This window comes from Ceratotherium simum, chromosome 21 (assembly GCF_057802395.1).
Source record: "Ceratotherium simum simum isolate JZ-2026a chromosome 21, ASM5780239v1, whole genome shotgun sequence".
NCBI lineage: Eukaryota > Metazoa > Chordata > Mammalia > Perissodactyla > Rhinocerotidae > Ceratotherium > Ceratotherium simum.
This window is the reverse complement of record NC_141920.1, coordinates 27,462,663-27,579,846: the sequence shown is the minus strand read 5'-3', so window position 1 is coordinate 27,579,846 and position 117,184 is coordinate 27,462,663. Positions and strand designations below refer to the sequence as shown.

The following is a 117,184-nucleotide window of genomic DNA, read 5'->3' as shown; positions in this document are numbered from 1 at the left end:
AAGGCGCAGGGCTTCTCAAAGGAAGGCCCATCAGAATTAGGGGGCGGAGACCGGTTTATAACGCACACCCTGGTCTCCATCCCAGACCTGCAGAATCAGATTTCCCGGGCAGAAAGCCCAGGAACCCGCATTTTAATGAGTCCCCCCATAGGATTCTGATTCAAGTGGTCCATGGGCCACACTTGGAGACTATTTCCTTCCCCATTTCTGAGCTTCCCCCTCTACTGACAGCTCACCGAAGAGCTGGGCCTGGCTAAAGCCTTTCCTGCAGTGTCACAATTGTTTCTCACAACAGCATGCGAAATGAGTATAATGACCTATTTTATAGCGAGGAAGACTGAGGCTCCGGGAGGCTGAGGCCCTATAGCCAGATCACAGAGCTGGTAGGTGGGGGAGCCAAGATCCGAACCTGTGTCTCTCTGCCCCCAGGGCCAGGAGCCTGAACAGTGCCCCACACTGCCTCCCAACAGCTACACCTGGAGTTTATGGATTCCTGGTGGGGTCTGTGACCCCCCCTCCAAAGGTGTATGCAAATTTTTTCATGTCTATGTATTTTTCTAGGGTTTCTATCGTTCATTAAATTGTCAAAGGGGGTTTGTGATAAGAGGCCAAGTAGCTCAGACTGTCCCCCCCTTGCTGTGACATGGGGAAACTGAGGCTTCAAGAGAGAAACCACACCTCACTCAGCGGGCAGAGAGCTGGATGCCCAGCCAGCATTGATCAGTGGCTGGCAGCACTGTCCCTCATAGGTACCTGTCAGGCGGGCCTTCTTCGTGCTCCCCACCCTCTGTCCTCACATGCCAGCTGCCACCCAATTCTGACACTTCTACAGTCACAGTCAGGATTCAGACTCAGGCCTGTAGGGCTCCAAAGGGTCACAAAGGAGTTCACATGATTACATACGAGTCATAATGATATCTAAGCGGGAGTCTTGAGTGTGTCAGACAATCGCTTCATTTTTCCAGGTGACAGAGCATAGTAATTAAGAGGGTAGGTCCACAGCCAGGGAGCCGGGATTCAAATCCCAGCCCCGCCACCTGCCAGCTGGTGACCTTCGGCACCAACCTGTTTCCTCCTCTGTTAGCAACATCTACTTCATAGGGTTGCTGGAGGATTAAATAAGATGCAGGTAAAGTGTTTGGCACATTGCCTGGCCCATAGTGAGTGCTCAATAATGAGTGGTATTATTATTGTTATTGTTGAGTCAGACTGTGGTAAAAGTAATGACAGAAGGAGGGGAGCAGCATGAAGGACCTGGAACATCAGATCAAGGTGCTTTGCTTTGTGCCATAGATGATGAGGCCATGGAGGCTTTTAAATAGGGGGACACCAGCAGAAACAGAAAAGTGTTTTAACCCCGGTGGATGGTGGCACCGCTGACCAGCCAGGACCGTAGGCTCCCCGCACTCTGGTGAGTCTGGCCGCCTTGCTGTCCACACACCATCTTACCTCGGGGACTTTTCGTGACTGTCCCCTCTGCCTGGAATGCTGCCCCCAAAGAGCAAAACGGCTCACTCCCTCATTACCTGACAGATTTGTTTTCCCTTCTTTTAAATCTGTTTATCTGGTGTCTTTCCCACCAGAATGTCAGCAACTGTATCCCCAGGGCCCAGCACAATGCCTGACACACAGTAGGTCTCAGGAACATTTGTTGAATGAATTCAGACTAGGAGGGCTGGGCAGCAGGTGAAGGTTATTTCATCCATCCCCCTACCCCCAATGAGGGAATGTGGGCCTCCCCCACAGCCCTGAACACAGTGCTTGGTGCATAATAAGAACCCCATACAGTTGGCTGTTAGATTATAGCTATTTCAGACCCCTATCAACTCCAGGTTGGTTTTAGTTTAGGAAAAGTCAGCTCCAATGACCTCTGTTCATTCTTGGAGTAGTTTGCTGCTTTATTGGGCTGCCTTGAGGCCCTCCCTCCCCAGTGGCTGCCCTGGCCTTTAAACTCTAGGTAGGAAGGGTCATTCCCACTAGCTGAAGGGTGGATCTTCCTGGCCAGTAACCTCCAAGACCAGAAGGAGCTGCTTCTTAACAACCATCATGAGACTCAGACTGCCTAGGTTCAAATCCAGCCTCCCCTACTCCAGCTGTGTGTCCTGGGGCAAGGTCCCTGACCTCTCTGAGCCTCAGTTGCCGCCCGAGGATTAAGTGAACTCCTGTATGTAAAAGGTCAGGTGTGAGGGAGGCACTACAACACCTTACTAGCTAGTATTTGTGAATAGGGAGGGGTGAGGAGCTGGAGAGGAGGAGGGGGCATCAGGGAAGATGGGGGTTCAGAGATGGGGGAAGGGCTTCAGAGAGAAGGAGGGACTCAGGGGTCTTTTCAGGAGACCAGGGCTGGGGAGAGATGGGGGTGGGGGTCAGGGAAGTGAGTGTAGTCCCCAGAATTCAGCCCTGCAGACTGCAGTCACCGAGGGTGGCAGGTTCCCCAGGCCCTAGGGGAGACAGAGCCCCTCCGGTACCCCTTTCCTGCAGGCTCCTGGTCCCTCCAGTCCTGCTGCCCCGCCTTTGCTGAATGACTGGGAGGCGCTCAGACAGGCAGCTTCTGTGTCTCTTTAATATCCTCTAGGCCCGTCCAACCCCCACCCACCCTCCCCCTCCCACTCCTGCCGCCTTGGAGGGTGGAGGCCTGGGGGCCCCCTCCCCCAGCACAAGGACTAAGGCACCAGGTGGCTGCAGCAGGCCGGCCCAGACGCAGAGACGCACAGATGGCGGACACGCTGACTGCAGACGCACACAAGCAAGGCGGGCATGGGGGCGGGGTCAGGGATCGGGCCGCCGCGGGGCTCCCCAGGCTCTGGGCCGGTCCTGGAGGCCGTGGGAGCCCCAGACAGCCCCCAGAGGGGACCAGTCGGGAGGAAGAGGGGTGCCACAGCGGGGCGGGATCCTCACTTGCCGCCTTTGCGGGACAGACACCGCGGGAGGCAAGAGAAAGTCTGCTTGACGCGCGCCAGCAGCGGCAGCGGCCGGTGGGCTTCCCGGGGCGTCCGTGGCACCAGGCGCTGCAGGGTTCCCTCGGAGGCCGAGGAGTGCGGCGCGGGGGAGGCGGCCGAGGTGACAGAGCCCTGCCGGCAGCGTTTGCACAGCGGCAGCAGCGCGCGCACCTCCTCCTCGTCGCGGAAAGGGCTCTCCCCGAAGCGCTCCTCCAGCTGCCGGCGAAGCTGGGGTGGGGATGTAAGAGGGGGCGGGGTCCGTGCCAGGCCGCCGGCCCGGTCCCGTCCCAATCCTCACAGCCTCCGCGCGGCTGTGAGCTTCCCACACCTCGCTAAGCCCCTTCCCTTCCCGAGCATCCTCTTAGCCTCCCTTCTGAGTTTCCATCCCCCCCATTGAGCCCCCCTCCCCCTCTATGAGTCCCTTCCCTCTCCCTGAACCCCCTTCTCATTTGATGCTCCATCTTCCAGACCTGCTCAACTCACCCCTCACCTGCACAGTGGGGACCACATGAGCCCCTCCCCCCTGCAGCAACTCCACTCAGGCAGAGCATCTTCCTCGCCTGCCTCCTGCCTAACGCAGCCCTGCAGACAAGCCTCTGGGTACCAGCCTGCCACCTGATGAGAGCCTTCCTGAACTTGTTGCTTCTCCCTCTCTCTGTCTCTCATCCCTTTTTCCCAGGGAGGCCTCAGTTCCTGACATTTCCCTGTGCCATCTGCCCAGTGGGCATAAGAAAAGGAACTGCTAGGGCCGGCCCCGTGGCTTAGCGGTTAGGTGCGCGCGCTCCGCTGCTGGCAGCCTGGGTTCGGATCCCGGGCGCGCACCGACGCACTGCTTCTCGGGCCATGCTGAGGCTGCGTCCCACATACAGCAACTAGAAGGATGTGCAACTATGACATACAACTATCTACTGGGGCTTTGGGGGGAAAAATAAATAAATAAAATCTTTAAAAAAAGAAAAGGAACTGCTTTGGCCTCATCAAGGACTCGGGGGCTGGGGGGGGGGGTGGAGTGGGGGAGGCACAGTCTCCCCCAAGGGGCCAAACTCTCAAATGCCTTCAGGTTCTAGGCGCGTAGAGCAGGCAGTGCTGGGACCTGGTCAAATTGAAGGGTCCATAGTCCGGCCCCAAAAGCATTCAAATTCTAAATTAAAAAAGAAAACACCTGGCTGGCCAAACAAACTACACCTAGGGGCTAGATTAGCTCAAGGGCCATGAGTTTGAGACCACAGAAAAATCTTCTGTCAAGTGTGAAGCACAGGCTGAATTCTTTCCAGTCGGTGCTAAGCTCAAGTGGGAGGAAGAGTTTCCCACCCCACCCCTACCCCAGCCCCAGCCCCTACCTTCCGGGAGCTGCCCCAGCCAAACTCTTCAAGCTGTTGCCTAAAGCCTGGGTTGGGGTTGGCGATGGGCCGAGTGGCCTTAATGGCTTCAAGCACGTCCCGCCAGCCGAGCCCCGTCACGGTCATCACATATGCCGTCACGATGGTGGTGCTGCGGGAGATGCCTGCAAAGCTGGGATGCCCCCACCCCCAGGCTTCGGATGAGGCCCAATCTCCTCGGTGCCACCCAGGCACCCGGTCCCCACCTCAGCTCTCCCGCCCTTGCCTCCTGAGCGCCAACCACAAGGAGCCTGCCGGGACCTGTCTTCCACTCCAGGCCTTTACCCATGCTGTTCCCTCTGCCTGGAGAATCCCCCAGGCATTCTCCCACATTACAGGCCTGAGTGAAACATCATATCATTCATTCATTCAACAAACATTTCTTGATTGTCTGTTATTTTTCAGACACTGGGGATAGAGAGGGGAATAAAACAGACATGGTCTCTGGCGTCCTGGGGCTTACAGTGTGGTTGGGGGAGATAGACACTAACCAGGGAAACAATTTCAGGTGGTGGTAACTGCTTCAAAGATGAGTCCGGGTCTAGGAGATGGTATAGGAGGAGGTATTAAGCTAGTGGCAGGGGGGCAGGGATGGGGAGGATGAGAGAAGGGGTTCTCAAGGAAGTGACATCAAGCTGAGTCCTGAAAGATGGGGAAGGATTAGTAAAGAATGTTCTGGGCAGTGTGTGGGAGGCTGGTGGATGTGAAGAACAGGGAGATGGCCAGAGCAGCTGGAGCAGGGGAAGGAGGGAGAGTGGGTAAGAGACAAGGCTGGAGGGAGCTGGGTGTATGGCTGGGACTCCAGCACAGCCAGCCTGAGCCCAGCATAGCGCAGGTGCTCAGTGAGAAGTTACGGAATGAATGATATCAGCTGGGCCAGGGGCCCCTGGGAAGAGTCAGGGGTCCTGTCTCCCAGCCTGGGGTTCCCCATTGCCTTGTACTATCACCTCAAAGGCCTAGAGGGGAGGAGAGGGAGCTAGAACTATTAGAGGGTGCTGGTCTACCTGCATGACCTCACCTAGTCCTCCCAATAGCCTGGCAGGTCAGCATTCTCCCCATTTTACAGATGCAGAAGTGGAGTCTCGGGGAGAAACAGCCATGGCCATGGCCACACAGCTGGTAAGGGATAGGGCCCTGATTTGAGCCCCCAGTCGGCCTCTATCAGACGAATGGTGGACCGTCAGGCACTGTGATGGGCTGGAGAAGATCTGTCACAGGTTCCTCTTCCCCATAGGATGAGTGTGTGTTCGGGATGGAGGACGGCCACTTACTTCCTCTACCCCCAGCCCCCTCTTAACTCACCAGTGCACAAGGCAGTTCCCCCCATTGAGGCGGCAACAGTGGATGAAGTTGATACATTCTTTGAAGTGCTTCTTGCTAGAGAAGAAAGCAACAGAGTAGGCAGCACTGGGGGGCAGGTCTCCTAGGAGTTGTCCCCCTCCCCATTTATGGGATTTCAAGAGACAAAGAGCCTGGGGTCCTCGGGTCAGCCAGCACGTGCGGTGAGTAGGCACCAATACTGTCCTACGAGGTGGAGGTGTGTGTAAAGCAATAATGGGGGTGTTTCAGGCAGTGAGAGAGGCCAATAATAGCAAATCCCACACAGAGGCAGGGGCACCTCTCCAGTGGGTCCTGTGGATTCTATTTTCATGGAGGGTTTATCTTGACCTTTCAAGGAAATGGGAGGGAGGAGACACAGGAGTCCCACTCCTCTGGGGTCTGCAATCAGAGCACCTGAGGACAATGATGGTCAGCATGGGGTCGGGAGCAAGATTCCTAAGGGGCAGCAGTGTCTTGTCCGGGTCCCTCCCAGGCTGGGAGGCTGCTAATAACATGAACAAAAATCCCGCTTTCTGAGCCCCCATTACGCTCCATGCCCTGTCCTAGATCCCCAATCTGTGCTATCTGATCTTCGAAAGCCTCCTTGATGCTGATCGCACCCCTATTTTTCCTCTCAGAGAGGGGAAGTGATTTGTCCAAGGTCACACAGAAAGCAAATGGCAAAGCCTGGCCAGAACCCAGATGTCTTAACTCGAAGGCCAGGAACAGGCTGAGCCTGACTCTTTCCAATCCGTTGGCGCATCTGATCCTGAGAGACAGGGTACTTTCTGCATTGCATAGCTGAAGAGCCTGAGCTCAGGGAGGTTAAGAGTTTTGGCCCCGGGCATAGGCAAGGGCATGGCTGAGACCCAGTCAAACCTGGGTCGGGGTGACCACCTGTGCTAGGGTCCCAGGACAGCTTTCTGGGCTGAGTCCCTTCTGTCCTTCCTCAGACCACCTCCCACCCCCCTACTGCCATCACAGGAAGTAGCTGTCTGTCCATCTGTCAGTCCATCCAGGGGAACTTACATGGGTACCTCAGGGGTGTCGGCCACTGGGATACGAAGGTAGGTTATGTCCTGCAAATACAAAACACACACGGGCAGTGGAGGGCCCTTGCCTGCACCCCCTTATCCAAGCTGGGCTGCCCAATCACCTTGTGACCCCAGGCCAGTTCCTCCCCTTCTCTGGGCCAAAGATGGTAGACACCATCTCTCAGGGTCTCCCAGCTCTGACCATCTGTGGTTCCAGAACCTTTTGAGAGGATGGTATCCTGACCCCATAGGTGACTTGGGCATGAGGACTTGATAAAAAGGATCCAGGGACTCTTTATTTAATAGCCAGGAAAGGGCCACTTAAAGTGACTCCCCTCCAAATGAGGATTACAAAATTACACTTTAAGAAGGGCAAAGCAGCTTTTATTATCTTGAAAAGAAACAAAAACTATGAACATAAGTTTAGAGTTTATGAATTGTGGTTATAAAACCATGTGTTAATTATTAAAATAATCAAGGAATGAATTGTCAGTAATTTCTCCAACAAATTTGCTACAACATCCTTCACTATATGCTTAACCATCACTCAAGATTATCAAGATGATTTCTGCCCACGTTCCAAGAATCACTTGTCTCAGGGACCTCTCTTGGATACTCAAATGGCTCTTTTCCAGTGTCCCACCAGTCAGTAGCTAAGGGACCCCCGGCCAGGTCCTCATTTGTTAATGGCTTTGTGTGAGACTCCAGCGTCTCTCTAAGTCACTCCCCAAGGTCACACAATCCTGGATTTTTTGCAAGGTTTGCAATTTCACTTTGCAACGCATTTGGCCTTGGCTTTGCATGGCATTATCAAACTGACTGGTAAATTCACCGATGGATGGGGAGGGAGAGCGCTCATGAGAAGAGGGCAGGCCTGCGGAGCAGGGACTTATTTTGCAAGCAGTCATTTCTTAGTAAATATCTTCATAACTTGACAACCTTCCCCATGCAATCTAGTGACTGCATACTCCAAATTCTCCAAAACAAGCCTGCCCTGTGAAACAAAATCAGACTCCATTGATCTGAAAATTTCTTCTTTGAATGACATTGAAAATCACAGATTATTGGAGGTTGCTCATAGAGACCCTCAAATCTGACACATGGGGAAACTAAGGCCCAGAGAGGGGAAGGACCCTGCCCAAGGTCACAGAGCAAATCTGTGACAGAACCTGGTCTGGATCTCAGATCTCCAGAGCCCCTCCCACAGTCCTTTCCCTTCAGTGGGTGACACAGACTCTAACAGATAAGGAGGAAGGGGCTCTGTGTAAGGGATAAGAATATGATTAACTTTGTTATTATATCAGCTGTAATTTATTGAGCGCTTATTATGTGACTCTCAACAGCTCAGTGAGGTAGGTACTGTTATAAAATTCCCCTTTACAAATCAGGCAACTGAGGCTCAGAGAGATGAAGTCCTGTGCCCAAGGTTACAGACAAAGTGGTAAAGATGTGAACTTGGGCATCATGACCCCAGCACGTGTGGTCTGGATTTCCTACTTTCCTCCTCTGAGTCAGAACACCCTCAGCCCCTCTTTTCCAGGACCAGCACCAACCATTCCAGCAGGGGCCATGCTTTACAGTGTGCAAAGCATCTTCCCCACCCGAAGCCCCTTTGCATCCTCACAATAGCCCCCTGGGGACTGCCCCTCTGGAGGCAGATAGATCAGAGGCCCAGAGAAATGAAGTTATGGCCCCAGGTCACACAGCAAGACACAGGGCCCAGAACCATCCATTTGGAGTCCTCTATTCAGTTGGGCAATGGGAAGCCCTTGTGGGGGCCTTTTTGTGGTTCAGTGTGAGGCCTCTGGGGCCAGATGGCCTGTGTTAACATTCCAGTTCCTTAGCTTCCTGGATGTGTGACCTTAGGCAAGTTACTTTACCTCTCTGGGTCTCAGTTGCCAAACAGGGACCAAATAGGGATGCTAATGTAAAAGAGGCCAGTTTTTAACCAAATGTGTTAGCATGGGTTAGGAAGGCAGCATAGGACCTGGCACATGGTAGGTACTTGATAAATGGGTGCTGTGGGGGTCTGAAGTCCCCTCCCCATCTATGCGCAGCCCTGGGTGGGGGTAAGGAGTACCTGCAGCAGAGGCTGGGGTGACTCGTGGATGGAGATGATGTGTGTGATCTTATTCCGGCCCAGCTGATCCGGGTCTTTGGCATCTGAAAGAAACAGGAGGCTTGAGCCAGTCTGGCAGGTGTGACTTATGTGTTCCTGATGGCCAAGTGAGGCGGGAGCTTGCTGCCCAGCTCGCCTCCTCACCTCTCCCTCTCCACCTTGGCCCACTCTCTGCCAGCTCCCTGCTCCATCGCCACCTCCTGCTCCTGGCATGATGGGTCTTGCCACACCCCTAGGTGTCAGTCTTGCCACTGGGTCACCCACAAGGAACAGCCCAGCATCTCCCCGGCCTTGCCCATGCTGTTTGTTCCATCGCAAACACCCTTTCCTGCCATATCCTTGACCCAGCAATTCTACTTCTAGGAATCTTGTCTACAGAAGGGTTTGCTCACACACAAAGCTGTGTGTAGTGGACGATGTTCTCTGCAGTGCTGCCTATAACAGTAAACACATTAGAAATAGTTAAAAATGGGAACACCCTAAATGTCCATCATAAGGGGATTGGATAAATAATGGTATATTCGTACTTGAATATTGTACAGCCACTAAAGTGTACCCTATGTGCTCACGTGCAAGGATGTCACAATATATTATTAAATGGGAAACACAGGTTACAGAAGAGCATACAGAATAGGTGTCCATTTTTGTTTTAAATATCATATCTGTATCTACAAAGATCTGTGGAAGATGACCCAAAGGTATACCCCACACTGCTATCAGTGGTCATCTCTAGGGGCTGGATCTCCAGTGTCTGCAGAACTTTCACAATCAGGGTAGATAACACACACACTCTCCAACTCCATACATCCACTTCCTCATTCAACACATTCACTGAGTGAATGTGAGCAGCACATTCACTTACTATGAGCAGCCTTGGCTGGCACAGAGGTATGGGGTCAACTTCATGGCCCCTGCCCTCACGGGGCTTCATACTTAAAGAGGATTCAGACCTTACCGAGCCAAATACTGAGAAATCAAGTGGCACAAACTGCTGAGGCGGCTCCCAGGGAGGAAGGGCCGGGGTTTATGCCAGTGGAGTACTGAAGCCCAGTGGGGAAGGGGGAGGATGGGGAAGGCCCCGCTCCAGTTCAGATGCCCCTCCCTCTCTGAAGCTTTCTTTGACTCAGAGGGCGGAAGTGACTTTTCCCACCTTGGGTCTCCCAAGCCCCAGACCAGTCTGTCTCCTAGCACAGGCCGGCAACAGGCAGAGTGCCATGGCCTTGGGACAGAGCGGGCAGTGCTCACCAATGAAGTTTCCGAGGTAGAAACTTCTACCTCTGAGGAGGAGGTTGTGGGGGGACGGGTTCCCAGCTTCCCAGCTAGAAGCAACACCTCCAAACAGACCTCAGTCCAGAACCTCAGGGCCAGAAGAATCCTAAGAAACCGGGGCCTTGTGCTGAGGGAGACGCTGAGGCTCAGAGCAGCTGCAGACTTGCCCAGCGTCCAGCAATCTGAGCCCTTTGCCCTGGGGACACTGCCCCGCCCACGTACCCCATAGTCCTCATGAGCTCTCTACCCCTCCCAGCCTGGCATCGATCCCCTGCTCCCAGCCCCATTCCTGAGCGCGTCCAAGGTGTGTGGGCCAGAGTGTGAATGGTCAACACAGGCCTGGGACAGGCAGAGTGCCATGGCCTTGGGACAGAGTGGGCAGTGCTCACCAATGAAGTTTCCGAGGTAGAGTCCGGGAAGAACCTACAGGAAAGACAGGCCGGGTCAGCGGGGTGGGGGCTGCACACCATTCCCACTCGTAACTGGGGTCCCACAGCCCCTCTCTGTCCCATGAAGGGTGTCTGGACCTCAGGAGTCAGGGAGCCATCTCCTCCCTCTCCTGGGCCTGGACTCTCTGTGAGAGGGGTATGGTGAGGGCAGGAGGCGGGCACCAAGGGAGGCCAGCTTGGGTAGGGGTGAGAGGAAAGCAGAGGGAGGGCAGAGAGACCTAGGGGTAGAAGGTAGGAGGGGCACAGAGGAGGGGGCACGGGGAGAAGTGGATGGGCCAGAGTGGGTGGCAGGGAATTCAGAGGAGGAAGGAGTGGGAAGGCAGGGAGAGGGGGAAAGGATGGAGGAACAGCAGCAAAGAGAGTCCAAGGAGTCAGAGACAGGGAGACAGAGACATATGGAGACAGAGAAAGGGACTGGGAGAGAGAGAGTCTGGAGTGCCAGAGAGGCACAGGAAGACACAGCAAGACATACAGAGTGACAGAAACAGGCAGAGACAGAGAGACACCCGGAGACAGAGACCAGAGAGAGAGACAGAGACACGAACAGAGACAGAGAGATATGGAGTCAGAGAGAGACAGCCCCGAAGAGACACACAGAGAGATACAGACACACAGACTCAGCGAGAGCCAGAAGGTCAGAGGCGGGCAGAGCGACCCGGGCGGAGCCGGGGTTGGGGGCTGCGCGATCCCCGCCCCCCTACCTTGGTCATGCCATTCCCCATGATCCCGGGGGCGGGAGTCCGGGCGCACCCCCAGCTCGCCGCCCGGAGAGCGCTCGGGTCACAGCTGCCCTGATGGCCCAAGCCGGGCGCCTGCAGCCTGGCGGGGAGCAGGGGGCCCGGCGTCCGCGGCCGCGCCCAGCCCGGCCCGGCCGCCGCCGCCACCGCCCGCCGACCCCCGGCCTGGGAGGGAAACGATGGTGAAGCCGCCGCTGCCGCCGCCGCCGCCACCGCCGCCGCAGGCTCCTCCTACCCCCTCGGTCATGTGGGCCCCCCCCTTCGTGGGTCGCGGCGGGGGGCTGGACAAAGCCCCAGTGTGCCGGGCCCGGGGCCCGCGGGACAACGGCAGCTTGTTGGGGCCGCGTGGGGCCGCCACCTCCGGAGGTGGGGGCGGGGGCGCTCCCCCCGCCCTGGCACTGTCAGGCGCGGGCGGGGTGGGGGTGGGGGACGGAAAGAGACCCCAGTCGAGGGCTCAGAGACTCCGATCCCAGTTCCGGCGCTGCCTGGACCTCCCTGCGGGCCCTGGGGCAAAGCACCCAGCTCCCTTGGCCTCGGTTTTCCAGCAGAAACGTGATGGGGGTTGGACTTTGATCGCTATGGGTCCTCTGATTTTCATATTCTATTTGAGACGAGAAAAGTGGGTAATTCCTTCCTTCTGTACCTTCCCTCTCCTGCCCCGCCCCCCATGCAGGCATCCTACTAGCCAACCATCCTCCTTCCTACTCATGCAACCGTCTGTCCTCCCATCCCCCACCGGTCTGTCCGGCCATCCATCCATCCATCCATCCATCCTCCCATCCCTTCCTCCTGTCCACTTTGGTGCCACCTGGGTCAGCTCTGCTGGGACCAGGCATAACTGCCTTTAGGGGCCCCAAGAAATCCGAGGTGAATGTGAAGAGAGAGAGGTGAGGGAGGGTTACAGTCACCTGGGTCCCTTGAGTAAAGGAGACTACAACAGGATGTAGTTAGAGGCAAGAGTCCTGGAAGGTGAGTCTGGAGACGAAGGTTCCAGGCCCTCTTCACCTCTGACCTTCTCGGTGACCCTGGGCAAGTCCCCTTGGGGTCCCAGCTATCCTGTGTGTCTCAGTGTGTTCAAGTGAGTCCTTTCTGGCTACTGGGACCAAAAGTGAAGAATGTGAAATAATTGAGACCAGACACCTCCACTGGGACTGAAACAGAAGCCGCTGCACCAGCTCTGCTCCTCCATCCATCACCTGGCCCGCCTTCATCTACGGTAGCAGGTGACTCCGGGGGGACGGCGGCCAGAGCAGGACGGAAAGTCAACAGAATCTGTTTGAAATGCAGTGACTGGAGAAAAATAAAACTGTTCGTCTTTCTTTCTTCCTCAAATTCACAGCGTACATGGGGCTGTCTGACTCAGCTCTCTCTGTGCCCAGGGTTCTCACAAAAACCAAATTATTCGGTAAACACTTACTAAGCACCTACTATATAGTAGGTACTAGGACACAGGTGGATAAGGCGGAGATGGTTCCTCCCTTCATTGACTAACACTCTAGACCAGCACTGCCCAGTAGAAATATAATGTGAGCCACATGTGTGTAATTTTAAATTTTCTAGTAGCCACATTAAAAAAGTAGAAACAGGTTGTTAAAAATGTTTTTATTTAACTCAATATATCAAAAATATTATCATTTCAACATGTAGCCATTATTTAAAAATTATTAAAGACATATCTTACATCCTTTTTATTGTATTAAGACTTTAAAATCCAGTGCGCGTTTTACACTTCAGGCACATCTCAACTCAGACTAGTTGTGTATCAAACGCTTAACAGCCATACGTGGCTGGTAGGTTCGTATTGGACATCTCAGGTCTAGGAGAGAAGACAAACAAAATAAGTACCTAGACAAATAAAGCATTTACAAACAGTCATGATTTTCTCAGAAGAAAACAAAAGGAAAGGCAGGAAGAACCTCTCTAAATAGGTGAAATTTGAGCTGAGACCTGAACTATAAGAAAGACCCAGCTCTTTAAAGAGTGGAGAGCTTTCCAGCAGAAGGAACAGCATGGGCAAAGGCCCTGGGTGAGAAAGTTTGGCCTTTGGGAAGAGCCAGTGGAGGGAGCCAAGGGGAGGTGGTAGGAATGAGGCTAAAGAGAAGAGTGGGGACAAGCGTGCAGGACCATATCTGGCCACGATTGGGGGTTTAGGGTTTCCTTCTCTGTATGATGGAAAGCCAATGGGAAAATTCAACCAGGGATCCCATGTCATCTGATTTACATCTGAGGTCAATCACTTTGGCCCCCACCTGGAGTATGGATTAGAGAGGCAAAGCAGGGAGGCCGGTGAGGAGGTTACCACGGTGGCCCAGGTGAGAGATGAAGGGGCCCTGGCACAGAGCAGGAACGGAGAAGCTGGAAAGAAGGGGACGGACTCAGCATATATTAATGTTTTGGCAGCGTAGCTGACAAGACTTGCAGATAGATTGGATGTGGGGGAAAGAAGGAATTCTAGGATGATTCCCAGTTTTCCTGCCTTGAAAATCACTGTCTGTGCCACCAAAGTGAGAGCAGGGTTATTCATCCACTCAACAAATGTTTATTGGGCACCAAGTTATACACGAAAAATTGCACCAAAGATGTGCTGACATCTCACTTGAGTTTCCCAGAATGCCCCATCCCGTAGATGGCATAAAGAAATACTGATAAATGAGCCTGAAGACTAGTTCCTCATCAGGGCTCTGCCTTAGCAGCTCTGTGTACCTGGGCAGATGACCTGGATCTGTTTCCTCATCCATAAAGGGGCAATTATTACAGTCCTTGCACTCTACTTGGTTGCGGGGGCCATGAGCCAAGCAATGCAGGTGGAAAAGCAAAGAAACAGATTCTCTGCTAGAGCCTCCAGAAGGAACTCAGCCCTGTTGACACCTTAATTTTAGCCTAGTGAGACCCATTTCAGACTTCTGACCTGAAGAACTGCCAGCTGATACATTTGTGTTGTTCTAAGTCACTCAGTTTGTGGTAATTACAGCAGCAATAGGAACCTAATACACTCACCAATGCCCTTAAGGAAAAGTCCAGCCTGCTCAGGATAGCACACAGGCCTTGTGGGATCTGGCTTCTGCCACTGTGACCTTGAGCAAATTTCTTAACTTCTATGGGTCTCAGTTTCATCATCTGTAAAAATGACCTACCCCTATAGGTCTGTAGTGAGATGAAATGAGAGGAAATATTTCAAGTACCTAGCAGAGAGACTGGCACAGAGTACAACACCATTATTATTATCATTGGCATTATTATTATCATGGAGCAATTGACAGGGAGTTAGGAGGCCTGGGTTCTATTCCCCTCACTAGGGCTGTGTTTCCACATCTGTAAAAAAGGAAACAAACAGAAACATACAGGTTTGGCAGCCCCATCTCTGCCCCCTGCTCCACTCCTTCCTGGTCAAACATGCTTCACTCTCTGACTTCCAATTTTTCACATGCCATTCCCTCTGCCTGGAATGCTCTTCCCATCCCCTTTACCAGACTAACTCCCATTTCCTCCTGGAAGTCTTTGCTCACCCCAATTAGAGTTGGTTAGACCCTACTGTTACAGATTCCCAAAGCATCCTAAACTGCCTTTATCATAGTACTGATTTTTTTTTTATTGCTATGGCGTGTGTTGTTTTCACTTAGAAAAAAACAAAAAACAAAAAAATCCAGATAAGAATACTTGGACCTATTTGCTTCAACTGTGTTGTTTAAATAAAACAAAACATTCCAAATAAACTTGAAGCAGTCAAACTTCCCTCTCCTCTCCCCTTTTCCCTCACTCTGTCCCCAGAGGCAACTACTATCATGAATTTGGTGTGTATCTTTCCGGTCCATGTTTTTAAACTTTTAATATCCATATACCCTTAAATATATAGAATATAATTTTGTACGTGTGTTTATAATTAACATAAATTTTAACCTTTAAAAATTATTTATCATTCCACAACTTCCTTTTATTCACTCAACAATAGGTTTTGGGGATATTTCCATGTTGATATAGATCTGGATCATTCATTTTTATCATTGTATAGGATTTTGTTATTAGACTATATCCCATTTTATTCATCCACGATCCTACTAGTGGACATTTAGATCATTTCTAATATTTTCCACTATTATAAAGAATGTTGCAAAGAACATACTTATACATATGACCTACGCACAGGTGTGAGAATTTCTTTAGGGAAGGTTGTCACCTTGCACACTAGCTGCAAAATGAAAGGTAGTCCATAGGTTGTGCAGCTGTATTCAGAGAGCCTATAGAATATATGTCCAGTAGTGGAGTTGATGGGTTGTAAAGTGTGTGCATTTTCAACTTTATGAGATGTTGCCAAATTGCCTTCCAAAGTGTGAGTGGACCAGGAGCATATAAAGTTTCCCAACATGATCACGAACACTTGGCATTGATATGTATTTTTATTTTTGTCTAACTGATGGATTTAAAATCATATCTTATAATTGTTTTGATTTACATATCTCAATTGCTTATTGGCTATTTGAGTTTCTTCTGCTGAAAGTTCCCTATTCATATCTTTTGTCCACTTTTTTTTCTTTTGCAGGTAGAGGGGGAGTCTTTTTCCTAATGGTTTGTAGGAGTTATTTGAGTACTAGTCCTTTGTCATATATGTTGCAGATATTTCCTCCTAGTCTGTAGCTTGTCTTTTAATGGAATATACAATGTCTTTTGTTATATTACAGTTTAAATTTTGAGAGTCACAGATCAATTTTTTCTTTTATGAGCTGTGCTATATTAAGAAGTCCTTCCCAACCATGAGATCATAAAAATACTATATATATACATATATATTTCTAATAGTCTGAAATATTTGTTTGCCACATTTATTCTTTAATCCACTTGCATTAGGCATCTGTTTTTCACTCCAATGGAAAGCCAGTTTCTCAGTGTCGTTTATTGAGTCCTCTATCCTTTCTCCACTGATTTATGATGCCACCTCTATTGTACATCATTGAGATGCACACACCTGTGTCTGTTTCTAGGATCCTCATTGTATTAATTGATATTTGCCGCTCCTTGCATCATAATGGGACTTGATAGGCAGAGAAATGTCTCCTGGACCCAACACACGACACTTTGTTGCTCTGGTTTGACAAGGGCTCTCAAAAATCCTGATTGGATTTGGGAAAATACACACCTGTATGATATTGATTCTTCCCATCCATGTACATGGTACACCCCTCCATTTATTCAGGCCTTCTTTAATGGCCTTCAATAATGTTTTGTAATTTTCTCCATGAGAATATAAACTCCACAAGGGCAGATGCTTGTTGATTTTGTTTACTGCTGTATCCTCAGAGTCAAGAACAGGACATGACATAGAGCAGATGCTTAATAAGAATGTGTTGTTCAATGAAATGTCTTGCGTGTATTTTGTTAGATCTATTCCTCCACAGCTTATATTTTTGTTGCGATAAAACAACAAGATTTTTAAATATATAGTTTCTAAAGAGCTATGGTTGGTGTATAGATCCCAGGGCAGTGGGAGGTGAGGCAGGAAAAGACAGGGAGCCAATACAGGGTGCAATGACAAATAAGTTGCCACTTCAGTTTATATGCAGAGGAGAGACATGATTGGATTTGTGTTTTAAAGAGCTCTTTGCAGTGCAGAAAATGAATTGGAATGGATAGGGCAAGCGTGGGCACGAGTAGACTGGTCAGGAGGCTGCTGCAGGCGTTGAAGTGAGTCTCGGCATAGAGTCGGTGCCTAAGAATTAGAGAGAATGACGGGGAGAGAGCAGAACTGACCGACTAACCAGGTGATTTAGTGAAGGACTAAGTAAGAAAACAGTGCCATTGCATTTACCAAAAGCTGACAATTTTTCAGACTCAGCGCTCTTAGGTCAAGCGAAATGCAGCTCAAAGAGGCACTGGGCAGCAGATGCCCGAAGCGGGCAGCCAGCCTCTTGCCGGGTGGGCCCCAGGGTTGCGAAGGCGTGCGGCTGGGGAGGAGGGGGTGGGCAGTCAGAGCGCGCAGAAGTTCACAGCGGCTGGAGTTGCTCCGGGCCCTGCGTACTGCGCCGAGAGCGGTGCTCTTGGCTCATCCAATCAGAGCTGCGGATCCGGGCGTCCCTCCGTCGCCTTGGCAACGGGACGCACAGGCTCGCGCGGGCCGCGGTGGCGGTTTGGATCGGGCCCTGGGGAATCGTGTCATGTCGCGACCGAAGGTAGGCGTGCCACCCGATCCAGACGCTTTCATCATCCTTAGAGAGAGGGATGGAAGCCACGGAGGGATTCAGAAGTTTGGGGTACTTGCGGAGGGATTTCCGGAAGAAAATGATGAATTCAGAGAAAAGACTACAAGTGCCAGCACGCCGCGCGCCGCCGGAGCCTCTGCGCGAGTCGGCGGAACCTGGCTTGCTGGCGGGAAATTTACGAAACTCGAGAATTCTAAGCCGTAGTCAGCAATTTCTGTGACCCCCGGGGAAACCTCAGAATTTCTGATTTCCTGACTTGGAAAAGCTCTTAGAGATCTATTTATCTCTTACCCCCGCTTCCCTACCCGTCCATCCAAAAAACGCTAATTGGTGCCTTTTGCAAGCCGAGCACAGTGCTAGCTGATGGGGATACAGAGGTGAATCAGACAAGCCCCCGCCCTTTTGGAGTGTACAGGCCAACTCCCCCAATTTAAGAGTGGGGAAAATGAGACTCAAAGAAGGGAAATGAATTAGTCTAGAACCCAGCCCTCACCCCAACCTACTTCTTATCCCGTGTTTCATGTCTGATGGATGGCACCTGCATTTCTTTGATTCCTTCTCACAACAAAAGATAAGTGGGCCCACCCAGATAATCCAGGGTAATCTCTCTGTTTTAAAGTCAGTTGATTAGCAACCTTAATTCCATCTTCAACCTTAGTTTCTCTTTACCATATTTACATCTTTACCATATTTATATCTTTAACATATTTACAGGTTCTGGGGATTAGGATATGACATCTTTTGGGGGAGCATTATTCTGCTTACCACCATATACTATCATCAAATAATTGGAAAATGAAATTTGAAAAATACTATTTACAATAGCATCAAAAAATCAGTACCTATGAATAAGTTAAAAACGTTCGAGACTTCCATACTGAAAACTAGAAAACATTATGGAAAGAAAGAAGACTTAAACTAATGGAGAGATAGACCATATGCATGGATTGGAAGACAATACTTTATGATGTCACTTCTTTCCAAAATTATCTATAGATTCAATACAATCCCAATAAAAATCCCAACATGCTTTTTTTTTTTTTGTAGAAATTAGCAAGCTGATTCTAAAATTTATGTTGAAGTGCAAAGGACCCCAAATTGCAAAGACAATCTTGAAAAAAACAAAGTCAGAAGACTTATGCTACCTGATTTCAAGATTTACTGGAAAGCTACAGTAATTAAGACAGTGTAGTAGTGACATAAGGGTAGACAAATAAGTAAATAGAACAAAATAGAGTCTAGAAAGAGACCCACAGCTACACAGTAAATTGAATTTTGACAGAAGAGCCAATGTGATTCCACGAGGAAAGGTAAAATTTTCCAACCAGAGACCCTGGAGCAACTAGATAAACATATGGAAAATGGAATTGAAAACATGAGAGAGTATAAAAGACATAATCCAAAAAGATTAGGACACTTAACCAGTGCTGGGGGAGTTGGAGGGGCTTGAATGGACGAATGGGATAAAATTTCACTTGGTTTTGTGGAGGCGTACTTCTGCCGGTTTTGTAAAGCAGTATCCTCTCTCCCCCTCCACTGGCTCTTTGAGGGGTAGGATGGTGTAGTAGGCAGAATTCTAAGATGGACCCCAAGATTCCCACCCTGGCTGGGAATAACCTTGTATAATTCCCTCCCCTTGAGTGTGGGTGGAAGCTTGTGAAGTTGTTGGGATAGTTATTACCATGATTGCATACGTTATATAAGACTCCGTCATAGCTGACTTGGAGAGGCAGTGTTGGCAGTCAGAGGGCCAGGCTCCTGCTGGCCTGGAAGAAAGCAAACATTTATGTTGTGAATGCCCATGAGGGCCACGTCGAAAGGAACTGCAAGTGGCCTCTAGGAGTTGAAAGCAGTCCCCAGCCAACGACTAGCAAGTAAACAGAGACCTCAGTTCTACAACCCCAAGTAGGTGAATTCTGCCAACAATCTGGATGATCTTGGAAGAGGACCCCAAGCTCCGGAAGAGAACCTTAGCCCCAGCCATGACCTTGATTGTAGCCTCGTGAGACCTGAGCAGAGGATCCAGCTAAACTGTGCCCAGGCTCCTGCCCAGAGAAACTGTGAGGTATAGATGTGCACTGTTTGAAGCTGCTAAGTTTGTGGTAATTTGTTATGCAGCAATAGAAAACTAATACAGATGGCAAGTCTATCCCAACTGCAAAGGTCATCCTGCACAGGACCAATTTTGATTTCTTTTTTCATACCTGCCTTAGGGATCAGTCTTACCAGGACTGAGGGCCAAACTGTTTTCGATATGGTTGGGGCAGAATAATACCCACCACCCTTTGAGGATTTGAAAGGTCCATTTTGGGTGGAAGGAGTTAACATTGCTCTGAGCCTTTGATCCAGCCCCTCCTGGATCATGGGACTAATCAAACATTCAGGTTAGAGTAGAAGGTTCAGATCCTTGTCACAGAGCCTGCTGAGATCAGCCCTCAAACTGGGGTTCATGGTTGGACCTTTGGAGCATTGAAAACCAGACATTCACTGTACTGATCATGTCTGGGGAGCAAGCCTACAGCAAGGTGGGCCCTTGGATACTTGAGGGTTCATTCCAAAGACCAAGTTGCTGGACACGTGTTGACCAATGAGATGAGAACTTGGCCAGGCTGAACCTTCATGTCTCAGGATCTGTACAGTGTTGAGTCTGATGGTTTGAGCATTTTACAACTGCAGTAAGTTGAGCTGGGGAGACAGGGTGGATATGCAAAACCAGTTACATCTCTTTCCTTTTATCATTGCAGAATCAAAATTACAAGGGCCATGGATTGTCAAAGGGAAAAGAGCGGTGAGTGGTCCTACCCAATCCAATAAACACAGAACTAACTCGCTAACTTCCTTCCCTCCTTCCTCCCTTGCTTCTTTCCTTCTTTCCTCTCTTCCTTCCTTCCTTCCTTTCTTCCTTCCTTCCTTCCTTCCCTTCTTCCATTCCTTCCTCCTCCATTCTTTACTTCAATAATGATAATGATATTATAATAATAAACAATTATTGAGCACTTACCGTGTGCCAGGCCCTGGGCTAGTCACTTTACTTGTATTATCTTGTTGAATCCTTACATAATTTTTTGAAGTAGATACTACCATTGTGTCCATTTTACAGATGGGGAAACTGAAGCTCAGAGAGGCTAAGCAACTTGCTAAAAACCATAGGATCAGTTAGTGGCAGAACTTGTTGGACTCCAGGGCCCGCCTTGTATCTAACTATGCTCTCCTGCCTCCTTCAACAACCATGTGAAGTTGACTTGATAACTCAAATGTCATCTCCATCCTGATCCTTGGCTTCACCCTGCAGCAATAACCTGGATGCAGAACTCAGCATCTCTTTGAATTTCGTAAACAGAATCCACTTGCACAAAGCAGGAGTGAGCAATGTAGATTTTACTGAAGATTTTTGTGGGGAGTTAGAGGAGGTAGTTTACATTGCACACACCATGGTAAATATTTTAGATTTTGCTATTCTCTATTTCATTCGCTATTTCTACTCTTTCTAAAGTCCTTCCTGGCTATAACACCACTGGGGGGGACATGTGTGGTCTCTGACCCTTCTCGTATGCAGCACCCATCTTCTTTGCCTTCTTTCTCTCTACACTAACTCTATCCCACCAATTTTAAACCTCTCACTCTCTTATGCAGAGCATTTCAGCTCTATTGCAGATCATGGCCACAACTTACACACCCACTCCCACCCCCACAAAACAAAGAGCACTTCGTCCATTTTATTAGGGCAGATATCAATTAGAAATGTGCTAAGCTACAAGTAATAGGAAGTCCAACTAAGAGCAGCTTTAAAAAATTGTATGTATTTTCCTCGTGTAACAGAGTCTGGAGGGCTGGTGCATGGTTCAACAATGTCAGAGCAATTGTCTGTGATTGTCTTGACCTTTTCCTTATGGATACTAAGTGGCTGCTGCAGCTCCAGCCCTCATGTCATGATCAAGATGGGGAGAAGAGGGGAGAGAAGTCTCAATCCACATATCCATCTCTCTTTTTTTTAATCAAAAAAACAAAAGCTTGCCACCCTCCCTAGAGGTCTTGTGCTTTTGTCTTATTGGCCAGAATTGTGTCACATGGACAGCCCAGCTGCATGAGTAGCTAGGAATACAAGTTACGTAAATGGCATTATACTGTTATTATTATTCCATACTCGCTTTTGTCACACAAAGTTATATTTTCAGTGTTTATCCATACAGGCGCATGTAGCTCTGGATGCATTGTAACTACTATATGTGTTCCATTGTATACCACGAGTTATTTATCTGTCTTCCTGTTGAAAGGCACTTAGGTTGTGTCTTAGTATTGCTTTCCTCCTGAAGCAGACCCTGAGACAAGGAAGTGAGAGCAAGTAGTTTATTTGCAAGGTGATTCCAGTAAGCATCGACAGGGAAGTGGGGAAATGAGACAGCTAAGGGGAGGAAAGCAATAAAAGGTGCATTATTGACAGGTTATTGCCGTGGGCAAGTGGGGCTCAATTCCACTGGGGATTCCTAGGAGATAGTATAGACCACATCTCAAACTTACCCCAATGAGCGACAAGAGAGCTGGAGGATTTACCCATCAACTCCAGTTGTCAGGGGTTGTATGCTGTTGGGGAGGGGCACTTAACTCCCTGATACTTCAGATCTGCTCCAAGTACTGGCTGAGCAGACTCTGGGGGCCAGAGAAAGCCCTCGGGTAAAGAGGTTGCAGGTTTTGGCAGTGGAAAGCATGATTGGCATGCACAGGAATGGTGAATGCCCAAGGGATAAGGGTGGACCACCAACAGTGTGTGCTGCAGTTTATTTCCCTAAAAAATATTAACAATTATGAATGAACATCCTTGTGCATATATTCCTAGCACAGATGTAAGGTATATATCTGGGATATAGAGCTAGGATGGAATTGCTGGGTATAGAGAATATGCATGTTCAACTTTACTAAATACTGCCATGTGCTTCTCCAAAGTGCCTTCTACCAGCAGAGGAAGAGTTTCCATTTTAGCACATTGTTGCCAAAACTTGGAGTTTTATATTTTTGCCAGTCTAATGTGTGTGAAATAATATATGATGGTTTTAATATGCCAGATCACTCTCCAAAGGTTTATCCTATTTATACTCCCATCAGCGCTGTAGAATAATTATCATTTCTCCACATTCTTGTGAACACTTGGTATTTGTCTGATTTTAAACATTTTCTTCAATCTGATGGATTTTGAAATTGTAACTTTTCATTGTTTTGGATTAATTTTAAATACTGCTTTAGAGCAGTGGTTCTCAAAATTTGAGCTCACGATCCCTTTACAACTTAAAAATTTTTGTGGACTCTAACTTTTGCTTATGTGGCTTATACTTATTAATATTTACCCCATTAGGAATTTAAAATGATAAATTTTAAAAATATTTATTAATTCATTTAAAAAGCAGTAACATGCTCATTACATGGTGGCATAAATAACATATTTTTATGAATTATAGCTATATTCTCCTTCCCCTGAATTTGGTGAGATGAGTAGTAATTGTTTTACATTTTTGTGACTCTTTTTAGTGTCTGGCTTAATAAAAAACATTTGGCTTCTCAAATCGTCTGTATTCAATCTGTTGGGATGTGTTGTTTTGGTAGAAGAATAGGAAGAAAACCCAGCCTCACAAAGATACGTAGTTGCGAAGGAGAGGACTTTGTGTACCCCTGAGAGAGAGTTGGGGACCCTGAAGAATGCTTGAACCACACTTCAAGAACCTCTGCTCTAGGGAATCGGAATATGCATCCTTAACTTATCGCTGTCTACCTTGAATCAGTATCATACCACTTCATGTGCAATGTAAGAACCCTAAGCCGGCATGCCCTGATTACTCCCCTCCATCCTTTGTGCTGTTATTTTTGTCATATATTTTGCTTGTAATTATGTTGTAAACCCTACAATATATTCTTATTATATTTGCTTTACATAGTTAATTGTTTTTGAAATTAAGACATGAAAGAAAGCATTTCAAATTTACTCCACTCTTAATCTCTTCTTGTAGGTGTGAATCCCCATCTCATATGTTTCCTTCGGCCTGAAGGACTTTCTTTAGTATTTCTTATAGTGTGGGTCTGTTGGCAATAAATTCTCTTGGATTTTATTTGTTTGAAAATATCTTTATTTCACTTGTGTTTTTGAAGTAAAATCTTCCTGGATATAGAATTGTAGGTTGACCTTTTTTTATTTAAGTACTTGAAAGCTGATGTTCCTTTGTCCTCAGGTTTGCATTGTTGCTGATGAGACGTCAGCTGTCATTTGCGTTGTCCCCCGCCCCCCAGCAGTAATACACACACACCAGAAAGAAATGTGTCTTTTTTCCTTGGCTGTTTTTAAGACTTAATTCTGGTTTTCAGCAATTCGATTATAGTTTGCCTCGGTGTGTTTTTTGTTGTATTTATTCTGCTTGGTGTTAATGGAGCTTCTTGGGTCTGTGGGTTGATAATTTAATCAAATTTGGAAAAGTTTTCAACCATTATTATTATTATTATTTTATTTTTTTGTGTGAGGAGGACTAGCCCTGAGCTAACATCTGATGCCAATCCTCCTCTTTTTTTTTGCTGAGGAAGACTGGCCCTTCGCTAACATCCGTGCCCATCTTCCTCCACTTTATATGGGACGCCGCCACAGCGCAGCCCCGCAAGCAGTGCGTTGGTGCGCGCCCGGGATCCGAACCTGCGAACCCCGGGCCGCCACGGCGGAGCGCATGCACTTAACCATTTGCGCCACTGGGCCGGCCCCATCAACCATTATTTTTTCAAAAAATATTTTCTGTCCTATTCTCTCTCCCATCTCCTTTTGGAACTCCAATGGCATGTATGTTAGATTGCTTGATATTATCCCACAAGGCACTGAGATTCTGTTCATTTAAATTTTTTCCCTCTCTAATTCCATTTGAATAATTTCTATTGGCCTGTCTTCAAATTTACTATCTTTAAAAATTTTTTTTCCAGTTTTGTTAATATATAATGACATATAGCACTGTGTAAGTTTAAGGTGTACAACGTGATGATTTGATACATATGTATATTGCAAAATGTTTACCACAATAAGGTTAGTTAACACATCCTTCACCGCACATAATTACCATTTTTTTGTTGTTGTTATGATGAGAACACTTAAGATCTACTCTCAGCAACTTTCAAGTGTATAATACAGTATTGTTAACTTTAGTCATTATGCTGTACATTAGATCCCCAGAGCTTATGCCTCTTTGTAACTGGAAATTTGTACCCTTTGGCTGACATTACTATCCTTTCTTCTAAAATGTTCAATCTCCTGTTAAGCCCATCCTATGAATTTTTAATTTCAGATATTGTGGTTTTCAGTGCTAGAATTTCCATTTGGTTCTTCTTTAGACTTTCAATTTCTTTTAGGCAGAACTCATATATTTACTCTTTATATCCATCTTTTCATGTAAATCCCACACATTTATAATATCTGTTTCAAGTTCTTATCTAATAATTCCAATAACTGGGTCATTTACGGGTTTATTTCAGTTGGCTGTTTTCCTCTTGATTATGCATTACATTTTTCTGCTTTATTACTGCATGTCTTATATTTTTTATATTGCATTCTGACATTGTGTATAAAAAACAGTGAAGACCAAAAAATTACACGCACACCCACACCCAGTGTGTGTGGGGGTGTATATGTGTGTGTATATATAGAAAGAGAGAGAGAAAAAGAGAGAGAGAGATTGATTGATGGATTGATTTTCCAGAGACTGTAAGCCTTTCCTATAAGCTGATCATTCAGATTCCTCCTGAAGCTGAGTTGAGCATGGGTTGGGCCAAAGCTTTATTTACACTGAGTGCATCCCAAGCCCAGCCCCCTATACTGCTATTTTGAGCTTGTTAGTATTTGACCTGGGAGGGAGCAGTTCAGTTTTTTTTGTTCATTTGTTTAGTATGTTTTAGTTCACCTTTGGATTCAGCTCTGGCAAGGCTGCCAGAATGCAGACACCACAGAAACACGCAGGAGTGTGGGTTTTCTCTCCGCTTTACTCTGTTCTCTCTACCGCTCCTTTCTTAAGCAAATTTGCCACAATTTGGTTTTGCTTTGGTTTGGTTTTGGAATGGGGCTCTTCCAGATTTTGATTTGTTTTGCCGCCCTACATCTTGTCTAAGCTCAGCTGATTTCTCCTCCTGCAAAGTCTCTCTCCCAGGGTGGGCTCATTCCTCCACTTGCCCACGCCAGACCAGGCAGCCCCCCCAGATGTGGAAACTGTCACATCTCTCTGGTCACCTGTGAGGGGCTTGTTTCTCTCTGGAATCAGTTCGTCAAAGTTTCTTTTGTCCATTGCTCTCCACTAGCCCCATGGACAATATGATGTTTATTTGGTACATGTTTTTCTTGTTACTATAGGAGTGAAAGTCTTTTGCATCCTTTTGTATTGTAACCAGAGGCAGAAGTCCTCTTCTTGATATTTTAATTTGTATTTACTTGATTATTAATAAGGCTGAATATCTTTTAACATACTTGTCATTTAAGTTTCCTCTGCTATGAATTGCCTGTTCATATGTTTTGGGCATTTTTCTGAATTTTTTGTCTTTTTAAAAATGATTGGGCCGGCCCCGTGGCTTGGGGGTTGGGTGCGCGCGCTCCGCTGCTGGCGGCCCGGATTCGGATCCCGGGCGCGCACTGACGCACCGCTTCTCCGGCCATGCTGAGGCCTTGTCCCACATACAGCAACTGGAAGGATGTGCAACTGTGGCGTACAGCTATCTACTGGGGCTTTGGGGGGGAAAAATGATTTGTAGGAGTTCTTTATATACTTATGGATTATAAGCATTGCAAATATTTTTCTTAATCTGTAGCCAGTCCTTTAACTTTATTTGTGCTATATTTTGTTGTGGAGTTCTGTTATATATACAGAAGGGTGCATGTATTGTAAGTTTACAGCTCAATGAATTTTTGTAAACTTAATACACCCACATCAGGAAACAAAACATCATCAGCCCCCAGAAATTCCCCTCCTGCCCTCTTCCAATCATTCCCACACAAAGGTAGCCATTATCCAGACTTCTAAAGATGTGTTAAATTATTTAAATTAGATATTGACTTTGAGATAATCGTGGATTCTTATGCAGTTGTAAGAAATAATACAGCGAGATCCCATGTGCCCTTTACCCAGTTCCTCCCAATGGTGACATAAAGTAAACCCATAGTACAATCTCACAACTAGGATATTGACATTGACAATGTCCAGTTCTGTTGTCATTGACACTAACATGATACAGAACATTTCCATCACCACAAGGATCCCTCATATTGCCCTTTTATAACCACACCCACTTCCCCTCCCTCCCTCTTTCCCCCCACAATCCCACCCCCATCCTGTCCTTAACCCCCTGGCAACTGCTAATTTGTTCTCCATTTCAATAATTTTGTCATTTCAAAAAGTTATATAAATGGAATCATTCAGTATATAATAACCTTTTGAGATTGGCCTTTTTCACTCAGTATAATTCCCTAGAGATTCATCCAGGTTGTTGAGTGTATAAATAGTTTATTCCTTTTTCTTGCTGACTAGTATTCCATGGTATGGATGGATCACTGTTTGTGTAACCATTCACCTGTTGAAGGACATCTGGGTTGTTACCAGTTTGGGGCTATTGTGAATAAAGCTGTTATGAATGTTCATGTACAGGTTTTTGTGTGAGTATAGGTTTTCATTTCACTGGGATAAATGCCCAGGAGTGCAATTGCTGGATCGTATGGTAGTTGCATGCTTAGTTTTTAAAGAAACTGCCAAATTATTTTCCAGCATGGCCGTAACATTTTATATTCCCACCAGCAATGCGGGAGTGATTCCTTTCTCTGCATCCTTGCCAGCAGTTGGCGTTGTCACATTTTTTTACTTTAGCCATTCTGATACTTGTGTAGTGATATATCGTTGTGCTTTTAATTGCATTTCCCTAATGACAAATGATGTTGAACATCTTTCCATGTGCTCATTTGTCATCTGTATCTCCTCTTTGGTAAAATATCTGTTCGTGTCTTTTGCCCATTTTCTAATTGGATTTTTTTTTATTGTTGAGTTTTGAGAATTCTTTGTGTATTCCAGATAGTAGTCCTTTGTCAAATATGTGGTTGCAAATATTTTCTCCCAGTCTTTAGCTTGTATTTTCATTGACTTAATAGAGTCTTTCAAGGAGCAAACATTTTTAATTTTGAAGAAGTCCAATTTATCAATTTTCCCTTTTATGAAGCGTGCTTATAGTGTCAAGTCTAAGAATTCTTTGCCTAGCGCTTAGATCCTGAAGATTTTCTCCTATGTTTTATAGTTTTACATTTTATGCTTAAGTTTGTGATCCATTTTGAGTTAATTTTTGTATAAAGTATGAGGTTTATGCCTAGGTTCATTTTTGGCCTATGCATATCCAATTGCTCCAGCACTGTTTATCAAAAAGGCTATTTTTCCACCATTGAATTGCTTTTGTTCATTTGTCAAAATTCAGTTGGGAATATTTGTGTGGGTCTGTCTCTTGGTTCTGTGTTCTGTTCCATTGGTCTATGTGTCTCTCCCTTTGCCAATACCACAGAGTCTTGATTACTGTACCTACATAATATATTTTTAAATTGGTTAGACTGATTTATCCCACTTTATTATTCTTTTCAAAATCATTTTAGATATTCTAGTTCTTCTGCCTTTCCGAATACGTTTTAGAATTATCTTATCTATATCTACAAAATATCTTACTGGGATTTTTGGTCCCAGGAATTGCATTAAATCTGATACCAATTTGGGGAGACTTGACATCTCTACTCTGTTGAGTCTTCCAATCCATTAACACAGTAGGGTTCTCAATTTATCTAGATCTCTTTGACGTTTTTGCATCAGCATTTTGTAGTTTTCAGTACATAAAAACTGTGCATATTTTGTTAGATTTACACCTAAATATTTCTCTTTTTTAAAGTAATTGTAAATTGTATTGTATTTTTAATTTCATGTGTTCATTGGTAGTATGTAGAAATACAATTGATTTTTGTATGTTTGTTTTATATCCTGTGATCTCGCTGAACTCACCTATTAGTTCATGAGTTGTTGTTTTTTAGATTCCTTAGACTTTTTAACATAGTCATCTGCAGAAAAGGACAGTTTTTTTCCTTCTTTTCTGATCTATATCCCTTTTATTTTATTTTCTTGCCTTATTGCATTGGCTAGAACTTCCAGTACTTTGTTGAATAAGAGTGGTGAGAGTGGACATCCTTGCTTTCTTCCTGTGTTCTGCACATGTTCTTCAAATGTGTTCTTAGTTACTCATTGAAACATTTTTATGATGACCCCTTTAAAATACTTGTCAGATAATTCTAACACGTCTGGTTATTTTTGGTCATTTTGATGTTGGCATCTATTGATTGGTTTTTTTTTTTTTTCCCATCATGTTGAGATTTTCGTGATTCTCAGTTTGATGAGTGATTTTCAATTGAAACCTAACATTTGGGATATTATGTTATGGAACTCTGGATCTTATTTAAACCTGGTTTAGCTGACTTTCTCTGACACCACTCTGGCCAGAGAAGGGGGCATGGTACCACCTTATTGCTGCCACGTAAGGTAGAAGTCCAGATTCCCTGCTTGGCCTCCACTGACACATGAGGGGAGAGGGGGCTCCTCCTCACTGCTGGGTGGAGTGGAAGTTCTGGCTCCACTAGGCCTCCACTGATTCCACCCTGGGTGGGAGGGTTAGAAGGTCCTTGTTATTGATCCCCACCTGGCCCACAGGACACCACTGGGTGTGCAGCCTTGTCACTGCTGGGTGGTGGTGAAAGTCCTGACTCTCCACAAGGCCTCCTTTGACATCAGTCCACAGGGGAAAGGGCACCTCCTTCCTGTCATGTGGGAGAGGAAGCCTAGGCGCATGGTCTCCACTGACACAGTAGAGATGGGAGCCTTACTACCAGCTGTTAGGGATAAAAGCCCAGCTCCATCCTAGACCTTCTCTGACACTACCCTATCAGGGGACTTGGGGGGTGTTGGGGTGCTTTATTACAACCTGGTGAGAGTCTAGTTTCCCCACTCAGCCTTTGCTAGCGTAAGTGGGGATGGACCACAGATTTATTTCTGTGGCAGTTGGCTGGAGTAGAGCAGTTGTTGTTGAAGTCTTCTGCCTTGCTTCTTGCCTGGTCCTTTGGCTAGAGAGAGCAGGCTCTTGTGGGAGCTTTTTTGTCTGTGTCCATTGGCATTTCAGGCTTGCCAGGGTCTTCATCTCCACATCCGGGATCTATGAGGCAAAAAGAAAACCCAGGGAATTCGCCACTGTGCTGTTCCTTGGGTCCTGATTTCCCTAACTGGTCTGCCTTCTTCTGTCCACCTTTCAGAGTCTTCTTTTGTTTGTTTTAGATATAACGTGCTGGGGTTTTAGTTGTTGAAGGAGGAGGAATAAGGAAAAGGACATCTGCTCCATCTTCCCAGATGAGTGCCAGCAAAGGAGATTTGCAAATACATATCATTTCATGTAAGGATTATTCATGACGCATGTAAAGTGATCAGACCATGCCTGGCACGTAGTAGGCAGCAAGTAAAATGATTGCTATTATTTTTCAACCATTCAAAGATTCTATAATTCTCAGTTTGATTATTTTAAGTGTTGCATGCTATAATGCTAAATTCTGAAATTCAGTCATTCTTTGTTTTGGCATTTCTAAGTAGGGAACTTGACCTTTCTTTCTTCCCCTCCTTTCCTATCCCTGGACCATCATAGGGAAATAGTTGATCCTGAGCAAGTGTTCTGGTGCCTTGTCTTTCAGAGAGCAGAGAGCATCAATCCGGTTCAAGACCACCCTTATGAATACTCTCATGGACGTCCTTCGCAACAGGCCAGGATGGGTGGAAGTAAAGGAGTAAGACACCACCCCCTCCAACCTTATCCCTCCTTCCCTTTGTATCACAGGTCCTGTCTCCCTTTATTTTTCTCCCAGTTTTGCTGGGTGGCTACTGGGACTTGTCCCAGTTTGGCTGTGACAGGGGCCAACATTTATTTAGTACTCACAATGTGTCAGGTGCCTTACTGATGCCATCTCCGTCTTACTTAAGCCTTATAACCGTCCAGCAAGATATGATTATGTTCGAAGGTATTAAGCCAATTGCTTAAGGTCACACAGCACATAAGTGGGATTCAAATCCAGTTCAGTTTGACTAATCCACAGCCACTATCCTGTGGCTCTCAGTAGAAGCAAGGCATACAGCCATCAGATCTGCTGGCCTGAATCCTCCAGTGACAGCAGGTCCAGGTCAAGGGCTGCTTTTCTCTGGTTGCTTACTAGTTCTGTGACCTCGAACAAGGTACTTGACTCTAAGCCTACATTTCCTCTACGCTGGTCCCTGGGGATACTGAGATGAACAAGCATAAAATAGCTGGCACATAGTAGGTGCTAATATTAGGAGTAAAGTTTGGATGCATGTAACAGAGACCCAAAGTAAAAGAGGCTTTGACAGACTAGAAGTTTATCTCTCCCACTGAAGTCTAGATGTAGGAAGTTCAGAGATGGTATGGAAATGTGGGCCCCATCTGCCTCCGTCTTTCCCCTCTGCCATCCCTTGAGTGAGGCCCTCGTCCTCACGGTCCGAGGTGGAACTCCAGCCTTACAGCCACATTCCAAGCAGCAATAGGTAGGAAGGAGGCAAGAAAAGGCATGCCCTGCCCTTGGACACAACCCAGGGGTCCCTCACATTTCACTGGCTAGGACTTAGCCATTTGGACACACCTAGCTGCAAGGGAATCTGGAAAATGTAGTCTTTATTCTGGAAAGTGTAGACTACATTTTCCCAGGTAAGTCTTGGGAATTCTATTACTGTAGAAAAAGAGGAGAATGCATATGAGGGGTGAGGCAACCAGCTGCCCTGCCATGGTGCTCAGTAAATATTTGTTGCATAACAACAGCTAAGCCTGCTAGACACTCTTTAGCACTTTACATGCATGACCTCTTTGAATCATTGCAACAGACTTTTGGGGTAGGTGCTATTATCATCCCCATTTTACTGATGAGAAAACTGGACACAAAAGAGTGAAAAATGCCGAGTTGGAGGTCACTCGGCTTGTAAGGGCTTGGGCTAGTATTTGCACCTGGTCTGTGTGTCTGCAGAGTCCCAGGGTCATCTCTGCCCTGGTCTAGTGGCCTTTCAATGAATGAAGGAACAAATGGGTGGATGGATGAATCCATGATTCCCGCTGCCTGGTGCTGGAGTCTAGCAGAGGAGACAGACTTTGACTAAATCATCCCACAGAAAATTAGGAGTTGGCTGTCAATAGCAAGCTGTGGTACAGGTGACGCAAGATGGCAGAGTCCTTTCTTTGGGACTTTGGGGAATATTACAACCATGATAATAATGTTGATGATGGCGATGATGGCAGCTGCTGTGGATTTTCCTTCTTGGTTCTCTCACGCATCACACTATGTTGGAATGAGGTTTCCTTCGCTGGATCCAAAAGAACTGGATGTAGTGGAGGATGGGGATTAGGGGAGGGAGTTGGGAGATGAGAGCGAGGTGACTGGCGGGTGGGGGTGGTGTTTGGGAAAGGGCACTGTCCTGACCTGCTCTGTGACCTCAGGCCGCCCCCTGCCCCTCCTCAGCCTTGCTCCATGGTCAAGTGGAAGAGGGTCTGAGGGTTTGTCTGGTGCTGATGGTGTGGGAGTCCATGAAGCAGGTTGCTCCATGGCTGGTCCCAAATTGCCTCAAGAGTCCTCAGACCAGGAAGGACCAGAGGCCATGGTCTTTACACCAGACACGGCTCTGTGAATGTGAGGCCTTGTCCTTTAGGATCTAACCTGAGGTCTGGTATTTCCAGACAGAATCAGGTCTCAGTTCAGACTCTCAGCCCGTCAGATCAAAGTTTGGAACAGCTGTGGCCAGAGCTGTCCCTTCCCTTGCTGCTCACCGAGAAAGCTGATGTGATGCCTGGAACTGTGGCAACCATCATCACCCTGAGGTGATGAGCATGAGGACAACACGTTAAGGATGGCAGAATGGGACAGTAGAGGAACCTGGGTCCCTGCTGGCCTTGTTGAGCAGTTTAATGTCTTCCCGGCTGATTTAAGAGCAACTTGAAGGTGATAATCATGAAGATGGGGTACAAATGAATGAACTTTCAGAATTAGAAAAGAATCCAAATGCCACATCGTGGTCCACAAGTCCCTGCTTGACTGGGCCCTACCCCACCCTTCAGCGACATCCTTGACCTTTCTCCCCCAACTCTGGCTTTTCTTCACGTCCTTGAACATGCCTTTCCAACCTCAGGGCCTCAGTTCCTGCCCTTCCCTCTCCTAGAACCCTCTCCTCACTGCTCTTGGCCTGACTGCTGCTCCTTGCCCTTCAGATCTCAACTGAAATGTCACCTCCACAGGGTGGCCTCCACCCAACATAGGCCCCTCAGCTACCCTGCCTCCATGGCCTCCTACTGGAGTACTCTCAGCACGTTTCACAATTCCTCGTTGCAGAGTTATTTATTTGTTTCCTTGTTTGTTGTTAATCTTCCTCGGTGTACTCTAGGTACCACTTGGCTAGGTGTTTTGTTTCTTCCTGTATCCTTGCACCCGGCAATGCACCCAACACTGCCTCTGACACCAAGACAACCTCAACACGTATGTGTTGGATGAATGAATGAATAATGCATTATTCATTCTTCTAAAACAAAAGGTTGTTGAAAAAGCAAGTTGTGAAAGGAAATAGACAGGAGTGGTTCTAACCACAGAGCTTGAACTCTGGAGCCCGATGGCCTGAGTTCCAATCCTGCTCTGCCACTTACTAGCTGTATGAACTTGGGTGAGTTCCTTAACCTCTGTGTGCCTCAGTTTCCTCATCTGTAGAATGGGCATAACAGAACCTAACACTTAGGGTTGCTATGGGGATCAAGGAGTTAATATTTGTAAAGTACTTAGAACAGTGTCTGGCACATGGGAAGCATTAAGTAAGCATTAGCCAGTAAAAAGTTTAAAAACATGCCAAGCAATGCCATGTGCTATATGTGGACACACACACATATACACATAGTACCACTATAAAGACACTCAGAGAAATGATACTGAATTCAGGCTAATGGCTTCCTTTGGGGCAAGAGAGAAGGAGATAGAATCAGACAGGAATATACATGGGGCTTCAGTTAAATCTGTAATTTTTTACTTAAAAAAATTGGAAGCAATCATGGTGGTGTTATTTTATTTCCTGTCACGTCTTTTTCCAGCACCTACTCTCTGCACCCCAGCTCTGCTGTCAGAGTTGGTAGATTAGTCTGGTTTCCTGTCCCTCTCCTGGCGTGGAGGTGAAGAACGGGGTCAGAGTTTGGAGTCAGGCAGGCCTGAGTGTGAATCCCAACGCTGCTGTGTCCTCTGTGAGCAAGGCCATCCCTGTCTTAGAGCTCCAGGCATGATCGTAGTCAGCTTTCACCTTTTGGGGTGCTCTGAGGATTCAGTGAGAGGAGGGTCTTTTGAGCTGGGAAGGGCTTGCAAATGTTACCTAATTCCACAGCTTGGTTATGTGGGCTGGGGGGTGGCAATGTAGATGCTTCCAGAGCCCAGACAAGTAACATGATCAGGTGAGGTTGGCTGGTTGTGCTGGGCCATGCGGAGTGGTGGGAACTGGTCTGGAGAGAGTGTGCCCTGTCTAACGTAGTGGCCACCCCTCAGTCCAGCTGACAGGTGCCAAGAGGCATCTGGGCTCAGTGTGGCCAGATCTGCTGATTGTTCAAAGGAAGCCAGCAGCCTGGATTTTTGTAGGAACGTTTCTCTAGTTTTCACTCTGTTCTAACAAAGCATGTTGTGGGCAGCAGCGGCCCGCGGCCACCACCTTGAGACTCATGAGGGACACATGGCTACCTACTCCTCAGCTGCACCTCCCTGGGCCCCTGCCCCCCAGCAGTGCTGAGGTCCTCAGGTCTTGACTGTTGTCCCACCCACCCCCAGCGAAGGGGAGTGGGATTTCTACTGGTGTGACGTCAGCTGGCTCCGGGAAAACTTCGACCACACCTACATGGATGAACATGTGCGGATCAGCCACTTCCGGAACCACTACGAAGTGAGCTGGGTGGGCCAGGGGACAGAGTCGGTCAGCTCACGTCACTGGGTGTGGCAATGAGCAGGGGCTGGTTTGGGAGGGCAAGGACCAGAATGGAAAAGCTTAGGGAATTTGGGGTACCTGCCAGGTCGGGAATGTGTGCACTAGACATACGATGAGCTAAATAGTGTGAGGGAGTAAGGATCCAGACCTGAGGAACAGGCTGTCCTGGGGTGGAGACTGAGGTCACGGACTGGCTGGTGTTTCATCACCAGAGACATGAAGGGCAGGCTAGCTTGGGGATGCAGGGTGCTTGAGGGATTATGGTGATTTCAGGGTGAAGCAAGTTGAGCAGTTTGGAGTCTAGAGATGGGAGGGAGGTCCGGGAGGAAGCAGACTACAAAGACGGGACTGAAGGAGCCAGTGGTGGGAGATTTTAAAAGGTTAGTGCAGCTTAGCGGTTAGAAACATGAACTCGGGAGTCCAACAGTTCTGGGTTAGCTGGACAGCTCTGGGCAGCTGACAACCTTGGGAGCCTGGAAAGTGGGGATAATCATAGAATAGCAGGCTCTCAGTCAGAATCACTCTTACTGTTATTGTTATTCTGTGGGCCAGAGGGTGGAGGCTGCGGGGAGTGGAGGGGCAGTTGGTGGGCTGGGAGGTGGAGCAGGGTGGTGGGCATGAGTGCTAATGGCCTGCCCGCCCATCCTGCTGCCCAGCTGACCCGCAAGAACTACATGGTGAAGAACCTGAAGCGGTTCCGGAAACAGCTGGAGCGCGAGGCAGGAAAGCTGGAGGCGGCCAAGTGCGACTTCTTCCCCAAAACCTTTGAGATGCCGTGCGAATACCACCTGTTTGTGGAGGAGTTTCGCAAAAACCCGGGAATCACCTGGATCATGAAGCCTGTGAGTGCCCAGTGCTGGGGACTGGGGAGGGGGCGGCGGGAGGGAGGGCCACTCGGGCACTAGGGCAGGGATCCTTCACGGCACGTCTCAGGACAGGACTCTGCCTGGGAATCCAGCTTTGGATGCACCGTCTGCACCCCTGAAGGGCTGACTTCATCTCCTCCTGTCTGCACTGTGTGGAGCCAGCAGCTATGACTGCTAGTACACAGCAGGTGCTCAGTAAGTGTCCACTAGATGAGCAAGCGGCCCTCAGGACACCAGGGCAGGGAATCCAGAGCCTCTCTTCCTGACAAGAAAGGAAACAGTGGCCAGGCCATAAAAAGTGTTTACTAGCATTGCCCCAGTTCTCATAACGGGCCGCGGGAGGGGGTATTACAACCCCGTTTTAAAGGTGAAGAGCCTGAGACCTGTGTATTCAAGCCTCCACAAATACTTACTGAGCACTTTCCCTGTGCCAGGCACAGAACTAGGAGATACAGCCCTTGGCGAGTCAGATGTGGGTCTCTGCCCTCCTCGAGCGCGGACAATATGCAGGGGATGTATGCGTGATTACAGTTGTGCTAAGTGTCGTTAAGGAGAATGGTGCCAAGAGGGAAAACAGCAGGAGGATGTCCCCCAGCCAGACGGTCTTCTCTGAAGAAGTGAGAGACTGGGCTCTGAGACCAAACGCCTTGGGTCAAATGCTAGCTGTACCGCTTACTAGCTGTGTGACTTCAGACAGATTACTTAACTTCCCTGTGCCCCAGTTTCCCCATCTGCAAAGTGGGAATAACTATAGTACCTACTGCATAATGTTGTTGTGTGATAAATGAGTTAACACAGGTAAAGCACATATGAAGAACTCAATAAATGAGAGTTGTTATTATTATTATTATTATTATAAGAATTAGCATTAAGCTGCAACCTGAAGGATGCAGAAGAGTCAGCCTGGAGAAGGGCAGAGGTAAGGAAGAGCATTCCAGAAGGAGGGAACGGCAGTCACAAACTGAGCGGAGGCCAAGGGTGGCAGAGCACCTACCAGTCCCTCAGCCTTCCTTGTGCCGGGGCTGGTCTCTTACCACAAAGCCACCATAGCCTTGAGTGGCATCATCAAAGTGGCCCCCTGATATTTTCCAGGCTTGTGAACGTGCCACGCTGCAGGAAGGGAGTTGAGGGCAGGGTAGGAGGGAACAGCCCTTCCTTGTGGGGCTGAAGACTGGCGCCGGCGTTGGCCGAAGCATAGGATCTTGGAGGGGGAACGGAGGCGGGGAGCAGACAGAAACAACGGATGCTCCCTGGGCCTGAGCTAGGATACCCAGGCCTCAGGATCCTCTCCCTGGCAGGCCTGCTGGAAGGCTTGCACCCCCTTCCCGGGAAGGCGCAGTCAGGAGGCGTCTGAAGCTGGAGCAGAAGGGGTTAGGTAATGAACACTGCAACCCACCGCGCAGATTCCAGCTCCCAGCATTATCCGCTCAGACAAACGGTAATTTGTGTAATTGGGAACGAACAATCGCATATTAAGTTGATTCCTTTCCCAGCCCACGGCCTTTGTAGCAGCAGACACAACGACAGCTGTAATTAAGAGGAGGAATCTTGGCTCAGTGTGAGAGAGAGAGTGTGTGTGTGTGTGTATGTGTGTGTCTCCTCTCTCCGGAATAGCTGAGGCTCCATCTGGGGTGTAGGGTGTGGAGAGTGGGAGCTTCTAGTCAGACGAGCCTGCGTTCTACTTCTGTATCTGCTGCTTATCAGCTGTGTGACCCTAAGCGGGTTACTCAACCCCTCTCAGTCCATTCTCATCTGTAAAATGGAATTAACGAGTGTACCTGCCTACAGGGCTGTGGGAGAATTCAGTGAAGCTGCACATGTTGTATACGTGAATCACACAAGTTACGTAAAGGACTTGGGACCTACGTGCCCAATAATTGACCATTTTTATTGTTATTTCTCGGAGTCCAGGCCACACCTTCTCTTCCCCCGCCCCTGGCAAGCACTAGGTCAGTGCTTCCCGAACTTGAATGTGCCCACAATCATGGGGCATCCGGTGAAGATGCAGAGCTGGATTCAGCGGGTCTGGGTGGGGCCTGAGAGTCTGCATTTCTTTTTCTTTTTTTTTTTAAAGATTTTATTTATTTATTTTCCCCCCAAAGCCCCAGTAGATAGTTGTATTTCATAGCTGCACATCCTTCTAGTTGCTGCATGTGGGACGCGGCCTCAGCATGGCCAGAGAAGCGGCACATCGGTGCGCGCCCGGGATCCGAACCCGGGCCGCCAGCAGCGGAGCGCGCGCACTCAACCCCCAAGCCACGGGGCCGGCCCCAGAGTCTGCATTTCTAACCAGCTCTCAGGCGATGCCATTGCTGCTGGTCCATGGACAACGCTGAGTAGTGAGACTGACTGTGGAGGAGTAATTCTCAGACTCGAGTGCATCAGAATTTTCTGAAGAGCTTGTTAAAGCCCCTGGTGTGGGGCCTGAAAATGTGCATTTCTAGCAAGTTCCCAGGTGTAGCAGTCACAGTTCTCCAGAGAAACAGAGCCATTCGTGTGTGTGTATGTGTGTAAGGAATTGGCTCGTGTGATATTGTGGGGGCTGGCAAGTCTGAGATCTGCAGGAGCAGGCCAGCAGGCTGAAAACTCAGGCAGGATTTCTACGTGACAGTCTTGAGACAGAATTGCTTCTTTTTCCGGAAACCTCAGTTTTTGCTCTTAAGTCCTCAACTGATTGGACGAAGCCCACTCACGTCATCCAGGGTGATATCCTCTACTTAAAGTCTACTGATTGTAGATGTAATCACATCTACAAAAAACCTCACAGTAACATCTAGACTAGTGCTTGACCAAACAACAGGACACCATTGCCCAGCCAAGGTGACACATAAAATTAACCATCACACTAGGTTATGAGGGTGCTACTGGTCCGGGTACCACGCTCTGAGAAGCACTGGGCTAGAGTATTAGTTCTGGGATCCTGTTTTTTGCATTCCTTTGGGGTGGAGAAATGTTAAAAAATAGAACATAACCCTAAATTTGGAAAATAGAGGCAAAAAGTCCCCTAAATCCCTCCCTTCTTTCCACAAGTCCTGTCTCTGTGATGCGATTGGTCCTCATCCATCCACACACAAGAATTTTCACATCGTTGCAGTGGCAGGGCCAGTCGGGGCAGCCACTGGCCCGCCTTTTCCCGTTGGCATTTCCTCTGCTCGGTTCCCCGGGGTCTGTGAGCCTGCATCTTCCTCTTTGGCAGCAGAGCAGTCCTGGAAGTGAGGGGTTGAGTCAGACTCAGACGGGAGCAGGCAGTGTCGTCCCCTCCATGCTACCCCATGAGGACCCCTCTTCCCACCAGGCCTGAGCCCCAGCCCTTCTCCGACCTTTGCTGTGACTCTTGGGAATATAAGAACAGCCCTTGGACTTGGCATTTAAAAGTCCAGTCTAGGGTAAAAATTGCCTCGATCCAAACTGTTTTTCCATCTAAGCGTTCTCCCCTCCCACCAGCTCAGGCCCTCTGGATTGGTGGGGAGGTGGGGGGGACCAGACCACGGGGACCACGCTTGCTCCTCCAGCGTCCCTCGCGTGTCTGGGAGGCAGGCACTGGGCTGTCGGGGCCCAGGCCTGTCTGTCAGTCTGTCTGTGTGTCCACAGGACTGTTCTAACATGTCACGGTGGGGCTGTGAGCGTCCCGGGAACCACCGGGCTCTTCTCAGCTTTGGTGGCCTCCATCCAAACTGCAGGATGGGAAGAGCCGCATTTTAACCTTCCATTACACGGGTTTACCCCAGCCAGAGCTTCTCACGCTTTTTCACTGAAATCTCCTAAGAGTTGGGATGCTTTGGGCAGCAGATAACAGAAAACCCAGCTAAGAGTAGCTCGACAACAGGGCAGGGCTTCCAAACCGATCTCATGCTGTGGGCCTCACTGGCGTCTGGTGAAATGTGTGGGCCCTGTCACAGATTAGTGTTTTTAAAAGCATCACATAAGCACGTTTGATTATAAAAGAAAGCAACTATGTTGAAAAACGTTTATCAAGCTGTGTCAGTCTGGGTCGTCTGAGAGACAGATGCCAAGACGAGCCTCAACGCGCCAGAGTTTTGCCTGTGAGAGAATAGTGGGAGGCAGCGGGGGAGTCTGGGGGAGCTGTCAGACCCCAGTGAGGGAGAGAGGGAAGGAAGGAAGACTGGGTGGAAGCTCCTAGACTGCCGGGCAGCCTAAGGGAAAGTCAGCAAGGCTGCACGGAGGCCTCAAGCTGAAGTCACTGTCGGAGGAGTCCCCTGTCTCCCGGGAGTGCGCCAGCCTTCGTGTCCCTGCCGTCTCAGTCATTGGCTGGGAGCAGCCCCAGCGAGCCAGCGAGGCCTGACAGGCATAGCCAGGTCTCTGCTGCCACAGCTGGTGCCCCAGGCAGTCATTCTCCTGCAGGTAGAGGCCTGTGAGTACATTCTCACGGCCGCCACACAAACTATTAAAACATTCTTCGTGCTATAGTAATGTAAGTGTTTTTCATTAACAATTAAAGAGAGTCTAGCAGCAGGCCCAACGGTTACCATAATTTCAGAGTCATCATGAGCATAAACAGTATTTTGAGGTATCTGCAACAATCATAATGCAATAGAAAAATAACAGATTTCTTTTGAGAACAAAGTCATTGGCACGGCTAATAGTCTAGGATTTGTTGCTGCATTTATAACAGGAGGAAATGTGAACATCTGGTTGGGGGTTAATGAAAATAAAGATGAAAAATTTTTGCTCATTCAAGTTTACAGACCCTAGGGAATTTCCTTTAGTGATGAAAGGTCAACTCCAGGGCTGGTTTACTGGGCAGCTCAGCATCATCATCAATTCCCAACCCTGTGGGCTGACTGCTCCTCTCGGTCACAACATGGCTGCCGCAGCTCTAGCTTCACCTCCTCACCCCTCCATCTGCCGAGGGAATAAAGGAACACTCTGGTCTTCTGTCCCTTTTGAAGAAGACGCAGATTTCCCAGAAGTGCCTGCTGCAGACTTCCCCTGGCATCCTGCTGGCCCATACCTGAACTGATCACATGGCGGGGGTGGGGGGCAGTGGTGGGCATGGGACCACCGTGAGGGCTCAGACCTTCCCAGAGAGAAGGGCCACTGGGAAGAGGTGATCCAAATGGGATTCTGTTGGTGGGGAAAGAAGGGAATGGCTGCTGGGGATGCCCTCCATTCCCTTAGGAGGGCATCTCCTGTAACAGTCATGTCAGTTACCAACAATGCTTTAAGCAATAAAGGCATTTCATTATCTCATATAACAAGAAAGCTGGAGATAGGAAGTTCCAGGTTTGGGGATGTGCTCAACGATGCCCTTAAAAGCCCAGGCTCCTTCCTTTGTCCACTCTGCATCCTCATGTGTTGGCTTTCTGTCATCAGACTGCATCTGCCACATCCGACGAATGCCACACAATGAATGCCACGTGAGGAATGGCCCGAGGGGAGGGGCAGAGAGTGGCCACAGGTGGTGCAAAATCAGAGTATGGTTCATTCTCATATCCATTCATATTGTTTTCCAATCAATAACATATCTTTTTATAAAAATAATATAAAAATATTTTCCTCCCAAATTATCAAGGAAGATTGATACTCCCAGAAGTCACACAATGTCGATCACATGATTTTGTGTTCTCCCTTTGCAGGAGATGCATGAGCCCCAGGCTTGTGAAGCATGGATTTAACTATCCTGGATTTGTCACCTACCAGCTGGGCAACCTTGAGCAGAGTGCATGGCCTCTCTGTTCCTTGGTTTCCTTGGCTGCAAAATGGGGAATATTAATGCTTATATATAGGAGTTTTTAAAAAAGCTTTAATGGGATAGTGTGTGTAAATCCTTGTGCCTGGCGCATATAGAACATCTGAGAAGTGTTAGCTGCTGGTAGTGCCACTTTCCTAAAGTTAGTGTTCTGGCTCTGTTGCTGCACCCCAAAACTCGGTGCTTCAAACAACAACCATGTCCTATTTAGCTCATGGGCCTCCAGTTGCGCAGCACTTGACAGGGAAGGCTCATCTCCGCTCCAGCATCTCCTGGGGCAGCTTCCCTGAGGGCTGGAGGATTCGCTTCCAAACTGGCTCACACACTTGGCTGGCAAGTTGGTGCTGCCTGCTGGCTGGGAGCTCAGCCGGGGTTGAGGGCGGGAGACTCGGGCCCTCCCTGTGGGCCTCTCCATGTGACCTGAGCTGCCTCACAGCGTGGTCGCTGGGTTCCCAGGGCCACCACCCCCAAAGGGAAAGCTGTGTGGAAGCTGTGTTGCCTTTTATGACCCAGCACTGGAATCCACACAGCGTCACATCTGCCATACACAGTTAGTGGAGACAGTCCTAAAGCCTCGCCCAGATGCAAAGAGAGGGGACATTGGCTTTAACTCTTGATAAAGGTTGGGCGTAGCAAGGTTCTGGAAAAACATATGGGACTGGAAATATTGTTGTGATTGTTTTTGGAAACTACAATCTGCCAGAGCTAGATATTAGGTGATTTCCAGTCTTAACGACCCTGATATATCACCATGCAGGAAGTTTATTTTCCACTCTTTAGGATTATTCCCTTAGGAGGGCATCTCCTGGAACAGGCATGTCAGTTACTAACAATGCTTTAAGCAATAAAGGCATTTCATTATCTCATATAACAAGAAAGCCAGAGGTAGGAAGTTCCAGGTTTAGGGATGTGCTCAACGATGCTGTTAAAAGCCCAGGCGCCTTCTCTTTGCCCACTCTGCATCCTCAGTGTGTTGGCTTTCTGTCATCAGACTGGTCACCTCATCAGTGTGAGAGGCTGCTGTAGTTGCAGGCATCACCTCCTCAGAGTGTGGCATTCAAATAAAGAAGGAAAAGGGCCAGGCATTTCTTTCTTTCTCTTCTCTTTCTCTCTCTCTCCATCCCTCTCTCTCTCACCCCAACCCCAATATTTTTAACAGGGAGGAAATTTTTCCCAGAAGCCCCAAAGCTCCAAGCAGATGTCTCCTTAGGTCTCATTGGCCAAAACACATCACATGGTTTCCACTAGCTGCAAGGGAGGCTGGGAAAACAAGTATCTGGTCTTTCCAGCCTCCAGTGTGAGAGGTGGGTTTTGCCAGCCAGGAAGAAGAGGAAGGGGAATGGCTATAGGGAAGGCAGCCAGCAGGGGTGAGGGTGGGGGCTCCTGATCAAAAGATATGAACCTTAAAAAAAACTTTGTAATTGAAGTTTAATAAAACAGAACGTGCCCAAATTATATACATACAGCTTGATAAAATTTTACAAAGTGAACACACTTGAGTAACGAGCACCTAGACGGTTCAACTGAGTGTTACCAGCCCCTCAGCAGCTCCCCTCAGACCCTTTCCCACTTGCTACCCATCAAGTCACTAATAGCATAGATTCATTTGTCTGCTTTTGTACTTTCTATAATTGGAATGTATAGTATGGCTACATTGTGTCTTGTTTCTCTCCCTCAACATTATGTTCATGTGATTCATCCACACTGATGTGGGGAATTGTAAATTGTTAATGATCGTTGTTGTATACTATTCCATTGAGTGAATGTTTATCTCTTTGGGAATTTCAAGGTTGGAGCTATTATGAATGTGCTGGTATGGACGTTCCTGTACATGTCCGTGGGTGCCCATGTGCAGGCGTTTCTGCCGTGTAGGTTCCTAGGAGAGGAATTGCTGGGTGGTAGCAGGTGCCTAGGATCAGCGTTAGTGGATGCTGCCAGTTTCCAAACAATGGACACTCCCACCAGCAGTTGTGAGAGTTCCAGTTTCTCCCCATCCTCACTAACACGTGATACTGTCTGTCTTTAACTCTAGCCATTCTCAGGGGAGGTGTGGTGGTATCCTATTGGGGTTTTCGTTTTCATTTCCCTGAAGACTAAAGAACTTGAGTGCCTTTTCATTGTTTACAGTGGGTAATCTTTCGTGAAGTGAACTTAAGTCTTTATCATGGCTGTGAACAGTTGGAAGCCCTTGATGCACACTGATTAGTTGCTTACCAAAACAGCTGTGCACGTGTGACTGTCCCTGAGCCACCACCAGTGCCCCACAGTCTTTTGGGCACGCCGTTTTCTGGACACACACAGCCCTGGGCCAGGGTGCACAGTACAGCAGGCCGAGCAGGGCCGGGTCTCAGCTTCTGCTTCCTCCAGGCCTGGGAGCCCTTCATGCAGTGGACAACCTGTACAGCCGGGCCTGACAGCTCTGCCCGCCCCTACGCTGTACAGAGAGCCTCACATTGACGAGCTGGGCCATGCTCAGAGGAGAACTGAGGGAAATGAGAGTTTGCACACTCCGGGGGCCTTTATGCTGGAGAAAAGATGACTCGGGAGACCTGCTTAGTGGCCGCAGATAACTAAAGGGCTGACCTGGGGCCCAGAATCGGAGTTGTTCTAGAAGGCCCTAGAGGCCAGAGCCAGGCTGGCAAATTTTAGCTCAACATAGTTTAGGCTGTGAAAGCTCCATGAGGTCTGGGTTAATGCTATAGCATAATGCCCAGCACACAGTAGATGCCTAATGTATACCTTTTGGGTGACTGCTTAATAGAGCTATCCCGCAATAAAACAGGCTGTGTCGGGAGCTAGGGGGAGGGTAGTGAGCTCCCGGGCACTGTGGATGTGCAAGGCCAGGCAGGTGACCATTGTAGAGGGATGTCACAGGAGGGAGCAATGCCTTTGGTGCCGACTGCTCTGCATGATATTAAAAATTCCCCCAGCCCCTAGACTTTGTGAAGCTATGAATCATCCATGCTGGGATTCAGTGAAGGCAGAGTGATTTCAGTATTAGCCGAAGCAAAACCTAATTAGGAAGGCAAATTGATTTCCAAAAAAAGAATTGGATGATATGTTCCCAGGACTGTTGGAAATGGTTTTTTAATTGTCTGCTCTTTTGTATTATTCATGCAATTGTATGCCTTTGAGAGCTAAGTCGGTCTCTCACTTTCCTCCCTGCTTCCCTCTCCCCCTCCCACCAGGCTTAGCACCTTCTCTGTCCCAACCCCTGCAGGGCTGGGCTGGGCCATTCCTCTGGGGGTAGCTGGGGGCCCATGGGGGAGATGGAGACAGAGGAATGCTGGGGAGGGGCCCCAGGCACGGGGGCCAACAGGGAACCACAAAGAGCCGACCTTTCTGCACTCACGCGCACCCCAGGTAGCCCGGTCGCAGGGGAAGGGCATCTTCCTCTTCCGGAGGCTGAAGGACATCATGGACTGGAGGAAGGTGAGCTTGCCTCTCCCCCTTCCTCCTCAAACCCTCCTCTGCCCTTGCTGGGATGAGGGGCCCCTCCTTCTCGCCCTCAAAGCTCAGAGGGCTGGCAGAGAATCTCTGTCCACGGGCCTGCCCATGGGGACGGGGTCTCTGGAGCCAGATTGCCTGGGTTCAAATCCCGTCCTTGCCACTTAATAGCTGTGGGACCTTGAACAAGTTACTAAACCTCTCTAGTAAATGGGGGATAGTAATAGTACCTGCTGAGGATGCAACGAGATAATATGCCTGAAATGAGAACAGTGTGTTCTGTCCCTGGGCCTTCTGCTCACCTGGCTGGGACGAGTTTGGCTAACTCTTCCTCTAGGTCCTAGACTGAGCCTGAGGTAGCTCCCTTCCCCACTCCCCCCACCCCATCCTTGTCCCGGGACACGGTGCAGTAGAAATCCTGGTTCCAATCCTGCCTCTGCCACTCAGCAGCTGTGTGGTCTTGGGAAAAGTGCTGACCCCCTCAGAACCTTGGAAATGATAATGCAGGGCAGGTGAGAGGAGCGGGATGACCACACCCCCACAGGACCAGCACCTCCTGCACCAGCAGGCTCACAGCGGGTGCTCAGTAAGTGAATTCCTACCCCCCTTCCGCCCCACCGTGTGACACCATCAGGGCAATGCTGGGAAGAAGCTCGCCAGCCTGGAGGCCCAGCCAGCCAGAAGCACTGCCAATCCCTCTGGCAGCCACGTGAGTACAGGTGGAGGTGGCCCTGGGTCCCAGGAAGGGGAGGCCTGGCTGCCTCTGTCCTGAAGCGGCCTGGGGGCCGGGGGGTGATGGTAGGTGTAGAAAATCCTGCCCTTGGGGCTAGAAGCCCTGAGTTCTAGTGTCCCTGCCACCAGGCTCCCGTGTGACCTCAAGTGGGTGACCCTTGCCTTTGGGCCTCGGTTTCCTCACAAGGTCACTGTGAAGGGGACAGTGGGTGGGAAAGGGCTGTGCAGACTGTGAGGTGCCGTGTGCGTGTGTGAGAGAGCGTTGCTGTCCTCCTGAGCTGGGCTGGCCAGGGAAGACTAGCAGGAAAGAAGGGAGAGGAATGCCCTGGGGGGCCTGTGTGGTGCCCTAGGCAGCGCTGACCAATGGAACCTTCTATAGTGGTGGAAATAGTGCACACCTGTGCCCTCCAGCACAGTGACCACAAGCCACAGATTGATATCGAGCACTTGAAATGTGGCTAGTGCGGAAGGGGGGACTGGATTTTTAATTTATTTCCTTTTTTTTAATTGTAGTAAAATAGACATAGATTCTACCATTTTAACCATTTTTAATTGTATAGCTCTGTGACATTAAGTACATTCACATTATTGTGCACCCATCACCACCATCAGTCTCCAGAACTTTTCATCTTCCCCAACTGAAACTCTGTACCCATTAAACACTAACTCCCTTTTGCCCCGTCCCCCAGCCCCTGGCAACCGCATTCTACTGTCTGTCTCTGTGAATTTGATACTCTAGGTACCTTATATAAGTGGAGTCATACAGTATTGGTCCTTTTGTGTCCTTTTGGCTTATTTCACTTAGCATAATGTCTTCAAGGTTCATTCATGTTGTAGCAGGTAATTTCACTTACTTTTAATCAATTTCACTGTAAATGTTCATAGTCACATGTGGCCACTGGCTGCCCTATTGGGCAGCGCAAGTCTGGAGATTAAATGCCCAGGGCTCTGGGCCCAGCCTGTGTGGATCCATTTCCCAGCTGCACCACTGACCAGCTGTGTGACCCTGGGCAAGTCGCTCCCCCTCTCTGTGCTTCAGTTTCTCATCTGTAAAATGGGGATAACATTAGTATTTCCCTGATAGGGTTGATTAAAGGATCAAATGATATACCCCAAGTAGAGTGCCTAACACAATGCCTAGTACACAGGAAATGCTCAATAAATGTTAATAATAATTATTATTACAACTAGGACACAAGAAGTTCTGATGACCAGAAAGATGAAATTCCCGTGGAGAACTATGTAGCTCAGCGATATATTGAAAATCCCTACCTGATAGGAGGTGAGATGGCTGTCTCTGCTCCCTACCCTTCCACTGAACTGTCGGTGAAACAGTCAGTCAACAAGCCTTGACTAGCAGCCTACCGTAGGCTCAGCCTGACCCCAGGAATGAAGGGATGCAAAGATGGAGACCTGTCCTGCACTCTCCCACCTCCTAGCCATTGTCTATACTGTTCTCTCCACCTGACATGCCCTTCCCACTCCCTTTTTGGTTCACTAAAATTCTCCTCATTCTTCAAGAACCAACTCGTTCATGCATTTATCCAACAAATATTTATAAAGAGTCTACTTGGTGCCGGCCACTGTCTGGGTGCTGACTGCCCATCCTGCTCTCACGGAGCTTACACCCCAGATGAGCAGACAGCAATAAACCAGAAACAAATAAGTAAGATAGTTCCACACAGCAGTGAGTGTCATGAAGTAAATCGAGCAGGTGGTGGGACAGAGAGGGAGGGAATGGCTCTCTGAGGAGGTGACAGGTGAGCTGAAACCTGAGTGACAACTAGGAGTCACCTGTGGGTGGATTTGGAGGGAGAGGGAGCTGCAAGAGCCTATGGCCTGAGGTGGGACCGAGCCTCCTCCATGAAGCCCTCGGATTTCCCCAGGCTGGCTCTCCATCTGCTTTTCCCACACGGGGTCTGTGAAATACAGACATGTCAGGCAGTGTGTGAGAAGGAGTGTGACTCTGGAGGGTCTTGTCTGACAGGGCCGGGTGCTCGGAAGGGGCATGATTGAACAGTGTTCACACCACTTGGCTCCTCCTGCCTCCTCGGGCAATGTCCCTCCCCAGGGGGCAGTCCTTGGGTCTCTTCTCCTCCCCTCCCTACCTCCCCTCGTGGCCCCGTCCTCTCTCTTGGCTTTAAACACCACCCAGATGCCAGTGACTCCCAGCCTTCTGTCTCCAGCCAAGACCTTGCCCCCGCACCCCAGATCCTGATGTCCCACAGCCTGTGACCTCCCCTCTTGGGCATCTCCCAGCAACTCATACCCAACATGGCTAAAATCCAACCCTGTCCTCCCCCCACCATCTGGCTCATTCCCAGCCCTCCCCATCTGGAGACACAGCTCTCCACCCCCTGGTTGCTAAGCCAGAGGTCAGAGATGGTCCTGGGTGCGTCCCTCTTTTCCCCCTCACATCTGGTTCTTCATTGAGCTCCCACACAGCTCTTGAGTCTGTGTGGCCACCTCTCTCACCTCCATCCAAGTGCTGCCACTGTCCTCTCCCTCCTGGACAGCTGTGCCGGCCCCCTCACTGGTGCCCCACTGCTGCTCTGGTGCCCTTCTCTCTGCTTCGACACAGTAGCCAGAGGGATCCGACACCCTTCAGTGGCTTCCCGTGGCTGATAAAACAAAATCCAAAAATTGTGCCCTGGCCCCTGCCGACCTCGCTGACCTCGTCTCCTTCCTCTTTGCCCTTGGACCAAGCTCTTTGCCCCCTCCTGCCTGAGGGCCCCGCCCCCTCTGGGCTAGGCGGGCACCTCCTCCTCCTCCAGGTCACCACATCTCCACGAGGCCTTCCTTGACCCCCACGTCTCCAGCCTTTCCCAACACTGACCTCCCCCCGGTTATCCTCTCCTTGTACCTCGTGTGGTTTTATTGGGATTCCTGTCTGTCTATCCACTGCTGTACCCCCAAACCTAGCCTGGTACCCGGTGATCAATCAATGTTTGTTGCAGAAATGACTCCTTTCCTTGCCTGATAGGCCGCAAGTTTGACCTGCGTGTCTACGTGCTGGTGATGTCGGTGAGTGTCTACGATGGGGGCCTCCTCCAGTGGCAGGTGAGGGGGGGACAGCTGGGGGACAGAGGCAGAAGCCATTCTGGGGGCGCCTACATGAGTGTGAGGTTTTACCTGCCTGGGAGAGCCCGGGCGGACATCTGAGGGTGGGCTGGGGGGATAGACAGATCCACGTTTTACTGTTGCAGAGGCCCCAGCATCTGGGTTTGTCCTCAACCTGTTCTTTATTCATCCAGTCGCCCCTGGTAACCATAGCTAACATTTACTGAGCACCTACTAAGTACCAGCCCCTGGTATTTGGCAGGTTTTATCTCCTCAGTCCTCCTGCTAACCAGGGAGGTAGGTTCTATTATTTTCCTCATCTTAATAGATGAGGAAACAGATACAGAAGGGTTGAGTGACTTGCCTAAGGTTGCGTAGCTTGTGAGCAGAGCTTGGATTAGAATCCAGACGGCCTAGCTGCGGAGCCTACTCTCTTAACCAAGTTGTTGCTATACTCCCTCCACCCATTCTTTCATTCATTCAACAAACATTTAAACCTTCATGGTGTGCTACTCTATGCTGGGCACAAGGAGATAGGGTATCTGAAACAGGCTCACCGTCTGGTGGGGAATATGGACACACCCTGAGCTGGGGGGTGTCACACAGTGGTGGAGCAGAGAAGATGCCCACTAATATTATTCCCTTCTGCATCTCCCTGCCCCCCATCCCCAGGGAAGGAGGGAGTAGAATCAAAGGAGGCTGATATTTGGGCAAATCCTTGAAGGGTGACATAGGAAAGAAGGAGGGGCATTCCAGGTGGAGGGAGCAGCAGGTGCAAAAGCCAGGAGATGTGGAAGTGTTTGTATTTATTCCCCTTCCCTTTTCTCTCCCTGTGTTCCCACCTCCGCCACAGTACATCCCGCTGCGGGCCTGGCTCTACCGGGATGGCTTTGCCCGATTCTCCAACACCCGCTTCACGCTCAACAGCATCGATGACCAGTGTATCCTGGGATCCCCGCCCAACCATGCCCCACCACCCTGCCCTTCCCATCCTCTGTCCTGAGAGAACTCATCCATTCCACAGATGTTGGCTGAGGGCCTGCTGAGTGCCAGCTCTGGTCTGGGCACAGGAGACACAGCAGTGAGCAAGACAGGCCTGGTGTCTTCCCTCCAGGAACTTACAGTCTTGTGGAGGTGGGAGATCTCCCAGTGATCCAAGGGGAGCAGCCCCACTCTGTTCAGAGCAGCTCACCCCAAACTGCTCTGCTTGATGATCATATGGGTGGTGTGCCTAACGTTCACACTGATTCATAGTCATAGGATCTAACATTCACATTGATTCATATTCATAGGATCTAACATTCACATCGATTCATAGTCATAGGATCTAACGGTCCCATTGATTCGTATTCATAGGAACGGACAGTTTGAGCCCCTTTGAAGAACAGTTGCATCCTTTTATGTGCCTTCTCTTCAGTGCCTAGTCATTGGCTCACTCATTTACTCTAATACAATGCCGTTTTCATCCATCTAATTGGCAGGGACCAAAAATTTGATGACACACTGTGTTGGCAAGGCGTGGGGAATGCATACGTTGCTGGTGGGAGTGTAAATTGGCACAACCTCTTAGGAGGCGGTCTGGCAAATGTCTATCAAAGACAAATGCATAGACCCTCTGACCCAGTGGTTCTCCTTCTGGGAATTTATCCTACAGGTACACTCACAGTGTAGGAAAAGAGAGGTTTACAGGTTATTCACTGCACAGCCTTGTTTGTGAGAGCTGAAAAATAGGAAACAACTAAATGAATGGCTCACGTATGCAGTGGAATACTATGGACTTTTAAAAGGAATGGAGGAAGTGCTTTATGTACTGATATGAAGTAATCTCCAAGATGTATTGTTAACTGGGAAAAAAAGCATAGAACTCTGTGAAAAATATGCTCACATTCATATTAAAAATTATATCTCCATATAGTCATGTGTTGCTTAACGACGGGGATATGTTCTGAGAAATGTGTCATTAGGTGATCTCAGTGTTGTGCAAACATCACAGATTGTCCTTCACAAACCTAGATGGTGTAGCCTACTACATACCTAGGCTGTGTGGTACTAATCTTATGGGACCACCATCGTATATGCGGTCCATCGTTACCCGAAACCTGGTTACGCAGCACATGACTGTATACGTCTTTATCTGCGCATAGACATCTCTGGAAGGATGTACAAGAAACTGGAAACAGAAGTTGCCTTTGGGAGGAGAATGGGTGGATGGGGACGGGGATGGGAAGGAGATAGTTCCTTTTATACATTTTTGTACCTTTTTGACTTTTGAACCATGTGAATGTATTATCTGGTTAAAATATAAACATCAAAAAAACGTTTTAAAGATTTTTAGACCTGAGTGTCAGAAGAAAAGGGGTAGACAATCCAGAAATATTTAGGAGATAAATCGGCAGGGCTAGACTACTTGCCTGTGGGAGAGATGGAAATGGAAGGTGACGCTGCCGAGCTGCTGGCTCGGGCAATCCAGCTGATGCTTTTAGCCGGTTCACGTCTCTCTGTCTTAATTTCATCATTCTATTAAGTCTCTGTCCGAGGTAACGCACTGGCATTGCCTGCATGTCGGAATGGGAGTAGGCCCTCATTCTCAGGAAATGTGCAATTTATTTTTTTCTATTTTGCCAACTTCAGCGTTTCCAGCATGTTTGTTTTATTTTGTAATTCTAACAAGCATTTATCACATACAAGTCATCAAATTTATTTTAGTTTTGGGTTTTTTTTCCCACCACATTTTTTTATTAAAATTAAATGATAGATGTAAAGCACTTAGAACAGTGCCTAGCCCAGCATGACTCCTCAGTACACATTAGTGGTCCCCTCTCCCCCATTTAAAATTGTTTGAGCATCTCCCGCCATCCGGAGGCCTTATTAAACAAACCCAGCTCTGTCCCAGGGCTAGTTTCTGTTTAATGAGGCTTTGCTATTTTCACTGTGAGTGAATACATGTAATTTTCCACCTCTTCTTTTAATTGTTTTTAATTTTTTACTATTGAAATATTTAAAATACATAGAAAGTTGCAGAAAAGACTACAACAGAAATCCCCTGCATCTACTTCCCAGATTTAACAGATATTAATATTTTTGCCATATTTGCTTCAGATATTACACACCAACTTTTAAAATAATAAAGCAACTTTGGATCACTAAATAATGACTTTTTTTTTTTTTTTTTGCTGAGGAAGATTCGCCCTGAGCTAACATCTGTGCCAGTCTTCCTCTATTTCATATGTGGGTTGCCACCACAGCATGGCTTGACGAGTGGTGTAGGTCCATGCCTGGGATCCAAACCCTGAACCCAGGCCGCCGAAGCAGAGCACACCGAACTTAACCACTAGGCCGTGGGGCTGGCCCCTAAGAAACAAATTTTTTCGTAAATCTTTTACTGTATTTAAAATTTTTCCTTTGATGATGTCACAGAAGTGTAAATACTGGATTGAGGGCATACGGCCAGATTATTTTCCAGAAAATTTCTTTCTATTTTTATCCTCCCGTTGACAGGGTCCATTTCACTCCAGCTCCCCCGTACTGGGGACAATCATTTTAAAAAGACATTTCTGAAACAATTGGCACATCTAGGTGAAGCATATATGGGCATTCTGTTCTTGCAACTATTCTGTGGGTTTTGAGTTTTTCCAGATAAAAAGATTTAAAAAAAATGTAACTGACTTGATGGGGAAACAGGGTTTTGCCTTAGAATTTGAATCTCTTCCAATTTGCATTTTTTTCCCCATTTACATCCATTTTTTTAAACTGAAGTATAATTGACATACAATATTATATTAGTTTCAGGTGTGCAACATAGTGAGTCAATATTTTTATGCCTTATGAAATGATCACTGCAATATATCTAGTTGCCATCTGTCACCATACAAACTATTACATTATTATTAACTATATATAATATATATTCCCTATGCTGCACATTACTTCCCCGTGACTTATTTATTTTGTGACTGTAAGTTTGTACCTCCTAATCCCCTTCACCTACTTCACCCATCCTGTCACCTCCTCCCTTCTGGTGACCACCAGTTTGTTCTCTGTATCTATGAGTCTGTTTTGTTTTGTTTGTTCATTTGTTTTATTTTTTGGATTCCACATATTGGTGAAATCATATAGTATTTGTCTTTTTCTGTCTGACTTATTTCACTTAGCATATTACCCTCTAGGTCCATCCATGTTGTTGCAAATGGCAAGATTTTATTCTTTTTTATGGCTGAGTAATATTCCATTGTGTGTGTGTGTGTGTGTGTGTGTGTGTGTGTGTGTGTCACAACTTCTTTATCCATTCATCTACTGATGGACACTTAGGCTGCTTCCATTTCTTGGCTATTGTAAATAATACTGCAACGAACATAGGGGTGCATATATCTTTTTGAGTTAGTGTTTTCATTTTCTTTGGATAAATACCCAGAAGTGGAATTGCTGGATTGTATGGTAGTTCTATTTTTAATTTTTTGAGGAACCTCCATGCTGTTTTCCATGGTGGCTGCACCAATTTACATTCCCTACATACTTTTTAAATTGTGTATCTTCTACTACTAGAAACTTTGGGCATTTTCCCAAATGGTCTTTTGCCAGTTACATTTTCTCTTTTAGGGTTTCATATACTTTATCTATTAGGATCATAAAATTCTATTGTTACCAATTTATGTGGGATTTTCATGTGACAAAAACATTAGCCTGTGATACATGTTAAAAATCTTTTCTCTAGTCATGTTTGCCTTACATTTTTGCCTTGATATCTGATTATTTTTATTTTTACATAGTTGACTCTGTCCACTGATTTCCTCTGTGATTTCTTTTGTCATTTCTAAGCTAAGAAAATTCTTTTCATCTGAAAGATTTCACCACGACTAGGTTCCACTTCTCTATGGATTGATGTGAATTGTTTGTTTACTCTCTGCGGCTGGGCTGTTTGGTCCACTGGAATCTGATTTCAGGTCTGTCTGTGGAGAGGGGAGGCTCTGAGGTTGCCCACTCTCCTCTTTTAGCCCCTACTTCTCCCCAGAAGCTAGGGAAGTCTCTGATTTCTCCTCCCTTCAGGCAGGAGCAGCGTGTGGAGGAGTGTGAAGTGCTGGGAACAAGGCTTGCTCCATCACAAGGGAGTGGGTTCCCATCTTAAGCCAGTAACTCACTTTGCCTAAACATCCCCTTTTCCTATTTATTTTATAAGAACTTTATTGAGATGTATTCACACACCACACAATTCACCCAGTTAAAGCATACAGCCCAATGGTTTTCATCATATTCACACAACCATCACCATAATCAGTTTTAGAACATTTTCATCGTCCGCTGAAAGAAACCCCATACTCGTTAGCCTTTGATTCTTATTTCCCTCCAACCTCACCCCAGCCTATGCAACCACTCTCTGTCTCTATATGCCTATTCCTGATGTTTCTTATAAGTGGATTCATACAATATATGGTCTTTGGTGTCTGACTTCTTTCCCTTAGTGTGATGTTTTCAAGATTTGTCCATATTGTAGCATGTATCAGTACTTCATTCCTTTTTATTGCCATACAGTATTCCATTGTGTGGATATAGCACATTTTATTTATCCATTCATTGGTTGATGAACACTGGGTTGTTTCCACGTTTTGGCTATTATGAATAATGCTGCTGTGAGTACTAATGTACACGTTTTTGTGTGGACACGTGTTTTCATTTCTCTTGGGTGTATACAAGGAATGGAATTGCTGGCCACCTGGTAATTCTATGTTTAACCTTTTGAGGAGCCATCAGACTGTTTTCCACAGTGCTGCACCGTTTCCATTGCCCCCAGTATGGTATGAGGGTTCCAATTGTTCCATATCCTCACCAACTTCAAATCTGCCCTTTTTATTATAGCCACCCTAGTGGACATGAGGTGGTTTTGATTGCCTTTCTCTGATGACTAACAGTGTTAAGCATCTTTTTCATGTGCTTGTTGGCCATTCATAAATCTGCTTTGGAGAAATGTCTGCTCAAAGCCCTTGCCCATTTTTAAATTGGATTATTTATCTTTTTTATTGTTGAGCTGTAAGAATTCTTCATGTATTCTTACTACTACTCCCTTATCAGATACAGGACTTACAAATATTTTCTCCCATTCTGTGGGTTGTCCCTTTTTTTTTTTAAGGACTTAATTTTTTTAGAGCAGTTTCAGGTTCACAGCAAAATTGAGAGGAAAGTACAGAGATTTCACATATACCCCTTGCCCCCACACATGCATAGTCTCCCCCGTTATCAACATTAGTCACCAGACTGGGACATTTGTTGCAATTGATGAACCTACATTGATGCGTCGTGATCACCCAGGGTCCACAGTTTACATTAGGTTTGTATATTCTATGGGTTTGGACACGTGTATAATGACATGTTTCCATCATTATTGTATCATGCAGAGTGTTTTCACTGCCCTAAAAATCCTCTGTGCCCTACCTTTGCATTTTCTTGATAATGTCCTTTGAAGCACAAAAGTCTTTAATTTTGAAGTCCAATTTATTTTTTCTGTTGTCACTTGTGCTTTTGGTATCACATCTAAGAAGCTCTACCTAACCAGTGTCACAACAAATTATTCTTATATTTTATCCTCAGAGCTTTACAGTTTTGGCTCTTATATTTAGGTCCATCCTTTATTTGGAGTTGATTTTTATCCATGATATGAGGTAGGTGTCCAACTTCACTCTTCTGCCCATGGATGTCTAGGTGTCCCCACCCATTTGTTGAAAGACTACACTTCCCCCACTGAAAGCCTTGGCACCCTTTCTGAAAATCAATTGACCATAAACGTAAGGACTCTTTTCTTATTTAGTGGTTTATCATGTACCTATTCTTTTGAAATTAAGGTAGAAAAACTCTCAGACAAATGTGAAAAAAAAAAGTCTTTGAAAAGCTCTAAAGAAGGCATTCTAGGAAAACAATGCTAAAGAGGATGCCCACCTCCTCTCTAGAGGCTGAAGCCACCCTGCCCTGTCTAATATGCCACAAACATGGAGAAATATTCCTTTTAGGGGATTAGACTTGGGTCAGTGACCTAGAGCCTCTCTCTCCCCATCTGTGAAATGTCCAATGTGTCCTGGAAAGAGTTACATCTTATGGTCATTTCACAAGGTTTAGGGGATCCATCCTACTTAGCTGTGTTGGGGAGGATGTTGAGGAAGGGGTATCTGAATGGCTGTCACTTAACCTCTAAGGTCTCATCTGTGAGATGGGAATAATTTGGGGAACACATGCGATGATGTGTGTGAATGTGCTCCGTAAGCTGCAAAGTGCTGCCAATGTTACTGGTGGTGACGATGGTGATGATACTGTAAGACAGGCTCTCAGGGCTGGGACTTCAAAGGCCGTCTTGACCCCACCCCATGCTGGATCACTTCTCCAATGTTCCTGCAAAGTGGCCCCCCAGCCTGAACCCCTCTAGTGACAGAGAGCTCAGAATGTCCTGAGATGGCTGTCCTGTATTTTTTCTCTCTACTTGTAAGAAAGTGTTCTCTCCTCTGGAGTTGGAAAATCATAACATAATAATATCAGCTGTGCCAGACACTGTAGGAGGCGCTTCTACACAGCATCTTATCTGATCTCTCAAATTACCCTGTGAGGTCAATATTCTACTGTGCACCTCCATTTAATAGGTGAGGAAACAGGCTCAGAGAGGTTAAGTGACTTGCTCAGAGGCCCCCAGCCAGAAAAGATAGATGCAGGCAAGATTTGAACCCAGGCCCATCTGACTCCAAAGCCCACACATGTGACCTCTGGGCTGTTTTGTAGCCTTCCCCATCAGTTCCCAAGCGAGGGTCTCAGTTTGGTCCCTGGGGGCTACGTGGAGCAGGGTTCCCCCTTCTTGTCCACGCTGGCCCTTGACCACCAACCTCTGCCAGACATTCACCTCACCAATGTGGCCGTGCAAAAGACGTCTCCCGACTACCACCCAAAGAAGGTGAGGAGGCCGGGCTTCTGCCTTCCGGGGACAGCCTTCTGGGGACAGCCTTCCGGGACCAGGCCGGGTGGGAGGGGGAGTGCCAAGGAGCCCAGGACAGGTCTGTCTCAGGCTCATAGCTCACCAGCAAGGCTGGGCTCACCTTCCCTTGGCAGGGCCCAGGGCAAGAGTCCAAATGGAGGGCCAAGCATCATGTGTCCAAATATTTAAAAGTTACAATTCAAACTAACATGGCTTTTAACAAAATGTGTTCTGTCCTCCTGCCTTGACAGATATGCTTATCTATCATCAATCTGTCTGTCTGTCTATCTATCTATCATCTATCTATCTATCTATCTATCTATCTATCTATCTATCTATCTATCATCTATCTCTTCCTATCTATCTATCATCTATCTATCATCTATTTATCTATCATCCATCTATCTATCTATCATCTATCTAATAACCTGCAAGGCCAGGATCAAATTGAGAACTCTCAGACTTCTCAGAGTTAAGTGTCAGATCAGAGGGGCACAGGGAGAGCTGGTCCCCAGCTCACACCTGCTCCCTTCTTTTCCCTCCCCCAGCTCCATCCCACACAGTGGGGGCCTCCTGCATACACCCCCCGAAACAGCAACCTGTTGGTCACTCCTTGGGGTGCACACATGGTTGGTGCAGTCTTTCCTCAGGAAGGTGGGCCCAGGGACCAGGCCTGTGCAGGACATTTGGGCAGGGACTTCTGGGGTTGTGGGCACCAGCCTGTGCTCTAGAAAAAGAGACACAGGCTCTGGGTGGGCACATACCCTTGGGCATGCAGGATCTTCACCCCACAAGGAGGGACACACTCAGGATTCCGGTGATCACAGGACTCAGGCCCAGGCCCCTTTGTCCACAACTAAGGGCCGTGCTGGTGGTTGTTTGAGGGTCCATGCAGGCCAGGTCCCGGTTACTTGAAGCCCCCTCTCCCACCCGGTGCACGGGCCCCAGGGCTGCAAGTGGATGCTGCAGCGCTTCCGACAGTACCTGGCGTCCAAGCACGGGCCCGAAGCGGTGGAGACCCTCTTCAGCGACATGGACAACATCTTCATCAAGAGCCTGCAGAGCGTGCAGAAGGTGATCATCAGCGACAAGCACTGCTTCGAGCTCTATGGCTACGACATCCTCATAGACGAGGACCTCAAGCCGTAAGTGGGCGGACTCGGGCCCGGGGAGCAAGGGTCTGTCACACGCTCTGCACCCAGACTGCCAGGTTTCCTCTCAGCTCTGCCCCTCCCTCATTGGGCACACTTCCTTTTTCTGTGCCTCAGTTTGCCCGTCTGTAAAATGGTCCTTGTGCCTTTGGGATTGTCAGGAGGAATAAATGAGGTAATGTCTACACAGCACTGAGCCCATGCCTGGCACTGGGAGACCTTTCCTGAACATCTGCCATGTCAGGGAACCTCCCCAGCACAGGCAGGCAACTCCCCTCTGTGAGGCCTGCTGCTCTGAGTGTGCAAAGTGCCGCATCAGGGAATGTTGTTACCACGCTGATGCCTGCCAAGAGATTGGCACACTCCCGCAGCGCCCGTGGAGGAGGTTGAGCTGACGAGCAGAACAAGCCTGAGCTGGCGGGGACCACAGTGATGGCCCTCATGTGATACAAGGGGCCATGGAAGCCCAGTGGGGCTGTTCAGGGAGCTTGAGGTCACGCAGTGAGTCAGGGGCGGAGCCAGGCCCACGGCCCAGGTTCCTGGGCTGAGTGCTCCCCGCCAGCACTGCTGCTCTTGGACCCAACCCCCTCCCCGGGGCCACTGCCTAGTGTCGAGGGGCTCTCTGAGCCAGGAGTGGGGGCCCTGGAGCAAGACCTAAGTCGGCCCAGGTTCAAGAGAAACAGGGTTCTGGCACCAGCGGGTCTCTCCTTTCCTCCTGCTGCAAGATGTGGCTGGGGGCAGTAGAGTGAATACTGGTGGGGACACGAGCTTCGGAGGAGGCGGCACACAGTGGAAAGGGGCTCTGGTCTCCCAGTGACCCCCTGGGTGAGCCTTTCCCTCTCTGCGTCCCAGGTTCCTGTCTGTAAAGTGACGGGGTCGCACAAAACAAGAGCTTGTGAGCCGGAGGCCCTTGGGCTGCTTTGGCCTCCAGACACTTTGAGTTCAGCCTTCAGAATGTTTGTTTGTTTGCTTTCAATTTAAATTCATTGACAATCTCTAAAAGTTGGGAGAAAAATTGGGAGATTTTGTGTTTACACAAAAATCTGGATTTTTGGCTTTTCTGGAAAATTCAGAAGGTCTCACAGTTCTTCGCTGACACTCCCACAGGGCCACACTCCTGGAGCTGGCCGCAGCCGCCGCTTTAGATGCAGAATGCTCTCTCCAGTTCACCACAGTCTCCGCCCCTCCCTACTACTCCCCGACCCTGAGCCGGCCGGTCGGTCGCCATCTATAGGCAAACTTTCACTAGGAGAGGGAAGTTGTTCTTGTACTCACAGCTCTATTGGAGGAAGGAAAAGCAATAATAGAGCGTGAGGGTCCCCAAATCATTCTAACCCCCTCCAGCTTGCCTCTTTTAAGTTATCGCCAGGCCCTTGTGGGGATTTCAAGTTTGTGGCAATTGTTTGCAAAAAGTTTTAGCCACTGAAACCTTTCTTCTAATGGAAAAATGGAGGGAGCTACCCTGGTTGAATTGAGGGTGGGGCCCAGGCACCCATCTAGCCTCTCAGTGAAATTCCAGGGGCTCCAGGGACCCGGTAACCCCAAGGCTCTCCACTCCTCTCCTCCCACCCCAGGTGGCTCCTGGAGGTCAATGCGTCCCCGTCGCTGACGGCCAGCAGCCAGGAGGACTATGAGCTCAAGACCTGCCTCCTGGAAGACACCCTGCACGTCGTGGACATGGAGGCCAGGTGAGGGAGGCGGCCTCGTACATGCACCTCTGTGCATGAGGATCGGGGCTCCCAACAAGGAAGACAGGGAGCTCAGAACAACCTTGGGACTTGAGCTGCCCTCAGAGATGGCTCTGGCCTGCCTGCCATCTTATAGATGGAGAAACTGAGATGTCCACACAGGGTTGGGCCCTGGTCCAAGGACTCAGCCCTTTCGGGGCAGAGCAGGGCCGACTACAGCTTTCTGAGATTCAGTCCGGTGGGATTTCCCCAGCACTTCCTGACTGTGGGACCCTGGACCCGCCACTTCACCTCTTTGAGCCTCAGTTTCCTCGTCTGTAAAATGAGAAATGTCACGTCTACCTCTCAGGATTGTTAGACTAATTTACCAAGATAATTTATTGTAAAGTACTTAGCTCATAGTAAGTGCTCAATAAGAGATTATATATTGTTATAACAATGTGTATACAATGGAAAAATCCATTGTCTGACTTCAAGAATGGCTGAATCCAGGTGCTCAGTCAGTGTTGGTTGGTCTATCTGCTCTCTTTCATCTCTTTCCTCTGCAGCAGCTTTTTCCCAATTATTCCAGGACAAGTTTGAGGGCTGACTCTCACTGCTCATTGGTGGGGATCGGGTCACATCCCCATCCCTGAACCAATCATTATGACTCTGATTGACCAGGCCAAGGTCTTGTGCCCACCTCCCAGGGTGGGGTCAAGCCTGCCTGAGCCACGTGGATGAGAGGAGGAGGAGTGGTTTTCAAAGGAAAAACCGAGATACCCTTAGGTTGAAAAAAGGTGAAATGGATGCTGAGCAGGCAGAAGCCTCAGGTGTCCACTGTACCCACCATCACTTATTCATTCAACAAACATTTGAGCCCCTGCTATGTGCCACGGGGGCCAGAGTAAAGAAAATGACAGACCTAGTTCCTGCCTTCATGGAGTTTGTGGTCTGGCGAGGACAGCACACTTTAAACCAGAAAGCACAAGTAGGTGCATATTACCAAGGGTGAGCATGGGAGCCTGGGGACGAAATGGGGGATGACTCCCTCTGAGGCCTGTGTGGGCACCTGGGAAACGGCCAGTGACTGGCTGGACAGAAGAAGGAATTCTGACAGGGTGGGCACCACTAGGGTGCAGGGATGGATCAGGGACCTGGCTCGGGTCTTAGGCAACCCCCAGGTGCACCCTCATTAACCCCTGGTGTCTCCTGCCTGTCCAGGCTCACGGGAAGGGAGAAGCGAGTCGGAGGCTTTGACCTCATGTGGAACGATGGCCCTGTCAGCAGAGAGGAGGGGGCTCCCGACCTGTCAGGGATGGTGAACTTTGTGACCAACACGCACCTTGGTATGTGGGCCAGGTGGGGAGTGGGCACCGGGGATGTGTCATGGGAGGTGCCAGGTAGTCTGGAAGGCAGCTTGGCACAGTGGTTAGACTGTTTTAATTTGATCAACAATTTACCAGCTGTGTGACCTTGGGCAAGGGACTTAACCTCTCTGTTCCTCATCTGTAAAATGGAGATTAAATAGTTTCTATCTCAATATATGCCTAGAACACTGCCTAGCACATACTGAGAGATGGTATTAATCTGTCAGGAGGTGGATTTAGAAAGGCTTAGGTGGAAAACAAACCAAAAAACACACGATACATTGTTAAGAGAAATGAAAGACTTCAGGGCTTGACTTTAAACATGGTTTTTAAAAAGTGAAAAATTTCCCTGATTATAAAAATTGTTCACACTCATTGTAGAATATTTGAAAACTAAAGAAGGAAATAAAAAGCCATCCAGACATAACCATCTTTAACAATCTGGTGTATTTCCTTCCAGTTTTTCAAAAATGCATATATGCATACTTTTTCTTTTACAAAATTGGCATTGGGCTGGAGTTTTGAGTCCCACTTTTCCACATTGCATTTTTCATGTCATTCAACAATATTAATAAGACACTCTGTTTTGAAAACACTTTTTGGCCAGGTCCAAACTAAATACACTATCTCATTTCATTTTAAAGCTGCTTTTAGTATCACTGTACAGATGAGGAAATGGTCTCCAGATGTTACGTAACTTGCTGAAGGTCTCGGTTATAAGTGGTGAGCTGGGACTTGAACTCCAATCTGTCTGATTTCAAAACCTGAATGCTTAACTGCTAGACTCTCCTGCCCCTTAGCACAGTTAAAAACAAAATTACCATATTGCTGCAAAATATTCCAGCTTATATAGATGCCAAAATTTACTAAACCAATTTCTTATCATTGGGCATTTAGGACAATTCCAATTTTTTACTTTTATAAATAATGCCATGATGAACATCCTCTCACATACAGCTCAACTGAAATTCTGGCTATTTCTTTAGGACAGATCCTAGAAGTAGAATTACTGGGTCAAGGGGACGGACTATTACAGCCAACTGCTTTCTAGAAAGATTACATGAATTAGCCAACTCTGAATTAATTTAAAAAAATTGCCAACTCGATAGGTAAGACTTGTTGTCTGTACTGGTGAGGTTTCAGATTTTTTAATTTGCATTTTCTCTTTTGTAAGCTGTCCATGCTCTTTATTTTTCAATGGGTTGTTTACATTTTTTTCTAAATTTATAAAGGCCTTGGATATTAATATGTTAAGGATATTACCCCTCTGTCGAATTTATTGTGAATATTTTCCTGAGTTTGTCATTTGCTTTATAAATTTTGTTCGTGGCATCTTTTTTTCTTTTTTTGATGAAAAGAAGTTCTAAATCTTTTTTAGGGTTTTGTATGGCCTAGTATGATCTAGGATTGGGTTTGGCTGCAAGCAACTAAAAGGCCAACTAATAGTTCACAGAGAGGGACTGATTTGCCTTGAGCCACAGGAAGTCTTGGGGTGGGCTCTGCAGGGCTGACACATGGCTGCACAATGCCCCCAAGCACCCAGCTCTTTTCTCTTTCTGCTTTGCTACACTCAGCAGGTTGTCTTAGTGTTCATGCTTGTTGCAAGATGGCTGCTCCAACTCCAGACACTGTGTTCTTGTCCCAGGCAAGAAGAAGCAGGAAAGCCCAAGGGCCAAGGCCTGTACTTCATGCTTTGACTCTTTTTTTTTTTTTGAGGAAGATTGGCCCTGTGCTAACATCTGTTGCCAGTCTTCCTCTTTTTCCCTTTTTCTCCCCAAAGCCCCAGTGCATAGCTGTGTAGCATAGTTGTAGAGTTGTAGCTCTTCTATATGGGAAGCCACCTCAGCGTGGCTTGATGAGTGGTAAGTAGGTCTGTGCCCAGGATCCGAACTGGCAAACCCTGGGCCGCCGAAGCGGAGTGCATGAACTTAACCGCTATACCACCCGGCCAGCCCAAGCTTTGACTCTTTATTCCAAAAAGGAAGCCCTCCCAGGGACCGCTGCTTACATCTTATTGGCCAGAATTGGATCATGTGGCCACCCCAGAGGCAAGGAAGCCTGGGATGTCAAGCAGTTTGCCTTAAGGAAAGCAAAGGAGAGGGGGTTTGTGAATGGCTTTTCCACAGCAGATCTCTAGCGTCTGCCACATGGCATTGTTGGAGGATGACTATAGTGTGATTTCAAGCTGTGCATACAACCACCCAGAAATCTTGTTAAAATGCAGATTATGATTCAGCAGGTCTGGGGTGGGGTCTAATATTCTGTATTCCTAACAAGCTCCCAGGTGATGCTCTATTAGTTAACTACTGCTGTGTAACAAAGCCTCCCCAAACCAAGCGACTTAAAACAACTACTATCTTATTTGCTCATGATTCTGCAGGTGTCACCTAGGGTCACTCGTGGGCTGCAGGCACCTGGCAGATTACTGAGACCTGATGGCCTAGGACAGCCTCATTCACACGTGTGGTGCTTGGTACTGGCTGCCAGCTGGGCCTCTCTTTCCAGGTGGCCCCTCATCCTCCAGCAGTCTAGCCCTGGCTGCTCCACATGTAGACTGAGGGGTCCAAGAAGGCGAGAGAAGACACAGGGAAGCCTCTTGAGGCCTGGGCTCAGAAGACCCACAGTGTCATCTGCCACGATCCATCAGTCAAAGCTAGTCCAGCCCAGACACACAGGGCGAGGAAAGAGACGCCACCTCTTAGTGGGAGGAGCAGCACTCACCTTGCAGGGAGGTGTGCATGTAGGAATGGGAAGAATTGTTGCAGCCATCTTTGCTAACAATCCACCTCAGAGATCAGTGCTGCTGGCTCCTGGACCCGGTGTGAGTAGGAAAGATGCGGAACAGTGGTTCTCCACCTTGGCTGCTTACTGGAATCACACGGGAGCTTCACAAAATACTGATGCCTGCTGAAGATAAAGATACAGTTGGTCTGGATGTCAGTATTTTTAAAAGCTCACAGATGACTCTAAAGCATAGACTAGGTTCAGAGGCACTGTTTTAGAAGTTTCTAGAATGATTCCCAAGTCTCTAGTCAAGTGTTTGGGTGGATGGTGAATACAAGAGGAGCTGCTTGGGGTGGGAAGAGTATTGATAAAGTGAGTTAGGGATGTGTGGAGGGATCTCTTGGTGAAAAAGATCAGCTGATAATGCAGAGATGAGTCTAGAACTCCAAGAAGAGGTTTGCATTGAATACAAAGATTTGGGAGTTATGAACGAGCCAATTACAGTTAAAGCTAGGGTTCCACGGAGCTCACTTCGAAAAACCCTGGGGACACATATATTTGGGCTCTCAGCTCAGTGAAACCTTGATGACTGGTGAGTGCCAGGGAGGCAAGGACACCTTTCTTGGGGTGCTAAGATGGCAGACACCTCCAGCTCAGTAGTTGTGGCCACAGGGATTCAGTCATCCAACCGTTGAGTGTCATCAGTGTGCCCAGCACAGGATTAAATGACCACGGAGTTGCCTCCAGGACCAGATCTGAGAGCAAACAGGAAGTGGCAACACCGTGAACGTGCTGGGAGAGGAGCCTCTCAGCCTGGACTGCCTGGGACGCACTTCCATGAGAGTGGGGGCCACTCGTGGGGAAGATTCCTCTCTTCATCAGTTGTGCCTGGCACATGGGGTTGGGTAAGGGAAGGAAGCTAACATTTAACCTATTAGGTAGCAGGCACTGTGCTGGCTCTGCATGCATTTTCACTGAGCAAAGCCAGGAGGAAAGGCAGTGTGGGGTAGTGGTTAAGAGCTTGGCCTCTGGAGCTACACAGCCTGGTTCAAGTCTCAGTTCTGCTCCCTATTGTGTGATTTGCAAATTATTTAACCTCTCTGAGCCTCAGTTTTCTCTTTTACACATCATTCCTGTGAGGGCCCAACAGGTTAACCCACATTCAGCACCTGAAGCAGTCCCTGGCTTGAGGTACGTCCCCAGTGAATGTCACCTTTTCTTGATGGTCCTTACATTCACCCCATAAAGCAGGTGTCCTGGTTCGCAGATGAGACAACTGATGCTCAGCGAGGTAAATGACCTGCTGGAGGGCCACGGCGGTTCAGGAGGGGAGCCAGGATGCAAACCTTAGGCCATCCGTGGTCGCATGGCTCCTGCTGTTCCCTCTTCCCACCAGGTAGTGGGAACACAGGCCCCTCCACTCCCCGCCTGTCCCCTCTACCAAGGACAGGCCATCCCAGAGTGTCCCAACACTCCACTTCCCTTCCAGGCTGCGTCAATGATCGGAAAAAACAGCTGAGGCAGCTGTTCCGCTCCCTCCAAGGCCAGAAGAAAGCTGCCAGCTAATCCTGAGCCGCCGGGAGGAGAGCGACCCCGGGAGGTGCCACGCCAGTCCTCTCTCCACTCCACGTTTCCAGCACAGCAGCACCTCAGAGCATTCGCCTCCTGCCCTCCGGCCTGGCAGCAGCTTTGCTGGCTCGGGGCCTGCTGCTTGCTGCTTGTTCCGGGCCCCCTGGATGCACACTCCCCACTCCCCCTCCAGGCATCTCTGCACCAGGAGACAGCCAATCCCCAAGACTGGATGGGCTTTAACCTTCACAGATTGGCTTGGCAATCAGGCCCAAAGAGGACAAATGCAGCAAGTCCTGCTACCCGAGAGAGAGCACATCTAATAAACGAGCACAGGCCTTACTCCAAGAGTCACTGGGCACCAGGCCTAGCGCAGGGGATGCAGCCAAGTCCTCCTGGCTTTGACCCTTTGATGTCTCTCAGGTCAGTGCTGAAAGGATCCTTCAGGAACAAGGGTTCAGGGGTAGGAACTTAAGCTGTGCTTGCAAAGCAAGCAGTTATTAGACTGTGTTTATTGGGGGCCTGGGGAAGGGCTGAGCAAGCCCTAAACACATCTTCCCCTCCTTGCAATACCCTGACCTTGCATGTCAAGGGAACTCACGGAGCTCTGACCATCTGAAAACCAGTGGGCCAGAGCATCCCCATTTCTCAGATGGACAAGTAAGGATCAGGAAGGCAGAGCTGCTTAATGAGGGTCTCTGCAAAGATGCACTTATCTAAGCCAGCTGGGTGAGGCAGACGCTCTGGACCTTCCTGTTTGAGGTTGGGAGCTGAGCTTTTCAAACTAGAAAGCCTTGGGCTGGCAGGCAAGATGGCTTGGGGAGTGGAGTGCAAGTAAAATTTCTGCATTTTCCACATTCCAACATTCCTAAGCCTCCTCTTGTTTTAAGAGGGGTTGCAACGGAGTGGGCTGGTGGGCTAACTGCTCCATGGGGGACCTACCATGGGACCCCACGCAGCTCCCTCTACCATTGTCCATGCTTCAGGTCAGTTCTTTCGGCCGCAAATAGCAGAATCTGCCTGCCTAGGCAAGGGAAGCATTTTTGGAAGGAAAATACGGGCAAATCTAAGAAATGAGCCAGCCAGCCTTGGGAATGCCAGAAGCCAGGCTACTCTGGGTCTCCTGCCTCCAGAGCATGGGGACTTCCCTCCATCCCTGTGACTGAGGGAAGCCCAGACAGCCCCAGGCATGGGGTCCACGTTTCCAGGAGAATCTGATTGGCTCTTCTTTGGCCCAGCATCCACCTTGCCAGACAGGGAGGGACAATGTTCAGAAGGAGAAACTGTGAGCCAGGCAGTCATAGAAGACAGCATCTATCAAAGTGAATTCTCCAACTCCCTACTCTTTTACATTTATATTTTAAAATATGCAATATAACAGTGACACATCCTTCCCTTCCACCCTTGTGCCCCAACCATGCAGTTTCTGTCCTGAGGGAACCACGCAGTGTTTGCACACAAATTATCAGACTATTAGACACCTGTCCTGCCCCTTTTCTCACTTGATGCATCTTGGAGCTTGTTCCAAATCAGTGCTCAAAGAACTTCCTTATTCTTTTGTGTGTGTGTGTGTGTGTGTGAGGAAGATCAGCCCCGAGGTAACATCCGATGCCACTCCTCCTCTTTTTTTTTTTGCTGAGGAAGACTGGCCCTGGGTTAACATGAGTGCCCACCTTCCTCTACTTTATATGGGATGCCGCCACAGCATGGCTTGACAAGCAGTGCATCGGTGCATGCCCAGGATCTGAACCTGCAAACCCCAGGCCGCTGAAACGGAGTGCGCGCACTTAACCGCTGCGCCACCAGGCCAGCCCCAGAACTTCCTTATTCTTGATTATAGTTGTATGGTATTCCACTATCTGGAGCTATGGATTCCTTTAACTAGTCTACTGTGGATGCACAGTTAGTTTCTAATTCCACTTCCCTACTTCTTAGGGCCATCATGGGGAAAACACAGTAATTTCTACTTAAAAAATTCATGATGCAAAAATTGTGGGTCTGGGCCAAATTTGGCTTATCTAAGGTATTTTGTTTGGCCAACATGCAAGTTTCTAAAATTTTTCTGAATTAGCAATATTTAAAAGACAGACTGAATTTAAAAACCCAAATTTCTAGCTCCTCTTGGGAAAAAAACCACGAGCTCTGGCCATACCAGCCTGTGTTCCCATAAAGCTATCTGCTGGAGCCAATTGGGGTGAGGGGATCAGGCAAGGTGTGCTCACACCATTCTACCATTTGTGGTTGTTGCTGCCTGTCTAATCCTGCTGTCATTTCAAGAGGAACCACCGCCCCTTCATAGGTGGTATCCTAAAGGGCGTGCAGTGCCCTCAATGAAAGACCAAATCAGGTAAACACTAGCAGCTGCTAGGTAACATTTATTGAGCCCTCAATGAACACGGGAGACAGTTTTGCCCTCAGAGCACATTCACATTAGGATCTGAGACCCCTGAAGCAGACGGAACTCGAGCAGCACTGGCCCATGCCTGCCTTCAGAGGTGGTGGACAGGCATCCTGGATGTGTATAGCACGGTAAGAGGCAGCCCCTCCCCCAGCCCTGGTGCAGGACTCTGCAAGGCCTTCCTGCCTGAAGAGCAGCCACTCTGGGCTCGTCCTGGAGGCAAGCAGGAAAAATGGCCAACATGGAGGCAGTGGGGGGAAATGGCACACCTGCCCCACAGATGGCTATGGTGAACCACAAAGCACCGAGATCCTGTCCTTCACTCAGAAACCACCTGTGAGCCCCCTGGAATTTATTCTAATTCTGTTACACATGCTACTTGAAAACGTCTCTCTCCCTTTCTGAGAGGAATGCGGGAATGAAGCACCCACTCCTCCCCTCTCTCTTCCCTGCCTGGGGCCCATCTGAACAGCGGGCCATTGTTAGAAGTGCCTGTTGCAGACATTCTCACACCCCCACAGGCCGGCCCCCACCCACCCACTGGTGGCTGCCAGGGCCTGTCAATGCGTCTTGTGTCCATCCAGCCCCAATGCTCAGGCCCGGCAGACCCGGGCAGGCTGAGGGTTCCCTCCTGCCGTCACAGAGCAGCCAAGCGCTACAGACAAAGAGGTTCCATACAGGAGCCACGGCCAGATTCCTGACACCCGTCCCCTTGCAGGGTAGATCCTTTCCTTGCAGGTTTCCAGGTCGGAGAGTCCTAGGTCCTCCATGACCCCAGGGGGGATGCTGGTCTTAGGTCCCCCATCTTGGTTCTTGAGTTTCATCCTTTCAAGATGATCTTGAGAGCTTTAAGCTCGTCCTGGTTGAGGGGGTTCAGGTTAAAACCCTTCAGCTCCGGTTTGCCTAGGGGGAGAAAACAATCCATCAGCAGGTCTGGCCTCCAGCTGTCCAACCAACTGGCCCTGGAGTCAGGCCAAACACTTGGCCTTGAGGTCTGAGAGAGACGGGCCTCACATTCTGCAATGCACTGGACAACGCACATCGACACCTGCTCCTGAGTCACTGAGAACCTGCAGAGTCATGACTCTGCTGCCCAGAAACCTCCAGATTTCTGCCAGACCTGTGACCAACCTGGAGTGGTTAGGTTTACCCAGAAATTCAGCTCTGACCTCGACCCCTGACTGAGGCCTTCTTGAGTTCCTTCAGTGAGAGCTATCCTGGTCCCCACACCATGCCCTAGGATATATGAAATACACCAGGCCGTACCGGGGTGCCTGGAAAAGAACTCGTGCCAGGAATAAGACCCCAGACCTCCTTGTCCATTCCACCTCTGGACGGCTAGAGACAACCACTCCCCACTGCCCACAGCTTCAGTGCCACTCACATGCAGCCCAGGCCGTTGCCCACCCGGGAGGGGATTCCCACCCCTGCCCTTCAAATTCTGAGTTGATGGTTCCCTCCCCTCCTGGTTTCCAGTCCCCGCCCCAGGCCAATACCTTGGGCCTCAAAGAGGCGATTGACCTTCACTTTAAGTTGTTTCCGGAGTTTCTCTATTTCTTTATCCAGATGATCCTGATCTAAAAAAATCAGATGGGCAAACAGAGGACAAGGTTATACTATAGACACAGACTGACCCAAAGGGAGTCAGGGATGCTGGCCTCTCCCCCCGCCCTTGAAAGCAAGGGCTCTGAGCATTTGGGAAGGAAAAGCGGACTTCAGAGACCAACTGAGGAAGGAACTAAAGACTAAAGAAGGGACGTGACCTGCCCAGGAGCACTCAGTGAGCCCAGGATACAGTGAGCACAGCAGCCCTGACACTCAGCTTGCTGACCTGTTTTCATTATGCAGAGTAGCTTGGGGTGGTCAGTGGATGGGGGAAGAAACATCAGGATTTTAGGTCCCTCCATGGTGAAATTACAGAAAATTCAAATGTAAGAACAAAATCAAGAACCTAGACTCAGCCCACCCTAAGATGGTTGGAAAATGGGTGGCTGAGGAATTTTACAAACTCGTCCGTCAAGGTGAGGGGTTTTGAGACAAGCATGATGTGCTAACATGCGATCTAAACAACCAATGCCAAACTTAATGCTCAAGCTTCACATAATTAACCACAGGGAAGAGAAAAGGCTATCTTACCGCTAACAGACTGCAGCTGAAGGCAAACTGCATCAGGAGAAGTAGAGGCTAGCCAAGCTTGATGGTACAACTGACTACCATCACCCAACCAGCCCCACCTGCTCACGAGTGACCCTCTGGCTCGTCTGTCTTCCCCAGACTCACTCCTTCTGATGGGGAGAAGCCCTGACCAGCCAAGCCTTCTGTCCTAGGCAATGGTTCCAGGTCTCACTGTAAACGAGTAACCCCAATCTCTCACGAGCTTGTTTAGCCTGTGTCAATCCCTGAGAATCAGGGATGATGATGTCTCAGAACCCCTCCAGGTACAGTGACAAGACCACATTTGTGGGCCGAGAGAGCTGAGGACAACCACCTCTTCTGAAAATGTAGCCTGAGCGGTCTCCATCCCACCATCCAAGCACAATGACAACTCTTAACTTTATAACCATAATATTAGTGTGTGTTTTTCAACAGGACAACTGGAAACTTCTCCAGGCTGATCTAGTTTCCTTTGCTAGAATTTTTATTTCAACAGGGACAGAGATACCCTATCTTCAGGGCCTGAGGCAACCTTGCTGGTCCTACTGGCCCCTACGTTTCCAAAGGTGGGGAAGAGAAAATATGCGTAACTTGCTCTTTTCCCAGACAAGCGGCCATTTGTAGCCTGTCTTTTTGCCTTCATGATGCTTCTCCAAAGAGCCTCCAAGATCATGGCTGTGAAGATTTGAGTAACATACATAGAGGGGCTGGGCTGTGGCAGACCGTAGAGGTTCACTCTCTCCAAACCTGCATTTTCAACTCAGTCTCTCTTGCAGGGGATGTGAAAAATCAAAGCTCACCCCCCCGCTGCAGGCTCCCCTGCAGCTCTGGGCGGCCATAAGACTTAGTGCTGGCCTAGGAGATGTTGGAAGCCCCTGAGGAGGGCAGCCTTCCTTCCAAAATAGAAGGCAAGGTCACATATGGAGAAAGCCCTCTGCCTTTCCTCCAGCCTGGCACGTGGACATGAGGCCTGCAGCGAGGACACAACAACCATGAGACTATGCTAAGCTGACACTGCTAAACAGCAGAGCCAGTCCTGGACCGCTCACCTCTGGACAACTTCTTCCTCTATTTCCTTAAGCCTCCATTTGTTGAGTTTTCTGTTATTTGTGGCCCACCCTGCTCCTCACTGATAAAGAAGCACTATGCTGGGCAGGCATACTGTTAGATCTCAACTTAACAACATAGATGCACCCCCCCTTTAGGGATGAGGAAATAACTCGGCAGCAAAGCAGGGATTAAAACCCACATCAGTCTGAACCCGTCAACAGAGCCGCCTCTCGTCGAGCTGCCCAAAGCCTGACGCTCAGTTCCGGGTTAAGACGGAGGCTGGGGTGGGAGGCAGCCGCGTCCCTGACCCGTGCCCAGGAGGCCTTACCTTTCTCAATCATTTCCTTCGTCTCAGGGTGAGTCATCTTGATAAACATGTTCCCGAAGCAAACCATCACATCTTCTGAAATGGCAAACAGTCATTCCCTCAACAAATATTTTTTGAGCACTTACTATCTTCCAGGCATTGTTTTAGATGCTGAGAACACAGCAGAACAAGACAAAGTTCCTGCCCTCATAGAGCTTATGCTGTAATGGTGGAGAGGAAACAAATAAGCAAAGATATGCTCTGTCAGACGCTGACAAGTCTAAGTACTGTAGAGAAAAATAAAGCAGAGTGAGAGGGATGGGCAATGCCAGAGTAGGCGAGGGACCTGTTACTTACACCAGGTGGTCCGAGAAGGTCTCACTGAGAGGAATTTCTCAGTGTGAGAAATTTCTCACTTCTTTGACATTTGGGCAGAGACCCAAAGAAAGTAAGGAGAGTGAGGACGTGAGCCCTGCAGGCATCTGGGGAAAGAGCGAGCCAGGCAGAGGAAACAGAAACAGCTCAGTAATGTGCCTGGAGTGTTAGAAACGGCAAGGAAACCAGTGTAGATGGAGAGTGAGTGATGGGGAGAGTAGAGGAGATGATCGTGGAGAGTTCAAGTGGGTCTGGACTACTTGGGGTCTCGCAGGACTGGGTCTTACTCTGGTGAGATGAGAAGCAACTGGAAGGTTTCAGGCTTTCCAGGGCGCTTGAAACAAAACTCGAACTTCTTCCCTCGGCCCCCAAGGCCCTTCATTATGGCCTGGCCTCTGCCCATCTCTCCAGCCTTATCACGCACCCCTCCCCCACTGCTTACCCTGTCACAGCCACTTGGCCTCATCTAAAGAACCCCATCCCTTCCTCCAACACCTACCCCACGTCCAGTTCCGTCTTCGGCTTTCTCCCAATTTTCAATTACGTAATTATGTCGTCTTGACTTACCAGAGAGGCTCAGGTCCCTCTGCAGGGCTCTCAGGCCCTCTCGGTTCTGATTCCTTTTGGTGTCCAGGTCCACAATCTGAAAAGCACAGGGGCAGGAGGGAACTCAGCTGCCTCTTGCTCCTACCTGTCACCCCCCAACAGACCAGGGGCTCTTAAAACCTAACAGAGAACGAGGCGTCACTCCCGGGTTACTTCCAATGTCCTGTCTAAAAGGGGCTGATGTATGAATGTTTCTCTTTCCCCACTCAGCTTCCAGGTCCTTAAAGACCACACTTCGTGCAGGTGTCTTCCTCCCAGAGAAGATGCTGGGAAAACGTTTGCTGACTAAACGGATAATTTCTTAGTACCCACTGGGGCACTAGTTCTCAAGCTCTTGGGCATTTCAGAATCACCAGGGGAGTGGAGTCCTCTCCCTGGATTAGCTCCTCCATCTGATTTTGACCTCGTATCATGAGAAATCCTAAAATACTAGACTGGAACAGCAGGGGTGGGGGCACTGAGATGGTGGTAACATGGCAATAGCTAATAAGGAAGTGAGGAGGTAGTGAGGTATACTGCCTGGGAGCACTGGCTCTGGAGCCCCAAGACCAGGCTTGAATCCTGCTGCCTACGAGCTGTGTAATTTCACCTTCCTTAGCACAGTACTTGACACACACTAAGTACTTGATAAACTTTAACTGCTAGTATTACTATCACCCAGCTCACCTTGATGCAGTGTTTAATGAGCTCTTCCCCTTCTCAGTAAATACCCGACCACCCACGCAATCTTTCTAACTGCAGATGAGCAGTCAGGAACCATTCTTGATCCTCCCACTCCCTCACCCCTCTATGTAACCATCATCAAGGCCCACTAAGTCCATCTCCAAAATATATTTCAGACCCATTCGCTTGTCTCCATCACCGCCCCCCTGGTCCAAATGCATCTCTCACCTGAACCATGGCAATGGCCCCTCACAGGCCCCTTGTCCCCCACTATATTCTGTGCCCCACAAGGGGCCAAAGGGATTCTTTTAAAACCTAAATCCAATTCCATCATCCTCCCTTCGCCCCCATGAACTCCTTTCAGACACTTCAATTACAACCAGACCCAAATCGCTGGGCCGGTCTACAAGGTCCCCCCTGATGCGCCCCACCTTCCTCCAACGTCCCCACTCCCGCGCCATCACAAGACCACTCAGGCCTCTTTTCTGGTCCTCTTCTCCCCTCAGGGCCTGGACCCGGGCGGTGTAGCCTAGATCAATTAGGGGGCCCAGGAACTGCATTTTGAAAAACGTGTGCACGTACACCGCCCAAAGGAGCAACGGTCAGGATCCAGACAGCACGGCAAGGGGCAGAGAAAGGATGGAGAGGGAAGGCCTAGCACAGAGCAGCCGCTCACTTAATGGGGGCCGAATAAATGAGCGAAGCGCGGCGCTGTGCCAAGCGTCTGACCCACATTATCTCACAACCGTCACAACCATCAGCGCACCTGCCCGGGTCAACTCGCTGAGAGCCGGTGCCCGAGCCAAACTCCGGACCCGCGCGCTTCCCCACGGCGCCCGCCGCCAGGCCGCAAGCGCCCAACCCCGGCCCCAGCGCCGCGGACGGGCCTCCCACCTGCCGCTTGTCCGCCAGCACCTCCTCGGCGAGCTCCTCCACCTCCACCAGGTACCGCAGCACCCGCTCCGCCTCGGGCGACAGCATGGAGCCCACCAGCTCGGACTCTGCTCCCACACAAGCCGACTCTAGCTCCGCTCCGTCTCCGCCTGCGCAGGCGCCGCTCTGACAGGCCTGCCGGCGCGCATGCGCAACTAAAGCAGACCCGTGGCGCGCAGGCTCCAACGCACGCTCGCCAGCCGGACACGGGAGGCGGGGCCTTGCTTTGGGGCGCGGCTGGAGCGCCCCCTACAGGCCCAGAGAGCACAGGCTGAAGTGTTGCGTCTTCCCTTTCCCTCCGTTCGTTTATTTCTTGAGCACCTACTATGTGCCAGGCAGTTTTAGATGCTGAGGATGCAGCAGCGAACAAAACAAAGTCCCTGCCCTCGTGCAACACCGACAATTAATGACAAAACAAATAATTATACACTATGGCAGTCAGTGAGAGAGCTTTGGAGAAATATAAATCATTCTTCCCCTGTTTGAGGAACACCAAGGAGGCCCATGTGGCAGTGCGACTTATAGTGAACCTCTGACGCCTTCAGTTTCCAATTTATAAAACGGAAGTCAATAAAGATCCCCCTCATTGTCTCTCTGCAGGACTAGAAGGAGGCAGGAATCACTTTCAATTCAGTTTGACCAGTGTTCATTGAACCCCTGTGTTGGGCCCAATGTCCAGCATAGTTGACCTAGACCCAAGGAAGGGGCTGGAAAACCATGGGCAGTGAGCAATGAAGTCTGTGAGTTCCGGAAAGCGAATCACTGTGGGCTGTAGGATCCGGGAGGACCTCCAAGAAGAGGCAGGCAGGTGGAAAGTGGCTGCCCTTCATAACCAGAGAGTTCCCTAGAGATCATTATGCCCAAACCCCTCTGTGTACGGCTGGAAGAACAAGGCTCAGAGAGCGGTGAGGACTGCAAAAAGTCAACAGCAGACCTGATACGAGAACTCTGACCTCCTGCCTCCCTGAGTCCAGCGTCTTATTCTCCCCTTTTGGCCCCTTGGAACCAAGCCCTTTCCACCCCTTGCCTTACTTGAATTTCACAACAACCTTTGTACGGGTGAGTTATTACTGCCCCATTTCACGGCTGCAGACTGAGGCCGGGAGAAGGGCAATTCTTTGTCACACACATATCAGAAGCAAACGTGAGTCTAGAAGCTCCAACCACAGCTGTCTCTGGATCTTGAAAAGAAACTCTCCCCAAACTGTGGCCCCAGCAGTTCCAGGAGCGCCTCCTCATTTTCTGGCCTTTGGCTTCCTTCAGCTGCTAGAGGCCCAGCTAATTATCCCTGCAGCCGCCTGGCGTGGAGAAAGAAGGAGATTCATTAAGGATTCCTCACTGAGGGTGAATTTGTTGCCAAACCCAGGATGTTTTGAGTAAACACCTTCTGGTTCAGAAACGCAGACACAGGCCCTGTGAAGGAAGGGGGAACATTTGCCAAAGGAGCAACTGGGCTCACCAGGCCTCCCTGGGGCCTGGACCCCAGAACTGGGTCTCCTCTTTGGGGCCCAAAGAGGGCTGGACCAGGCTGACCCCTGACCCCTGCTAGTTGGGCCCGGATGGGGAAGGGTTGAGGGAGCCTCCCCTGTTGGCAGCTTCTTGGCCGTGACCGACCCTTAGAGGGCACCCCTGGCCTCTAGAAGTGTTGGGGAGGGACGTCATACCCAAGACTTTGAGACAGTCAGACCTGGAAAAACTCTTGCTTCAGAACCACTTATGTTCCAGAACCATCTATTTCACAAATATTTATTCACTGCCCTGGCCCTGTTATAGAGATTCCACCAGGAACAAAACCAGACATGGTCCTTGCTCTCAGACAGCTTCCAGTCTGGTGGGAGAGACCGTCAATAAACACATGGACAAGTAAATGTATCATATGTCAGGTGGTGACGAGTGCTTTGAGAACAACAGAGCAGGCCAAGGTGGAGAGGGAATGAGGGAGGAGCTGTCTGAGAAAAGGTGGTCAAGGAGGGCTTCTCTGAAGAGTTGGCGTTTGAGCAGAGATGTGGAGGAGGTGAGGAGTGAGCCATGTGGATATCTGGGGGAAGAGCATTCCGGGCAGAGGGAACAACAAACACCAAGGCCCTGAGATGAGCCTTTGTTTGGCAAGTTGGAAGGACAGCGAGGCCAGTGTAGGTGGAACAGAATGAGCAAGGAGGAGAAGTAAGAAATGAGGGCAGAAGGAGGAAGGCGGCGTTAAGCATATGGGGCTATAGAAAGGGCTGTAGGTGCCCCGTCCAAATGGGCAAGGCCCTCCCTGGCAGTCGCCTGCAGACACTGCTGCACAGGCCTGTGGCTTCCTGCTTCTGAGCTCACGGATGCAGGTTGAGTGGGGAAAGCCGATGAGTTACCCACAGGAGCAGCCCTCAACCGAGAAGAGAGAGGAGTTAGTGGCTGCATAGCCCAGCTTCTTTGCCCCGCTGTGGGAGACCCAAGAGGAGGCTGCTGCAATCATCCAGGTAAGAGAGGATGGTCGCTGGACCAGGGAAGCAGTGGGGATGGTGAGCAGTGGTGGGATTCTCAAGGCCTTTGCACACACTCCTCCATCAGCCTGGGTTAATTTTCTCCCATATCTTTATACCTGTGTAACTAATACGTATCCCCCACTTGTTGGCTTGGTGTCACTTATTTCCAAGGGTCAAGAATTGGGGCCCCCACAGCTTCCTGAGCTTCTCCCGTCTCTGCACTTACCACACCATCTTTTTTCTCTAATCATCTCCCTCTCTATTCGTGAGCTCCTCAGGGCGGGGACCTAGTCTGTCTTGTTCCCTGCAATGTCTCCAGAACCTAGAATGGTGCCTGGCACACAGTAGGTGCTCAGTCAGTGTTTATGGAATGAATGAGTGGACTCAGCATGAAGCAGAACTTTCTAAAATCCAAAGTATCCAATGAGCAGAGCTAACTCAAGGGTAGCTAGTTCCCATCCCAGAAGGTCTATATGACTGGACTGCTCCGTGGTCGGGATTTTGCAGAGGGTGCATCCTTCTGCAGCCTGGGTGGGGATGATCCCTAAGTCTTTCCTAACCAGAAAAACTCTCCCTAGTCACATTGGGGTATGCCCCCATCTTTAGCCACCTCAAGCCCGGGCTGAAAGGGAGGTAGCTGCTGGGGCTTTGGCCTTTGGGGACTGGAGCCAACAAGAATGATGCTCCACCCATTCCCCTTGGGTCTCCTTTTACTGTTTCTGTGTGTCCCCTTGGGTATGTGTTCAGTGACCAGCACCCCTTCTCTCCTTGGGAGGACTGCCCTCAGGCTGCCGGAGCTCCGGGGAGACTTACCCTCCCTCCACGCTGTGACCCATCACTGCAGGGATAGGAAAGTCCACCTGCCTTGCCTGGGATGCTGGCGTGTAGGCGGATAACTCTGAGGTGTAACTTATACTCCACAGTTCCCCTGTGGGATCAGGCTGAGCTGCCACCCACATGACACCCGCAAGCCCTGTTTGACTTCCTCTCCATCTTGGTCCTGCGTCCCCCACTCATTCATGGTCAAAACCCTCCAATGCTCGCATCTCACTCAGTAAAAGCCAAACGCCTTACGGAGGCCCCCAAGGCCCTATGTGACCTGCCCTACCTCTCTGAGGCATCTCCCACCTCTCTCCCCTCTCCTTGCTGTTCCTCAAACAAGCCAGGCATAGTCTCACCTCAGGGCCTTTGCACTGGCTTCTCCCTCTGCCTGCACTTTCCCTTGATGTCTACATGTCTCCCTCCCTTGCCTCCTATAAGTCTTTGCTTAAATTTCACCTTCTCAATGAGGCCTACCCTGACCACTCTATTTAAAAATGCAACCCTCCCACTCCCAGTATTCTTGATCCACTTCCTCTGCTCTACTTTTTCTTTTTTTCCATAACATTTTTCACTTTACAACATGCTATATAATTTACTTATATTTACTGTTAATCTCTCTCTGCTAGAAAGGAAGCTCTGTGAGAGCAGGAATTTTTGTCTCATTTGTTCCTGATATATCCCAAATGCCTAGACAGTGCCTGGACCATAGTAGGTGCTCAATAAACATTTTTGAATGAATGAATGAGGAAAAGAGCCAGAATTCTAACCAAGGCAGATCCTCTCTAAGGCCAGGGTCTTAACCCCTATGCTGGATGTGGGGGGTGGGAGTGGCAGATCACACTAGGCCTTGCCAGCTAAGGTAAGGGGATTGGATTTTGTTCACAGATCAGTGCGAAGCCACTGGAGGGTTCTGAGCAAGCACAGGACACAATTGGGTTTACTTTGTGAAGCCCCCTCTGGCTGTGGATGGGCTAAAAGGGGCAAGCATGGTGCAGTCCTCTGGGGGGGTGTTGGAGGTGGGACGGTGATGATGGGGCTTGGAGAGGTGACAGCGCTGCGGCTACACTGGGCCTGGGAGCAGCGAGAAACCGGCTCAATATCCCGATTCTCCAGGCAGCCTGGGTGGCTGCCCCACTGGCTCTGGCCTGTGAGTTGTCCAGGCCAGGCCTCCCAGCTGCTCACAACATGCCCCTGTCCCACAGTTGGACTGTTTGCTCTCCTGGGTGGTCCCCAGCTCCTCCCTCCGCTTCCTTTGCGCCCTTGTGGGCTTGGCAGGTGGAAGGAAAGCCTCCACTCCCTCTCCTCCCCTGACCCGGAGAATAATCCCTTATATTCATGCAATTCTCCTCCTGCCCTGACTTCATCCTCCCACATCTCCGGGTAACACAGAAATCTGATTCCCATTGGGCAGATGAGGATATTGAGGCCCGGAAAGAGGATGGGACCCTCCCAAGGTCATGCAGCCAGATGGGGCCGCCAGGTGGGGACCTGTCTCCCAACTCCCCATGCCTCGATTTCATCAGGCAACAGATGGTCCCAAGGCTTGACTTGAAAAAGCTTAAGTGATCTCAAAGAGAATACAAGCCCAGAACATTCCAGGCCTCCCTGAGCTGGTCTTTACTACTACCTTTAATACTAAATCCATTCATTTTAAATTCCATGAATAGATTCTTCTTATCAAAAATGAAAACATCACAGAGAAGACTAAAGTTCCGTTTGACAGCCCTCCCCCCATCTCAGTTCCCTCCCAGTTTGGATGTGTCTTTTCAGAACTGTGATATTCATTTAAAGACATAGTTAGGAGCCCAGAGAACATGTGTAGCACAATTACGCAAGTGGCAGGGTAGGAAGGTGGGATGGAGGGCATTGAATACAAATGTATCACTCTGCAGCCTGTTTGCTCTTGGCCATCTTTGATTGGTATATCCACATTTCTCTCCTATTTTCTGACGGCTATAAAATATTCTATAGTGTATAAGCATCATAATTCGTTTGTTTATCTGGTTTTCTAAATTAAATTTTACATTTATTTTTCTTGCACTGAAGTACAGAGGGTTGAATTCGTCCCAGCTCTCAGTTCTTAGCACACGGTCATGAGCTAGTCTGCAGGGACTCTCTTTTGTTGATACAATTTTCTCCTTTTCTCCAGGCCCACTCAATTCTGACCTCACTGACACCCTCTCTTCTGTGTTCGACATATGTCCTTAAGTATTCAAGATTTCGTGCAAAATGCATAGTAGTTGTTTCACATGTTTATATATTTTTAAAATCCTTATTAAGGTGTAACACACACAGAAGAGTGTGCAATCATAAGTACACAGTTTATGAGCTTTCAGAAACTGAACACATCATGTAACCAGCCTTCAAATCAAGCAACAGAACATCAGGGGCAACCTCCCCAGGAGATCCCATCCAAGCCCTCCCAACCGCTACCCCAAGGGTAACCACCACCCTGACTTCTACGCCATACATTGGTTTTGCCTGTTTTTGAACTTCATACAAAGGGAATCACACAGTGTGTGCTTTTTTGTGTCTGACTTCTTTTGCTCAACATTTTGTTCCTGAGATTTGTCTCTATTGCTGTGTGTAGGTGTAGATCACTTACTCTCCATGCCGTAGAGTATTCCATTGAATGATGACACCGCAGTTAAACCATTCTGACATTGGTGGACATGTGGTGGTTTCCAGCTAGGGGTTATTACAAATAGTGCAGGTATGAACAGTCGTGTATGCATCTTTGGGTACACTCGCATACATATGCATTTCTGTTGTGTGTATATCTAGGAATGGGATTGCTGGGTATGTTTAGTTTTAGTATATACTGATAAAGTGGGTATGTATTTTTAATCCACATAAATATTATTGTGCTGTCAGTCATGTTCATTTCCTACTTTTTTTTTTTTGCTCATCTCTACGTTTCTCAGATTTATCCATGTACTCTCTATACCTCTAGTTCCTTGTTCCTGGGAGCTCCGGGGAACCCAGAGCTGCTTCCCCACATTTCACTTGTCCTCTCCCTTGGTTATGGATGCTTGAGTCTCCTTTTTCTCCCCATCAGCACACACAGTGCCGCACTGACCACCCGAGTGGGCTCTTGCCGTGTCACAGGGCATGCACTCACTTCTTTTTCCTAAGTCCTGCCACCTTCCTGTCCAGAATGACTGTACTCATTTACACCCCGACCAGGGGTGCACATCCTCACCAACGTTAGGTATTATCCACTTATCTACAGCTTTCCAGTGTAGTGGTTGTAAGTATCATTTTTACTGAACCATCCTCTTGTGGAGGGACATTTAAGTTGTTTTCCATTTGGGGGCCTTATAAGAAGTGCTGCAGTGGTCCTTGGCGACACGTCTCCTTGTCCTCGTCTGTGAGTTTAACCTCTTCTCTGCCTCATCTTTCTCCACTCTTCTTGAACCCTAGTTCCCTAAAACACCCTGACTTTCCCACCTCTCTGCCTTTGCTCAGGCTGTGCCCTCTGCCTGGAATATCCTTTGTTTTCCTTCTCTGCTTCTTGAGTGCTTACTCTTCCCTTAAGGTCCCTCCTCCTAGAAGATGCCCCTCGCCCCGTCCCCGACCTGATCCCCCAGAAGGGTCACTGTCCCTCAGGTCTTCCAGGGGAAACTCAATCCTCCTTTTCTTCTGACATCGATCACTTTCTTGTTTTGGACTAGACCTACTTTTGCCGTGGTTTAGGCTTTCTCACTGGCCTGGGAGCCTGCTGAGGCTAGGGGCTCTGTGGGCTTCCCCTTGGTGCCCAGGACTCTCAGAGGATGCCTCAGGAGAGGTCTGCTGAATGACTTCAGTGACTCAGCAGATCTAATCATGCCTTGGAAGGAATTAAGTGTCCTGTCTCTCTGTCTCTGTCTCTCTCGCCTTCTTTATCAACCAGGACCTTTCAGGAGTAGCTCATTCCACTGGAAAGAGGATGGAACATGGAATCAAGACTTTTTCTGTCTTGAGTAGGGATAAATGACTCAACCCAACTGTAAAATGGATGTTAGCATCCACTTATTCACTGAAGACAATGGTTATTGATGCCTACATTGTGCCAGCCCCTGGTGACCCAATGGTAAACAGGACAGGCCCAGTCCTGAGCCTCACGGGGTTTTGATCACAAGGATAAGACTGACATTCATGCATGTACCATTCCTAGCATGATAAGGCTCAGATGAAAAGCTCAGATTCCAATGAGATGGGATAGAGGTGGGTCCTAACCTAAATCAGGGAGTGGATGTGGAGGAAACTTTCTTAAGAAAGTGACATTTGACCTGAGATCTAAGGGTGAGTAGAAATAAACTAAGCAAACAGAGAAGCTGTGGGCAGGTGGGGTAAAGAAATTGTTTCAGGCAGGAGAAACAGCAAGTGCAAACGCACTGTGGTAGGAGGGAACCTGGAGGAGGCCAGCGTGGCTTGAGCCCTAGGAGAGGAGGGGAGAGGGATAGAAGATGAGGCTGAATGGATAGGCAGGGGCTAGGTCACAACAGAGGGCCTGGTGGGCCGAGCAAAGTTGGAAAGTGGACAAATTCACTCAATACATAATTATTGAACACCTTCCATTAGCCAGGAGCTGTGCTACAGTAGTGAGCAAGACAGACAAGGTCCTTGTTCCCACAGGGCTCACAGTCTGGGGGTGGATAATAACATTAAGCAGAGGACGAATGGCTAACCTTCATAGAGGCCCTACTGTGTGCCAGGAACTGTACTGAGCACTTTCCATGCACTGTCTCATTTGATCCTCACTACCACCCCATGAGAAGGATACTCATTTTATTGAAGAGGAAACAGGCTTAGCCAGGTGGAGTGATTCACCCATCTATAAGGAGTCTTGAGGGCTTACTGCAGTCCATTTTAAAAGGTCTTTTATGAGCACTTTCACTCAATGCTGGTGTGTGGGGGACAAATTGGTATAGTCCTTATGGAGGGCATCTACCAAATTATAAACACACATCCCACTCCATCAGCAAGGCCATTTATTCTACAGATGTCCAAAATGGTGTGCCCATAAAGTTATTCACTGAAGTATTGTTGGAAGAGGCTGGAGACAACCTAACTGCCCATCATTTAGGGGAATGGTGAAGTAAATTATGGCACATCCATGCCATGGAATGCTGTGATGCCATGAAAAAGAACAAGGGTCTCTCTACGCACAGATTTTTGGAGATTGTTACAGAGCAATCTCCAAAAATGCTGTTATGTGAAAAAAGGCAAAATACAGACCTGTATAGAATTAAACTATCATTTGTTTGAAAATAGTGGATGAGAGTATAGAGATAAGTAGCTGAGAGAGGGGAGAGAGAGAGAAGAAACTTATACCATTGGTTGCCTTTGGGAAGGGGAACGGGTGGCTAGAGGACAAGGTTGGAGAGACGAATGTGTCCCCTTTGTACCCTTGAATTTTGAACCATGTGGATGTATTAACTATTCAATAAATAAATGCTAATTTGTTTGTTTAAAGGACTTTCAGATTCTATAGGGGAGAAAGTGACATCAGAACAGAGAAGACAGCTCAGGACTGTTGAATTGAAGGTGTGTTAGTGACTCCCTTGTTTTACAAATGAGGAAACTGAGGCCCAGAGAGGTGAGGTGACTTGCTCAAGGTCACTTACGCAGGTAATGGCAGAATCAGGCCTGGCTGTCACCTGAATTGTAGACCTGTGCCCTTTCATGTCACGGCTGGCTCAGGATCACTAAGCATCTATGTGTCAGCCTCTGCTAAGTGCTGAGGACACAGTGGTGAACAATCCGGGCGTGATTGCTGCCTTCATAGATCTTATATTCTAGACAAGAAACAAATAAATACATATTATAACATCATGTAGTGACAAACGCTGTGGATAAAAAGTAAGGCAGGTGAGGGAATAGAGCGTCAGGGGAAATGATCAGGAAAACCCCTCTGAAGAGGCAACATTTTAGAGGAGAGAAAGACGGAGCCTTGTGAATACCTGGGAACAGCAAGAACAAAAGCCAGGTGGGAGGGAGAAGGTTGGTGTGTTAAAGGAGTAGCAAAGAATCAGTGTGGCTGGAAGAGAATGAGTGAGGAAAAGAAGGAAGGAGGTGAGGTCCGAGAGGGGAGCAGGAGAGAGATTGTAGGCAGGGCTGAGGACTTCAGCTCAAAGTGAGGTAGGAAGTAGTTAGAACGTTCTGAGCAGACATGGGATCTGATCAGGTTTCTCTTTTGAAAAGGCCCCTTTGGCTAATGGTGGAGATTGAGCATTAGGAGGGGAAAGAAGGGCTGCGGAAGCCCAATGAGGAGGCCGGTGCAGCCCAGTTGTCCAGGAGAGAGGTGAGAAGGCCATGGCCTGGGGTGGTGTGGTGGGGGTGGGGGTTGGTCTCTGCATCTCTGCGATGAGCTGGTTGGATGAGATGGTCCCTTAGCTTTTCCAGCTCTGGCATTTGGTAATTTGGTGAATTCCCTCACCACATACTAACTAGGTGCAGCCAAGCCCCTGTTTTTCTTTTCTCACAATCTCTAGCTTTTTCCTCTTGGATTCTGGATCTGGACAGAGCCCAGTGATCTGAGGCTCAGAGCGGGGAGTCCTGCCCTCCCCCATCACTGCCAGCCCACTCCTGTCCCCACCTCCCAGGGACAGATGGGTGGGCAGCAGGAGGCAGCTGGGCCTCGAAGCCTGCAGGGCCCCGGGGGAGGGAATTATCCGAGAGTTCATAACCCCTCTCTGCCTTCCAGATCTTGAGTTAAAAGCCCCAAATGTCACAGCCCCAAGGGGCAAGGGTAGGAGGGTGCCAGGAGAGGGGCAGGACAAAGCGCTTTCCACCCGCAGCTGCCCACGTTGGGGCAGAGACCTGGGGTGCTGAGAACTCCAGCCCTGGGAGCAGGAAGCTATTAGAGCTGAGACTGAAAACTGGTGGCCCTCAGGCCATGTCTGACCCACTGACCTATTTACTTGGCCTGAAAAGTGTTTGATAAAAAATGGAGCCAACGTTTAAAAACCAAGAGCTTTTACAATAAAATCCATATTTCTGGCTTCTCTTGAATAATTAGAAAATCTGACCATACTGACCACCCATTCCCGTATGACAACATTCACCAGTCACTGAGAAGCAGCTGTCCCCATTACCACTTTATTGTATTAATAGGTAAATACATTCACATGATTCCCAAAAAAATTATAGACATATAATGAAGTCTCCATCCCATCCTTGTTCCCCTTCTGCCCAGTGCCCCCTTCAGTAATCTCTTCTTGTTTTCTTATGTAAATGTCCAAAGTTTCTTTATGCATATACAAACAATTTAAAATTAGATTATTATTCCCCCCTTTTCACCCAGCTTCACCCCCTGTTCTGTCCGTTGCTTTTCCCTGTGGAAGCCCATCTGTGTCAGGAGATAGAGAGCTTCATCCCCTCCTTTACTGCCACGTGCCATTCCATTGTCAGGAAGTCCATGATTTATTTAGCCAGTTCCCTGCTGATAGGCATTTGGGTTGTTCCCAATATTTGCTGTTATAAACAATGCTGTGTCAATTATTTTGTGCATAGTTTGCACAGGAACTAAGGAAATATTATTAGAAACTGGTCCAAGCGGAGGGTGCAGGAGACATAGACTGAGCTCTCAGCTAATTGAGGAAATGCGATGGGGGCTCTTCCTGAGTGATTCCCAACAAAGCCCAGAGACCATGCCCTTGGGGACTAAGCAAAGGCTCCCTGATTTGCTTCTGGAACTTGCTAGATATGGGATTCCTCTCTGGACCTCAGTACCCCGTCCGTAAAGTAAGAGAGGGGCTCAGGGAACTGGATGGGATCTCAAAGGGCCTGTCCAGTTCTGACCAGCTGTGGTCCACCTTCTCCCTCCACACCAGCCAGACCCAGCCTCTTCTTAGCCCTTGAATGGGCCTGGCTCAGTCCCCTTGCAGAGCCTTTGCCCAAGCTGTTCTGCCCCCCAAGCCCCCCCACCCCTATCCCTGGAACACCACTCCTGTACTCCCTTATGTGTCCTAGTCTGAATCCCTGATCTCTGATCTCAGGCCACTCAGAATACACCAGTCCAAACTCACTCAGGGCAGAGGCCCCACCACAGTACCACTGACTGGTGGGTCACTCCCATACCTGACCCATGGTTCAGATGCCCCATCAAATCCTTCCTCTGTGTCACCTCCCCTAGTTGCCTGAACTAGAGTTCTTGAATGCCTACTCTGTTACTTCCTAACTAATGGCCTTGGGCAAGAGATAGCACCTCCTGAGTCTCAGTTTCTTCACCCCAAAAATGGCTGGTTTGAGGATAACAGGTGGTAATATCAGTAAAGCTCTTAGCATGGCTCCTGACACACAGAAGGACTTGATAATTCTGTAAGTCACTGCTTTTGTCTAAATCAGTTACCTTGTTTATAAAATGGGGAGAATAACGGAACCTATTTCATAGAGTTGATCATTCATTCATTCAATGATTTCTGTAGAATACCTATTGAGTGCTAGGCATAGCACTGGGCACTGGGCAATTTGGTGGTGAAGAAAATAGATGAATTGTCTCAGCTCGCGTGGAGATCCCAGGCAATTCCAAACAGGCAAACATAAAAAGATAAACTGTGTACTGACGTTAAGAAGGAAAAAACTAAAGTGTCATGGAAGCCCATAACAAGGGAGTCTCAGGGACACTTCTCTGAGGGATAGGGAGCAGGGCACAGCTGGGTGGGAGATCCAGGAGGGCTTCTTGTGGGAGGTATCACCCCAGCTAATAATTAGCATTAATTATCCTCACCACAGGAGGAAGGCACTGGTTATCCTCCATTTTACTTTTTTTTTTGTATCTAAGAGAAATTGAATGAGTTGTCCAAGGTCATGGAGCCAGGAAGGGATGAGTAGGTTTTGAACCCAGGTCTCCTGGCTCCAAAGTAGCAGACGTAAAATCTTGTCTTCTCCTGCCTGTTTGAACAGGCTGATCCTGGAATGTGGAGAGGCATGGGAGGTAGAGGGGCTGCCTCTATTTGGGTAGGGCCCAGAGGTGAGAACCTAAGTCTGTCAGGCCCCATCCAGCCACCTGTGAGAAAGCAGAGGTCCAGACAAATGCTGGAACTGGCCCAGGGCCATAAGGGGGTCCAGGGTCAGAACTTCCCTCTGCCAGGGCTTTGTGCATTCCCTGAGTCTCCCTGCCTAGGGGTGTAGGAGAAAAAGAAAAGGCAGAGATACTGCTCTTTTCTAAATCACATTAAGAGTTGGATCCCATGCCCCCGCCCCCACGCCCTCACTCCAGCCCAACCCACAAAAACTCCCACATGCCCATGGATAGGGACTGTAAGCTTTGAATCCAGCCTGGCAAACTCCCTTAATCCCTAACTCTTCCTCCTCCATTCTCAGCCCTGGGCAACAGCTGGCACTCCAACCTCCTGAGCATTGCTGGGACCAAAACAGTCCCTGAACACGAAAGGGATGCTGGGCTGCAGGACTGCAGATGGCTGCTCCTTCCTGACCCAGGGCAGCTGTCTCCCTTCATCTTCCCTTCCCTGCCACTCTGAGGTGGGATGGTCCTTGCACCTCCCCCCCCCACCCTTCCTCCCCTTCTCATCTAACTCTCCTCCTCCCCTTAGGAGGTAGCAGAGCCCATTCTGGAGCCAGATGATGGGCTTGAATTAAGCTCTAGCACTTACTAACTGTATAACTCCAGACAACTGAATTACCTTCTCTGACTTAGTTTCTTCATCTGTAAAATGGCAGGGAAGAAATACAGACTACCACACAGACCGTGAGGATAAAATGAGTTAGTAATTGTACAGTGCTTAGAATAGTCCCAGGCAAAGAGAAACTGCTACATGAGCATTTGTATAGTAAATGCCCTGGTACATCCAATCTGAGCAAAGAATGAGCTGGGGGTATCCAGGATGTATGAGGGACCCTACCGCCTCTCCTGGATTACTGTTAGATTCTCTTTCTGGTCTCTCCACCCCGGGGCTGCTTCCCTGTGAGCACTTCTCTCCTCTGGCTGCAGGGTCTTCTCTCCAAATCCTGACCTGATCACATTACTTCCTTTCTCAAATTCTGCAGTGGTTCCCCAATGCTTCCTGGATAAAGCACATCTTCTGGCCCTTTAGGATCTCATCCCTCAGAACTCTCCAGCCCTATCTTTCCCAGCTTTCCATCTCCCTGGATCTCTGATCCAGACGTCCTTGAAAACATGCCCTCTAGTCTCAGGCCTCCAGGCCTCTGCACTTGCTCTTTCCTCCACCTGGTATTTCCTCCCATCCCTTTTCCTCTAATATTGCCCCTTTCACTGCCCCTACTCTACTAGGGCTGTAGCCAGATGAAGGCAGTCCCTGAGGGAGGGAAAGGGGAGAGTGGGGAAGAGATAGCAACTCTCAGAGCTGCAGTTTTCTCAGCTTCAAAACAATAAGAAAAAGACAATAAGAAAAGGGACCTCTCAAGATCAAAGAAGGGGATGGAACAATATGTGAACACTCAGGAAACTAGGAAGTGGCATGTTAGCATCGAATGATTGCTAAAGTGTTACTGGGGTGCCGGCCCAAGCAGCCCCTTACTTCCAAGTCCCTGGTCCCCCACCATCCTCAGACCCAGGCCACTGGAGGTAAACAGAGGAGATAATGGAAGAGGAGAGGATGGAGAGGAGGGCAGTGAAGAAAAGAAAAAAGAAAGAAGTAGGGAGGAGGGTGAGAGGCAGAGAGCATGTGGCTGGGGCCCCACGCCTCTGAGGAAGGAGGGTGAGGGTGACCTGGGATGCTCTTCCTTCCCCTCCCCCTCTTCCCAGGGGGCTGGCCCCACACGGCCACAGCCCAGGCGGGGTGGGGGAGGGGAGGGGGCGGCGCCGAGGGGAATGAATAATTGAAGTAGAGGGGAGGAGGAAGAAGAGGAGAAGGAGGAAGAGGAGGAGGCAGGAGCCGCCCGCACAGGGTCCTCCCCACTCCGTACCCCACCCCCTCCACCGCCCGGAAGTCGCTCCCCGCCTCCTGCTCCGCCAACATGGCCGCGAAGTCGGATGGAGCGGCGGCCGCAGCCGGCCCGGGGCCGGAGGGGGCGGCCGAAGGAGCCCGGGGCAGTGCGGGCGGGCGCGGGGAGGCGGCGGCGGCGGCCGGGGGCCCCGGCGTGACCGGGGCGGGAGGCCCGGGGCCGCGCTACGAGCTGCGGGACTGCTGCTGGGTGCTGTGCGCGCTGCTCGTGTTCTTCTCCGACGGCGCCACGGACCTGTGGCTGGCGGCCTCCTACTACCTGCAGGGTCAGCGCACCTACTTCGGCCTCACGTTGCTATTCGTGCTCCTGCCCTCGCTTGTCGTGCAGCTGCTCAGTTTCCGCTGGTTCGTCTACGACTACACGGAGCCCGCGGGGGCCCCGGGACCCGCCGTCAGCACCAAGGACAGCGGCGCCGGTGGGCCCGCCATCAGCACCAAGGACAGCGCCGTCGCCTTCCGGACCAAAGAAGGCAGCCCGGAGCCGGACCCCCGGCCCGCGCCCTCCTCGGCCAGAGCCTACCGCCGCCGCTGCTGCCGCCTCTGCGTCTGGCTGCTGCAGACCCTCGTCCACCTCCTGCAGCTCGGCCAGGTCTGGAGGTAGGAGAAGCGCAGGTGAAGGGAGCTGAGTCCGAGGAGTGCCGGCTGCGAGGGGCTGCCTGCCGCCCCAGCCCTGCTCTGACCTCTCCAGGTCCCCCTCCTGTTCTGACCTCCGCCCCGCCCCACCCTATTGCAGTTCTGATTTCTTCTCTGCCAGCTTCTCCTTGACCTCTGCCCTCAAACTCTGACCAACCCCAGTATCATCCTTTCTGATCTGGCCATTGAGGGAGGAGGGGATGGGGCAAGAAGAGAGAGAAAGAGATCCTCAGGGGTGTGTGAATGAGGAGGGCCCAGGGCTGATTGGGATGAGTGTGAAGCTCGGAAAAGGGCCCCAGGGCTCCCTCCAGCCCTGACCCACTCCTCTCTGCCTGAGTGCTGAGCCTGGGCTTAGAAAAGATCTCAGAAGTCCTTCCCTGCTCTCAAAGATTCTCACTTCGGAATTGCAGTGCATTCCCAACCTCCTAGGAGAAACAATTTGAGGCAGCTAAATGAATATCCCACCCAAACTTTTTGGACTTTTGGGAAAGGATGTACTGGACCCTGCTGAGAAGGTCTCTGGCTCCTTCTGTTCCCTAGGAGTTCCCCAGTGCCTCCCCCCCCAATGGAGCCAAGGGGATTTGAGATCTTGAATCTGAGATTAGATGACCACTAGCTGTCCTTTAATCCCAGGACAGTAAAACAAAACTGAGGCTTTGTAAAAGCAGCCCACTCCCAGGCTTCTTCCTCTGCCAAGACTGAGGGTACCTGCTGGGCTGTGCTGAGCTGAGCTAACTGGAGAGAGGGAGAATTCCAAACCTAGGGTTCCCCTTGAACCAGAATTGCTTTAATAGCTTAGGCTTTACTGTGCACTGACAGAATGAACTTGGCTACTATGTGATCTTGGGCAAACCCCCTCCTCCCTCCAAGCCTCAGTTTCCTCACCTGTGAAATGAGAGAGAATCTCTACTCTTCTTAATCTCATTGGTCTGCCATCACATTTTCCTTACCGGTTGGGATGGTCAAAGGAGAAGTCTGTGTGAAGGCCCTGCAGACTGTAACATATTTTAGGAATGTAATAGATTGTCATGATTGTCACAGATGTCGGGAAAGCATGGAAAAGGTCAAAATCACTCTGGAGATATCAAGAGTGGTTATTGCTGTTGTTATATTTATTCTGGTACTTGTTAACACATTCTGCCTAACTCAGAAGATTCAGTTCTGGGCTGAGGGTTGGAAACAGGACTCCCAGGGTTTGTCCCAGCTGCTCACTTGCTGTGTCACCCTTGTTGCATTGCCAAATCTCTCTCTGCCTTGGTTTCCCCATCTATGCCTGCCAAGATGATGTGCATATTCCATTTAGCTTGCCCTGGGGGAAAAGGTGGGTGGAGCTCTATCCACACAAGGTGGTGTTATTATTATTAGCTTGACACATAAAAATATTCATGTCTACATCCAGGAACTAATCTGCATTTATCATTCTGTGCCCGAGTGGACAGATGGTGAAGATATTTTTAGATTCTGAAATGGTAACTTCCTATTCTTGGTAGCCAAAGCTTCATTCCCCTTTCCCTTCAGTCTAAAGTGGGCCAGCTGCCCCTTGACTCACTGGCTACCTCAAGCCCCCCTCTTCCCCTTGTTCAGAATCCACCTACAAGAAACTAATACTTCTTTCTTGAACATAAACTGAATTTCCCTAAAACAGGGCAAAAAATGACCAAAGGGTTGGGGTGAGGGTCTCAGGGGAGTGGCTGTGATGACTGAGGGTCCATGGAGATCCATGGTTTCTTAGATAAAAGGACTAGCTATCTCCACTCTCCCTCATTTGTGAAGTGAGGGGGTTGGGATGAGATGATTTTGCAGGAATGACAAACTAATGGCCTTTGGGTTGAATCTGGCCTACAGAAGTGTTTTGTTTGGCTTGTATAGTATTTTTAAAACCTAGAGTCCCAGCTTCTCTCGAAAAAAAAATTGAGTGTATCAGTATCAGGCCTGTAACAGTTTAGACAGGGTTATATGTGGTCCAGTTTGTCCAGTTCCATTCCGTTTGATCACATCTGGACTATTTCACTTAGGCATTAGGGGCATGAGAGCCCTAATTTACAGTTCTATAACAATTATTTTATTAAGCACTCGCTTTGTGCCAAGCCTATTGGTTGCCTTTTTACCTTTTTCATCTCCTGTATCCCTCTTAATGATCCTGTGATGTGGTTAGTATTATCATTCCTACTTAACAGATGAGGGAATGGAGGCTCAGAAAGGGGGCATCCTTGCCCAAGGTCACACAGCGAGGGAGTAGAAGAGCTGGGACTCAGGACTCTCTGTCTTCAAAGCCCAAGTTCAATTTATCCACCCTGCAATTCTGCCACTAAAGTGTCCCCCAAGCTCAAAGCATTATGAGTCTGAGATCCCAAGATTCCAGGATGATAGAAAGTTAGGGCTTCTGCTGCACTGAGATAAGAATGTGAAAGGAGGGGGAAGGAGTTGTACTATGTGGATAAGAATGGGGAGACAGTGTGTATTGTGGGGAAAGTACTGGATTCGGGGCTGGGTGGGGTAGGATCAGAAGACCTTCATCTTCATGCCAGTTTGTAATTGGCTTGCTAGGTGACCTTGGGTGAAGCTCTTCCCACCTCTGGACCTCAGTTTCCCTGTATGTGAAGTGAGAAGGTTAAATTTGATGACCTTAAGAACCTTCCCTTTTCTGGAATTCTGACTCTGGGTCTAGTTATCAGAGCTAAAGCCTCTGGGCCCCTGGGTCCCAAAAGCTTTGGATTCCAAAATGGCTCAGGGTCTGGCTAAATGGAGGCAAATCCAGAGAAGGTATACAGAGGCCACCAGGGCTGGCATTTCTAGAAATTAAGCAATGTTGGCACAACATGTTTGCCTCCCATGTGAAATGTTGCCACAATGCACAGGTTCACTGTTCAGCAGGACTTGTGCGGATGTTCTGAGTGGTGGAACCTGGGGTAATGAGGAAAGAGATGTGTGTCTGAGCCCTCCAGGGCCAAAGCTGGGAGACTGGCCAGTCATTCACATTTACCTCCTGATCCCACGCCCTTAATTCTGAATAAAATAATTTGAATTGTAAATATATTTTTCAACTCCTCACACTTATACAATGCCGAATAAAAGTTGAATACTTTGGGGAGGCAGGTAACACAGACCTGTGTCAGCATATGGGTGTCTGACAAGAGGACATTATGGGGCAAGCAGTGTCCTAGAAAAGGGGAAGCTACCACCCAGCTCAGCTGACGGTGCCATGAGAAACCGTGGGCCTGGAATTGTCAAGGCTTGATTTCTCAAGAGAAATGGGAAATTGGGATTTTTGTGTGAATTCTGCCAATTTTCAGCTATTAATTAGGATTTTTTAAAATAGTGTCAACCAAAGGAAACACATTTGTGGGGCTCTCCTCTTTGTAACCTCTGGTCTAGCTCTTCACGACTGATAAGATCTTTTCTTATTCTATTCCCAAACAACCCTATGAGATGGGTGGTGTTATTATTATTTTAAGTACAAAATGGGGCCCTGAGGAGGGAGAGGAGGGGAAGGAACTCAGGAACTGCACACCCACCATGTCCCCAGGCCCCATGTGAGGTGCTCCAGGCTTGTGATCTCCTTTTAGCCTGAAACCTTCTCTCTGGTGGCAACTGATATACCCATTTATCAGACAAAAAGTGAGGCTCAGAGAAGTCAAGTAACTTGTCCAAGGTCACCCACTGAGGAAGTGGGGGAGAGGGTGAGGTGCCAACACAGCTTTGTCCAACTCACAAGCCCAACCTCCATCCCTGGCACCATCACACTGGCTGCACTTGGGGATCCCGGAGCAATGGCCTCGGGCAGAGAGAGTGATCCCTGAGAGAAGAGCACACAGATCCTCTGGTGGGACGTGAAGCTGGCTGTGAGCTGGACACCAACTTGTGTTTTCATCTCTCCCCGCCCCCCACCCCAACCCTCTGAGCTGTTAAGCCACTCAGGGCTGTTAAGCCAATTAAAGGCCTAACCCTGTCTCCTTTGACCCTGTGGGCAGCAGAGCCGTAAGCCATGAATCCTGCTTTCCCTAATCTTGAACTCACTGGGCCCAGCTTTGCCCAGATAAGCGTGGTTTGCTAAGCCAATTAGTGGGAGATGATCTGGCATGGGATTCCTCCCAGGCTGTCATGATCTGGGGACCCCAAAATATGGAAGGATGGAGAGAGGCACCCTGGGCTTCGAAGGCCCTCTCTCTAATACTCCCTCCATGTCTAGGCCCCAGCACTGCTCCCTCTGCCTCCTTACAAGCCCTGCACTCAAGAGAAGTTCTGAAATGAATTAGCGACCTGCGTGGTGTGCAAGTCAGGCTCTGGGTCTCCTCCCCAGGAAGCTATATTCTTGGCATAATGGTTAAGAGCATGGACTCTGGATTCAAATGTCCTCAGTCCAAATCCTGCCCCTACCACTTCCTATATGTGATCTTGACAAGCCATATAATCTCTCTGTGCCTGAGTTTCATCTCTTGTAAACTAGGGACCATAATGGTACCACCACATGGGATTGTTTCAAGGTTTAATGAGATAACGTATACCAAAGGTCTAGCAAAGGACTGGTCCCACCTTTAAGTATTCAGAACTGTCGGCGGTGACGAGTGCCATCAGCCTGGGCTTTGTTCCCTGTGGATGGAGCTTTGTTCACTGAGCAGGAGGCTGGGGAGGGAGCAGGAGGGCAAGAGTTTCCTCGCAGGTCCCTGAAGCCATAGGGACATGGCAGCTGTTCATTTTATCTGCAGTCATTCAGTCAGCAAATGTTTATGGGGCACCTGCTGTATACCATGTATACGTGCTGTATACTGTATACTGAGGTAAAAGCTGGGAATAGAATGGCGAACAAGAGAAAGTCCCTGCCCTCGTGGAGCTCAATAGTCTGATGGGGGAAACCAATGAACAAATAAATATAACATGTATCATATACGTAATATAAAATATAATGGGTCAGGTAGTGGTAAGTGCTATGGAAAAGGTGAAACAGGGCTGGGGCTACAGAGTCCCAGGGAGGAGGGAGTGTTCTTTGAGATAAGGTGGTCAGGGCAGGCCTCTGCGAGGAGGTGGCACGTGGGCAGAGGGCTGGGTGGGGTGAGGGCGAGCTGTGTGGAGGTCTTGGGAAGGGTGTCCCAGGCAAAGGGAAGGGGAAGAGCGAGGAGGCCCGTATGGCAGAAGCGTGAGGGGCGGGGTGTGTGTAGGAGATGATGATGGACCCAATGGCTGGGCCACATCACGCAGAGCCTCGCAGGCCCCACGGAGGACTTGGGCCTCACCCTGCATGAAGTGGGAGCCCAAGAGGATTTGAGCAGAGGAGGAATAGGGTCTTGACTTATGCTTTACGATGTGCATTCTGGCCGCTGGATGGAAAATAGACTGCAGGGAGGCCAGGGTAAGCCTGGAGACCCACGAGGAGGCTGCTCAATGATCCAGGTGAGAGAAGATGGGGGCTGGACCAGGGTAGTAGCGGCCGGGGCAGGGTCTGTTTCAGGCAGAGCAGACAGGATATCTTTCCTTCTATGGTCAATTTCCCCATTGGGGCCAGATAGTTAATGGTGGGAAGAATGTTGTTCCTCCCACCACACCCTGGAATCAGCCGTATCCTGTGTATCTGCCACTTATCCTGTGATTTGGGGCAAATGGTATGACTTATCTGTGCCTTGGTTTTCTCATCTGCAAAATGTACATTCTAATCATAGTACCTATCACTTATGGCTTGGGGAAGTAGTAAATTAAATAATGTATATATAGTGTTTAGCACAGTGCCTGGAACACAGGAAGCGCTCAGTTCTCATTAGCCATTACTGTTTGTATTATTATTTATAAAACAGGTCATGGGTTAGAGTCCATCGTGGTTTTCAAACTGCGTTTCACGGCCCTCTCACCATCATTTCAACCTGAGTACCTCTGAGTTTCTCTTTCTTGATATGTTGGTTACGTGTGTAAGATTTTGTTTTGACAGTCCTACAGCTGAAACATGTTCACGACCCCCTGAACTCTGACTTTGCAGGGTTATTCCAGTCCAGCCTCACCACCCACCTCCTAGGAGACCCTTCTCCAGGATGCTTTCCATCCCACCGCCCTCCTCTCCCTGCCCATCCGGCAGCAACAGCAACGGACCATTAGAGCTGCTCCTAACAGACACAGCAGCGGCAGCGGGGCCCAGAGTCCCCTGTTTGATCTACAAAGACCACACAGGAGAAGCCCTAGGGGGAGCAGGGAGGGCTGCCGGGAAATGGCTTTGAACTCCAGCAGCTGGGGCGAAGGTCCCCAGGGAGAGGAAGGAGGATGGGTTGGGATCTACTCTGGCCTCTCCATTCACCACCCTGCCTTTGTTAGAGCCTCGGAATTCCTCCCCTGGGAAATCCTATCAGCCTCCCTGCCGCACCCCCCCACCCCATCCTGCCTCCACCTGCAGCCGGAGCGATAGTTCTAAAGCTCAGATCTGGAGCGATAGTTCTAAAGCTCAGATCTGACTCTGTGACTCGAGAGCCGGAGGGCCGGCCCTGGCTCCCGTCTGGCCCTCGAGTGAGTCCATGTGCTTAGCCTGGCATCAGGGCCCTTTGCCTCCTGCCCTTTCATCTTCTCACTGCTCTGGCCTCCCCCAAAACAAGCCACACACTCCTTTCCTTCACGCCCCTGAGCCAGCTGCCTGCAGTCCTTCCTCCAGCAACACCCTGTCCCGTTCTCCTCCCAGTGAAATTCTGTACATCCTTCAAGGCCAAGCTCAAATGCCGCCTCCTCTGAGAAGCTTTCCCTGAACAAACCCAACACATGCCAGACACCCTCTGCCCCTCAGACCCCACCTCCCGCTCTCTCAATCAGCCAAGTTGTAGTTTTTGATCTAAAATGGAAATTGCTTGGTTGTTTTGTCTGTTTATAAAGGAGCTCGATGTTCTTGTTGAAACCTCGGGCAGCACAGAAAAGGCCAAAGACTCCCCTCGCTCCTTATCTCCGGGGGCAGAGAGATGGGGTTCAAGGAGATTTCCACTTACTAATTAGATATTTATTGTATTTCTTGAAGATTTTACTCTGGTTTTTAATTAACCAAGAAATACAGGTATACATTCACTTGTTTTTAAAAAGTCAGATATTACTGAAAATTATAGTTACCATTTATAGAGACTTAGATTAGATCATTCCTCTTCACAACAATCCTGTCTGGCAGCAAGTGTGGTGATGAAGAAAAAGGACTGTAGAGCCCAAATTCTGGCTCTGTCACTTATGAGCTGTGTGACATTGGGCAAGGTCTTAACCTCTGGGCCTCAGGTTCCTCATCTGTGAAATGGGATAATAATGTTCCTATACAAATGGCCATTGTGAAGGCTTATTGAGTTAATATATGGAACATGCTTTGCACAGTACTCAGCACATCGTAAGTGTTCAATTAGTGTTAGCTAGCATTATTGGCCCATTTTACAGATGTGGAAATTGATGCACAGAGAGGTACCAGCCTCCCAGTTAGTAAGTAGCAAAGCCAGGGCTTGAAGTGATGCACTCAGGCTCCCAAGCCCACATGTGTAACCACCAAGTGATACTGCCTTCTGCTAGTTAAGTGTATTCTTACAAAACAATCAATCATGTATTGCTTTGGGAAGAGGGAAAAACATCACAAAAGTATTTTTAAATTTTTATTTTAATATAAAGTACCCACTGTTAACATTCTGGGTTCTTCCTCTCAGACTTTCTCTCCAGGCATAATTACTCATTCCTCTGCAGCCCCACGGTCGTGATCCTATTCTGGTGTGATCGTCGGCCTACCTGGCTCGTTTCCCCACCAGACTCCAAGTGCCTGGGGAGTTGAGGCCTCCTTTCTTCTCTCTGTCCCCCATGGTGACCGGCCCAGAGCAGACTCTCTGTTGCTGTTGGTGGCCTTGCACCCAGCCAGCTTTGGCAAGGTCCATAGCAGGTTCTTAGAACATGAAGTCTGTTGAAGCAGGCTTTGTGTCTGTGGCTGATGGGGGGTGGAGCTCTAAGGCCGTGTGGGAGCCCAGTGTGGGCTGAGTTCCCAAGAGGATGCAGGTGTGGCTGACTTAGGAGATGGAGGAAGTCAATTTCGTGTATGCAGTAGGTGCTCAGTAAATGTTCATGTGAACTGAATAGAGTCTTTGAAATCAGAATCTTGAGCAAGACACTTCACTGCCTTCAGTTACCCCATCTGTAGAGTCTATTCGGGAGCTTGAGAGCCCTGGATGAGTTTTCCCAGGACTTGGACAAGAGAGCAGAGTAGCTGAGAGCTTGGGGCACTGGTGCAGCTCATGGCTCCCTGACTTCGCAGCTATGTGACCCTGGGCAAGTTGCTTCACCAGTCGAAGCTCTAGTGTCATCTGTGAAATAGGGACAGTGAGAGTACCCACCTCTCAAGGTTCTTGCAGAGATGACTTGAGGTAATATAAATGCGTAGGACTTTTATATACTGTACACTCAGAAAATATTTACTACTATCACTACTGACCCAAGCGGCAGCCTATCCTACTTGCTGAATAACAAGAGAGGGATTAGGAGAAGGGTATCAGGGGTCCTAATGCTTGCTAACCGTCACCCACTGACCCCCTTTCAAGGAAGGAGACTTGTTCTGTGGCTCCAGAGATGGTGTGAGGACAGATGACAACCCAAGGTTGAAGCGAGTCTGAATAGAAGCAAGGACGCCCTGACAATCAAGCTGCCTGGAAACAGAGCGGGCTGTTCCCAGCGCGTGGACTCCACATTGCCGGATGTGTGCAGACAGCAGTGGCTGACTTCGGCAGAGAAGCTGGAGCAGGGCTGCTGCCTTCAGTTTGGAGGATAAACTAGATGATCTCCAAAGTCCCAGAGTCTTTAAGGGTCTATGGATCTATCTTGGGGGCTCTATGATGCTTAACTGCCAGACCACAGGGTGCAAATCAGTGGCCCACAGACAAATCCAGCCTGAGGACGTGTTTGTATGGCCCACACAGTATTTTGTTCCCTACTGTTTAATGAAACTTTTTCTTGTGGAAAAATTTTAAATATACAAAAGTAGAGAGAACAGGAGAATGATCCCCCGTGTACCACCATCCTGCTTCAGAAATTAACTCCTGGCCAACTTTGTTTTATCTAGGCCAACACCATCCACTAGAACTTTCTGCAGTGCTGGAAATGCTCTGTCTCTGCACTGTCCAATACAGTAGCTACTAGCCCCACATGACTATTGAGCATTTGCAACGTGGCCTGCAACTGAGGAACTGAATTTTAAATTTTATTTAATTTTAATTAATTTAAATTTAAATAACCCTATGTGGCTAGTGTCGGATGCATAGGTGTGGGAGAGCATCGGTCTAGACCTCACCCATTTATTTCCCTTCCATGTTATTTTTGAAGCAAATCTCAGACATCAAATCACTGCATCTGTAAATATTTCAGTATGTCTCTGAAAAGATAGACTTTAAAAAAATATAATTAAAATATGTAATACTGTTATCACACCTAAAAAAACGAATAATAATTTCTTTAAAATTCATATGGCATTTTTTAAATTAGTTGCCAACATTTCCCAATTCGGATTTTTTTTTTTTTGCATAAATATCCTAATTTCCAGCTCTTCTTGGAAAATTGAAATTCCAACCACACTGATCTCACATTCTGCCAGGGCAGCAATTAGCTGGGACTGAGGGGCAGCTGCCTTTATGGACAGGGCACCCCCCCAGTGTTCCCCAGAGTCCCTCATAACGATATCAGCTAGGCCCCTCTACCATCCAGGGTCTCACACTCAGACTCTGTCATCTAGGAGCTCACACTCAGACTGTTCCGTCTAGGATCTCACACCCAGACTCTACCGTCCAGGATCTCACACCCAGACTCTGCGATCCAGGATCTCACACCCAGACTCTGCCGTCTAGGATCTCACACCCAGACTCTACCATCTAGGAACTCACAGTCAGACTCTGTCATCTGGGAGCTCACACCCCAACTCTACCATCCAGGATCTCACACCCAGACTCTACCATTAGGAGCTCACATCCAGACTCTACCATTAGGAGCTCACACCCAGACTCTACCATCTAGCATCTCACACCCAGACTCTGTCATCTAGGATCTCACATTCAGACTCTACCATCTAGTAACTCACACCCAGACTCTGTCATCTAGGAGCTCATGCCCCAACTCTACCAACCAGGATCTCACACTCAGACTCTACCATTAGGAGCTCACACCCAGACTCTGCCATCCAGGATCTCACAGACCAGGGATAGATAGAAGTGTTGCTTTCTCCCTGCCTTGATCTCCAAGTATGTTTGGATGCCATCAGGAGTGTAGAAGCTAACCCCCTCTCCCTCACTGGCTCATGACCTCCCAACTCTACACAGAGATATCAGGAAAAGAGAGAAAAGAGGGAGAGAGAGCCTTGAGCTAGAGTATGGGGTCCTGGGTTTTAGTCTCTGCTCTGTACTCATTTCACAGATGTGGAAAGTGAGACCCAGAGTGGGGAGGAGATCTGGTTGCATTCATACTATAGTGAAGAGCATAACAGGTGGGAACCTCGTCCCAAATGCTGCTGGAGAAGGGCTGCCTGCTTCCCCTCTGGGAGAAAAAGGAGCACTGGCTGGGAGCTATTGCTGGTGGGTGGGATGGGAGAGGGTCTCAGCTTTTCAGCCAGAGCCTAAAAATAAAGGCAGGGAAATGTTTGGCCTGAGCCCAGCAAAAAAAGAGGTGCTGTGACTCTGTAGGGGGCTGCTAAGGAGGAGGGAGACAGCCCAGCTCCCAGCACCACATGAAATGGGAGCTGAACGTGTAAAATCGCATTCTTTACTGACATTTATGACTCATTTGGCTGCCAACCCCAGGAAGGTCCCATTTTGCATCTTTGCAGGAACACTCAGCATTGAGGGGTGGACAGATGGGGAGAGGGCCTCAGGACCATTCCCCCCAAGAGCTTCCTGGGCCACATTGCAGGTGAGGTAGCTGTACAACTGGGGGCCCAATGTTTCCCTGAGAACCCACAGATCGCATCTGGATCTCCAGCGTCTGGCTCAGCTTGATCCGGACCCTGTGGTGAAATGGGGGAGTCAGCCAGTCCTGATGTGAGATGAAACTCTGATGCTTCTGGCTGTTGAGCTTGGGCAAGTCACTTCTCCAAATGCCTGCTAAATGTCTCCGGAGTCCATCCCCTTCCGTCTGTGCCATCCTCACCTCTCGCCTGGCACCTGGTCTCCCCCTTCCACCCTTGCCTCCCTCCAATCTGTTCCCAGCCAGAGTACTCCCTCTAAAATGCAGAAGCACTATCTAATCCCATCACTCCCTTATTTAAAACCTTTAAAACCCATCACTCTTAAGATAAAGACCAAACCCTTCACCATGGCCCACCTCATCTCTCACTTTCTCACGTCCTTCTCTGAGCTACAGTCCTCCTGACTACTCACTGATCCCTCCCAACTCAGGACCTTTATCCATGATGCTCCTCTGCCAGAAATGCCCTTCCCTCCTTCCTTCACCTGGTTAACTCCTGGGCCTGCTTCAGATCATGGCTTAGTAGCCACCTCCTTCAGAAAGCCTTCCCTGACTGCCACATCCTTCCCAAGCTGGGCCAGGCCCTTCTCCAATAGCACTGCCTTCCTCTGTGCTGGAACACAGAACCCTGTTTGGAGCATGTCTGGAACCCTTGGAATGTTTGCTGTTACATGGTTTCACAATGATTTAATTAATGTCCAGGTCCCCACTAGACAGGACCAGATGGGCTGGGCCTGTCTTGCTCCCCATTGTGTCCACCAGCATTGTAGCACAGTTCCTGGCACACGGTAGGTACTCAAAAGTGCTGGGTGAATAAATGTCAAATGAACCTCTTCTTTTCTGACACTCAGTTTCCTCATCTGGAAAATAGGGAGAATGCCCACAAAACCTCACAGGGCTGCAGTGAGGATTTTAGCGAAGCATATACAGAAGGTCTTTGATGAGTGGCAGTTATTTTTAGAGAGAGGGCAAAGACCTCAAAGAAGACTCTGCCCTGGGAACTCATCCCAAAGGGACTCCTCTGACCTGACTCCAGGGGACAAATTCAATGAGCACCAGGGAAAGCCAGCCTAGGAGTGGGCCTCGGCTCTATCAGAAACTAAACTGGAAACAACAAGGCCTCCCCTTCCTGCTGGGGCCTCGGAGTCAGACAGCTCCTTACAACCTCCCATTGGTTGAGTGCCCAGCACTGGGGTGGGCATTTTATACATATCTCCACTTTCTGATGTCACAGCTACCCCGTACGGTGTGCACTGAACCGAGGGGTTCAGAGGGAAGCAACTTGCCCAAGACCACACAGACAGTAAATGATGAAGCCAGAATCTGAACCCAGGTTCCCCTGCCTCCCAAGCCTGGGTCCTTTCCCTCTGCACTTGCCCATCTTTACTCTGCTTGTAAAGCACATTCACACTCTTCATCCGTCCACTCATTCAAGAAACAAATACGTATTGAACATTAACTGTGTGCCAGGCAACAGGGACATAGCAGAGAACAGGACAGCCATGGTCCCCACACCATTGGAGAGACAGACAATAAATATGTAAGCGAGTAAACTAGACCATTTCAGGTTGTGATATGTGTTACTAAGAAAAGAAAACAGAGTCACATGACAGAAAGTGACCAGAGCGGTGGGTAGAAGTGCTTTAGAAGGGGGGCGAGCGGGATCTGGGAAGGCTTCTCTGAGGAGGTGACACTGAGCTGAGATGGAAAGAATGAGAATTTGCCAGACATTGGGGAAGCTCTTTCCAGGCAGAGGCCCTGAGGCTGGGGTGTTCAGCAAGCAGCTGGAGAGGTGGGAGATGGGGAGCGTGGAGGGAGATGAGGTCTTAGAGGTGGACAAAGGCTGGATCACGCTGGGCTGCAAAGGTCATGGTGAGGATTTTAGTCTAGGGGCAGTGGGAGTGGCATGACCTGATCTGGGATTTCACAGGCTCCCTCAGGCTACTGAAGAATAAGCTCTAAGAGGCCAAGGATGGAAGGAAGAAGACCAGGGCGGGCGGAGGTGCCAATGCTTGGGGTTGGGTAGCTTGGACCAGTGTGGTGACACCAGGGTGGAGAGAAGTACTTGGGCTCAGGACACAGCTGTTGGGCCTTCATGTTTTCAGAATTGGATGGGTGGGAAGATGGGCCTCATGGAAACTCCTTGGGGAGAGCGAGAATTAGGTTACTTGGGCCCATTTTGTAGAGGAGGACTGAGGCTCATAGAAGGTTGGACACTCGGGGAAAGTCCAGTGAAGGACTTGAGCCTGGGTCCCCTGACTCTCCAATTACTGTTTTCATCCCCTCCTCCAGTTTTCTCTAAACCCACATAATCCCAGGCAAAGCTTTTAGGTCCATCTCTGTCCAACACGGCTCCTCCCGGGCAGCCATACTGCATGCCTTCCAGGTGACAGAAGCTGCCATAGTGGGCAGCTGGGGGCACTGAGAGACGGAACAGGGATGAGACTTGTTGACCCGCCCATCCCTTCTCTGGCGCAGAGGCCCATAGAGAGCCAAGTCTGAGTCCCAGGTCTGGCACTAACTTGCTGTTTGACTTTATACAAGTCCCAGTCCCTTTCTGGGTCTCGGTTTCTTCATCTGTAAAATGAGGATAATAATAGTACCCACCTCGAAGATTTGCTCTGAGGAATGGGCAATACGTATAAAAAGGCTTAACATGGTCTGTCATACAGTTAGCGCTCAATAAATGTGAGCTATTATCATTATTATTAACACCTGCACACTGTCCCCCTACAGACCTCCAGAGCAGTAATGGGCTCAGCTGGTGTGGGGTGTCCTGCTCCTTCCCATCAGCCCTGACTGCCTGGCTCCCCGCTGGTCACCCTCCAGTGGTCTGCAGGCCTGGCCCGCCTTGGAGACCAGAGAGCTCTCCAGGGTTGGGGGGCGGTTCCTGGATGGAGCCAGAGTGGGAGCGGGGGAGCCGCTGGAAGCTGCTGTGTTTTTGGCCCAGAGCTGTGAGGGGGAGTGGAGAGGGGCGAGAACACACACTCGGAAACGCCGAGACCGACAGATGGAGGAGCTGAGGATGTGAGAGACACAGACAGACAGAGAGAGACCCAGACTTGGGGAGAGGAGGAGCAGGCAGGGGAGGACGACCGGAAAACTGGCAGTCACGCTGAGCCACGAGCTGAGCAACAGACCAGCAGATGGACCAAGCCGCAGAGAGACTGAAAGACAAACAGACAGACCAACCAGTATCCAAGGGACAGACCAAAAGCAGACCCAGGATCCAAGAGGACAGGCTATCCTGACATTGAAGGGACAGACAGACTGATGTTCCTGGCCTCTAAGAGCAGACAGACAGGCTGACCTAGGACCCCAGTTTTAGACTAACAGGTAGACATAGTATCTGAGAGACAACGTGACACACAGTCCAAGGGACAGACAGGTGGACTGACCCAGAGTCCCAGGGTGAGACTGACTGACAGACAAATAGATTGACCGACTGACAGTAACTGAGGAACAGATAAATAAATAGGCTGACCCTGCATTCAAGGGATAGACACAATGACAGGCTGATCTGAGCCACAGACAGAGACAATGACCCAAGATTTGAGGGCAGAGAAAGAGACGGGTCCAGGTGTGGGCCCAGGTCTGACTGTCTGCATGGAAACTGAGGCCCAGGTCAGAAACCCTGACTACTACCAGACACTCGGAGCGACCCGGGAACAAAGAACAGGAGAGAGACAGGGTGGCCCAGACGTTGGGCCCGGGGGCTTCCTGGCTTCTCAGGGCCATGGAATCCCCTCATCCTTCTCTCTTCCTTCTGCCCATCAGAGAGGAGCCTCCCAAGTCTAGGGGCTGCTGGAAGGTTCCTGGCACAAAGGCAGCCAGGCCCGGGGAGAAGGGAATGAGCTCCCTCCATTTCTTGACCCTGCTGCCTGCTCGGAGAGGCAATGGGGTCCAGAAGGGATGGCTTTTTGGATCCTCTAGAGAAGGGATTTCACATCCTAACTGCTGGCTTCTCTCCTGTCTAGGCTTAGGTTTTCTCGGCTCCCAACCCCACCCTCAACAATGCACCCTTATCTGCTCTTCCAGCTTCCTCCTGGACATGCTTCTCTGAGCACAAGACTGAGTCAGCAAGTGAGATCCACGATGGGCCTCTGAGCACCTACCTCTGTTTCCTCACCTGTAACGTAGGGGTGGTAGAAGCTGTCTGTGTGGTTCTGGTTTATGCTGGCCCCAGGCAGTTTAAGACTGGGAGCTGTCGGAGTTGGGGAGGCCCAGCCAGGCTGAGGAACATCAGGGAAGGCTTTCTGGAGGAGGAAGGACAGAAATGAGTCCGAGAGGACAGGAGTTGCCTGTGAGATGTCCTGGCTCTATGCAAACTCAGGCAGAGAAGCCCCAGGGCCTCCAGGGTCAGGGGGAGACACATGGAAACACTCACATTTATTCATTCAATAAATATTTATTGAGTGCCTACTACATGTGCTAATGCTGGGGACACAGTGGTGACGAAGACAGACAGGTCCCTGCCCTCAGGGAGCTACAGTGCTAAAATAGAAAATAAATGCGCACCGCTTCTCCGGCCATGCTGAGGCCGCGTCCCACATACAGCAACTAGAAGGATGTGCCACTATGACATACGACTATCTACTGGGGAAAAAAAAGGGAGGAGGATTGGCAATAGATGTTAGCTCAGAGCCGGTCTTCCTCAGCAAAAAGAGGAGGATTAGCACGGATGTTAGCTCAGGGCTGATCTTCCTCACAAAAAAGAAAAGAAAAGAAATGCGTAAATTAATAAATGAGATTACTTGATAGCGTATGCTAAGAAGAAAATAAGACAGGGCAATGTGATAGACAAGAGTGATTTGGCGAGGGTGGAGGGGACGACATGGGACAGGTGGCCTGGGAGGCCTCTCTGAGAAGGTGATGCAGGAGCTGATGAGGAACCGGCCACAGGAGGAGCTGGGGAAGGGGTGTTCCAGGCAGAGCAAGAGGCACGTGCAAAGGTCCTGGGTCAGGAACAAGTTTCGCTGGGTTCCAGGAACCTCCAGGGCATCTGCAGTGCTGGGAACAAAAGAAAAAGAAGTTTGAGAGGAGGTGAGAGAAACAGGCAGAGCCAGATGGCGTAGGGCCTGCAAGCCAAGAGGAGAAGCTTGGATTTTGTTCCAAGTGTAATGGGAGGCCCTTGGAAGGTTTTGGGAAGGGGGGTGACATGATCTGGTTGCCATGTGGAGACTAGACTGCGGAGGGGCAGGAGCAGATGCAGAGAGCCCACCGAGAAGGCAAAAGATGACAGTGACCAGGACCAGGGTGGTGGCAGTGGAAAGAATGGACAGATTGGGGATGCATTCTGAAGAAGAGCAGACGCATCCCCATGTCTGGATTCCTTTCCCTGAAATGGAGCATCCTTCTCTGTGGGTGGTATCGGTCCCATTTGTGGTGAAGATCACCTTCTTCCAACTTCCTGTCAAATAGGGTGGAATAGGATAGGCTTCCTGGAGAAGGTTTCAAGAGAGGCTACTTGGTGATCAGGAGGAGCCAGAGGTCTCCACCTAGCATATGCTCCCTTTCTCTATGTGCATATCGCTCTACAGTTTACAAATGCTCACAACAAGGAGGAAAGTGAGGCTCAGAGAGGCAGAGAGACTACCCAAGGCCACACAGCAGTCCAGGGCAGGGCATATTGCCATCTTGCCTTTCTGATCCTCACCCCAGTGGCTGTGACATAGGCAGGATGGCGAGTACGGGCCCCTTTTTAGTGAAGGTAAAACTGAGGCCCAGGGAAATTAGATGGAACATCCTGGGGAGGGTTGTTTTAAGACCTTTGTGGACCCGCATCTATCAAGCATATTAAAATGCAGCCATATCAAACATCAAATGTAAATTATATATAGCCAGATAAAAGCCAAATTGCAGTCAACTGGCTGATATCATGTTCTGTTTTGCAGACATTTAATTAAACGTTTATTAATTTTGATTCTGCAGTTTTTCCCTGTGTTTTGGAGCCAATTTTTTTTTCGAGGCCTCAAATATTTTCCTAGGCCCATAAAAATCTCACAGGCCCTTGGCAGTGAGCATTAGGGCCGGCTGGGAGGAAGAGCCACAGTTTGGGGTTCTGTTGCCAAAAGGGGCAGAGGCTGAACCCAGGCCCTTTCGTCCCCAGGCTGTGGCATGGTCTGTCCACACTCCCTGCTGACCCCACGTTCTTGAGACTCAGAGGCCCCCTTTCTTCCCCTCCCTCTTTCCTGCTTCAGCCCACAGCTGCCCTTGGCTGGGTGAGCCCTTTGTCTGCGGCTAGCTGGGGTGTGGGGCCTTGGAGCTGGCAGAGGAGGGGGCAGGAGTGGGCGGGGAGGTGGGCAGGCAGCCTGTCAGGTGGTGATGGATGCTGGCCGGGCCGGGGCCTCCCTCATGCTGACCTGGGCCTGGAAACAGATGGTCTTCCAGCCTGAGAGAAACTTCCAGGGTGTCACCCTCCCCCAACTCCCCAGGCCCCTTCACGTTGGACCAGCTGGTCTTTCCTTCCTGTTCAAAGCCAGAGCCACAGGAATGGGGTTGGGCGGAGATGGAGGCCAGGAAAGGTGGTCTGTGTTCTGGGCTCCTCAGAAGCTCTGGGAACCATCTTGGTCTCTCTGCTAGCCCCCCACCTCTGGCCATCTTCAGCTCTGCTCTCTGCCCCTCCTCTGTGCCCTGTCATTTCAGGCCTGGACCAAACCCCAGCCTCTCCTGGCTTTCCTCCAAGCCAGCCTCCAGAGTGAGCTTTCTAAGCCACTGAGCTGATCACATCACCCCTGATTCTGGGATAGAATTCAGATTTAGAATAAAATACAAACTCTTCAGTCCAGAATTTGATGCCCTTCACAATTCTAGTCTTCTTATGCCCTTGCCCATGAAAACCCTCTCCTACAGGTCTGGCAAACCACTGGCCGTTCCCCTAAAAGGCCATGTTCTCTCATCCTTCTATGCCTCTATGCCCTTGACTCGGCTGCTTCTTCCACCTAGAATGCCCTTCCACCCCCCGTGGGCCTTTAAATGCCTACCCATGCTTTAAAACTGAGATCAAATGTTTCCTTCTCCAGGAAGTCTTCCCTGACCCTCTCCCCCAGCTAAAGTTACCCCTGTCTTCTCTGAGTTCCACAGCATCATAGAGCATCTATTTCAGCTTTTATCTTGTCTCTCTCCTGTGGGACTTTGAAATACTTAAGGGCAGAGGGCATGGCACATAGCAAGTGGTCAAAATATTCTTCTATATGAATGAATGACTCTGGCTGCAGGGATCCTTATGTGGGGGGTAGGCAGGCGCCCAGGGAATGGAAAATACAGGGAGACAAATTTCTGCTCATCAAAAGAAACACAATCCAGCCCTGAAGCTGCTCAGAAGCCGAAAGCCCTGCCTCGGGAGGTAGGGACTCCCAGTTTTGGGAAGCATGCGAGCAGAGGGTGTAAATGCACGAGGCTGCGAATTGCTGAAGGAATTTCTAGCATTGGATGGGAGAGTCAGACGGAGGGGCCTTTGCATTTCTTGAGTCAGCTTCTGAGGGGACAGGCCTCTTCCCCATCCCAGCTGCCAGTCCCATACTGTCTCACGTTGAGGGTGTGTCTACACCATCAAGTAATGCTGGAAAGAGCCCGCGATGGGAAGGAGAGCCCTAAATGGGACATTTCCAGCCGTGTTTTGGGGGCAGATTTGGGTCTGAAAGGATCTCCAGAGTCATCAAGCCCATCCCTCTTGTTGGCAGATAGAGAAACGGAGGCCCAGAGAGGGCCACACCATTGTTAAGACCAGGATACTCATTTTGGGAAATGCTGGGTATCAGCTGATCCCAAATTCCAGGGAGCACTGTGGTTCCTCCTTGGGCCACCAACACACAGTTGAATACAGTTGGTCCCCAAACAACATCCTGGACATGCCAGCACTTCACATGTGGGAACAGACCCCCCCAAATCCCTGGTTCACCAATTTCGGATTCAGGCAATAGGGTCACTCAATCTATGGGATTTTCTCCCCTTGTTTTTGAGGAGATCACGTCCAGAGGAGCCCTCTCTGATTTCAGCAAAGGGCCTGCCTGCCCCATGAATCAGAGAATTGAGGGGTTGGGGGGCAGGGTGTGTGGCTGCAACAGCTAGGGGTGGAGCTGCTGGGCAAGGAACTGGGGCAGAGAGAGGAAATCAGACCCGGAGATCTACATGGCCAGATCTCTTGTGGCCCTAATTGTCACTGCACTTTAGAGTTGCAAAGTACCTTTTCATCCATTTGATCATCACAGCCACTTTGGGAGGGGTTAACTAGGGCTCAGAGAAGTCGTGCTCAAGATCACACAGGAAATTAGAAGCAAAGTCAGGACTTGAACTCGGGACTGCAGAATCCCTTCCATACCCCCTACGGGGTTACCAGGATTCCGTGCAATGAAACAAGCTTGCAATCATGCACAAATTCATCCATTCAGTCAAAACAGACTAAGCACCTACTGTGTGCTAAGAACTGAAGGTACGGCAGTTAGCAAGCTGAACCCGTCATCCTCAGGGAGTTCAGAGTCTGGGGGAGATGGATACATAGCCAGGAAGTTACAACCTACTGTGACAAGTGCTGGGTTAGAGGAAGCCTGGGAGAGTCCCCTTCCCCAGCTAGAGGGTGGTCGGCAGAGGCTTCCTGGAAGCAGTCATGTTTAAAAGCTGAGCCTTGCAAGAAAAGCAAGAGTTATCCGGGTTTGGGACTAGGATGGGGTTGGGGCACAGGGCAGGGTGCTCCAGGCAGAGGGAATAGCAGGTGCAAAGACCCAGCAGTGGGGGAGAGCATTGTGAGCTGGAATCTGTGACCCGTACAGAGCAGTCAGAGCCTTGAGGTTTGTTGGAAGAAGAGGCCGGAGAGGAAGCAGCAAAGTCTCACATGCCAGGAGATCCATGAGCAGCTTCCAGGGGCCCTGCGGGGAGAACTGGGCGCTCAGAGGTGGGGCTGGGGAACAGGCCAGGGAGCTGCTGGTGGCAACAGAACCCAGGGCTGGCACCAGGCACTGTCCCTGAAAGAACCTATGTATGGATGAACTCTTTATGGTGTCCAGTGAGGGGCAGTGTTGTCTGATGGTTAGAGTGTGGGCCTTGAAGCCAGGCTGCCTGGGTTTGAATCCTGGTTCCACTGCTTCCTAGCTATGTGACCTTGGACAAGTGACATACCTCTCTGGGTCTCAGTTTCCTCATCTAGAAAATGGGGATAATAAGCTCAGTGCACTGTAAGGTGTCAGGAACCCTGCCCAGAAAGCAGGCCCCAACCTGCCCTAGCAGTAATGATGATGGTGCTGTATTAAGGGCTCTCTTTGTGCCAGTGCTCTAAGCTAACGAGCCCCTTCGGAGCTTCCCAGCAGCAGCGCGGTGAGGTGATCCTTTCAATGTGCACGTTTACAGCTGAGGAAGCGGGCTCAGCGCAGCGAGGGAATACACACTGCGCACCGCCCTTCACTCGCTGCCGGGCGAAGGGCGGGTTGGGAGGGGGCGAGGGGGACGAGCGCGCCGGGGCCTGAGCACTGCGTCCCTTCCGCAGGTACCTGCACGCCATGTACCTGGGGCTGCAGAGCCGCTGGCGCGGGGAGCGGCTGCGGCGCCACTTCTACTGGCGGATGCTGTTCGAGAGCGCCGACGTGAGCATGCTGCGCCTGCTGGAGACCTTCCTGCGCAGCGCGCCGCAGCTCGTGCTGCAGCTCAGCCTGCTGGTGCACCGCGGCGGCCAGCCCGACCTGCTGCCGGGTGAGCCCCGCCCCCTGCGCCCTCCCGCCCCAGGGCTCTGGGCATGCCCTGCGCCCCTGCCCCCCGGGGCTCACACACCTTCGGTATTCTGGCGGCCCCACTTGTCCACTCTCCTTGCTTCAGGCCCTCTGGGGACGCCCTGCGCACCCACCAACCTCCCCACCCGCCCGCTCACCTTCAGGGTTTTGGAGGCCCCGCCCTCTCACTACCCTCCGGGCCTCTGGAGACCCCCATGTCCCCTCCAATGGCCCACTTACCCTCAGTGTTGGGAGAGAGACCTGGCCCCTCCACCCCCTCTCCTCCTCTCAGGCCCCTGGGCGCTCCCCCTCCCCCTCCCCATTCCCATTGCCAGGGCAGACCAGAGCCCATTTCTGCCAAGTCCAAAGAGGCCCTTGACACCATCGCCACACCTCAGACCCTCTGGGGAGTCCCTGCGTGCGTCATTCCCCAAACTGTCCTGGTCTCAGCCTGCATCTCCTGGGGACCCCCTGCCTCATAGACCTGCCCAGTCACCAGAGGTTTCCAGAGAGCGTGTCCATCTACCCCCTCACTGCTCTTCAGCCTCCTGGGGACTCCTCCCAGGCCTGGGCCTGGTCCCCATGCACCCGCCCCCCACCTTGCCCCTTCCCCAACTCCACAGACCAGGCCACCCCCTTCAATAGCAGAGAAAAACTGCACCTCCAGTTTCCCTGGAGCTCCCCATGCCCCTCCCACCCAAACACTGCCCAACCCACCCCCGATGTCCAAAAAGACTCTATCACCCCCTCTCGGCTCCTGGGGACCCCTTGCCCAGGATATCGGGCCCCAGTGGAAACTCTTCCCACCCTGGATTTTCTTCCCGTGCCCTCAGCGGCGCTGAGCTTGGCCGTCCCTCTCCACGCCCCAGCCTCGTCCTGGTGGCCTGTCGCTTCTAATAGGCCCCTCCTGGCTCCTCCATGCCCTAATCTTGACCCCCTACTCTCCACCTCCTTTTCCACTCCCAGAGTCCTGACCCTAATTTCCCCCACCCACCAAGACCCCTGAACCCAGACACCCTGTGCTAGAGACCTGGATCTGCCCCTTGTGGAGACCCACATCACCCCCCTTTCCTCTCCTGTGCTCCCGCCTCTGCAGAAGTACCCCGTCCCATCCACTCTCACCCCCAACATTGCTTTTGAAGACCACCCACCCAGACCCTCCTCACACGCCTCCTGATTTATAGACCCTTCCCTCACACCTCCTCAGAACCCAGCTCCTGACCCGGAACCCTCCCCCTCTCCCCAGACCCCAACCCAGACCCACCCCTAACCCAGCCCGCCCCACCCCTACCCTGTCTCTGCAGCCCTCTCCACCTCCGCCTCCCTCGTGTCCCTGGCCTGGACGCTGGCCTCCTACCAGAAGGTGCTGCGGGACTCGAGGGATGACAAGCGGCCGCTGTCCTACAAGGGCGCCGTGGCCCAGGTGCTGTGGCATCTGTTCACCATCGCAGCCCGCAGCCTGGCCTTCGCGCTCTTCGCCAGCGTCTACAAGCTCTACTTTGGCATCTTCATTGTGGCCCACTGGTGCGTCATGACCTTCTGGGTCATCCAGGGCGAGACAGACTTCTGCATGTCCAAGTGGGAAGAGATCATCTACAACATGGTGGTGGGCATCATCTACATCTTCTGCTGGTTCAATGTCAAGGAGGGCCGCAGTCGCCGCCGCATGACCCTCTACTACTGCATCATCCTGCTGGAGAATGCCGCGCTCACCGGCTTCTGGTACTCCAGCCGCAACTTCGCCACCGACTTTCACTCACTAATCCTGGTCTGTGTGGTGGCCTCCAGCTTCGCGCTGGGCATATTCTTCATGTGTGTCTACTACTGCCTCCTGCACCCCAACGGGCCCATGCTGGGTCCCCAGGCCCCTGGCTGCATCTGCCCTCAGTCCCCAGGACCCTGTGGCCCACCAGCCGATGCTGTCACCAGTCCCCCAAGGTCCCTGCCGAGGACTACAGGCGCCGAGCGGGATGGGGCCTCAGTGGGAGGCGAGCGTGCGGGGACCCCCACGCCACCTGTCTTCCAGGTGCGGCCGGGCTTGCCTCCCACACCAGTGGCCCGCACCTTGCGGACAGAGGGGCCTGTCATTCGGATTGACCTGCCTCGTAAGAAGTACCCGGCATGGGATGCTCACTTTATTGACCGCCGGCTCCGGAAGACCATTTTGGCACTGGAGTACTCCTCGCCCACCACGCCCCGGTTGCAGTACCGGAGCGTGGGGGCCTCCCAGGAGCTGCTGGAGTATGAGACCACGGTGTAGGCCACAGTCTCCCCCCAAAAAGGGATGAGCTTTGGCTGACCCCGCATCGACCACAGTGTTGAGCCCAGAATTTCAGGGCCACCAGGCTAAGGGGGAGTGGATCTGTTGGTCCAAGGGTAGAGTGGCCCCACCATTGGGTTCTTTCAGGGGAGGGGCAGCCTTGTGGAGGCCCCAGCCCTAGGCCCTGCTTTCAGCCCTGTGGCCCATTTCCTAAACTCCCCTGAACCAGGGCCCAGGGAATCAACTGGTGCTACACTCCTCGTGAGCTGCCCTACTTTCATGGAGGCCTCCATATCATGTCTGGTGCCAGGGGGCCCCACACCCTCTCCTCTGCCTGGAGTTGCCCACATGTCACCCCCTGTGGACCCGCCAGAGAAAGGGCACTGTCTAGGGTCCATGACCTAGGCCCTGTGCTCCTCAGGGGGTGTGGGGGTTGGCTGCCTCTGTGGTGGGAGGAGATCTCTGAGAAGGATGGAGGAGGCCATGGAAGATGAGGGGTGAGGTGGGAGTGTCTGATGGACAAGGCTGCTACAGTTCTTGTGGGGTCCAAAGTCTGGAGCCTGGGCAAGAGGGGAATTAAAGGAGGGAGTTGGGGTGGGATAGGGAGTTGGGGGTGGGGGGCTAACAGTGCTGGAGCTGGACAGGAGGAAGAACCCTGAGACATCTGAGAGGTCCAGGCTGGCAGAAGCATAAAGGGTCACAGATTTGAGGGAGGGGAACCCTCCATCCAGAGCACAGAGAGTGTTCCCAAAGTGGACTCCTCGGGAGACACTTTTTGTGATGCGCTCTATTATGGATAAGGTTCCAGACTCCTCAGGTGAAATGTTTCAAGGAGCCATTCTTTGTTCTAGGTGAGCATCTAGAACATTTCTTCTAGATAAAGGTCTTGAACACAACAGATAAAAAGTCTAGGGAGATACTCTGTCTGGTCTCAATTATAGATGAGGTTCTAGCACATTTAAGGAACTGTTCTAGAGAGACATTCCTAGTTCTAGATTAAGTTCTAGAACACATAGCTGATAAAATGTCCTAGGGAGTCACCCTGATCTGGATTCTGTTATAAAGGGTGAGGGCACTGGAGCCCTGCTGCTCTGCTCTGGGGCATTCTAGCTCCTGCCATAGTGGTGGGGGAGGGGCTCTAGAACCCCACATGAGTGAAATATTCTAGGAATCGGTACCCCAGTTCTAGAATACTGGGGTTTATAGGAGTTCTGTGCCCCTGTCCACCTTGATCTACAGCCATCTTCCCAAAAGGAAATCATCCTCCCAACCCGTGAGACATTTCAACTGCCAATTGGTTTCCAGCTGGAAAAAATTAGCTCTGGGGACGTGACATGAATCTTGGCTCTCAGCCACCCTGCAGATGCAGCTCCCTGGGGCGGCGGCTGGAAAATTGCCTCAGACCTGACAACCCTCCATTCCCATGGCCCAAACATCCCGGGGTGCCCATGGGACCACTCACCCAGAGCCCCTCCTCTCCACTTGGGACAACCAGTCCTGGATAGGGTAGGGGAGTATGGGAGTAGGTGTTCTGTGGGGTGAGGGGACAGAGCCTCTAGGCAGAGCTTGGAACATCCCCACCATCACCTCCTCACACACTAGGCCAACCACGGTGCTTTCACTGCAAGGACACAGCAGGTGATGTAAGGACAGATGCAGACCTGGGCCGGGGGTGAGGTGGACCATGAGAATCCTAGACTATGCAAATTAGAGGGGCACTTAGCCCTCTCTGGTTCAGCCTCCTTTGGGTTACAGATGGGAAACTGAGGCCCAGGATGGCAGCTAGTCTCACAAGGTCCCAGACTCCTGGCTGTCCCATCAGATAGTGATGGGGGATAGTGACTTTGCTGAGGATGCAGGGAGAGGGCCACACTCAGGGTGCAAGGTGACCCCAACGGCAGAGAGGGCAGGAGCGCCCACATTCACACATATACACAAGCACACGTCACACCCGTGACACAAGTCACCTCATCCCCCAGCACACAGGAGACTGCACAGACCCCAACACGGCCCAAGATGGGGTGGGCATCCTCCCACCAATGCACAAAGAATGCTTTTCCTTCCTTCTTTCATCTGCTTCCCTGATCTCTAAGAAGCCTCAGAAACTGGGCCTGAAGGTGATGGGTGGTGGGGGAAGCCCAAGGCTGACCCAGACCCCTTTGGTGGATTCACCCATCCTCCTTGTCCTCTGCCCAAATCTGTCTTCAGAGACCGAATTCCATGGCCAGGTACACACACATCAAAGCCTTTTGTGAGACGGGAGCACTGAGGATGTGGATCCAGATTCCGCTGACCATTTCTCCAGGCCGACTGTGCCAGGCGTGTTCACCCCGTGTGGTTTCACTTAAACTTCCCCTTGCTTGCAACATCCCTGCAAGAGAGGTGTTATCAACCCATCCTACAGAGGAGGAAACTGAGGATCAGAGAGGTGACATGAGGGTCACCCTTGGCAACTTATTTTACTCCCGGTATCCTAGAATGGCCCATCTGGTTGCCCCTAGGATTCTTCAGCATCCTAGAAGGAAAAGTGAAAAATATCCTCCCTGGGAGCTGGGAGTCCTTACAGCTCCAGGAGACGCCCAGAGAACCAGGGAAAAGGACGAGCTGGCAGTGCTGAGGCGTGGCTTGAGGCTCTCAGGGAAGCCAGGGCCACATTTTTGGACCTTATTCCATCCCCACCCCTCACTTTCTCAATCCCACAAAACCTTCCCTCAGGGCCTCTGCCTGCAAGGACCTCTGAGCACCGGAAATGGCCACAGTCAAAGGGCCAGAGGAGAGGGCTGCAGGCACCTTCTCCTGCTTCTCACCCTCAGGAAAGAGCTCAGCCCCATAAGGACTCCCCCACACACACCCAGGAGCTCAGGACCCCATCCCTCCCAGGCCTGAGGTCCCCCTGTCCACTGGCCTGTCCTCCACTTCACTTGGTCCCCACCAGTCCCCTCATTTCACTGGGATAGAGGAGTCAGGGTGAGGAGGGGGCACCATTCCATTCAAGCTGTTTTGTTTTCCTTTCTGTGACACAATCTACCTCAGCCCATCTCTCTTCCCTGCCAGAACTGGACCCCTGGGTCCCTGCGTCATGCTCCCTATTCCCTGTTCCCCACGCCAGGCTGGCTGCTCAGTCCTTCCCAGAATCCCTACAGGGTCCTTGTAGTGAGAGAAGGTTCCAGAACCACAGCCAAGAGGGGCCCTTGGGGTGCCCTAAGCCACCTGCCCTCCACATCGACTATAGAGAAGAAAGAGAGGCCCAGAGAGGGTCAGGGGCTTGCCCAATATCATACAGGAAGCCAGTGGCATAGTTAGGCTTTTCCTGGGGATGAGAAGTAGTTGGATCTGTCTTAATTTTGCCAGGAATAGAAGAGAACAGGACACTCTGGGTACCAAATATGCCAGGCTCTGCCCTTCTCTCAGTATCTCTACTCCTAGGAGACCTTGTCCCCATTCCCAGGGCAGATTTCTGCCTCCCAGTTTTGACTGAGCCCCCAGGCTGCTGACTATGCTCCGCAAACCCCTCCAGGCACCACACACCCCTCATTGCACCTCCAAGCACTGATGTACCATGTGCCTTGTGACTGTCACCCTGGTCGGACAGCACAGACCTCCACCCCTCCCCAGCAGGGGGCTCCCTACAAGGAAGGCTTTCTTGGTCCCCTCCGCTCATCTGCCTCATCCTTGTGTCTCCCTCAAGTCTGCCTTACCCCCAGCCAGCTCCCTGCTACACCTGTGTCCCACAGGTGGGATACGTCCAGAGGCGTATCACCCATGAGAGCTGGGGAAAGCAGAGTGCAGGGAGGGCGAGGCCTGGGGAATGTCCAGGTCTCAGGGTGAGGGCCAAGGGGGCTGGGAGTATCCAGGGAAGGTCTTCCCTGGCAGCCACAATGCCCTCCTAAGAGCTGAAGTCTCGCAGGTCCTTCCCTTGGAGCTCACCTCGGCTTGGAGTTCACAGAAACCTCAGGCAGTGGGGAGAAGATTTTCTGGGGTAGAGGTGCATGGGCTGCAAATTCAAATGCCTTCAGGTAATGAAAATGAGAGAAGTGGAGGTGCTAGACAATAGAGAGGGGTGGGGACTCTGGCAAACAGGAGAGTACATGCCCTGCCTATAAGCACTAAAATTCAAATTTTTGAAAAACCCTGTGCTGGCCAAACTAAACACTCATATTTGGCCCATGGGCGACCAGTTTGAAACCTCTGGTTCAAAATATTGAGAAGTTTCTAGGAAGCCCTGCAGAGTCTGGAAACCCCTCTGGGGAAGTCAGGGACGGAGGCCCCGGCTCCCTCTGAGACTTTTCTAGTCCGGTTCTAAACCCTCTCCACCTAGGCACCTGAGACCAGGCCCCACTGCTCTCTCAGCTAAAAAGGGGAGGGAGGTCTGGGTGTCCACAGGGTCCCTGGTTTGGGAACTATCATCTGATAAGGGCTACAGGCCCCCCCAGTGCCTGAGGGAGGCAGTTTAGGGGCTGGAGTCTTCTCCTGTTTGGGGGCCCCTGGTTAGGAGGAAACTGCATTGAGTGGGGGGACAGTCCAGGTACAGGATGAGGACTGAAAGCCAAGACCCAACTGCCCCCATCCTGTGCTGGCCCTGACTACACTTTGGCACTTGTCTCCCTCCCAGATAAAGCTGGGGCTTAGGGTAGGGGCTGCTCGGGGGTGCTATCAATTTCTGTACTAATGTGCTTTGTGATGTCTCAATGAAACGGACTGAGTGCAAAGCCACGTGGGCAGCAGTGGGGGTGGGGCCTGTGTTCCCCATTCCCAGCCAGAGACTTCTGAGACCCCGGGGCTGGAGGTACAAGGGACTGTAATGTGCCATTCTGGTTGGGGAAGGGCTAGGACATTCCTGGGTTCTTCGTTGCTGCAGGTGAGGGGAGGAAGAGCAGGAAATTGTGGAAATGAGAGAGAAGGCCAGGTCCAGGGCTAGCCTTGTTCCTGGAGACAGAAAACTCCCACAGGGTAGAGGTGTGGTCCTCCTGTGCCTGGCTTCATCCACCCTTCCCTTCTCATGGCACGCAGGGGGCTGCCCCTCTCCCCAGCAACCCTGGCCATTATTCTATGCACAATCATAAGGGCACCCCCAGGCCAGGCTGAAGAGGGGGCACGGGGTGGGGGGCGGGGTGGCCCTGGGGCACCTGCAATAATCCAAGTGGAGAGTAGCCTGAGACAAAAGGAGGTGAGAAAGGCACCAGGTGGGAAAAGGATATTCCTCCATCTTCCTCTCACCCAAATCCCAAAATCCAAACCAGACCTGTCTCCATTGGGCTAACCCACCAAACTTGGGAAGGCCTCACACACAGCCCCCAACCCCCTTGGTTTTCCAAACCAGTCATAAAATAGCTGGAAGGGACCAGAACAATTTCCAGAGCCCCCTCTTATTGTTTTCACTCCTGAGGATCCTATAGTTTGGGAGATTTTTCTCCCAAACAAGCCTGACTTCTTGAAGAATGATTAATTTTCCCACATTGAATTAACTCAAGCTGAGCTTCTGATTGCAGATAAATGCTGCCAAGGCCTCACGTTAGCTTCTAGGGCTTGAGGGTGGGGGAGTATCTGTATTCTATTGGAGTGTTTAATACACAGTTCTCGAGAGCATTCATGGGACCCCATTCCTGCCTCCATGGACCCTCAGGGCCTGGGACCCCAAAGTGGGAATCAGTGGTTTAATCATCCAACATCTGTTTTACTGAAGGGGAAGGCCCAGCAAGGTGGCCAGCCCAAGGTGACATGGCAAGTTGGTGGGAGAGTGGGACCAGAGTCCCACCAGAACACCCCCAGCCCTGATGCCCCCTTCCACTTTTTCTCTGACTCCGGGAACCACTAGCCATGCCTGAGGGGCTGATTTCCCTCCCTCAGCACAAATCCGGGTGATTCTTCCCTCCCTAATCGGCCCCCACCCCTGCCCACTTCTGTTTCTTGTTCCCTGTCCCACCTCCTGGTATTGACTACATCTGTGCCATCCTCAGTCCCACCCCCACTCACCCCTCTGCGCTTCCCCCAGGAGGGGGAGGGGGCCCCAAGCTGGGGCTTCTGTACTGAGACTTTTGTACACCACAAACTTTTTGTATATTTTTAATTTTGCTGAGACATGAGATATTAAAAGTCATTTCAGTACGTGCTGTTTGTGTCCTATTGTTTTGGCTGTTCTGGGCCAGAGGAAGACGATGAGGAAGGAGGGACGGGGAGGACAGATACCTTCTACCACAATCCCTGTGGCTCCTTTAAGAGACAAAGATATTTGGTTGGGAAAGGCCAAGACGGTACACAAAGCTC

At 49.8% G+C, this 117,184-nt stretch overlaps 4 protein-coding genes across 5 annotated transcripts; 2 read left to right on the top strand and 2 right to left on the bottom strand.

Annotated features, from left to right (window-relative positions):
* Window positions 1-2,758: 2,758 nt before the first annotated feature.
* Window positions 2,759-11,589, bottom strand: DUSP15 (dual specificity phosphatase 15). 2 transcript variants are annotated; one of them, XM_004442491.3, is made up of 7 exons: window positions 11,211-11,589; window positions 10,450-10,483; window positions 8,753-8,835; window positions 6,668-6,717; window positions 5,621-5,695; window positions 4,280-4,451; window positions 2,759-3,167 (listed from the first exon to the last, which is right to left on the bottom strand). In XM_004442491.3, exons 1-7 carry the CDS (start codon window positions 11,229-11,231, stop codon window positions 2,895-2,897), a joined length of 708 nt encoding a protein of 235 aa, XP_004442548.1. In that variant the 5' UTR covers window positions 11,232-11,589; the 3' UTR covers window positions 2,759-2,894. The 2 variants fall into 2 exon arrangements, with proteins under 2 accessions (XP_004442548.1, XP_014652319.1); XM_014796833.2 differs by lacking the exons at window positions 10,450-10,483; window positions 11,211-11,589 and adding an exon at window positions 10,037-10,051.
* Window positions 11,590-17,092: 5,503 nt separating this feature from the next.
* On the top strand, window positions 17,093-64,723 carry TTLL9 (tubulin tyrosine ligase like 9). Its single transcript, XM_087444918.1, has 14 exons — window positions 17,093-17,153; window positions 17,293-17,407; window positions 34,335-34,446; window positions 35,145-35,330; window positions 44,428-44,496; window positions 45,146-45,230; window positions 48,227-48,303; window positions 49,157-49,244; window positions 56,166-56,224; window positions 57,194-57,390; window positions 58,504-58,608; window positions 58,971-59,084; window positions 60,288-60,412; window positions 64,647-64,723. Exons 1-14 carry the CDS (start codon window positions 17,093-17,095, stop codon window positions 64,721-64,723), a joined length of 1,470 nt encoding a protein of 489 aa, XP_087301044.1.
* Window positions 64,724-67,088: 2,365 nt separating this feature from the next.
* Window positions 67,089-73,337, bottom strand: PDRG1 (p53 and DNA damage regulated 1). The gene is made up of 5 exons (XM_004442489.3): window positions 73,174-73,337; window positions 71,578-71,653; window positions 70,657-70,731; window positions 68,621-68,701; window positions 67,089-68,027 (listed from the first exon to the last, which is right to left on the bottom strand). The coding sequence occupies exons 1-5, from the start codon at window positions 73,258-73,260 to the stop codon at window positions 67,945-67,947; spliced, it is 402 nt and encodes a 133-aa protein (XP_004442546.1). The 5' UTR covers window positions 73,261-73,337; the 3' UTR covers window positions 67,089-67,944.
* Window positions 73,338-87,422: 14,085 nt separating this feature from the next.
* XKR7 (XK related 7) lies at window positions 87,423-111,501 on the top strand. The gene is made up of 3 exons (XM_087444888.1): window positions 87,423-88,006; window positions 108,441-108,643; window positions 109,965-111,501. Exons 1-3 carry the CDS (start codon window positions 87,423-87,425, stop codon window positions 110,918-110,920), a joined length of 1,743 nt encoding a protein of 580 aa, XP_087301014.1. The 3' UTR covers window positions 110,921-111,501.
* The last annotated feature ends 5,683 nt before the right edge of the window (window positions 111,502-117,184 follow it).

What these genes read in the sequence shown, in the direction of transcription:
- DUSP15 (XM_004442491.3), bottom strand. Translation starts at nt 11,231, where the DNA reads ATGGGGAATGGCATGACCAAG. An exon ending in CACCCCAGCCTCTGCTGCAG is followed by an intron (nt 6,718 to 8,752) that starts GTACTCCTTACC and finishes TTGTATTTGCAG; the next exon opens with GACATAACCTACCTTCGTAT. An exon ending in GACACCCCTGAGGTACCCAT is followed by an intron (nt 5,696 to 6,667) that starts GTAAGTTCCCCT and finishes TTTCTTCTCTAG; the next exon opens with CAAGAAGCACTTCAAAGAAT.
- TTLL9 (XM_087444918.1), top strand. Translation starts at nt 17,093, where the DNA reads ATGCAGCTCAAAGAGGCACTGGGCAGCAGATGCCCGAAGCGGGCAGCC. An exon ending in ACTTCCGGAACCACTACGAA is followed by an intron (nt 34,447 to 35,144) that starts GTGAGCTGGGTG and finishes CCTGCTGCCCAG; the next exon opens with CTGACCCGCAAGAACTACAT. An exon ending in ATAGACGAGGACCTCAAGCC is followed by an intron (nt 57,391 to 58,503) that starts GTAAGTGGGCGG and finishes ACACTCCCACAG; the next exon opens with GGCCACACTCCTGGAGCTGG.
- PDRG1 (XM_004442489.3), bottom strand. Translation starts at nt 73,260, where the DNA reads ATGCTGTCGCCCGAGGCGGAGCGGGTGCTGCGGTACCTGGTGGAGGTG. An exon ending in GAGGGACCTGAGCCTCTCTG is followed by an intron (nt 70,732 to 71,577) that starts GTAAGTCAAGAC and finishes TTGCCATTTCAG; the next exon opens with AAGATGTGATGGTTTGCTTC. An exon ending in GAAGGAAATGATTGAGAAAG is followed by an intron (nt 68,702 to 70,656) that starts GTAAGGCCTCCT and finishes TGATTTTTTTAG; the next exon opens with ATCAGGATCATCTGGATAAA.
- XKR7 (XM_087444888.1), top strand. Translation starts at nt 87,423, where the DNA reads ATGGCCGCGAAGTCGGATGGAGCGGCGGCCGCAGCCGGCCCGGGGCCG. An exon ending in CAGCTCGGCCAGGTCTGGAG is followed by an intron (nt 88,007 to 108,440) that starts GTAGGAGAAGCG and finishes TCCCTTCCGCAG; the next exon opens with GTACCTGCACGCCATGTACC. An exon ending in CCAGCCCGACCTGCTGCCGG is followed by an intron (nt 108,644 to 109,964) that starts GTGAGCCCCGCC and finishes CTGTCTCTGCAG; the next exon opens with CCCTCTCCACCTCCGCCTCC.